The sequence below is a fragment of the Globicephala melas genome, chromosome 1, assembly GCF_963455315.2.
Source record: "Globicephala melas chromosome 1, mGloMel1.2, whole genome shotgun sequence".
In the NCBI taxonomy this organism is placed as follows: domain Eukaryota; kingdom Metazoa; phylum Chordata; class Mammalia; order Artiodactyla; family Delphinidae; genus Globicephala; species Globicephala melas.
The window spans coordinates 81,255,499-81,381,265 of record NC_083314.1 but is presented as its reverse complement, the minus strand read 5'-3'; the positions used below and the strand labels follow the sequence as shown (position 1 = coordinate 81,381,265).

Here is a 125,767-nt window from a genome sequence, read left to right as displayed (position 1 = left end):
GCAAAGCGGAAACAAGGAGACGGAGAGGTCAGAATCCATTCAGTAAATCTTGGCTGAAGTCCACTTTGTGCCACGTCTTGTACTTGGCTCTAGGAACACAATAATGGACAAGACAGGCAGCCCCCTACTGAGGGACAAACAGAAACACGGGAGGCATCAAGATGAGAGGGATAGGGACTTCCCTGGTGGTCCTGTGGTTAAGACTCCACACTTCCAATGCAGGGGGTAAGGGTTTGATCCCTGATCAGGGAACTAAGATCCCACATGCCACAAGGCACGGCCAAAAAAAGAAAAAGAAGAAGAAGGAATTCTCAAGACAGACCATCAGACTCAAGATGGCAACACCATCTCTTACCTGAGCCTACTTCCTAAAGACTTGCTGGTCTCCAGGATTGTGTGAGCCAACTTCTTAAAATAAATGTCTCTCTCTCTCCTCAAAAAAAAATTGCTTAATTAAAAAAAAAAAAAATAAAAGATGAGAGGGATACATGGGCAAAGGGAGGGTGTGTTGGGGGCCAGGGTAGGAAACAGTGTGTCACAAGAGCCAGAGGAGCGGGACTAACTTTTCTTGAAAGAGTTCAGTCTGGCCGGGGGGCGATGCATGAGGGGGCGTGAGGGACGAGGCTGGAGATATAAGCAGGGGCCACGTCTCAAAGGGTAACGGAGCACAAAAAAGGGAGTGACCTGTTAGGAAGGCACTGAGTAACCTGGGAGGATGATTATGGGCCCAGGAGAGCAGTGTCAGAGGTGCTCGCTCACTCAACAAATGTGTGAGCACTAGTGCATGCCAGGCATTATTCTCAGTGCTGGGGACACATCGGTGAACAAGGTAAAGTCTGCCTTCGTGGAGTTTACATTCTCATGAGGGAGATAAATAAATACACAGATGTGTAATATCAAGCACTGAGAAATACCACAGGGGAAAACAGACAGGACAAGGTGGATCCTGGATTTGCTTGGGCTACTGTAACAGAATATTACAGATCAGGTAGCTTAAACAACAGAAATATTTCCTCACAGTCCTGGAGGCTGGAAGTCCAAGATCACGGTGTCAGCAGGGTTGGTTTCTGCTAAGGCCTCTCTCCTTGGCTTACAGATGCCCATCTTCTCCCTGTGTCTTCACATGGTCTTCCTTCTGTGTCAGAGTCCTAATGTTCTTTTCTTTACCCAGTCATATTGGATTAGGGTCCACCCATATGACCTCTTTTTTTAAGTTGAGAAATATGGTTTTTAAAAATTAATTAATTAATTACTTTATTTATTTATTTTTGGCTGCGTTGGGTCTTTGCTGCTGTGCGTGGGCTTTCACTAGTTGCAGTGAGTGGGGGCTACTCTTCGTTGCGGTACACGGGCTTCTCATTGCGGTGGCTTCTCTTGTTGCGGAGCACGGGCTCTAGGTGCACGGGCTTCAGTAGTTGTGATGCGTGGGCTCAGTAGTTGTGCTGCACAGGCTCTAGAGTGCAGGCTCAGTAGTTGTGGTACATGGGCTAAGCTGCTTCACGGCACGTGGGATCTTCCTGGACCAGGGCTCGAACCCACGTCCCCTGCATTGGTAGGCAGATTCTTAACCACTGCGCCACCAGGGAAGCCCATATGACCTCTTTTTACCTTAACTACCTCTTTAAAGGCTCTATTCCAAATATAGTCACATTTGAGGTACTGGGGGCTAGGACTCCAAAATGTGAATTTTGAAGGGACGTAATTCCACCCATAACACAAGGTGATAGAGTGTAACTAGGCTGGAGGTAGAGTGAGGGGTGGATCTGAAATATCTTATGTAGGACAACAGGGAAGGGCCTCCCTGAGATGACAGTGAGCTGAGATCTGAATGAAGAAAGGGCGCTAGCCATGCCCATGTCTAGGAGAGCACTGCAGAGAGGGGAAGAGCTTGTGCAAAGAGCTTGAGGTGAGGACACGACTTGGGGGTCCTTGGCAGACGAGAACGGTAAGGCGGCTAGTGCAGCCGGCGTAAAGTAAGAAGAGACAGGTAGGAGAGAAGTCACATAAAAGCCTTGACGACCATTATGACTGGCTCTCGCTTTGAGATGCGAAGCCCGGGGAGAATTTTGAGCAGAAGAGTGACATGATCTGACTCATATTTTAAAAGCAACACCTGTGTTGAGGATAAATTAGCAGAGAGGGAAAGGGCAGAAACAGGAGACTTTGCAATAATCCAAGTGAGAGGTGATGCTGGGATGAAAATAGTAGCAATGGACGTCTCGAGAAGTGGTCAATTCTGGATAAAGTTTGAAGAGAGGTGCAGTAGGATTTACTGACGGATTAGATGTAGTACAGGAGAAAAAGAGAGGAGTTAAGGGTAACTCCAAAGTTCTTGGCCCAACCGGCTGGGTTAATGGTGATGCCACTTACCTCAATGGGGAAGTGTGTGGGAGAAGTCGAAGAGGCATGAGAACTGAGAGTTTAGCATGGACAATGGGAAGTTCAGTACATATTAAATAGCTTAAATATCCATGCAGAGATGTTGAGTAGACAGCTGGAAATGGAACCAGAATTCAGGGGAGAGGTCCAGGTTGAAGGTATGAATTTAGGAGACATTATGTAAATAATATTTTAAATTGTGGAACTGCTTGAGATCACCTAGGGGGGTAAGTGTAGGAGAAAAGGTCCAAGGACTAAGCCTCGAGATACTCCAACGCTTAGAGATTTTTAAAAGGTAGATTCAGCAAAAACTGAGAATTTGAGAAATGAGGAAAACCGAGAGAGTATTTGTCAAGGAAGCCAAATGAAGAAAATATTCCAAGAGTGCCGATGAGAAGCTGAGTACGAAGACTGAAAACTGGCCACGGATTTAGCACCCAGAGGTCACTGATGATGTTGCCAAAGCTGTTTCCGTGGAGTGGGAGGGGTGAATGCCAAATCACAGTTGGTTCAAGAGAGAAGGGGAAGGGAAGCATCAGAGACGGCAAGTATGAACAACTCTTTTGAGCAGTTTTGCTACAAAGGGAAGAAGAAAAGAGCATAGTAGTTCAAAGATATGGGAAAACTTTTTAAGACAGATTTTAGAGCATATGTGTAAGCTAATGGGAATAACTGGTAGGAAGAGAAAATTAACAATAGGGAAAGAAATAATTGTAGGAATTACTGCAAAGCTGGAGGGTTGGCCTTGGATAGGAGTAGGGATGGTTCATTCTTAGTAACAGGAAGGAGGGCCTCATAGGCACCAATGCAGCTGGGTTAGCAGGTTGGGGGTGGCGTGATGGATATGGAAGTTCTCTTCCGATTGCTTTTACTTTCTTAGTGAAATAAGAAATAGAGCAATTAGTAGGGTGAGGGGATATTGAAGATCGAGGAAAAAAGATAAGAGTATATTCAAGAAATAAACAGGTAGGACTGATAGAACTTAACTGATTAGACATAGAAAAGTGTGAGAGGAAGGAGACAAGGATAGATTTCTGGTTTAGTAACTGAGTGGATGGTGGAGGCATATTCAAGAAATAAACAGGTAGGACTGATAGAACTTAACTGATTAGACATAGAAAAGTGTGAGAGGAAGGAGACAAGGATAGATTTCTGGTTTAGTAACTGAGTGGATGGTGGAGGCGTCTTCCATTCAAATAGGGAAGGCTGTAGGAAGAGCAGATCTAGGAGGAGAGAGGGAAAATTTTGTGTCTGTGGGACATCCAAGTGGACGTAAGTGTCTGAAGCTCGGAAGAGAAAACTTGAACTAGAGAAGTAGATCTGGGAGTCAACAACATAAAGACAGGAAGCAGAGGGGTTTTTGTGCTTGCTATTTTCTCTGAGAAGTAAAGGGGTTGGTGGCTTGAGATCAGAGAAAGTTTGAAATAGATTCTGGGGAAGAATGAGAAAATTGATAAGGAAAGAGGGGGATCACCAGGTAACCTTGGGGACCCAGGTCAAGGTGGAGGACTTATGCTGAGAGTGGTCCCGACCCGCCAAGCGAGCCCTCATCCACGCTCCTGGAGCTCCAGCCACCAGAAGCCAGTGCCCTTCCTGCCAGGTCCCCACAGCAGGGCTGCACCTCATTGCCCAGCAACGTGCCCTGACCTTCAAGCCTGCCTTTTACATAACACCACTTCCTTCTTGCTTACCTGGTTAACTCCTACTCCCTCATTTTCTCTATTCAGATCAGGACAGAACTTCCCAAGAAGCGTTTAACTGCTCCCCCCAGCCCCTGCCAACTGGGGCTGGGGCTGTCTTCTCTGTACCCAAGTAGACCCTGATGTACCTTATCACAGAATGAAATATACTGTATTGTCATCACTGATTTACTTATCTGCCTCTCCTACTGGACTGAAACAACTTGAGGGCAGTAACCTTTCACCTTTATAATGATCACTGCTTAGTAGGTGCTCAATATATGTTTGTGAAATGAAGATAAGAAAAAAGAACTGAAGTCCAAACCCACACTCAATTCTACAGGGTCATGATGTCCCCAGCCTATGTCACAGGCAGCTGCTTCTGGCCATGGAAATCAAGCCACAAAATAGGATATATCATTCTGGTCTCAACATTACATGTCTTTTCCTTTCAAGAAGAGACCCTAATATACCTACAGGAGGGAAATACCCTTCCCTCATGTTAAAGTACCTTAACCCTTGTTCCTGCCTTTCCCAAACACAACAGCTGGAGGCATTGTATAAAGGCATTTTATTCAAAAAATCAACACATCCTACTTGTACAAATCACTCACTCTCTATTTCCAAGTCCCATCACTTGGGCTTCAGAGCAGAGTGTGTGGTATTTTTCTGGGCTCAAGGTATAAATCGACATGGTGTTCAAGAACTTGTCCAGCGGACACAGCCGGTCAGGGCAACCTTTCGGCACCTGCTCCTGCGGAAGAGACAGAACTCAGCAGGGGCACTGAGGACCCTGTCTGGCTGTTTTCAGCTGTGCCCGGGGTTCTGAAAGGCTTTGACCCAATGGTGTGCGTATACACACATATAACAGCCAGGAAGGTCCCATTAACTGGTCAACTTTCAGATTAAGAGCACTATGCCCTGCTTGTGAAAGTCCCTCAAGAACGGTTGGTTGAACTGACTGGGAAAACACACTCATGTTTACTCGTGAGCTGGGAAGGCTAAAGGTCTAAGCCGTGGGGAGTGCTCTCGCCCCTGCCCTGGACAGCAACCTGCTGAAGCAGCCAAGGTACCAAGAGTGCTGACCGTAAACATCGCCTCCCAGAGACACCATCATTAATGTTCAAAGCAGGCCTCACAGTCAGGGTGTTACATCCTGGCAGAGACACTCAGGAGAAGAGAAGGGTGGTCCTATTCTTAGAAGATAAGGGATAAGGCCCAAGTCCCAGCCTGCCACTATATGCCCAGTTCTGCCTTAACCCTGGGCCACAGCCTTGAGAGAATTCAGAGAGCTCAGGTGCCAGTGGAGACTCCCTGGGCCCAAGGAGGGAGACTTGGTGCTAAACCGGGCGGGTGGGGTCGCCCAGCCACCTCCCAACCCCACCCCAGAGCTCTTACCTCCCCGCGGTAATAGAGCTGCACAAACCACTCCTTAGACTCCCGGTGCTGGTAGAGTTCCATGGTCAGGTCCACAGCAAACGGGGGCCATTTGTGGTCAAAAATCCCCAGGGCCATTAAGAGAGGCATGAGGGTCACGTCATGAGCTGCATAGAGGTACAGCTTTCTGCAAGAAGAAAACAGTTCTTCACAATTAATTCTTTACCTTAGGACTCTGGAGGCCAGGACACTGCTGCCTTCGTGAGTGAGGACACCGGTGACATCTACGAATCAGCTGAGCCTACTAAAAAACTCCTTTGAAGTAGATCGTGGGGAGGACCCTCATCCGCATGCCCCTTGTTTTCATGAGGAGGGATCCCCACTGGAGTAGCTCTCCTGGCCTCCTCGGGCCCGACCAACCACCTACTCCTCCCCCGGTGAGTTTTGAAGAAGAAACTGGGCATGTGTGGCACAGCTCTACCTCTCTCTTCTCTTCGGGACCCGCCTGCCTACAGCAAATGTTCTTCCTACTCTCGGCTGTGTGATGAGTTTAGCAGAGCAAGCTCTCCTTGTTGGGGAAGCTTGCAGTTTGGGGGAATTAAGTCCATTTCATTAATATGCCTGTTTGGCCCTCAATACATTCTCTAAATGGGCTTTAATCAGTAATAAAGTTGCCTTTTAATCTATATCTACCTGAACCCTGTATCTGTCTCTTGGGAAACACTGAGGATTTTATTTGTTGACCCTCAACCTAGAAGGCTAGCATTGGACCCTACAGTACTCTACAGACACAAGGCTGAGGCGGGGCAAGGTAGCAAAGGTCAGTAAGAAATATATTGTCATTGCAGGTCTGTGAAGGACAGGGAAGGTCATTCACATGATTTGCTATTATAAATCTAGGCCCTAAGTTCCTGAAAGTTCCTATTTCAACTCACTGTCCCCTACCTTTCCCACACTCATCGCACATTTCTAACTACGTACAATTCTTTCCCTCAAGAAGGCAGTCTACAACAGTCCTTCTCCAATATTAGGGCGCTTACAAACCACCTGGGTGTCTTGTTAAAATGCAGATTCTGATTCAGTGGGTCAGGCTGGGGCCAGAAACTCTAACAACCCCAGGTGACAGTGAAGCTGTTTATCTGCAGACCACACTTTGCTTAGCAAGTGCCCAGGACACACAACATTCCAAATCCATGGTCCCTAACCTGGGGTTCCAGGCACTCCAAAAGTGGCAGTGGATGTTCACAAGCCACTTCCAACATTTTTAAATGCCCAGTAGAAATCCTACCTTCCTGTATACTCAATGAAGGTGTTCAAACAATCTATTAAGCAATTATCAGTGTTTGGGGCTATTATAATACCAAATCAGTGTGATGTCCTAATTAGCTACTCCATTGGACACATGTTCAATTAGTTAAAGAAAAAAAAAGGAAAAATAAATTTAGGGTTCTTTTTTACTAAAATAAAATTTCCGAACATGGTAGGACAGGTGTGGCAGGAAGAAAGGTAGAAATGTTGTGAATGTCTCTGGGACACGTGGCCTCTTAAACATCTACTTTCAGTCACTGACAGCCTCGTTCTTGCCCTCCCAGAACCTGGGTTCTCTCCCTGCAGCCAGACGCCACCCCGCCCCCACCCCCACCCCCACTGCCCCCAGCCACACCAAGCTGAGCTGCTGGGCCAGGTACCTGGTCTTGCCGGGCGGGGTGGCAGGGTCCACGACTTTCAGCAGGTTGCTTTCCAGAATGTGGAGGAATTGGCCCACTGCCATCTGAAGGCTTTCCCTATGGCGAGTAAACAATATTTAAGTACCTAGCGGGCACCTGGCACACAAGGGATGCAGGCTAGTTCTGCCCCCTTGCACCTCATGAGCCCAATGAGACAGAGCTGAGAAAAGCAAGGGATGCATGAGGGACAGTGACAGGCGGTAAGGAGAAAAACAGCGCTGCCACAAGTCTGAGGGCTCTCTGTGCGCAAAGACTGCCAACAATAACAGCAGCAGGATATAGACCTGGTAAGAACACAGCTGAGACAGGATAAGTCATGGAGAACCAGGCCTTCACGGTTAAAAGAACAAAACTGGGAAGGACACGGTGTAATGAATTCCAGGAATTCCAGAAGGCCCTTAGAAAAGCCATCCAAAGGAACTGCCTAAACTACACTTCCTACGCTTCTTTGGAACTTAGACCATAAGGACTTTTCTTGTTTATTTAACAAGAAGTTCAACACTAGTGCTCCCAGGCTTGGCGCTGTGGGTCCACCACTTTCATTCTCAGGACTGTCAACCTCACGATCACAAGGTGGTACCTCTACTCAAAAGCATGTCTTCTCACAGTAGCAAATAAAGCTGAAAGATGGGGGCTAGTAAGTAGCAAAAAGGCTTGGTTTGGGTGCCTCACACTTTTTATCAAAAAGGAAAAAAAAACCTCTCCCAGAATTCCCAGAACCCAATCACTGACACAAGGAAACGGGGTTGCCATGATTGGCTTAGACCAATCTTTACTCATGGTGACTGGGTAAATGGCCACCTTTATAAATCAAGGAAAGTTGAAGCAATAGCTGAGGAGTATGCAGATACGCTTTCCAGAAGAATGTGTGCAGGCCAAGCCAAGTTGGATGGCACTGTGAAGTTGTAACCATTTGTCCTTGAAGAAACATCAGTTTTATGAAACCAGGGCTAACGGAAAGGAGAATGGATCAGGTCTTGTGTGAAACGCTTTACACCAGGAGAAAGCAAACTATGGCCATGGGCCAAATCCAACCCACCTGCCTGTTCTTGTAAAGAGAGTTTTATTGGAACACAGTTGTGCCCATTTGTTTGCGTATGATCTATGGCTGCTTTCATGCTACACGGGCTGAGATGAGCGGATGCAACGGACAATACACGGGCCGCAAAGCTATATTTACTAAATATGTGTGTATGTGTTGGTGGAGGGGAAGGCAGTGAGTGACAATTTAGGTCCAGTGGGGCCACTTCAGGAAAAGATGAGGGAAGGAGACAAGTCACTGGGAGTGGCAGCAAGCTGAGTGGCGCGACTGGAGCCTTCCAGATGCCCGAGGCAAGTGCAAAGTGGACACACTGACTCTGCGTGGGAGAAAAGCAGGCAGAGGCTCCTATGCTTATGCAAGACCAAGCAAATTCTTGAAATGTTAGCTGCTTTTTCCTCCCACTCATCTTCCCCAGGACTGTTCCTCTACTTCCCATCTCCCCTCTCTACCAAGTCACCTATTCTGAGGACAAGCTGAATGCTTTGAACCAATCACAGAAAGGTGTTTTTTGAGATTTGGTAAGAGAGGCATTCCCCATTCTGGCAGTCAGGAAATATGTCTTCTAAAAACAGAGCCCTAAGTACCAGTAAAATAGAGAAAACACAGGACTGGCAGTCAGAAGATCTGGGTTCAAGTCCCACCTCTGCCACTTGCTAGCGGAGCCTGGGCAAGGTAGCCCACATCTCTCAGGTCCAGTTTCTCCATCTCTAAAGCGAGGACTTGGACTTGTCAGGGATAATGACACCCACCTCACAGTGAGAACAGGAAGGTGCTTTGTAAACTGTAATGTGATGAATAAAGTAGCAATAATGATTCTTCCTTCAGCATCCCCGCCACCCCAATCTTTTGAAACTTAAAGCAAAGGAAAAAGTCAGTGATTAAGAGAAATCCAGTCGAGTGGTGGCTCCCGGGTCTGTGTAACAGTGAATGGAAGCACTAGGTCACTAGTCCCAGCTCTGGAAATGTAAGGACCTAGGGCCGAGTCCATTCAGAAGGCCAGGAGAATGGGGTGATCTCAGCCTCTGCACACAGAGACGCCAGCTAACAAGTGTGAGCAGGCCTGATGAGCCCCCTTCCCCACACACTGGGAGGTATGACCAAGCGTGACTTTATGCCAGCAGCTGAAGAGGCTCCTTACCTGTCTTCCCTTTGCAGGATGTACAAGACTGTGTCCACTGCTCTCTGCTCAATCATCCATGCAAACCTCTTCAGCGTGGGGCAGCTCGGGAGGCTGTGCACCTGAAAGGTCCAAGGTACAGTTTTTGAAAGAAATGCTTCTCTTCCACTGAGCCTGGCAGCCAATCAGCTTCCATGGAGCCCTAGGGGCCTGTCTTCTCCTGGGGAGAGCCTTAACAGCTCAAAAATCTATGTCCCCAAGGCCTGTCGGAAGCTATTCCTCGAGATCTAAAGGCCCAGGAAAAAAAATTGTTTTTCCTTTTTCTGATACTCCTCATCTACCCCAAAGTAAAAAAAATTTGTATTTTCTTAAGCTAAAAAAAAAACAAAAAATTGAATAGAATACAAGGCAAGGAATTCATAAATTTCTACTTGGCCTTCATTTTCCCCAAGATGATTTCTAAAAAGTATGCCATATAAATGTTATATATGCAAACTCTTGCTTATTAAACTTAAACCTATTTTACACATAAGCACAAGGTGCATTTCTGCCTTCAGGGCACACCATCAACTGCACAAGAGAAGGAAGGAAGATCCAGGCTATACTGCCTTTGGGTGTCCGATCTTTTTTTTTTTGCGGTACACGGGCCTCTCACTGCTGCGGCCTCTCCCGTTGCAGAGCACAGGCTCCGGACGCACAGGCTCAGAGGCCATGGCTCACGGGCCCAGCCGCTCCGCGGCATGTGGGATCTTCCCAGACCGGGGCACGAACCTGTGTCCCCTGCATCGGCAGGCGGACTCTCAACCACTGCACCACCAGGAAAGCCCGGGTTTCCGACTTTTGAATCTAGGACAGCATTTCCTATTGTGCGGTCTTCAGTATTTATTAGATAAAAAAGATTCTATGGCTAAACAAGTTTGAGAAAAACAGACTTAAGGATGAACCAACTTTCTTTACTACAGGCTTCTCAGATTCTTTAATATGCTGACGTGTGTACAGACTCTCCAAAAAGTGATACATTAAAGAGGGATTCCAAAATTTTTAGACAATAATCTCTCCCTACCATCACCCACCCCACCCCTGCCTGCCCACATAATACACACTCACATCATGAGCATTCTGGTGAATGTGCTTTAAGAAACTCTGGTTGAGAGTTAAATGTCTGGGCTCCCAACCCAGTAAGGGGTCCTCCTTGATTGTTCCCTATCCCTCAGTTCCCACGTCCATTCTGTCTGCAAGTCCTATCACAGCTGCCTCCAAGCCAGGAGCTCTCCACCCAGTTCTAACTCAGGAGGCAGCCCACCAAGCCTCCCCCAGGGTCCCCCACCCCCACGGCCCGAGGAGGACAGCCAGCCCACCTGCTCAGCAGCCATGTTGTCCAGGAGGATGAGGAAGTCCACTCCATCGCTACTGGCAATGCCCATCCCTTCCTTCACCTTCTTCAAATCCTCTGAGATCCCTGGCTGCAAAGCAGCAGCCTGCCTCCGGCCTCTGCCAAAAAATAAAAAGTTACTCCTTATATTTCATCATACTGTATAGTGATTAACAGTTGACAAAGTGTATCTCATTCTTCATTTGGGATCTCATTTAACCTTCAACGACGACTCACTGGGGTTAGCTAGCATTATTGCCATGGTATAGATGAATAAACTAAGACTCTATGAGGTCAAATGACTTGTAAAAGGAAGTTAGTATGTACCAGGACTAGAATAATAACCTGGATTTTCCAAATCCCACTCTAGCATTATCAAAAACAATGCAAGCATGGCCAGGTCTGCTTGAAAACAGCATTCTCCTTCTTCTGGGGGAACACATACTACATAGTTTCAGTGCAGACCAGAAATACCTGAAAACGGCCAAGTGCCATCAGCCCAAACCAGTCTATCCTACACGGCAGAGCGCTGGTGAGAAAAGGGGAAGCTGTGTCTTCTTCTGCTCGTCCATCTGGATTTGCAGTTTGATGACTGACTTACTCATCTTTATTTAATCATCTTTTCTGTAAGGTTCTTCATCTGCCCCATCTGAGAGCATTGAACGATTGAAGAGAGGATAATGCTTGGCAAACGGCAAAGCCCCACGCACGGCTGTATACACCATCTTTCCAGCCCAGCGTGTGGCTCTCCCCAGGCATCCTGTACCTTCACTATTAGCCTGTCACTGTGAGTAAGAGCTGCCTCACTTCCTGGGCAGTTGATGGCAGACCTGAGCTTAATGCAATCTCTTTCATTCCTTATCCACCAGCACGGCCAGCCTGGGCAGGCCCTCAGTTCAGGGAGCGCCTGCCAGCTAAGGTGGTAAAACGCTGCCGGTTCACCCCTGGTGAGCAAGAATCAGGGGTAGTTACCTGGTTCTTTCCCGGAGCCTCTGGCAGTTTTGGTAGTTGGGGTACAAGACTTCAGAGCTTGCTTCATCAGTGTGGATGATGATGGGTCCTGGAAGGAATGTGGGAAGCACAGGTGGGAAGAGGCTTCAGCTTGTTCTTCCCAGCAGCTCCACCCCCTTCTTCTTCTCTCTGTCTATACAGACGGAGCTGCTCCCAGAGGCAGATCATCCCCTTAAGGACAGTGAATGCCTTCAACATGCCCTGGCCTTGCCAACAGGAGCTCTGCTGCGGTCTGAGCAATGGAGAAAGCAGTAGCAGCCTTGTTTTGTCCAGCACAACCTCTCCTGCTGGGCCACCTATAGCCGAGAGCAGGTACAGGTGCCGATCAGACTGGCACGTCCATGACCCAGTCCAAAAAACGTCGCCTCGAGGTACCACCAGTACCTGGGGATTCTAATAAAGAATGCGTCCTCCCTCACTTTATCAGAACTAGGTGACATTCTTGCTTCCCAAAGTCCGATCCTATAGGCCAGTATGGTGACTGACATGACAATCTGAGAAGGGTGGCCACAGGGTCACAAATTCTCTCAGACCCCATGGCCTCGCCCAAAAGAAAACCCAGGCTTCCAGATGAACTACCAGGAACCAAAGACTAGACTACAGTGTTTCTTACAGACCTCGCAGCAGCCTGCTCCTGTGCAGAGCTCACGAGTACCCTTGTTCCGTCCAACAACGCCCAAGAAAAGTGCTCTAGCACCTTCCCATGCTTTGCTCTGTGCCAGAGATGGCAATGGCCTGTGGTAGCGCCCTGTTCTACCCAGCTCAAGCCTCACCTTCTCTGATGGCAGAGAAGCTTTCTGGAATTCACTGAGGTCAATCCATGGAGTGATTAGGTGAATCTAAACCCCAAAGAGCTATTATTTCCGAACAAATTATTGATAGCCCAAACCTCAGTATTTAACAGTAGCCTATGGTGACTTGAGTAGAATACCAGTATTCAGACACACTATGTTGGTCTGGACAGAAAAAGCAAATCAGACTGAAAGTCATGAGTTTAGGCCTGAATCTATAACTAACCAGTAGGATGGCCCTGGGAAGTCACTTCCCTTCTCTGGGGCTCACGTGTAAATCGAAGGGATGAGACTAGTATCAGCAATTTTCAATTGTTTCTAAAGCAGTGGAAGCTTCTTTCTCCCACTATTAGATAAGTTAATAAAAGAAAAGGTGCTGATGGCTTCAAGGTAGGGGTCCAAAGTATAGTCTACCTGCATGCCCCAACCCCCTCCTTTTCTGTAGTTTCTGACCCCTCTGAAGAATCCTGGGGTTCCGCAGGAAACGTTGTAAAAAAGAATAGACCAAATGATCAGAGGCCCTCTCCAGATACACATGTTTTCTGAGAAGCAGGAGAGCACAAGAGGGAAGGGTATGGATTGTGAAGCCAGACTGCCAGCGTTTAAATCCCAGCTCCTCCATTTACCAGCTTTGTGTTCCTCAGAGAGTCATTTAGCCTCTCTGTGCCTTAGTTCTCTTATCTGTAAAATGGGGATAATGTTACCTGCCTCACAGGGTTATCACAAGAATTAAACAAGTTAATATCCGCAAAGCTCTTAGAACAATATTTATGTATAGTAAGTCCTTTAAATGTGAGAATAATAGTAACTATGATTTAAACCTCTAATTAACACATGATAATTCCTACCTGGTACCTGACATTAGTGTCTGGATAATGGACCTACAGTTTATCATAAATAAGGCACATTTGAGTTGGCACTCAGATACGCATTGAATGAATGAAAGACCAAACGGTGCAGACCAACACCTTCCAGCTTCCCCCCACCAGCCTGATTCTCTGTAGTTTACTCAAAACCCTCTGGGCCTTCTCTAGGATTTTACTCTTGAAACAATATCCCAAAGTTGCACCACTTCCACCAATGGTAGCACCTTGTGGGGTTCTTAGGTCTATTCAAATCCCTTGATACTGGCCAAGGCATGGAAGTAGCTGTGACAGGAGTCAAACTGGACTGTGAGGATGTCTGGGTCCAGTGCAGGGAGCGGCTACCCAGGCAGCCACACCAGAGGCTGGTGATGATACCACTTCCTTCCCTGCACCAAGAAACCCCTTTCCTACCTCAGTTACACTTTAGGTGGTTCTGAGGAGAGGACATTTGCCTTTTAGAAGCTGAGCAAGTGAACAGCTTTCAGAAGGCCAGGCACTATGGATTATTCCTAAACTCAGGGGCTCCCAAGAGGTAAGGGGCAGCCCATCCTATTTGCTTTATGTTACTTAGGCTCGCTGTTTGTGTTCCGCCAACTTCAGCCAGAACTAGCAGCAGTACCCAAGCCAGCTGGGGGCAAGGCCAGCCTCCTTTGGCCTGGAGGTTCTGTATTTTTACGAATTTTTTAAAAGCCTGATGGAAGTTTTATCTCTATTTGAGATACTGCTACAGAAGCTAAAGAAAATAACAAGAACCTCTGCCTTATGGCATCGTTTTAGTATTTTAATATTGGTGAGGTCATGATGATATGAAACTCAGACCAGCAGTTCAATGTAAATTTCAATCAATTACAAATGACAAGATATGGCTTCATTTGATAGTCAAAGGGCCTCAACACATGAGATCCATAAAGGAAAATACTAAATGTAGTTCTTGGTGGTGAAAAGGTTGAGAATCACTAGCTGTGCTCATTCACTGGCTGAACAGGTCAAAACCCAAACTCGACAGACTTTCTTAACTAGGAAAGGCGGTACGGAGTACTGTTAATACCATCTGGGGCACGCTGTGGATTACCACCAAGACCAGGGCAGTAGCAGCAGACCCAGGACCCAGCAAAGGGTCCCTCCTGCCCTCCTTTCTTTTCAGCAGCGTCTCTACTAAACAAAAAGGCCCCAGGACTGTTCACGAGACCTGGCTGGGGCTGCCTCATGCAGCTTGTGTAGACGCTTGAGAGGAGAAGTCAGGAGCCAGAGGCGCATCAGAGCAGCTGACGCATTGCTGCAGGTGTGCAGGTCAGGCTGACAAGGGCAGCAGCAGGCCAGATGGGGAGGGGCCTGCCAGAGGAGTAGGTACACCATGGAAGCTACCTGAGCAGGAGGAGAGAGACCAAGGGGACAGATACCAAGAAAGAGGGAGCGGGGCTTTGGAAGTGAGAAGAAGAGGCTCCTCAGGGACAGGGGCTGACTCGTAGAGCCCAAACTCAAACCTTCTTTCTGACATTGGAAAAGCCCAGCCAGCAAACACCGGGTAGACTCCAGATTCCGATATATGTTAGTGGAACGAATGCTGGGGAAAAAACCAAAAAGGTAGATTAACTCATAAAAGGAAGATTCATATGTACACTCCACCTTATTCCACAGAGCAGCTGGGAGGCTTTCAAGACTACATAAGGGGAGCTATAGGGCAGGGAAGTATCCTTTATCTCTCTGTGGGATGGCTGCCCAAGGGACCTGAAGGCCAATGAATGTGACCTCCGGTGACCACTTGTTCACTGAATCCTACTGTACTAGGGTAACTCCTCCCAGACTACCTTGGAGGTTCTAACAGGGGAGAGCAGCTTCTCGTATACCCTTGACCGGAGAATGGTCCTCCTCTATCGGGGAAGGTCGTCCTCTTCGACCGAGCGTGCAGCTTCGGGAGGGACACACATGGAGAGGTGCGAGAGGAAGGGGACACCCGCCTAGCCAGCCAGATCAGCAGAATCAAACCCTGGCGATCAATGGGATGACAGATGTCACAGCCAGATTGCCCTCGCAGCCCCCCAGACTACCTTGGATGAGAGTGGGAACCACCTGGGGCATCAGGGCAGATTTTCTCATGCTCAGGACCTTACACTGGGTGCAACATCCCTTTTTCAAGTGACTCACAAGACCTCCAGTGGGTTGAAGGTTGGAGAAAGAAAGGGGATGTCCTCCACGTAGTTCTTCCTCAGCCTCTCTCCCAGGGCAAACATCTGCTGCATGCCCACCTTGGTCAGCTGTCCAGCAAACATGCCCCCCTGAGGTGGGGGAGGAAGGAGAGGAGAATGAAAACATCTGGTGGCCTGCTAACCTCAGGCCAGAGCAAACCATCACAGCTCTGCAGGGGGCTTCCCAGAGCAGGGAAGCATCGCTCACCTTCAGCGTGGTCTCGTGGTACTGAGAGTCGAAAGGAGAATGTGGCTTCGGGCCACCAGCTAGATTGGTGACTGTGTAATCAAACCGAGTTTGGGGTGGGACCTCTAGTAGCTGGGGTTTCCACTCTACCTGTTGTGACCACAAAAAACAACACATTGTTTAAAAGCTTCTTGAAACTTAGAGCGTTAATATCCAGCAGCACATAGCTAGAATCACACTGACACTAGACAAGCAACCTTCCTATGGGAAGGAAGGAAAGAAACTTTCACTCCAGCTCCAATTAAGGGAAGAAAAGACTGCGATTTATTATTCCAAGCGTCCTCAGCCCAAGTCCTGTTATTGCTACACTAGTACTCACTGTTAAGGTGTTGCTCTGGCACTAAGCCCAGACTGAAGTAAAGGGGAGAAGCAGCCAGCGTGCCGTGGCGAATGAATGAATGAACTAATGACGGAATAAGTGAATGAATATGATATAATCTCAGTGACCGTATACTTAAGAATTTTTAAGAAATCAACCTGCAGGCTTTTATGGCCCCTCCTTAAGGACTCTGGTAACTACTACGTATTTCCCTTCCTTTCATCCAAATTCTCAAGTAAGTAGCTGCCCTCTAAGAAACCTTCACTTCTTCACCATCTTCCTTTTTTCCTTGCAGTCTGGCTCCTGCCCCAACTGTACTGATTTTCGAAACATAACAAGTAGTCATAGGCCTCACAGCTCCAACTGCCAACTGCCCATAAAATTCTTACACGCACTGAGTCCGATGTGATGCCTTCAATTTTAAAAACAAAAGTCTTTTCTTCTAATCTCATATACCAGCCCCTCTTCCCAACTGACTATGATTCTCAAGGCTACCCCAATCCTCCCAGGTGCCAAGACTCAAACCTCTGACTCGCCCCGCTGCTCCCCCATCCCCACCCCAAACCCCGTGGATCACTGGCTAGAAAAAATGTTACTCCCACTGGTCCTTCTTTTATCTTATTATTAGAGTATAAAACCTTATTACCTCAGGCAAAGTCCTGTGACAGGCTCTCTCCCTCCCACCCCCCAAACCATATATACATAACCACCCGATTCATCTTGCTGGGCCACTCTCATCATATCAATAGCTTTTTCCCAATGTTCCAAGAGAGAAGCGTCTGCCTTTCAGGACTTTTGGCCCAGCCTCTGTCCCCAGCTATACTGCCACTACGCCTCTCTCTTCCCCTACCCAGGCCAGACCATACCCACTGCTTCCTCTACATCTTCTTTCAGCTTTGCTTCCCTTGCTCGGAGGGACTCCTGTCCGTCTCTGTCCATCCAGCTTCTCTCCAAGGTTCAATGACAGCTCAAGCCTTACCTCCCCAGCTGTGACTGCGCCAGCTTTCAGTAGTTGTCTTCTTATCTGAATTCCTACAGCACTTACAATATATAACTCAATTTCTTACTGCTTCATTTTGTTTTAAGACTAACCTTTGAAAACCTACGATGTCACACAGCATTGTATTTATCTTGGTGCCTCCCAGAAATATCCCAGGAGACGGCTACTGGGAGTCCCAGGTCCATTCTTCCAAAAGACATTGTCTCAGCCTCACCTGCACCCGGTCTCCAAACACCTGAGCTTCTTCCCCTGCTGGTGCTACAGCAACTGATATCAGAAGACTGGGTGTTCAGAGCCGAGACCTTCTTCCTACAATCTTTTAATCACTGCTCCTCCTTTCAAAGTTCTAATACTATAACTTCCCTTCATAAAACCCTTCAAGGGCTCATGGCTGCATGATGGCCCCTGCCTCTCTCTCTTCACCAATTCTTCCCTGCCCTACACACTTCTTCTCTAGCCGCACAACTCTGTTTCCTAGAACACCATCCCCACACCTCCTGGCCTTTCAACCTCATGTTCCTTCTACCTGGAATTTTCTCTTCCCTTTCGTCTGGAAAGACTTCTGTTCATTCCACAAAACAGCTTAAATGTTCCCAGAAGCTGTGACCTTGGCCCTGTGCTCTCACAGCAGCCTCAGTGGATCTTTTCGGTAGCCTTTACCAAACTGTATTAGACAAGTCCCTTTACTAGTCTGTCCTGCTCAGTAGACTTAGCTCCTGAGAGCAGAGCCTGTGTCATCTATGGACCTCTGCATTTTGGATGTCCAACAAAGGGCCTGGCACACAGTAGGCATAATTAACAGCTCCAACAGGGAATTCCCTGGCAGTCCAGTGGTTAGGGCTCTGCACTTCCATTGCAGGGGGCACAGGTTCCATCCCCGGTTGGGGAACTAAGATCCCACAAGCTGCGCGGCCAAGGTGGGGAAAAAATAGCTTCAACGATTTGCTAGATCCTGTGGAAGATACCAAGATTGAGATAACATGACCCTGCCTTTTTTGGATTTTCCGGTTAGTAGAGACAGCAAGCTATGTATGTAAATGATAGCAGAACTAAAATAGAAACTATGTGCTACAAGAAACCAGAGGAAGGCCATTGTAGTTCAAAGGCAAGACAGACCTTCTCTTCTGGCTGAGGATTCAGGAAAAGTTTCATGAAGGAATGGTATTTGAAATGAATAGGATTTAGACAAGCAGAGACCAGGATGTGAGAGTAAGAGGTAGGTAAGAAGAGAGGGTGGTATTCAGAATTCTAAGAATAGGTAGGAAGCTTGAGCAAAGCAGAGATGGGGAAGAATATATAGAGGAAAGAAGTGGCTTGGTTTGCCTGAACGTGGGAGTGGTTTTCAAACTTTTAAATTAGCAAGTATCAGGTTGAGTTAGATTTGTATATTTAAAGGCAAAAACTGGAGTTCCTCTAGTTTAAGTGGGAGTGGGAACTCAGAACCCTAGCCACTCAGCATCCCCTTCGCCAGCAGGCTCCATAGAATAGTTTGAAAACCATCAGTATAGATCACAATTGAAATGGAAAGACTCAACGCAGAAAAGCCAATTTCAAGACGTCTGCCATAGAGCTGGTGAGAGCCTAAGGCCTCATCTAAGGCAGCAGGAATAGAAGGGGTGGATTCAAGACTTGTGAGTCAAACCTGGCAAGTGAGTAGATAAAAGCTTTATTTGGAGGCTATACTGGTAGGTAAACAAGAAAGAATAAAGAGAAAATGACTTTGATTTTGAGTCTGGGTGTCTAAGGTGGTAAAGGGTAATGGAGGAACTCCTTGACTAAAACTAAGGCCAAGACAGAAGAACAGCTGACAAACTGAGTTCAGGTTTGTACGATTTATGTTTCAGACACCTCCTCTGAGTTCCCAGCACTCCCCGCATATTCCTATAATTGGAATCTGTTTTGTCTCTCTCCTTCATCCCATTGTAAACTCTTCTCTCTTTTACAGCTGAGATTGAATTATCCATCCTTGTAAGCCCAGTGTCTAAGCACAGGTCCTGATACCAGGTCCACAGGGCCCATTCGGCCACACTACGAAACCTCCTCCTGTTAGGTGCATTCACCAAGAGAGGATCTCTGGCTTTCCTAGGAGATGACTCCTGAGGTCTAGGTGATGTCAAGCCTAGAGTACACATTTTCAAATTTTCAAGGATGGAGGATACATGAGCTCCATACACGGTGTCCATCCCACATACACACTCTCATTCTCGTGCCTGCTTCTCAGCTTCGGAGTTAGTGGCAAAGACTAACTTTATAATTTTATTTATTTATCCATTTTCAAGAATTAACATAAAGTAAGTGGTAGTAATACCTAAAATATAGTAAGATAAGCAATTCAAGGTAGACAAGAAAGACAAAAGCAAATGAGTATATAGGGACCAAAAATACGGATAGAGTAATAAAGTTTCTCAAAAAAATACATGCTATGAAGATCCATATACTTACTGTAGGTGGGCCAAAAGAGTCAGCACTAAGCTTTCTGGTTTTTATGTACAAGGAGAAACTTGATCAGCTAGACAAGCTTAAAGATAAAAGCAAGGCAACTGTTCAGGAGAAGCACACCATTTCTCATGCTAACAGACAAATTCCTCCCAAGGGTCCTCATAAAGAGGATATAATGAACATCTTTTCAGTAGTCGCAGCAATGAGTTTTGTGGGATTGCTTCTCATTGTTCCCTCGACACAGAATGATAGCATCTCACCAAAGCACATTTCCGTGAAGACGGTACTACACTGGGATCGATATGCTACATTCAGGTAAAAGAAAAACAACCTACGTAAAAGTAAACAAGAACTTGCAGGTGTAGATTTTAGAATAAACTAATGATTTGAAACCTTGCACACTGCACAGTAGTATCACTGGGAAGTTGTTTTAAAGTTACTGATGCCTGAGCCCCCTCCTGGGCTAATGACATCCAGATCTCCTGGGGATGGGGCCTCCGTTTTTTAAATGCTACCCAGTCCAGATGACTCTAAGGCTTCACCAGAGGACCTTTTACCATATCTGGATGCTCTGGGTCAATGAAATCAGAATCTCTGGGAGACAGACCTAGGCATCAGTATTTTCTAAAGCTCCCCAGTTGAGTCCGAGGTCCCACCAAGGTTAAGAACCACCACTGCACAGGAATGGATGGATTGACTGGGACATACTTTGTGTAATGCTTCCTGAAAACGGTTGCTCTTAGTTGAGTTTTGAATAAGTATTAGTCAACACTGATACCGACATTATCCTTCCTAGCTCATCTACACTATCAAATAAATATGGACCCAAATGTCTTCATGAACGGTGGAGCTGGAATGGGTCGGACTTTATTTTATAAAAACTGAGGAATCTTCCTGGGTTGGGGGCTATTTTGCCATCATATAGCGAGGCGCTGAGGGAAATCCAAAAGTAGGGCCAAATTTATCTTTTGAAAGCGTACCTGGATCTAATCTAACAACCAGAAGAAATGGACAATCAAGTTCCAGAGTTTTATTTCCAGAGCACAGATACAACTTTTAGGAAGATAGGTTAATTCATCAGCCATTCAAGCCATAAGAAAACAACTCAATAAAACAACTAGTTTTAAACAATGATATTTTCTGAGGATTTGTGAGATAACTGAACGGATTGACTTGTCACATAAGTTTATCTATAAACTAGTCAGAAGTCTGGAAATATCTACCAAAGGCAATTTTAGTTTTAGAATTGTTGTCAAAGTCCTTTCTGACTATAATTAATAGCAGAACCACAAAGATTAGAAAATCCCAATAACAACCTCTATTAAATTGGAGCTTGCAAAAAAAAAAAAAAACCTGAGAGAGAATATCCAGAAACAAGTTACAGGAGGCTGATGATACTTGCTCATAGCCTAAGTTGAACAAGAGCTGGTTCTACCCCTCGCTTTTATGCACAAGACTTCATACAAGATAACCAAAGACGTTCAGTGCATCTGCCTAAAGTCTAGAGAATGTGAGCAGGCAAAAGAGGTAATGCGCCTTATCTAATTGCAAAATAACACCGAGGACTCAGATTCTCTATATTTTGTGGCTACAAAGACAGAAATTGAATGAAGCTGGCAGTCTACCTGAGCTACAACTGCCGCTTCCAGCATAAAGGCAGAAGATACCCATCGCACATCCACTGGCTCAGGAGAATCTAAAAGAATCTAAATCTTTTTCTGGGTCCTTTAGGGAGCACATATACTGTCTGTAGGAGGTCCAGGCCTAGACATTCAGACTTTTATTCACTGCCATCACTGATAACTTTGTCTTCTATTCTTGTATGTTATTTTCCATACAGCCTTTCTGTACCGAGAATAAATGGCGAAGAAAGGAGAGTACACAAGAGATGGGCTATGTACAAAACTATAAGGAAAATTTAGTGACCTAATATAAAAAGGCAAAGTAAGAGACTGAAAAAAAGGTCAAAGTATACAAAAAAAGGAAAGAAAGAAAGAGAAGGAAAGGAATGGAATTCAGGCACCAGATAGAATGTGGTATAGCCATATAGAAAGGCTAACTAGAAATCTGATAATAGAATTAAATGCCTGACAAAATTTATTCATTTGTGTGGGAAGTGCTTTAGAGGTTTGATTTCATGTGTGGCCAGCTTTAAAAACTGGGTTTTCAGTTGTACAATGTGAGTTGTACAACCTTGAGGGTTTCTTAAAAGCAGCTATCACCATGAGTATGTCTAGTATCAGATTTGGACATCCTGTTGAACCTGCTCCAACATCAACCTGGAGAACCAACAATGCAAAAGCACCCCACAGGTTAAGTTTGACACCTGGGTGCCTGGGGATTTCAGGTTTCCTATTTATCTTCTCTAGGAAGACAGTTCTTCAATCACAGGCCTGCCTGCTATGAAAGGCCAGAGATCTTTACTGGCTCTCCCCAAGAATCAAATCCAGAAAGGGTAATCATTTTCAAAACTGACTACTTGTACTTTAATCATAATTATCCTGACCAAAACCAGGTAGATTTTAAGACATAAGCCACAAGACTGAACAATTAAAAATTATTTTTCCTACCTCAGATTCCTTCCACAATAGGTTTAGGAACCCAAAATAAAAAGGGAGAGCTCCAAGATACAGCACTTATTACCAAAAAATCTTCAGGATCTCAAATGGTATCCAGCAAACCCTGAGAGAAAGCTGCAGTAAATTCTGTTCCCAAAGGTATTAACCTGTTATCCACTGCGATCCCAGTTAGGGTGGTTCCTGGCACAAAGGTCCCTGCAACTCTTTGACAACCGCCAAAATGGTCACACATAAATGCACTACACCCTTGTACTCAAGTTCCCACAAATATTTATTAGAAATGCAGAATCTCAGGCCCTACCCCACGTCGGCGGAATCATAATCTGCATTTTAACAAGACCCTAGGAGATTTATAGCACCATGGGAAGCACACTACTACTTCTAGCTGTGCTTCGTCACAGCCATCGGGGGGCGTAACTGGAAGTTTCCGGTCTGTCCTACAATCCGAGAGTCCGAGGGGTCTTGGGGGGGTCAGGGGCGGGCACCAGGCCAGCACCTTTGCTCAAACTTGTTTTCCCTTTGTCTGGACCCAGCCCGAACCCGCGCTCCGTGAGCGTAAAATTCCAAAGGTGGTGTGTGTTGGGGCGAAGAGCCCGGCCCGCCACTGGTTGGCCACACAGTCCTCGCCCCACCAGCCCCGCCGAACTCTCACCTGCTCCTCCCGCGGAAGCGCCTTGAGAGGGCTCCGCGCCCCGTGTCGAAACACGACTTGCACCATTTTCAGCTCCAGCAGGCTTCGGTCGACGGAATTCTGGTCGTCAGCCCCCCGCCGCTCGTGGAGGCAGTACGCCAGCGAGGTCAGGACGCCGACAGGGGCCCACATGCGCACCCTGAAGATCCGGGAGATCATGGGGGAAACCCCTCGGCTCCTCTCCGGGGTGAGGGTGCAGAAAGCGAATACAAGTCCTCCGCGATCGACGGGGCTCAGCAGCCGCCCCCAAGTTCCCGGGAACCGGTGGGCGAGCACATCCACCCGCCCAAGCTGCGACCGCTGCGACTCCCAGCTGTGAAGGGGACCCCGAGTGGGAGCGTGGGGGAAGAAGCAGAGGTGGGAGCAGCGATGACTCCCCGGGAGTTTTAACCAGGGTCGGGGGTGGCCTCTCCCGCCGCAGACTGGGAGGGGGAGCGGGGAGCTCAGCTCCTTATCCTTCGTCCTCTAGGGAACCTTAAACTTGGATTCCAAGTTCGGCCTCCAGCACTCTTGACGGGACAGGAACCTGCCCAGAGTTCCTGGGCGACAGTGACTCCATTAACACAGATCACTCGACTCCACTTTTTTATAAGCAAGCTCCCACCCACTTTCTCACCCACCCGGGGACCTGCCCCAAGCGGACCCGCGCAGAGGAGCACGGGAAAACGAGTCCCGCGGTGACTCCTATCCGGAGGCTCTGAGTTGCGAGAACTACAACTCCCACAATGCTGCGCGCCGCTGGCCCTCCCCGGGAGGTATTACCCCGCCCCCGGCAGTGGGCCTAGCCCCTCAGGCGCAGGTTGGAAGTCTCCAGGAGCTGGCGGTCAGCGTGTGTAGGAGTGAGTCCGCGAGTTTGCCAAGCTGATTGGGTAGGCGGCATGAAGGCAGGGGGAGATAGAATTGGGTAGTGGAGCCGATTTATTTTGAGTCTACTGAGTATAGAAGACTTCCTTGAAGTCCTGGAAGTTGGGGTTCCTGAATTAAGAGCCAAGTACCGTTTGCGAAGGGCGGCACTAGGCGCTTTATATTTAATCTTCATTTGCTGTCTCCCTTCTATGTTTAGAGGCTTAAATCGTTGCAAACGTATAGAACTTCAAGCTCATTGATGTGTTTATTTACATCCAGAATATTTCCTGTGGAAAAATCCAGGCTCTGCGTGCAGATGTCCCAGTGACTAAGCACCTTAGCTCAGCCTCAACCACCTGCTGGTCTGGTTTCTCATGAATATACAGCGGCCCAAACCACTATTCCAGATCTTTGCAACAGGGCACAATGAAACCATCTGTGCCTATCTCAAGGCAAAGGTCAAGTTGTGAGGAGAGTCTGAATATGTTACATTAAAAAAAAAACAAATTCAGTCAATTTGAAGATTTAATTGACTTTATTCAACTATTCATGAATTGGGCAGCATCCCATCTAGCAACTAGAAGAATGCTGGGAGTGGTTGTACAAAATGGAAGGCTTTTAATAGGCAGGAGGGTGGGGCAAGAAGGTATTAAAAAAAGAAAACATGGGTTCCCTTTCTGGGAAGGGCCCCCGCCCCCCGCAAGGGTTTTATCATGCAGATTGCCTCTTCTGGGGGTGGGAATGGGGGTTGATGGAGAGGGACCACGTGACAGGTTACCTTACTGGTGCTTAACCAGAAAATTCCATACTGGTCCCTTAACATTACATTTCTGGGGGAGGCAGAAACTGCAATTAAACATGGGTACTAAACCTAGATAATAAATCTAGGTTTGGTATCATGGGCTTTAGCACTAGTGATGCCACTTTGGGCCTGTGGTTTTCTTTTTAACACCATCCAACCAATTCTTTTATCATTCTAGATTCTGTCATTGAATCAAACTGGGCAAGATGTGAGGGCAACATACTTATGGAGTATGGCTCCTGACCTGAGTCTAAACTAGTTCACTAACCTAGAAAATTCTGAATGTCCTACTGTCGGGAAGGGTCAGTTTGGAACACTGCACATTGTCACAGTTTTCCCCCTGGCCTAGCCCATGGACTTACTTCTCAGAGTCTTACTGTGTGTCCTGATGCTATTAAAAACTGAAAGCTGTTTTTCTAGCTGAAGTAAGGTATCAGGAGCACCAGACAACTCAGCTTCGGAACCTGTGTAATGAAATGTAACCTCAGTGGGGAAAGCTGTTCTCAGCAGTTGAGTGAAAACATGGTGTAACTTTAGTGCAGAAGGGCCCTGGTGTTTGAGCAGCTTCAGCAGTCCTGGTTGTGCTAGCACATCAGAGCAGCTTCAAGGCAATGTAATGTTGGCCTCTGGATGCCATTCCCTTCTGCATAATGGACAGGCCACCCTAGTCCACACCCTTACCCTGGCAGCCTCAGCACAGACTTGTCAGGCATCACGAGCAGCACCTTTGACCTGGATGAGCCTGTGCTGCCGGGGTGCCCGTGTGTAGTTGAGGAGCAGTGCTGTGACTGTCTTAGCAACAGATCTCTGCAGGAAGCCAGAAGCAAGTGAGGTTGGAAAATGACAGATTCCATGTGGCACTGTTTGTCAGCACATGGGAGACAACACTTGGGAAGCCCTGTAAATATTTGGTGTGTCATGTATGGTGGTGCTGGTAGTGTTAGTAAATTGCAATTTAAAAGAAAGGGTAGAAATCCTGAAATCATGCTCTAGGGCTGCAGAGTGGCAAGGGTGGGGGGTGGTAGGCCGTGGGGGACTGAGCAACTGATATTGTGACCTTGGCTTTACCATCAGGCAGGTTTGGCTTGGGAAATAAGCCCTCTTCCCACCAAATTGTCCTCAGAGGGTTGGCTTTAATATTATGCCAAAACTCGGTTTGAATTATGAGATAAGAAACAACCACATTCACCGTTTTATCTCCAGTAGTGAACACAGTGCCTGAGTCATAAGTACTCCGTAAATACTTGCGGAATGAAATTATAGAATATATCGTAGGAATGTTGTTGAGGACATTGTTCATTACATCACTTATTGCTCCCTTGAGAAATTTGTTTTAGTGTTAGCATTAGAACAAACATTAAAACGTATGAAGATTACTTTTCCTTCATTTTTGCCTCGGCTGATAGGAAGCTTGGAGCTTAATTTTAACCTTAACCACAGCAAATATTTAGAACCTAATAGCTAGTGTAACTGTGATCTTTTCCTCTAGGATATCACCCTGGATTGGAAGGGGGCAAAACTGGAGAAAGGTCAGGCTGTTGCAGGCTTCCAGGTGTGAAACCTTTAGGAGGCAGAGTTAACAATAGAGAGCGAGAGGGAGGAAGGCGTCAAGGATGACTTCTTAGTTCCTGGGTCGGGCAACTTGCAGAGGATGCCTTTTACCGGAAGGAGGTTGAGCAGAAATTAGCAAGTTGATTTTGAATATGTACATTATAAGGTTACCTGTGAGGCATTTAAATACAAATGCCCTCTAGATTTTATGGATCTGGAACTCAGGATAAATCTGGAGTAGGAATATATAGGTGAAACTCCTCCACGCGTAGTTATTAATTGAAACATTAGGAGCGGTTAAGACTCCCAGGGTGAGTGAGTCGAGTAGGAGAGAAACAGGGGGCTAGGACAGGACTCTTGAGTGTTACAGAGCAAGGGCTCGCTGTGCCACGCGCATAGAGGCCAATACTATGGCACTGGCTTTTGAGAAAAGAGCTTTATCTTGAGGTCGACTGATAAGGAGGCGGGAGGCAAGGCTCTCAAACCTGTCTCCTTGATCTATCGTCCGGGCAAAGTTTAAGGGGTTAGAGAAATTTCAAACCTGGATGGTGATTGGTTAGCCTTGAATTAGTCCATATGAGCTACTCATGCTGCTGGAAGCCAGGTTTTTCTTATTGAAGGACTTCTCACTTTGCAAAGGGCTCTGGTGGCAACATTTCCAGAGGCAAGTCAGGTTTGTGGGTTCAAGCCCCACCCTAAGGGAGCCCATATAAAAGGTTACAGCTGCTGACGTACTCAAAGGATTAGAGTCCCAAACCCTGGGTTAGAGCCTGCGGTCTTTGGATTTCTCTGCTTGTCTGTGTTTGTCGGTGACTGTTTTATTTGTGAGGAATTGGCCAATAGGGTTAACTATTGGATGACTGCAGCAAAGCTTTGCTGAATCTGCTTCCTGTCATTTTGCTCTGGTTATCCTGAGGAGAAAACACTTCCAAAATGGGGAATGTTAACAGTACCCCTGCTAATTTAACAGGAAGGGGGAAAAAAGAAAAAAAAACATGATAATATCAATCAGTCTAAGGAATAGAGTAAGCACAGTAAAAGTAATTAGGAAATATAAGGAGTAAAATCAGTGAAATGGGAGCTAGGAGAAATCATCAATTTCCAAATGGGAGGTCAGCATGGATTAAAAAGCAAAGCTTTGTGTCTTTAGAGTGATTTGACGAAAGACAGATTAAAGAGAAACAAGACAGGTGGGGCAACATTATTAGACAAATAGATATTTTAGGAAGGTTGAGATTGTTAAGGTAGTAACAGGACAAACAGTGATTTTACAATATATAATTACTTGCAGTTTAAATAAATACAGTAGTCAAACTTGGCCTACATTTAGCCAACTGTAAAATAAAGCAAAAAATCTTCCAAAACACAAGCAAAACTTGACAAGAACATTTTTGAGAAAATAGCTCTTAAATACATCTAGAGAATGGCCTGAGAAGATTGAAGTATTTTGAAGATGGAGATAATGTTTCTAATGCAGATAATAACTAGAGTCATCTGGGTATAGATCTCTATCAGTAAGTTTGTGCTTTGTTCTGTTTGTACCTGTCCTTTCTGATAACAATATGGTTCTTTTAGTGATGTGCTTTTATTCTGTAATTTTTAATGTATTATGTTCTTGGTGTTCTATTTGACTTCCTACTGTATATGGTATACTGGAGTTATGAAAAAGAAGAAAATGATTTTCTTTTGTACCACTGCCTGGCCCAGTATCAACTGGGGTCAGGGGAAAAGGGCCCAAGAATGGGTCTTCTAATTGTAGGACTATTTTACAATTAGACTTGGTTTGCAAAAGAGAGGAGAAATGGGACAAAATCAGCTTTATCCGTTTCTTACAAGGGAGGAGTCTTTTACAATTAGACACATTTTAGTTTGTCTTCATTGAGAATTTTAACCCTCTTTTGTATGAGCCAAGCTATCAAGGAGCTAGCATTGAACTGCTTTTAAGTGTGTGTGTATGTGTGTGTGTGTGTGTGTGTCACATACTATTTTGAGCAATATAGTGAAGGAAATCTGGTCAGCCAGCTACAAAACTCAGACTTCATGAAGGGCTTGTTTTTCTTCAGAGAAGGAACTCCCAGATGGAGAACCCTTGGCTGTCCTACCATCAGCTCTGCCTTGCACTGTGGTTATCAACTTTCTTCAGGAGTAGGCAAGCACAGGTAGTGGGCTCACGACGTTTGACCTCGACTGCTTTTTCTAAGTTATTTTGTTCAGCAGTTAAAACTGCTGAACAGTTCTCAGCAGCGAAACCTGAGTCTCTATATCAGAATAAGAATTTGCAGAAGATATGTAAAGTTATGGTTCAGAGGAAGGCCCTCAGAAAAAACCTGTTTTCCCTGAGTCAGAGCCAGTGATGATCTCAACTTAACTACATTTGTCTCCTCCTTTGGTGCCTCCCGCCATTCCCCCGCCTTATGAAGGGGGAAATCCCTCCGAGTGGTGCCAAGGCTTCCATCAGCAATCCTCCTAGAGCCCCAGGTCTGGCCCCAGCCCTGTACCCTTCCTTACCAGATAATCAACAGGGTCTCCCCTCCCCATACCCGCGAGGGTACTCAGTTTGACCCAGGGGGTACTCTGCTTCAGGCAGGGCAATATCCATGGAGACAAGTTCCCACAGGTCTAAATGACCAAGGTCAACCCAGGGGATCTGTATATGTGCCCTCCTCCTTTTCTATCTCTGATCTGTATAATTGGAAAAAAGCATATTTAAAGCACAGCTTTCCATATGTGCCTGAATGCCCTACTCCCTTGTTGAGGCAAGGTCTACTAACAAAATTAAATGACTTTCTCAGCAGAAAAAGTAAGCCTGCACCCTCCAAGCTGCACTATTACAACTGGGAGACGAGCCTCAACCAGAAGTCCCTGAAGAAATTCTACAAAAGGTAAGAGCATACATTTGGGCTGACCCAATAGTAGCAGAACTCTGTCGAGACACCAAGGCTCTAAATTTAAAGCAGTGCCCTTTAAAGAGGTATGCGAAAGGAGGTATAAAGCCTCTGCTAACCACCTGTCTTAAATCCCAATTAATCTGACCTTGTCATTCCCCATATAACACTTCAATCCTGCCGGTATGAAAACCCGGGACAAAAGATTATCATTTTGTGCAGGATTTGGGAGCCATTAACCAAATTGTAGAGGATACATTCAGTGTGCCAAATCCTTAGGCAGCTTTATCTGGAGACCTTTGCTGGTTTACAATTCTGGATGTAAAAGATGCCTTTTATTGCATATCCCTAAGTCCCGAGTCCCAGGAACTGTTTGCCTCTGCATGGGATGATCCAGAGACTAATAGAAGACAACAATATTGTTGGATGGCACTCCCGCAAGGATTTAAGAACGCTCCCACCTTAGCCAAGGATTTAAGGGACCTCCAATTAAATGAGGGAATGTTCCTTCAATATGTGGATGCTAGTAAAACTAAGGAAGCTTCAGACCAAAATACAATCCTCACTTAAAATTTTTGGCAGACCAGGGATATAAAGTCCAAGGGAAAAGTGCAAATTTCTTAACCAACTGTAAAATATCTAGGATTTGAGTTATCAAAAGGACAAAGAAACTGACTGCCGGATCGAAGGGAAGCATTAGCTAGGGTGGTTGTACCCACCACCGGAAGGCAATTGCAAGGATTCTTAGGAATGGCTGGGTTTTGTCATATTTGGATTCCTAACTTTGGACACATGGCCAAACTCCTATATGAGGCACTTAGAGGAAATGACAATGAACCATTAGGCTGCACTCCGGAATGCCATAAGATATTCCATACCATAAAAAAATTGAAGAAGTCTATTCTAGCAGACCTGATCTGACTGTTCAGCCTTTAGAAAAGCCAGACGTGGAAATGTTTATGGATGGGAGCAACTTCACGGACGGGGGACTTCGAAAGGCTGGGTATGCAATAGTAACTCATCAGGAAGTCCTAGAAGCAGAAGCCCTCCTCCAGGTACATCTGCCCAAAAGGCAGAGCTCATAGCCCTCATGAGAGCCCTGCACCTTGGAGCTAAGGAAAAGGTAACCATTTATTTATTTATTTTTAATAGTGTTTTTGCTTTTTTTTTTTTTTTTTGGCCACACCATGTTGCATGTGGGATCTTAGTTCCCTGACCAGGGATTGAACCCATGCCCCCTGCAGTGGAAGCACAGAGTCTTAACCACTGGAACATAAGGGAAGTCCCCCAGGTTACCATTTATACTGATTCTAAGTATGCCTTCTCTGTAGTGCATGCCCATGGGGCCATATGGAAAGAGAGGTCTACTAATATCAGGAAGAAAAGAAACACGGAGAGGAGATACTGGCCATATTAGACTCTGTTATAATGCTGAAAGAAGTAGCCATAGCACATTGCCCGGGCCACCAAAAGACTGATAGTTATATAGCTAAATGAAATAATTTGGCTGACCGGGCTCTAAAACAGGCAGTCAGAAATGGAAATGGATCTAGAGAGAGCAGACTAATGGGGATTTCACGATGACTCTCGGAAGACTTAGATGGTATTCGGTACCAAACAACCAAATAAGGCTGGATTTATAATGAATAGGGACTAGTGCTTACACCTGAGCATTTAATGGAAAGAATTATTACTCATCTACATCAAGGAGCCCATTATGGGAGGAATGCAACCTATCATTGGCTACAAACGTTTATTGTTGGTTCGCAAATTCAAAGGACCATCCAAAAAGTAATAAAAAATTGCCTGATCTGCATCAGAAACAATCCTAAAACCAGGCCACGCCCGATAATGAAAGGGGTGCAAACCTGAGGGACAAAAGCAGGAGATGATTGGTAAGTAGACTTTACTGTTACGCCAAGAACCATGGGAAATAATAGACATCTGCTCGTATTTGTGGACACCTTCACAGGATGGGTCGAAGCATTTCTGTGCTGAACAGAGAAAGCTTCTGAGGTAACAGAGGCCTACTAAGAGAAATCATCCCTCCTTTTGGGTTGCCTCTTTCTATTCAAAGTGGCAGTGGAGGAGATTTCATAGCCAAGATAACTCAAGGGGTGTCTCAGACCCTCGGAATATAGTGAAAGTTACATGCTTCATGGAGATCTCAGTCTACGGGAAAGACTGAAAAGAGGAATCCTACCTTAAAAGAGACAATCACCAAAATATGTCAAGAAACCAACTTAACTTGGGATAAGGTCTTACCAGTTGCCCTGCTTAGGGTGAAAGTAGCCCCTAGAGGGAAGCTCCAAATGAGGCCTTATGAAATGTTATGTGGGAAACCCTTCCTTAAGACAAAGTATTATTGCAGTTTTGAAAATGATCATGTAGCATGAGTAGCTCAAATTGTAGAAGAATTAGATACTATAACATGGATTCCCAAAGGAGTAAGGTCTGTTTTTGAAGGACTGTTAAAGTTAGGAGTCATAGTTCTGTGTATCTCAGGGTTAATCCTTTCACTCATCAGATTTTGTACTTACTGTCTATCATGTATATTTAAAAAGGCCTCCCCCACTCACATGATGATTGCTCAAGACAAGAGTTCAAGCTAGAATTTGCAAATATTTATAATTAAATGCAAAACAATTTCCTTCCTGTTATAAAAATTCACACCCCCAATCAGCAGGAACAGCTAGAATGGTCATTGCCCTATTTGCCTCAGGACTGAGGAATGGGGCTTCCCTGGTGGCGCAGTGGTTGAGAGTCCGCCTGCCGATGCAGGGGACACAGGTTCGTGCCCCGGTCCAGGAAGATCCCACATGCCGCAGAGCGGCTGGGCCCGTGAGCCATGGCCGCTGAGCCTGTGCGTCCGGAGCCTGTGCTCCGCTACGGGAGAGGCCACGACAGTGAGAGGCCCGCGTACCAAAAAAAAAAGACTGAGGAATGTACAAAGAAAAAGGGGGGAATTTAAATAGTACGTAAAACATCGACCAGCTTCAACTGTTTTTGTCTCTTTAAATAGGTTGTTGATTAATCAAACTGAAATAGCACCGGCTTAAACTGGTTTAACTTCCTTAAAACAGGTTGTTGATTAATCAAAGCTGGAGTTATTTTACAGAGATAGCACTGTGCCTGTGCAAGACAGGAACCTGTGTCTCCAGGATGACCTTGGAACCAAGAATCTTCAGTCTACAGAACTCAAAGAATAGAAATCTTGCCACCAGAGCCCTTTACAAAGTGAGAAGTCCTTCAATAAGGAAAAGCTGACTTCCAGCAGCTTGAGTAGTTCATATGGACTAATTCAAAACAAACCAATCACCATCCAGGTTTCAAATTCCACTAACCCCTTAAATTTCACCCCAGACTCCGGCTTGAGGAGACAGGTTTGAAAACCTTGCCTCCTGTCTCTTTGTCAGTCGACCTTGTGATAAAGCTCTTTCTTTTCTCAAAAATCAGTGCCATAGTACTGGCTTCTATGCACATCAGGCAGCGAGCCCTTGCTCAGTAATGTAGGGACACCACCATTTAAGGGAAGGGCAGAGAAAGAGAGGCCTGAGAAGGAGAATGATAAGGAGTGGCAGAGATAGAAAAGACTTAGGTATCAAGGAAGCCAAGAGAAGAAAGGTTCGAAGAAGAAGGGAATGGACAGCAGTGTCAAATGGAACTGAGAAATCAAGTGATGGACGGACCAAGTGTCTCCTGGATTTGACAAAATATTCTTTGGTCACTAAAGTGAGAGCGGTTCCAATGAAATAGTGGGGTGAAAATTAAATAGAAGTGGGTAGTGAGTGGGAAGTAAGTGTAGACATCTTCAAGAAGTTTAGCTGAGAAGAGGAGGTGAACAAATACAGTATCGGGACGTGTTTGATTCAGGAAGTTAAGGAAGAACTGCCTTTTGAAGATGGGATAAGTTTCTATGTATGTTTAAATGTTGATAGAAAGAAGGCTATAGATAGGGAGAGGCTGAAAATACAAGAGACAGGATAATCGAGTGAAGTGCTTAAGAGGGTAGGAAAAGATAAGAAATAAATGTAAAAGTCATTAGCCTCAGAAGGAGAAGGTACATATTGTCAATGTTGACAGGTGGGAAAGAAGAAAGAACAGGCATAAGTGGAGTTACATTTATAGTGTGGGAATTAGAGGGGTTTGCGGGGGGATAGTTTCTTTTTTTCTGCAGAATCAGTGGGGTGGGGGGTTAGGTTTGGTACTTCTTGAAGATTTGAGGAACATGGGAAAGTGAAATAGCCACAGCATACATGGGAGAGAGGGTGATGGCGAGGTAACCAGAGGCTTAGCTGGTCCCCAGGTGATTCTGATATAGGAGTTCTTCAGATCACACTTCGAGAACTACTGATAGGAGGGGATTATTTTATTCTGGGAGAGTTTTTTACAAAATGGGAGAAAATTGCCAGCTGCGAGGGCGGGGGGGGGGGACAATTAACACAAAAAGGTATCATTGATGGGACAAAATCGCTAAGGAAATGGGAGTTGTGATAAAGAAGAAAGGAGGAAGGATCAGTCTTGGACAGGAGATGTGTCACCTCTTCAACTAAGATCAGCCTTAGGCAGAGAGAGCCTGAAATCCTCTTTCATTAAGGGTCACCTCTTTCCATTAAGATGGGAAAGGAGGTAAGATAAACATGGAGGCAGGTGACATTGGTAGTTTCACTTCCAACAAAATTTTTCCCTGGTGATAATCTCCAGCAAGCTTGGAAAAGAGAGACTATCAATAACATTATAAGTGATAATCTCCAGCAAGCTTGGAAAAGAGAAACTATCAATAACATTATACCTAGCGTTATGCTAAATCTTTCTCATGCAATGTGTCATTTAATCCTCCTAGTAACTTAAGTGGAAGGTCCTATCACCATTTCATAGAGAAAGAAACTGAGGTTAGAGAACAGAAGTTAAGTAACTTGTCCAAGGATGCACAGATTTTAAGGGCAGAGTCTAGGTAGTCTGAATGTGGACCCATGTCTGTCTGACATCTGAGCCTACACTATGAGCCACAGATATTATACTGCTCAACTCATTGGGGAAGGGGTAGTAATTTGTGTGACATTTTGCATGGATGATACCATGCAACATGGTAGCATGGGAGATTGAAACTGTTTTTCCTTCATGACTTCTCACCCGTAAGTCTTTCTTCCTACCATCACCTCAGTCCTGATTGATGGCTTTTTTTTTTTCCTGAATATCATTTAGAACTTTGTTGCAAATGGCAGAAAACTGACTCAAGCTGGCTTAATATGAAAAAAGAAAAAGAATTAATTAGCCCATGTAATTGAAAACTTCAGAAGGCTTAGCTGGGTAGAAGCTCAGATAATAATGGTTTCTGGTTCTTTTGAAGCCTTCAGCTCCATCTCTCACTCTTTTGCGTTTTCCGTGAAACTTTATCTGGTGACTGCTAGCTCCTCCCTGGGTCACACAATGGCTATAGCAGTTCTATCTCTTTACCACTCAGTATATCTAGAAACAAAGATTTCCCCCCATATAAACAAGTCCTGGGCCTCGGTCATTTGCAAGATGAGACGTGTTTTTTAAGTTATAAGAAATCATTTCCAACCATCTCTGGAGTTGAAGAGGAAGTCAAACCCACCCACATGAGCAAAAAGGGTACAGGTAGTTCTTCAAAGGAGACTCGGAATTGTTTTTACCAGAAAAGTGTGACTGGATGATGAGGAGGAAACAACAGATGTTTGCATGCCTCTCTCCCAGCTTTTTTCCCCTCATTAATCACCTTCCTATGTGATGTCAGTGACTCAAGCTGAAGTTGCTGACCTTTTGGCAGAAGAAGGTGGGCTTAATACTCTATACAACTCTTACCGGTCACATCTGTGTCTATACATCTTTATCATTTCCTTGTTTAAATGTCTCTATTGGCTCCACATTGCCCATGGAAGAATGATTTACAATATCAGTGTTTGATGGTCCACCACTCTGGTCTTCCATGCTGTTTTAAAGTCCTGGAATACTGGCATTTCTATTGGTGTGATACGGTTATTTTGGAGTTTAAAAAGTCTGAATCATTTATGTCTTGATACACAGAGACATGCTTCATTAAAATCTTGAATCAGATATAAGTGCGCTTGTTTAGAAAGCCATCTTCTATACTTCCATAATCCTTAAGCAAAAGAAGAAAATAACAACCACCAAAGCAAAGCTTCTAATGCAAGAATAGTTCTTATCTATCACAAAGATTTCCAACAAATGGAATAGTAACAGAACACTATTGGTATTAATATGGTGTCCACATTAGAATCTCCATTTATGTAAGATGAGACAGGAAGATGAAGACAAGTGAGAAATACTTTCTTTGAAGCAAACAGACAAAAACAGCTTGTTACAAACAAATATTGTCCCTGCAAAGAAAGAAAATATTGACCCCCCCAAAAAAATCTCCTCAAACTTATTAACCAAGAGATAGGGTTGTTTGAAGATAAGGGACTAGAGAAAATACTGATATTTAAGAACGTCTTATAACTATCTCCTTATCATTCCCTTAACCAGCATACATTCAGAATTTTTTAGCAACTGGAAAGTTTTTCACAGCTTGATGATATCGTTGATAGGCTAATATCACTTTAAAAACAATTGTAATTTTACTTCATTTTAAACCCTAATTAAACTATTTTATGTAGAATTTCCTTCAAGCAATATTTTATTTTTATATTAAAGTGATATGGTTAATATATTTCAGTATATTTGCATTTATGCTTATGAATTTTTATATTTGAAATGTAATAAATACTTAGTTTTCCTGATCTCGGGTACTTAATATGTGAAATAAGTACCAAAACCTCCTGAAATTTTATCCAGTATTTAAATGACTGTTTAGCTTGGTGCTGGAGGCCCTTCCTGTCAGCCCCTTGTCTACAGTCCCAGCCGTCCTCCTGCATCCCCATCCCGGGGATGGGTATGTTTATCTGTGTTTCCTTTTCCAAGTAGAGCTTGGATCCAGTCACCTCTATTCCTTTGCTGGAGGCTCCTTCTTCAATTTTTACCTATAAAGGTTACATGGGACGAGCACAACTGGTAGAATGGAATCTTAAAGCAAATTCATTTTTGTCTCGCACTATCTTTTTAAGTCTGCACCAAGGGGCTATTTCTCTCTTACATTTAGAAAAGACAAAGGTTGTCCCTCAGAGGTAATAACAGTGCTGTCACTTTTTAGGGCACAAAATGTCAACCAGGCATTTAAATGGGAGTCCGAGATGAGAATTGTTGTAACTTCAACTTACAGTTGAAGTGTGTCCTCTCCTCCAGCTTCAGCTGGCTGCAGGCTAGAAGTCTGAAATTTGAAGATCGGGGGGAGAGGGGCTCTTGGCTTCTCTCTTTCCTCCTCTCATGCTCCTTCTTCTCTTCTCCCATCTTACAAACTTGTTTTTGGCCCTTTCAGGGTCTGGAGCCTGGGGAGGGGAATTCGTGGATTCATAGAATTCTTGGTTGATCAATGCTGTGGAAGTGATCTAGCTGGTGCTCTCTGGACCTTGCAGATGTTTGAAGCCAGTTTCCCTCTTGAGGGACTTTTCATGGGTTCCTCAGAGACCTTCCCTTTCCCCACTTCTGCAGAATCTACACGTCCAGCAGCAGTTCATTTCTAGCTTTCACCCCTGCAGGAGGCCATTTCGACCAGGGGCTAAGCATAACCATGTCAATTCCCTTTCCCTCAGGGATCTCATTTGGTCCATAGGAAACACCATTCACCCAGACAGACTCTAGGAGTGTAGCTACCTCCCCACACCTCAGCCCTCGACATTTTGATTTCTCCAGTGTGATCCAGTCAGCAGACCTGTGTCCCTCAAACTGTAGGAGACACACATTAAGCTCCGCAGATGGTTCCCTCAAAGTCCTGTCCTTTGGTTTGAGATAAGGAGCGGATATCCCTTCTCCTCCTCATTCACCCTTAGTGAGGAGGGTAGAATTCTTCATACACAGTAGTTCTTTCCAAAGAAATCCATTTCAAAAAGCTTCCTATCGCATCCCTTTATGCCATCAATGTTGGTGACCATTTGAGAGTTACCTGCCTCTCCCTTCTCCCCTTTTTACCATCTATGTTTTGGTCCAACACATAGCTCTGGAATGTGCCTCAACTGAAGCTTTTATTTTAACATCTTGCTACATCCCTAAAGATCACTTTCATGCCTCTACCTCCACAAAATCTTACTGATCAGCCCCAAGGTAGTAATTTTCTACTTTGCCAAACTCTTAGGTGTGGATCATTATGCCATTCACATGGTACTTATTTTCTGCCTTGTATTGTACTTACTTAAGTACAATTATTTCCACCAAAAATTTGTTAAGTTCCTCTAAGGTAGACACTATGCATCTTTGTTTTTATATCACTAAAGTCTTACACACAGTATGTAAATAATATTTGTTATAGCCAAGAAATGAATCGCTCAATATTGCTGTGTATGGTAAAGTCTTGGAAAGTAGACAATCTTTCCAATTCAACCTCTATCTACCGTCCTGAGTTTTAAGCACTGTGGCCAGTTGAGGATACAGGCACAGACAAGACAAAGTCCTGTCTAGAAGCACTCATAATCAGCAGAAGAGATGGTATATTACAAAAAGTTACATAAGTCTACAATAAAGGTGTGATCTAAAGGTTGTGCATAGGAGGGAGTGGTTAACTAACCAGGATGCTCAGGGAAGTCTTCATGAAGTTGGAACTACTTGAATTTTTTAAAAAACTGAGCTATAATTTACTTATCATGAAGTTCATGCTTTTAAAGTATACAATTCAGTGATTTCTAGTATGTTCACAAGGTTGTGCAACCATCACCACCTTGTAATTCCAAAACATTCATCACCCTCAAAAGAAACCTCATGGGCTTCCCTGGTGGCGCAGTGGTTGAGGGTCCGCCTGCCGATGCAGGGGACGTGGGTTCGTGCCCCGGTTTGGGAGGATCCCGCATGCCATGGGGCGGCTGGGCCCGTGAGCCATGGCCGCTGGGCCTGCGCGTCCAGAGCCTGTGCTCCACAACGGGAGAGGCCGCGGCAGTGGGAGGCCTGCGTACCGCAAAAAAAAAAAAAAAAGAAACCTCATACTCCTGAGCAGTCTTTCTCCATTCCCCCTCCGCCAGCCCCTGGCAACCACTTATCTACTTTCTGTCTTTATGGATTTGCCATTTCTAGACGTTTCATATAAATGGAGTCATACAATATGTGGTCTTCAGCGTCTGGCTTATTTCTCCTAGCATGATGTCTTCAAGGTTAATCCATGTTGTAGCACATATCAGAATTTCCTTCCTTTTTAAGGGTGAATAATATTCCACTGTATGTATATACCACTTCATCCATTGATAGACATTTGTGTTATTTCCATTTTGGGGGCTATTGTGAACAGTACTGCTATGAACATGGGTGTGCAAATATCTATGTGAATCCCTTCTTTCAGTTCTTTTGGGGGGACATCCAGAAGTGAATTGCTAAATCATATGGTAATTATGTATTTAATATTTTGAGAAATCACCATAATATTTCCCATCGCAGCTGCACAATTTTACATTCCCACCAGGAATGCAGAAGAGTAGCAATTCCTCCAAATCCTTGTCAACACTTATTTTCTGTTTTCTTTTTGTTTTTTTATAATAGCCATCCTAATGAGGTGAAGAGGAATCTCACTGTGGTTTGGGTTTGCATTTCCCCAATGATGGTGATTATCATATGCTGTTGGCCATTTGTATATCTTCTTTGGAGAAATTTGTATTTAAGTCAAAAGGCTCATTTTGTTTTTTTCTTTTGTTTTGTTTTTTTTTAACTTTTATTCAGGTACAATTGTTTTACAATGTTGTGTTAGTTTCTGCTGTACAGCAAAGTGAATCAGCTGTATGTATACATATATCCCCTCTTTTTTGGATTTCCTTCACATTTAGGTCACCGCAGAGCACTAACTAGAGTTCCCTGTGCTATACAGCACGTTCTCATTAGCTATCTATTTTATACATATTAGCGTATATACGTCAATCCCAATCTGCAAATTCATCCCACTTTTCCCTCCTTTGGTATCGATACATTTGTTCTCTACGTCTGTGTCTCTATTTCAGCCTTGCAAACAAGTTCATCTATACCATTTTTCTAGATTCCACATATATGTGTTAATATATATTTGTTTTTTCTTTTTTTAATTTTATTTTTTTTATACAGCAGGTTCTTATTAATCATCAGTTTTATACACATCAGTGTATACATGTCAATCCCTATCGCCCAACTCATCACACCACCATCCCCACATCCCCGCGGCTTTCCCCACCTTGGTGTCCATACGTTTGTTCTCTACATCTGTGTCTCAACTTCTGCCCTGCAAACCGGTTCATCTGTACCATTTTTCTAGGTTCCACATACATGCGTTAATATACAATATTTGTTTTTCTCTTTCTGGCTTATTTCACTCTGTATGACAGTCTCTAGATCCATCCACGTCTCAACAGATGACCCAATTTCGTTCCTTTTTATGGCTGAGTAATATTCTATTGTATATATGTGCCACATCTTCTTTATCCATTCGTCTGTTGATGGGCATTTAGGTTGCTTCCATGACCTGGCTATTGTAAATAGTGCTGCAATGAACATTGGGGTGCATGTGTCTTTTTGAATTATGGTTTTCTCTGGGTATATGCCCAGTAGTGGGATTGCTGGATCATATGGTAATTCTATTTTTAGTTTTTTAAGGAACCTCCATACTGTTCTCCATAGTGGCTGTATCAATTTACATTCCCACCAACAGTGCAGGAGCGTTCTCTTTTCTCCACACCCTCTCCAGCATTTGTTGTTTGTAGATTTTCTGATGATGGCCATTCTAACTGGTGTGAGGTGATACCTCATTGTAGTTTTGATTTGCATTTCTCTAATAATTAGTGATGTTGAGCAGCTTTTCATGTGCATCTTGGCCATCTGTATGTCCTCTTTGGAGAAATGTCTATTTAGGTCTTCTGCCCATTTTTGGATTGGGTTTTTGTTTCTTTAATATTGAACTGCATGAGCTGTTTATATATTTTGGAGATTAATCCTTTGTCCGTTGATTTGTTTGCAAATATTTTGTCCCATTCTGAGGGTTGTCTTTTGGTCTTGTTTATGGTTTCCTTTGCTGTGCAAAAGCTTTTAAGTTTCATTAGGTTCCATTTGTTTATTTTTGTTTTTATTTCCATTACTCTAGGAAGTTTATCAAAAAAGATCTTGCTCTGATTTATGTCAAAGAGTGTTCTTGCTATGTTTTCCTCTAAGAGTTTTATAGTGTCTGGTCTTACATTTAGGTCTCGAATCCATTTTGAGTTTATTTTTCTGTATGGTGTTAGGGAGTGTTCTAATTGCATTCTTTTACATGTAGCTGTCCAGTTTTCCCAGCACCACTTATTGAAGAGACTGTCCTTTCTCCATTGTATATCCTTGCCTCCTTTGTCATAGATTAGTTGACCGTAGGTGTGTGGGTTTATCTCTGGACTTTCTATCTTGTTCCATTGGTCTATCTTGCTGTTTTTGTGCCAGTACCATATTGTCTTAATTACTATAGCTTTGTAGTATAGTCTGAAGTCAGGGAGTCTGATTCCTCCAGCTTTGTTTTTTTCCCTCAAGACTGATTTGTCTATTCGGGGTCTTTTTTTTTTTTTTTTTTTTTGCGGTATGTGGGCCTCTCACTGTTGTGGCCTCTCCCGTTGCGGAGCACAGATGCGCAAGCTCAGCGGCCATGGCTCACGGGCCCAGACGCTCCGCAGCATGTGGGAACTTCCTGGACTGGGGCATGAACCCGTGTCCCCTGCATCAGCAGGCGGACTCTCAACCACTGTGCCACCAGGGAAGACCTATTCGGGGTCTTTTGTGTCTCCATACACATTTTAAGATATTTTGTTCTAGTTCTGTAAAAAGTGACATAGGTAATTTGATAGGGATTGCATTGAATCTGTAGATTGCTTTGGGTAGTACAGTCATTTTCACAATATTGATTCTTCCAATCCAAGAACATGGTATATCTCTCCATCTGTTGGTATCATCTTTAATTTCTTTCATCAGTGTCTTATAGTTTTCTGCATACAGGTCTTTTGTCTCCCTAGGCAGGTTTATTCCTAGGTATTTTATTCTTTTTGTTGCAATGGTAAGTGGGAATGTTTCCTTAATTTCTCTTTCAGATTTTTCATCATTAGTGTATAGGAATGGAAGAGATTTCTGTGCATTAATTTTGTATCCTGCAACTTTACCAAATTCATTGATTAGCTCTAGTAGTCTTCTGGTGGCATTTTTAGGATTCTCTATGTATAGTATCATGTCATCTGCAAACAGTGACAGTTTTACTTCTTCTTTTCCAATTTGTATTCCTTTTATTTCTTTTTCTTCTCTAATTGCCGTGGCTAGGACTTCCAAAACTATGTTGAATAATAGTGGTGAGAGTGGACATCCTTGTCTTGTTCCTGATCTTAGAGGAAATGCTTTCAGTTTTTCACCAGTGAGAATGATGTTTGCTGTGGGCTTGTCATATATGGCCTTTATTATGTTGAGGTAGGTTCCCTCTATGCCCACTTTCTGGAGAGTTTTTATCATAAATGGGTGCTGAATTTTGTCAAAAGCTTTTGCTGCATCTATTGAGATGATCATATGGTTTTTATTCTTCAGTTTGTTAATATGGTGTATCACATTGATTGATTTGCGTATATTGAAGAATCCTTTCATCCCTGGGATAAATCCCACTTGATCATGGTGTATGATCCTTTTAATGTGCTGTTGGATTCTGTTTGCTAGTATTTTGTTGAGCATTTTTGCATCTATATTCATCAGTGATATTGGTCTGTAATTTTCTTTTTTTTGTAGTATCTTTGTCTGGTTTTGGTATCAGGGTGATGGTGGCCTCATAAAATGAGTTTGGGAGTGTTCCTTCCTCTGCAATTTTTTGGAAGAGTTTGAGAAGGATGGGTGTTAGCTCTTCTCTAAATGTTTGATAGAATTCACCTGTGAAGCCATCTGGTCCTGGACTTTTGTTTGTTGGAAGATTTTTAATCACAGTTTCAATTTCATTACTTGTGATTGGTCTGTTCATATTTTCTATTTCTTCCTGGTTCAGTCTTGGAAGGTTATACCTTTCTAAGAATTTGTCCATTTCTTCCAGGTTGTCCATTTTATTGGCATAGAGTTGCTTGTAGTAGTCTCTTATGATCTTTGCATTTCTGCAGTGTCCATTGTAACGTCTCCTTTTTCATTTCTAATTTTATTGATTTGAGTCCTCTCCCTCTTTTTCTTGATGAGTCTGGCTAAAGTTTTATCAATTTTGTTTCTCTTCTCAAAGAACCAGCCTTTAGTTTTATTGATCTTTGCTATTGTTTTCTTTGTTTCTATTTCATTTATTTCTGCTCTGATCTTTATGATTTCTTTCCTTCTACTAACTTTGGGGTTTTTTTCTGTTTGTTTGTTTTTCTTTCTCTGGTTCTTTTAGGTGGAAGGTTAGATTGTTTATTTGAGATTTTTCTTGTTTCTTGAGTGAGATTGAACTGCTATAAACTTCCTTCTTAGAACTGCTTTTGCTGTGTCCCATAGGTTTTGGATCATCGTGTTTTCGTTGTCTTTGGTCTCTAGGTATTTTTTGATTTTCTCTTTGATTTCTTCAGTGATCTCTTGGTTATTCAGTAGCATATTGTTTAGCCTCCATGTGTGTTTTTTTTTAACAGCTTTTTTCCTATAATTGATTTCTAATCTCATAACAGTGTGGTTGAGAAAGATGCTTGATATGATTTCTATTTTCTTAAATTTACCAAGGCTTGATTTGTGATCCAATATGTGATCTATCCTGGAGAATGTTCCGCGTGCACTTGGGAAGAAAGTATTCTGCTGCTTCAGATGGAATGTCCTATAAATATCAGTTAAATCTATCTGGTCTATTGTGTCATTTAAAGCTTGTGTTTCCTTATTAATTTCCTGTCTGGATGATCTGTCCATTGGTGTTAGTGAGGTGTTAAAGTCCGCCACTATTGTGTTACTGTCGATTTCCCCTTTTATGGCTGTTAGTATTTGGCTTATGTATTGAGGTACTCCTATGTTGGGTGCATATATATATATCTTCTTCTTGGATTGATCCCTTGATCATTATGTAGTGTCCTTCCTTGTCACTTGTAACAGTCTTTATTTTGAAGTCTATTTTATCTAATATGAATATTGCTACTCCAGCTTTCCTTTGATTTCCATTTGCATGGAATATCTTTTTCCATCCCCTCACTTTGTCTGTATGTGTCCTTAGGTCTGAAGTGGGTCTCTTGTAAACAACATATATATGGGTCTCGTTTTTGTATCCATTCAGCCAGTCTGTGTCTTTTGGTTAGAGCATTTAATCCATTCACATTTAAGTAATTATAGATATATATGTTCCTATTACCATTTTCTTAATTGTGTTGGGTTTGTTTTTGTAGGTCTTTTCCTTCTCTTGTGTTTCCCACTAAGAGAAGTTCCTTTAGCATTTGTTGTAGAGCTGGTTTGGTGGTGCTGAATTCTCTTAGCTTTTGCTTGTCTGTAAAGTTTTTGATTTCTCCGTTGAATCTGAATGAGATGCTTGCTGGGTAGGGTAATCTTGGTTGTAGCTTTTTCCCTTTCATTATTTTAAATATATCCTGCCATTCCCTTCTGGCCTGCAGGGTTTCTGCTGAAAAATCAGCTGATAACCTTATGGAGATTCCCTTGTAAGTTATTTGTTGATTTTCCCTTGCTGCTTTTTCTTTGTATTTAATTTTTGATAGTTTGAATAATATGTGTCTCGGTGTGTTCCGCCTTGGGTTTACCCTGTATGGGACACTCTGCATTTCTTGGACTTGATTGACTATTTCCTTTCCCATGTGAGGGAAGTTTTCAACTATAATCTCTTCAAATATTTTCTCAGACCCTTTCTCCTTCTCTTCTTTTTCTGGGACCCCTATAATTTGAATGTTGGTGTGTTTAATGCTGTCCCAGAGGTCTCTGAGACTGTCCTCAGTTCTTTTCTTTCTTTTTTCTTTATTCTGCTCTGTGGCAGTTATTTCCACCATTCTATCTTCCAGGTCACTTATCCATTCTTCTGCCTCAGTTATTCTGCTATTGCTTCCTTCTAGAGTATTTTTAATTTCAGTTATTGTGTTGTTCATCACTGCTTGTTTGTTCTTTAGTTCTTCTAGATCCTTGTTAAATGTTTCTCGTATTTTCTCCATTCTGTTTCCAAGATTTTTTGTGTGTGTTTGTTTGTTTTAACATCTTTATTGGAGTATAATTGCTTTACAATGGTGTGTTAGTTTCTGCTTTATAACAAAGTGAATCAGCTATACATATACATATATCCCCATATCTCCTCCCTTTTGCGTCTCCCTCCAACCCTCCCTATCCCACCCCTCTAGGTGGTCACAAAGCACCAAGCTGATCTCCCTGTGCTATGCGGCTGCTTGTTTCTGAGATTTTGGATCATCTTTACTATCATCACTCTGAATTCTTTTTTAGGTAGATTGCCTATTTCCTCTTCATTTGTTTGCTCTTGTGGGTGTTTACCTTGCTCCTTCATCTGTAGCATATTTCTCTGTCTTCTCATTTTGTTTAACTTACTGTGTTTGAGGTTTCCTTTCTGCAGGCTGCAGGATCTCAGTTTCTTTTACTTCTGGTGACTGACCCCCGTGGGTGTGGTTGTTCCAGTGGCTTGTGTAGGCTTCCTGGTAGGGGGCACTGGTGCCTGAGTTCTGGTGGGTGGTGTGTTTTGGGGTGTCTGTGAGCTTAGTATGACTTTAGGCAGGCTGTCTGCTAATGGGTGGGGTTGTGTTCCTGTCTTGTAGTTGTTTGGCATGAGGCATCCAGCACTGGAGCCTGCTGGCCATTGGGTGGAGCCAGATCTTGGTGTTGAGATGGAGACCTCTGGGAGAGCTCTTGCTGATTAATATTCCCTGGGACTAGGAGTTCTCTGGCAGTCCAACATCCTGGACTCAGCTCTCCCACCTCAGAGGCTGAGGCCTGACCCGTGGCCAGAGCACCAAGACCTTGCAAGCCACACAGCATGGAAGAAAAGAAAAAAGAAAGAAAGAAAGAAAATGAACAAACAAACCCCCAAGACGCATGGTAAAAGCAAAGCCAAACAGACAAAAACACACAAAGAAACACACATACACAAAAAATAGAACACAAAAAAGAAGAGAGCAACCAAACAAATAAATGAACCTAAAAAGGAAAACAAACAATAAAAACTAAACTAACAAAACCAAAACCAAAAGCAAAAAGCTCATTTTTGAATTGAGCTGTTTGTTTTTTGTTGTTGACTTGTAGGAGTTCTTTATATATTTTGGATATCAGTCGCCTATCAGGTATATGCTTTGCAAATATTTCCTCCCATTCTGTGGGTTATTGTTTTCACTTTGTTGATAGTGTCCTTTGATACACAAAAGTTATAAATTTTGAAGTCTAATTTTTTTCTTTTGTTGCCTGTGCTTTTGGTGTGATATCTGGTGATCGTGTTTGAAATGTGAGTGTATTTGGAAGAACAGTGCTTTATCATTAGTCATTAGAACATGTATGCATAATGTATTGGTCATTTTCTAACTTTAGCCGGTGGCAGTCAGTTTGTAGATAAAAGAGAGGAAGGTACCTGAAGAAGAGGTTGGGGTAGGATGTCACAATGAGTGAAAGGACTTTTGCCAGTACTAGAGCAATAGCTCTCCAACAGGGAAAAGGAAAAGGGTTCCTGGTAGGGGGAGAGAGATGTGTTGAGAAGAGGAAGCACTAACAGATGAAATGGTCTTATTGAAGTAAGGTGAAAGCAACTGTCATGAAAAAGCTGTGAGGGGGTGCCTTTAAAAAACATCCCTCAGAGTCTTCTTGGTTCAGAAATGTAAATTAGGGAAGCATGCCATATGTGAAAGCATTATAAAAGTGCTATGTAAGATTGCATTATTGTTATTAATATGTTTGTTCAATAAATAAGCATATAAAAATGGAGCATAGTAACTTGGACCTAGGAGGGATGTAGTATAAATGGAAATACACCACCTAGATCTCTCTTCCAGGAAGACTTACTGCCCACCTGCAGGGAGTGTGATCAACAGAGAGGTCATGCCCTTCTGCATGCAGCCTGCATTTGGTGATTGAGAGGGTTGAGAGAATAAAGGTCAGGCCATTTTGACCCAATGTGGGAAACTCTTGTGGGCATTGCTTGCTCTTAACTTCCTACTGAGGTGGCTAAGATTTTCTCAGGTCTTTACTACAGTTTAATGTCTTCCTCTGCTTAATCCTTCTTCCTCTCCCTTTCTTTACAGTGCTGATACCCCTAAAACATCTTATACCAAACTCCATCTCAACATCTGCTTCCAAAGAACCCAACCTTAGAGATGATTTAATCTGAACTCTATCTTTTTTAGATAATAAAGATTATTTTTTCCAAATTCAAAACTATTCTCACTTCTTGTAGAATAGGTAAATATTTATGTAGAAAGAAACAAAAATCATGCATATTGGCCACCACCTTTGGAGACTGGTGATAACAATCTTAAGTAACTATTCCAACCTTTGAGTGTATCATAATTTACTTACCTCTTAAACGATTATTGTTGTTTCCAGTTTTTTCTAGTTTTTCACTAGCATAAGTAATGCTATAATAAACATTTTGTGCATAAAGGTTTTATGTGTTCTAAATTATTTTCTTAGGATAGATTCGCAGAATTACTGGGTTAAAGGGTACTCCATATTGAAGGCTCTTGTTGGATAGTTTTTCAGAGGGTTGAACCAGCTTTCACTATCATTTACAGAGTACAACATGGCAGTGGCATTCCCATTTCAGTGCATTTTCTCTGTGATTTTATAGACAAGATAATTACTGGTTAAATAGTAATTTGTGACAGTGTAGTGTCTCTGTCACAAATTTAGATGAATTTGTGAATTTAGATTACATTAATTCTCGTTAGCCCAAAATGCGTATAAAACCTAAAAGTGTAAAGCAGCTCTTCTCATCAGCTCACCAGTATTCTTTGCTCTCAGGCATGGAATGCCAATCTTCAGAGGATGCTTTTGTGGGGAAGGAGGTGAGGAGGTAGTGATGGTAACAGTGCAGAGATTCCTCCCGGTGGAATCATTAGAGATAAATCACAAAGGGAGGGGCCTTAAAAAGAACCAGCGGGGCGGGCGGGGGTGGGGGAAACGACTTCCCTGGAGGTCTAGTGGTTAAGATTCTGCGCTTCCACTGAAGGGGGCATGGGTTCCATCTCTGGTTGGGGAACTAAAATCCTTCATGTTACGCGGCACGGCCAAAAAAATAATAATAATAAAAATAAAATAAAAAATAAGTAAATTAGGCTTAAAAAAAAGAACCAGCTGGGCAGAGACTGCAGCAGTGGAAGGGGACCCGTGGGCTAGGTGGGTCCCCCTGTTTCTATCATGATGCTACATATATATGGTAGCAGTGGACCCAAACACAGCAGAATACTTGGGACAGCTGCACAAAATAAAATGTTATTTCATTTTACAAAATGGTGACATTCTGTAACACTTTCCATAACGTTTTTTTTTTAATTGGGGTATAGTTGTTTTACAACATTGTGTTGGTTTCTACTGTACAACGAAGTGGGGTAGAGTTCCCTGTGCTATACAGCAGGTTCTTATCTGTTTTATACATATTAGTGTATATATGTCAGTCCCAATCTCCCAAATAACTTTCTTTTTTTTACTTAACAAGTCATAAAATTTCTGTGGTGCTCCAAGGACAAAGGACGACCCTGCCTGAAAAAGTGTAAGCATTACAACCACTGCCGGACTCTTAATCGCCCTCCCCACCAGGTTGCATGGTTATGAAATTCCTGAGCCCACCTGGGCTACAGGACCTGTCCCAAATAAGGAAAGGGATCTGGGCTGTCCCACTCCCACCCTATAGAAGGAAGGTATATGTGCCTCGACCAATCAGTAAACAAAATTTTCACCTCGGGCCATTCCTTTGTTTTCTGGCTATAAAAACTGATCAGTACCACATGTTCGGGCTCAACTAGGAAGCTGAGCCCAAACTGGAACTAGTCTCCCAGACTACTAGGAAGTTGGCCTGCTATTCTGGCAGTGACCCTTCCCTCTAATAAATTCTGTCTTCTTTACATTCTGCCTTGTGTCTGGAAATTCTTTTCCAACCCGCATTCCGACCACGACAATTTCCATGTCATTAAATATGGGTCTATGCGTGGTTTAGTTTGCATTGTGCTAAATGAACTATATAGATTCTGAAATAGGTACTAATGTTTTCATTTTAAAGGTGAAGAAACTGATGTGCAGAAAGTTTTCAAAACTTCTACAGGTCCCACAACTAGTAAGTGGAGGAACTCCTATTGAAATCTAGTTGCATCCAACTCCAAAACCCAAGATTTTCCCATTACACCATGTTGACCCTCAGGACATAAAAAATTAAGCCTAACACCAACCCTCTTTTGATTATCTGGCCAAAGCTCTGGGGAGTGGGATGTCTGTATAAGAAAGCAGAGTGGTAGAAATGCAGCCGCAACCACGATCTCCCTGAAAATTTTCGTTATTTTGCAATTAACAAGCTTACAGCAATTTAAAGTCCGTTCAGGCATTTAACTCTTAGGCACTGGGCACACAAAGATGAACAGGGATGCCAGTTTAAACAGCTGTGTCTGCTTCAAAACATTTCAAAGGCAAGGGGAAAGGGGGAGCAGATTCCCAGAGTGAGCCAGTGGAGTGACCCCACACTGGCACCCCACCCAGGGGTCACCACTGGTCCCTCCCGTGCGCACTGCTTCTGCCAGAGAATGTGACCTAATTAGAGTGGCACACATTTGCTCATACGTGAGATTCCTCTTGATACCAAAGGACGCCTTTCTCTCTGGCTTTTAGTGATGAAGACACCAGTTTTGGGGGGTTTGTTTGTTTGTTGTATTGTTGACTTTAAAAAATATACACACAACGTGAGTGTTGCGAGTTAAGTTTTATTTGGGGCAAAATGAGGACTGCAGCCCGGGAGACAGCGTTTCAGATAGCTCTGAGAAACTGCTCCGAGCAGAGCCAGGATATATAGGAGTTTTGCAACAAAGAGCAGGTAATTGGGACCGTCAAAAGATTATTGTTATATAAAGAAAACCAGCTATCTCAAGTTAAGGAATTTAGTGCTTTTCTGTGTAGGGGAAGAGGCAAGAATCTGGGCTCACTGAAATCATTCCTTTGATGTGCACCTTAGATTATCTGGGGCCTGTATTTTCACATCCTGAGTTTCCTCCGTGCTCACCGTAGGGAGTGGCTGCAGTCTGATGGCTGCTAGATGGCAGGTATTCTTTTCAGCCCTGAGTTTCCTCAGGGCTCACCAGCTCACGTTGGAGGGCGGCAATCATTGGTGACTGTGACACCCTTTGTTTATTGACATGGCAGGAAATATTCTATTTATAAATATTCCATTCCATTTGTAAATACTCTATTTATCAGCGTCATATGCCAAGGCTTTCTGAGTCCCCGTTTCAGAGAGGACGTGAGAATTTGCCTCTCAGGTAGTGTGCCGCTGATTCCCACTAGAGGGCACTTGCTGCTGACTCTGGGCGACGTGCCATTCGGCGGGGGCGGGGGCGGGGCGGGTAGTAAGTCCCGCTTCTGTGATCAGCCTGCTGTCAGATTCACAACACGCTTGTGGTACTTGGTTTGTTTGTTCTGGAGAACGGTTGGAGAGTGTTTCCTTGGCCAGCTGGGAGAGGCAGAGGGTGCGATGGGAGGGTTCCCTGCCCACCTCACTCTCCTCAACGCCCCCTCCATTCCCTTCCCTCCAGGACTCTTCTTAATCGCCCCCAGTGCCGCTCAGAGCCACCAATGTTGGGAGGAGTAGATTAACCCTGGAGGGGTTGTGAGAACTCCCAGTTTAGAACACAAAGGAAGAAAGAACAGAACATTGAGATGCAAAGATTTATGAGCGAGAAAAGACTTCCGTAGGAAAAGGAAATTAGAAACCAAGCAAGCAGAATATTCAAAAGACAGCCACACAGCACGCATAATAATGAAGTTTCCATGACTCCCTTCGGCTCAGGTCCGGCTCCTTAATAATTTAGATAGCAACTTTCCTTCCCTCGGCAAACAGGTGGGTGTGGAGGCTTTGCGGACGTTTCCTCACTGCTCCGTTCACTGTCTCTGAGAAGAAGGTTAGGCTGTCCAGAAGGCTTCCTTCGGGTGTCCAGATGGAGAAGCAGGCTCTGCGAGCCTGCCATTTGCATAAGGTAACGGAGTGAGATGATGGTACTTCTGGGACCAGCGGGCACGCTTCCTGGTCAGTGCCACGTGGACAGCGCCAAGGTCGTCCCTCGGGCACCTCAGAAGGATGGGGGTGGGGCTGAGGAAATGCAGGCAAATGTCAGTAGGTGAGTGGACTTCGAAATGGAGGCGGGCACTCAGACTGCACCGGGTTCCTTTGGAAAACGATGCCACGAAGTCCTCATCTCTGGTTGGGTCTTGTTCGGTTGGTCTGTGGCGTGGGAGATATCCGTGGCATGCTCGCGCTCCACTGCCATCCCCTAGTCCGGGTCCACTGCTCTCCATACCTGGGCTCGCAGCTAGTTTCCCCGCCTTCACCTTTTCCTTGCGGTGGAGACCATGCACACTGCTACCGAAACGTCTTCCCAAAACACTGCTTCTCCCACGTCCCTCCCCAGATAGAAAACCTTCTATGGTGGAAGTCATAGACAAGTCCTCTCAGGCCTGTAGATATACTTTGTTTGACTACATGATGCTTTAAAAAAAATCTTTTGAATTCATTTCCAACATTGTAAAAGGGAGATTTTTAGATAAAAATCTGAATTTCTAGCTTTGAGGGGAAAATTGGCAACTCTAGGCCTGCATTTCCACATTGTAATTGACTGGAGCAAAGGAACATCGCTGCCTTCAGACAGGGCACGTGTTCTCCAGTTCAGCTCAGTCCCTACCTCTCCGCTGTCTGCATGCCTCCCCAGCTTTACCCCACCCCAGTGAGGGTGACCTGCCTGGATCTTCTAGACTGGGTTTGTGATTCTTGTTCTATGACAAACCCTGACCCAGTGCAGAGGGTCCAAACCAGGCTCCCCATCAGCATTACCGAAGGGGCTCCAGCCTCAGAGGTGATCAATTCTGCACCAGTGATAATTCCATGTCTGGGTTTTAAAAAAAAACAACACACACACTACAAGTGATACTGCTTTTTTCCCAGGCAGTGGCACTGAGGATGGAAAGGAGGGGTCAGTTTTAAAGAGAGATTTTCGAATTGTATTATAAAAACAATACACTTTACTGATTTGATTATGGGGAGTGAGGGAGCAAAAGAAGACTAGGATTGTCCCAAGGTTTCTGGTTGAGAAACTAGGTAGCTAGTGGTGACATTCATGGGTAGAGGGAGCCCTGGAGGAGAAGCGGGTTTTGGGAGACCACCCAGATGGAGAGATGTAGAAGGCAGTTGGTTCTCTGACTCCCAGGCTCAGTGGTGAGGACTGGAGACAGAGTTTGCAAAGCCACCAGCCCTGAGGTGGTTGATGAGAGACAGAGTTTGCAAAGCCACCAGCCCTGAGGTGGTTGATGAAGCCATGAAAGTGAAGAGATGGCCCTGGAGAGGGATGTGGTCTGAGAAGAGAATGGGGCCAAAGTCAGAATACTAGGGAACACCAGGCAGAAGGGGAGTCGGCACAGTGGCAAATACCAGGAGAAACTCTGGGAGAAGAGAGGTTCTCAAAGGAAGCGGTCAGAGAGGGCAAATCAAATGAGGTCTGAAAAAAGAATCTATTTGATTGGGCAGTTGGGAAGAGGTCATTTTTTGTTTTCAGAGTGCAATAGTTGAAGGGTAAGCGGCAGAAGCCTTATTTCTGTGAATTGACACATAAGTGGGAGAAGAATGGAAATGCGTGATTGCCAACCATTCTTTTGAGAAGTTAAGAAGGAAAGAAGACAAAGAAGTAGCGGAAGGAGTGGCAGAATTGGAGAGGGCGTTTTCTTTTTCTTGGAATGGAGGAGGTGTGTGCATTTTGATATGGGCAGAGGGCAGTGGGGAAGGAGAGGCTGACTTTGAGGGGTGGTGGGGGGTGGTGGTGGTGGATTAAGTGTGGAGCAGAGCCTGGGAGGACAGCGCAGGATGGAATAAGGAGCACGTGACCAGCTTAGACTGGGAAAAGGGACCCTTCACCCTCTGGGTCTGGAGAAAACAGGAGAAGGAGGTTGCAAGTAAAAAGGTGGGAAGTTGGAATTCATGTCTGATTGCTTCAAATTTCTTTGAAGTTGGAGGCAAGGCAGGTGATGGGAGGAGTGCTGAGGGTGTGGAGTGGCTGGTGTGGGACGTGCTCCTCTGGGGGTGCTCTGAGCCCTTGTGGTAGTGGCTGCTCCTCATATCTACTTTTCCTGTATTCTTTAAAGTTCTCTTTACTTTAAAAAAATTACTCATTTAAGGTGTAAAATTCAATAATTTTTAGCATATTTACAGAGCTGTACTACCATCATCACAATCCAACTTTATCAACATTTCCATCACCCCATAAAAATCCCTCATACCCACTTTTAGTCAATTCCCATTCTCCACCCCAGCCAACCACTAATCATCTACTTTCTTTTTCTCTACAGATTTGTCTATTCTGAACTTTTCATATAAATGGAATCATGCAATATGTGATCTTTTGTCTCTTGCCTCCTTCACTCTGCAGAATGTTTTCAAAATTCATCCACATTGAACTTGTTTCAGTACTTCATTGCATTTTATGGCTGGATAATAGTCTACTGTATGGGTGGATCCCATTTATTTAGTCTTTCACCAGTTGATGGACATTTGATTTGTTTCAAGGCTTTGGCTATTATGAATCACGTTGCTCTGAACATTCACGTTCACGTCTTTGTGTGGACATACATTTTCATTTCTCTTGTGTAAATACCTAGGAATGGAATCACTGGGTTACACGTTTTTTGTTTCACTTTTTAAGAAATGCTGCCACCCTGTTTTCCAAGGTAGCCGCACCATCTTACATTCCCATCTTTTCATGTGCTTACCAGCCATTCATATATCTTCTGTGGTGAAATATCTATTCAAACTCTTTGCCCATTAAAAAGAAATAAGTAGTTTGTCTTATCATTGAGATATAAGAGTTCTGCTTTACTTTTTTACTAGACAATTTCTCATTATTCCAATCTCCTGATGTAGTTAATAATTCTTTATATTAAACTTCACCTGTTCAAATTACTGTGTGGTATCTCTCATTATCGCACACTGACTTACACAGGTGGCCACTAATACTTATTCTCTGATAAGCCAGCAGGAAATACCCAGAACAGAAATAAGAAAAAGTGAAAGCTTTGGATCTAGGAAGATTTGCATTTGTATCCCGGTTTTGCCACTGACTTCTATATGTCCTTAGGCAAGGCATTTAAACTTTATGAATTGCATGTTATCATCTGTAAAATAGGAAAATGATGTTCATTTCACAGGATTTTCTTAAAGATTATAGATAACATACATAATAGCTTATCACAGAGATTGGCACATAGCAACTCGATAAATGAGCCAACACAAACAGAAGCAAGTGGTCAAGAGCTGAAAATAAATCTTAGGATGTTCTGTGGGTGTTCTATCTAGTCAGACCACATTTGATGAAAGGTCCTTGTTATTCAGTGAAAAGTGTCCTTAACTGGCACCTGAGTGCTGCTATCGTTAAAGAGGTGTCAGAGAGGCGAGTGATGGCTCAGGAAGGTCCTCAAACTGTGGCTGCACTTGGGAAGCTCATTATGAATTTGGGGGTGGTCTTCAGTTTCAGGGGGCCTATCTTATCAGTACCCCAGGGGCGTCCAAGCTTTAGAAGCCTGACTCAAGTCAACGAAACTCATACAGTTATTCTAGTCATTAGGTTAACTGGAATGACTCACTCAGAGACTGATCCATTACTCAGTAACTAAAAATTATGAAGTTTAGAAAACAATTACTTATTGTCATATTCAACTGACTATATAGAGAGACACAGCCTTAAATTAAAATGATCAAGTTCACATTTAAAAAAAGCATAAGTAACAACATATCACAAGCACCACTGCATTGCTTGTGACACTAAAGATTTAGTTTACCGGTAGGTTTGGACATTTTTAGATATCCTAGTTTGGTATGTGAGATCTTTTGCCCCTTAAAGAATGTTAGAACCAGAATCAGAAATAGACACAATGAAGGAGTCATAAAGGGGTAATATGTTGCCTGGTAGAGAATGGGTTTTAACCCTGATGGAGCTGGACAACAGCCAGCTGGGGACTGGCATCAGCTTCTGCCTCTTGGGTGGGGAAGCTGGAGAATGAGAATACCAGCTCTTGTCCTGAGAGGGTCCTTTTAGTGATCGATTTGGTCAGGTAGCTGTAAGACAAGTATCCATTCATTGTCCCTGGGGAAGCCTGCTTCAGACATGTTAAGTATGCTGTTTGGATTATCTTGAGTGTGATCTATTACCTGCAGTATTAGAACATTTTCTTCTACACTTGCATTTGAGCTGTGCTATTGTGAACAACGTGAATGCATGCAAGGCATGGATGGGGTTTTTGCTCAAGCATTTACACTCTGAGACCGGGGGACCAGGGGACAGCAGCTGGGCCACACAAGCCTGATTTCCTGCTACACACCAGGAACAAACTGGACTGGGTGGTTGGTGTGCTGCGTGCTTTTATTTAATACCAAACAGGCCATTTTTGTCACCAAGGAAGAACCACAATGTACCCTGTAAGAGGGCAGGAGACAGTGGATGTTCCCATCTGGAGAGGCAGAGAAATGAGGTGGGCTCTGGACGGAAGAGGGGAAGAGCTCTGGGTCTGGTGGAGGTGGGGCTGAGGTTCGGAGCATGGAGAGGTCATGGCATGTATCAGGTACTCTCTCTGTTGCACGTCCCTTGTCCAGTGTGAACCATGTTTGGGGAGTTAAAGAACATGTTTGTGCCCACACTTAAGACACAGTGTGTGGAGTGAGCCGCTATTCCTGGAAGATCAAGTTCTGAGATGACAAGAGGCGAAAGCAGGTTCTTGGCACCTTGATGTTCTGGGGCAAGAGCTCTGGCTGAGATGACATGTGACAGAGAAGATTTATGGGACAAATAAGCTTTTCTCAGTGACCACTTCTCAATACTTGAGAAGGTGAGCCTGATAAGAGGCTAGACTTCCTGCAGCCATAGAGGACAGGGGCTTGGGCGATTGTTATCGGGGTGTTAAAAAGCCAGAGAATTTGAGCATTTCCAGGTTATGGAAATATAAATATAGACTTCCATGCCATAGGTCTAACAAAATCACTGAAACTTGCAGAAGTTTAATCTAAGGATAATACGAACGATCTGGCATTTTCAAATCATTATTAATGACCAGCAATGAAGAAATGACATTTCATCTCTTCTATTCCCCACCCCCCACCCCAGCTTGCTGCACTGGGAAATCTAGGTGGGGTCACAGAGCCCTTGCCTCACAGTGCTCCTCCTAACAGAGCATCTTGCTTCATGGCTCCTGCGATGGACCAGCTCTGATGCTGAAATGGAAATCTGATTCCGTTTCTACTCTTGACTTTTGTTTGTCTCTGTACTATTCATTACCCTGTGATTGTTAAGAGCTGGCTGCCCTTTCTGACTTTTAGACTTTCATGGTATCCTGGGACTTTTAGTAGTCTCTCTTTCCTTACTTCCACCTTTCTTCCTTCTTTCCTCCTTCTCTCCCCTGTTCTGAAAAAGGATTTAAGATGCTCATAGAGATACAGTTGATCAAGATAAGATACTAAATTTATGTAAAATATTAAATTAAATTAAAAGCAGATTAATAAAAGAAAGGAAAAATAAGGATGAGGAATAAGGGGGATACAAATATATATATAGACCCCTAAGAGTCCCAACTCTTGGCTACTGGTAGGCTGTCAGTTGGTCCAGGCTTTCTGGAGATCAATCAGAAAGAGAGGAGCTAACTAACTGCCCAGCTCACAGGGGTCATGAGGTAAAAACAAGCCATAACAACCCATTCTTTTTTTTTTTTGCGGTACGTGGGCCTCTCACTGTTGTGGCCTCTCCCGTTGCGGAGCACAGGCTCCGGACACGCAGGCCCAGCGGCCATGGCTCACGGGCCCAGCCGCTCCGCGGCATGTGGGATCCTCCCGGACCAGGGCACAAACCTGCGTCCCCTGCATCGGCAGGTGGACTCTCAACCACTGCACCACGAGGGAAGCCCACAACCCATTCTTGATAGGTTATAGATATCAGGAATATATATTTATATTCAACTTATTCCTAAAACCAGAAAGAAAATTTTTCTCAAGCTCATAAAGATCTTATATAATGTGACAGGGGAGTTCCTCGACAATTCTAATGGTCTACACTGGGATGGAATTCGTTTGGGGTGACCATACCAAAGCTCAGTTCAGTAAAAGCAGTTCTCCAGGGGACCAGTTCAGTAAGATCTGCTGGTCTTGATTTTAATAGATGTTGGATGGTGGTGAGTTTGAGACTCTTCTCCCTCACAAGTCCTGGATCTAGCGGTTCTGTGTTTTCCAGCAAGGGCAGGACTTTAGCCCATAATGGATGCCGCACTGTAGGTAGGATCCATTATGGGGTAAATAATGGACTTTTGACTTTGTTCCCTGACAGAATCCTTCCATTGCTTACAGCTGGCTCCAGGAATTCCTCAGCTCAACCTAGGTTGCTCTCCTCTCTCCTTCCTGTCGATCCTTAAAGTTCTTGCATATTCATCTATTGTCATTGAAAGTGACGTCTTTTTTCTTACCATCTGTGCAGACTTGGGTGAGTTCTTCATCATTCCCAAGGCTTTTTCCCACTAACTGTAAAAGTGAGCTGTATCTATGTCATGGTTTTAATGTGAAGAGTAAATGAGAGATTATAAATCCTGTAGGTCTGTGCCTGGAAAATAGGAGGCAAAGGAAAACTCTTAGTTCTCCTCTGTCTTCCGCTCGTAACGTAATATGGTGTCTTTAAATGTATAGACTTTAAAAATCTAGTGCTTTACTTATTTCATGTGTAGTTTTTCCTTCTAAGGAGACTATGTCTTTCCATAGTGCTTTAGACATAGTAGGAACTCAGTGCCTGTGGAATGGATGATTCCAATTGGAAGGATATGAAAAGGAGTAGAGCAGGATAGAGGACAAACTCTACACTCCATCTGAGGGTCCGTATGGCAGCCAGTTAGAGCCATGGCAGGATCATGTTCCCTAGGTCCCCTCATATCATTCTCCGAAGTATTTCCCCTGTCAAAATGTGAGAGACAGACAGAGGAAGAGAGTTGTGGGGAGAGAGGGGGATAGAAGGTAGGAGGAAGCTGGAACAGTCTTTTTTCCTCCTTACTCAACTTCAGTAAATAACTCAAATATTTTAATAGCCCTATTTTCTCAATTCTCCTGCAATTTAATTTGAGGCTTTTGGTAATGCACAGTTGTAAGCATAATAGGATTTTTTTTTTTTTTTTACTTAAAGAGAAGCTTTGTGTTTGAATGAAAGTCACATACAGAAGGAATCTAATTATTTCTAAAAAAATCTCTTTATTGTAGAACAATTCTCAAACATGAGTCAAACACTCCCCCTGCCTCTTTCTCCACCAATCTCCCTCAGTGCTACCTAAGGAGACTTGAAAATAACTCATGGTATTTCGGGGGAAGTCAGCAGGCTATTTAACTTATCCTAGATGGGTCTTAATAAAAAAGAATTATCCTGCCCTCAGTTTATGGAACAAAAGGGTGTGGGAGTGTCCAGGACGGAAGAGCTGAGCTGCTTGCCTGTTTAGGGAGCTCAAACATATCAAAGCATGTCAGAGCACTTAGGGCATCTGGCCATGGGTTCTGTTTGAATGCGGGCTTAATGAACCTAAAGGGAGAGGGGACCAGGACCAGTCAGAGCTAATGATTGGTCCTCATTTTAATAATTGCAGGCAGTAAGAAGGATACGTTTGAAGGTCCCAAACTAAAACATTTTACCTGGAGGAAAGGGACAGACAAGGGTACCAGTTCAATCCAAGGATGCTGTTTGGGTGAGTTGGAGGGATGATTTTGAGCATAACATTATATGATGATATAGAGTAGAGTGTACCTTCCTGGTAAAACCTCAGGACAAGAACTTTGGACACCCACGTGTTGACTTCAAAATCAGGTAAGATCCATCCAATCCAGATATCTTTCTATAGCAAGACCTAAAAAACAATCTTTTAACCTTAGGTCTTGATGAAGATGTGAAAATTAAGAATGATATAACTCGTATTCTGCAATTAAACTTGATACGTCTTACCATATAGCTAACTCACATGTAAGTGCATGTGTAAACTGTGAAGGTTTTAAGGAGACTGTCTAAGGAACTGGTAAAAGTCCTTAGGTCTGGCTGAGAGATTCCCCTGTGTTCTTGTTGAAGTCGTAATTCTGTTATCCCAGTTCTGTAGATTCTCTTCTATGTTCCATGCCTTTGTTTCTAAACAACAGGCTGTACTGAGATGTGTTTTTCTTCTGCTGGGGCCTTTATTCTATCTTTGTTATATGCTGGTTCATTTTATACACAGTTTTTATCATTGTATTGCTACTATAATCTTTGACTTCCTCCAATGAGCAAAGAGAAATAATCAGACGAGAACTGTACAGCCTCCCACCATGCCATCTGCCCTCCTCCAGTACCTGTTTCATATTCTGCCTTCCGACGTTTCCTAAGACGAACCCTCCGTCTTCTCTGTAAGTCCAGCTCCTCCACGTATGCCTTCAATCCCGTCCCCTTTCACCTACTCAAGCACGTCACTCCAGTACTTCTCCCCATCATCCACTGTCACTGGCTCATTCTCACCAGCATGCCCACATGCTGTTATTTCTCCCATCTAAAAAATAAATCTTTTCTTGACCCACTTTCTTCTGCAGCTACATTGCATTTCTCTTTTTTTTTTTCTTTTTTTTGCAGTACGCGGGCCTCTCACTGCTGTGGCCTCTCCCGTTGTGGAGCACAGGCTCTGGATGCGCAGGCTCAGAGGCCATGGCTCACGGGCCCAGCCGCTCTGCGGCATGTGGGATCCTCCCGGACCGGGGCACGAACCTGTGTCCCCCGCATCGGCAGGCGGACTCTCAACCACTGCGCCACCAGGGAAGCCCCGCGTTTCTCTTTTCCCCTTGAAACTCCTTGAAAGAGTTGCTGCCTCCAATTCCTTTCTCCCATTATCTTGGAAACCCACTCCAGGCAGGCGTTCATCTTCATTAGTTCACTGAAACTACTTTTATCAAGGTCAACAGTGGCTTCTATGGAGCTAAATCCAATAGTCATTTTTCATTTCTCATGATCAGCCACTGCCCCTCCCCCATTACCTCTCCAACCTTATCACCAACTTCTCTCCCCCTCTAGCCACACAGTCCTTACTGTGCCTCAAATCCTCCAAGAATTTTTTCTCCTCAGGGCTTTGGACTGGCTGTTTCCTCTGCCCATGACGCTCTTCCCCAGATATCTGCCTGCCTATTTCCCAGACTGCTTTTCAAATCTCTGCTCAAGTGTCTCCTTTGAAGCGAGGTATACCCTGACCATCCTATTTAAAACTGCACCCCCATCCCATCTGCTGTCACTCCTGACTTTTTTTTTATTAGTCAACTATTACTGTGTAACAGTAGTAGTTACCCAGTAACTATTATAATAGTAATAACTATTACTATTATATAACAATTACTAATAGTTAATAATAGTATTAACTATTACTGTATAACAGTAATAGTTACACAGTAACTGTGTAACCCCCAAACTTAATAGCTTCAAACAACAATAGAAATGTCTTATCTCTCACAGTTTCTGTGGGTCAGGAATTAGGGAGTTCTAGGTGGTTCTGGCTGGGATCTCTTATGAGGTTGTAAGTCACATGTCGCCCCAGAGTGCAGTCGTCTGAAGACTTGACTGGGGCTGGAAGCTTCATTTCTAATATGGTTTATTCACATGGCTGTTGGCAGGAAGCCTCAGTTTCCTCCCACGTGGACCTTTCCCCGGGCTGCTTGAGTGTATGCCTCATGACATGGCAACCGCTACCCCAGAACAAGCAATCTAAGAGACAGCCAGGCCGAAGCTGCAATGTCTTTTATAACCTAGCCTTGGAAGTCACATGCCATCATTTCTGTAGTATCCAATCAGTCTCACAGGCCAGACCTATTTAGTGTGGGAGGAGACACAAGTTGTGTTTCCAGGAGGTGGGATCACTAGGGGCCATGCTGGAGTCTATGGATTTCCATAGTACTCATCATCTTCAAACACACCGTATCATTTACCTATTTCAGACGTTTATTTTTGGTCTCCCCACACTAGATGTAAGTTCCTCGAGGGTGGTGATTTTGATCTGTTTTGTTGAGAGTTCTACCTCTAAGTGTCTAGCACAGTGCCAGGCATATAGTAAGCACTCAGATATTTGTCAAATGAATGATTGGATATAAAGTTCTGTAAAATCCTGTCTGCCTACCCTGATTATTATTCTGGAGCTGCTTCTCACTCTTAAATTGTAAGAGGCTGCAGATCCAGACGGCTTTTTACACTTCTCTGAGCATTCAGTGACCCATCTTTGTTTTCTGACCCAATCTATTTAGTGCCTTTGCTGGAGTGAATAACTTCCTGATTGAGATCTGAGCTAAAAACAAATTCTTCACCATTGGAACCCACCCTCCCAACAACACCACCATCTCTCTCTCTCTTTTTCCCTCTCTCTCTCTCTCTCTCTCTCTCTCTCTCTCACACACACACACACACACACACACTAAGAGTTTTCTTTGACCGTTTCATGCCCAGTATATATAATAGTAATAGGGTGTCACCCACAATGTTTTCTGATTCTGTCAGGGCTAAGAGCTAAGGAGAGAATGATAATAAGTAAGAGGAAGTCAAAGGAAGGCATTCTGGGGTTCGGGTGGCCGTAAGAGAACCAAGGCCTTGTTCTGTGGTCGAAGAGAGGAATTATTAGCATCTGATGGCTACCGTGCCACTAGAGCTCAGGAATTACTGAGCAGAGAAGCACCACCTGTTCCCTCCCTGCTGGGTCTTGGCGGTGCAGGCAGCTGAGGTGGTAGCAGACAAGCTGGTGCCTGAGGAGGTGGGAGCCCCAGCTGAGGGGGCTGGTAGAGGGGCCGGCGGCCACTGAGAAGGGCAGGGTCGAGCTGGTGAGGAGACAGCCCTGGCTTCTCCTCTGTCCATGGCTAATCCTTCCACCTGTGCTTTGGGGCCCATCCTGATTTTCTTTACAAGCTCTTGTTCAGCCTTCTCCCCATACCCGTTCCTTGCTTCTTCCTTCACCACGGGCTTTCCCCCTCAGTCTGCAAACATGATTAGCTCTCCCCTATCCTAAAAACCTCTTCTCTCTCCTGGGACCACTTTTTCTCGGGTCTTAGCCACCCCCCAAATAAAATGAACACACACGCAAAACCACATTTCTCTACCATTTGTTCCTATTTGCAACCACCTTTTGGCTTTCCTTAGCAAATTTATTAAATGAGCTATTTGTGTGCCTGGCCGTTCTCATCAATTTACTCAGTTATTTATTTAATAAGCAATTTACTGAGGACCTATTATGTATTAAATACGTAGAAGAGAGAAATGGAGTATGATTTCTGCCCGTAAGGAGCACTCTGCCTAATAGGGGACACAGGTCAACAAATTATAATGTAATGTGATAAGTATAACAAAGAGGACATGTGCAAGGTCCAGACGTAACACAGAAGAGGGTGTCATTGGCTCGACAGAAGGTAGGCAGGAATCCGAGATGGTTTCCTAGAGACGTGGAGTCTCAACAAGGTTAATAATATAGGACGAGGGAGTGGGGGGAAACAGAGAATATCTTGGAAGCCAAATAAGAGATACTGGTCAACTTAATCAAATGCACAGAGAGATGATGTAAAGTGAGGAAAAATATACATAGGAGTTGGCAGCCTGAAGATTACTGGGGGAGTTGGAGGGAAGAGGATTGCAGTGGGATGAGAAGCAACCTTGAGCGAGAAGCTAGAGACAGTTTGGGCAGGAGCTTAGCTGAGATGGAAGAGCATTGTAGGGTAGCAGCCAGAGAGAAGGTCTGGGTGAGGGGAGAAGTCAACAGTTCTCTGGGGCCAGGAGAAACAGTAACATCATAGTCACCAGATTCTTAGGGGTGGTGTGAGGATTCAATGAGTTAATACACATAGAGTGACGGTGCCTGGCACACATTCGATTAGGAGGTGGGGGAGCAAGAATGCAAATTCTCGTGCTTTGGTGCCAATCCTGCACTCATTCTGTTGCATCAGGAACGCCTGGGGAAAGTCTTCCACACTCAGAGAGTTCTTGGGGTAATGGGGAGAGAGAAGAGAGTTTGGGCAGGGCCACCTGAGGCCACTGATAGGTCTTGTTGCTCATTCAGGAGAAACAGGCTCTGAGCTTCCTGTGTTCTGACAGGGTCCCCTCATCACTTCTTCTCACGTGGCTTCTTAGCCTGACTTCTTCAAAGAGAAGGCCGCCTCCTAGGATGACAGCCCCAACGATGTCCCAGCCACACATTGCACATGGGGAGCTTTGCCATCAGGGAGGGGACTGATGCCGCAGCTGGCTGAGCTGTGGCCACTGCAGTTTTGTTGGCTGCCCCGTGAGCAGGGTGGGAACGTCCTTCAAGGGGAGAGTTGTGGGAAGCTCTCAGACACCAGCCCAGGAGGATGTGAGCCACACAGACTAAAGGGAAGAGCAGAGCTCATTCAGTCCCTGATCTGGGACTGGTCTCAGATGAGGGCAAAATAGCATATTTATGCCAAACGTTTAAAAATGCCATTCATAAAGAAGGGGGAAAAATCACCGTAATCCTACCACCCAAAGGCAACCACTGTTAACATTTGGGGTAAGCCGTTCCAGACTTTTCTATTTAGTTTTTTCCACTTAATGTGCAAACTTCATGTCATGTTAATAAATAAATATATTTCCAAGTACATCATTTTAAATGATCGTATAATATTCTTGTGAATCAACTAAAGGGGTAATTGAATGGAAGAGGAAGACATGGTTTGGGTAATCCTACATTTCACCTCACCAATCTCCCACTGGGCAGCCCCTCCCAGAGACCACATTCCCACATACTCAGTGTATCTGAAACAGGGCTTTTGCCGCCAAACCATTCCCTCCTTCCAAAATTCCATTCTTCTAGTCACCCATACTCAAACTCCTAGAGTCACTTTGTCTTCCTTCCCTTAACATCTGCTAGTCACCATATCTTGCCAAATCTTCCTTTGCAATACTTTTTCACCCACCCCACTTCCTTTTCATTTCTGCTTTCAGTACCTGAGGCCAGAACATTATTAACTTGTTGCCTAATTACAACATTCTCCAACTTATTGCAATTACTTCTTAATTTATGTCCCTGCCGTCAATCTCTCTCTTTTCTCTAATTCATTCTGCAGAATGCTGCCAGCCTTCAGATACTGCTCAAAAACCTTCGATGTCTTCAAATTTCCTAAAAAAACATATCTTATGTTTGTATAGCACATCTCATTTCATTTCTATTTCTGAAAATAAAGTATGCCTGGTAACATATAGGAACATATACTCTCATTAAAAGAGATCTACCTGTATCAATAATGTAGAAATATTTGTCACCCTCAATGCCTAGCCCAATACTTACAAATGGTAGTGACTCAATAGATATGAATGGATAAGTAGATAAATGAGTGAAGCTCCTTCTATTTTCCACTGACTTTCATCATAAAACTAGAGTTCTCAGGGTTAAAACTTTAAAGTTAATTAATGGACAGACTTGAAAACCTTGGCAAGGAAGACATTAGTAGGCATGAAGCATTGTGCTGAGAATGTTGGTCATGGGACGTTTCCTTCACTTTATATTTAGAGTTCTGTGGTAACACGTTACAGCATACCCAAAATTTAGGGCCTCTAGTGCTCTCTACCACTTTCCCTAACTTCTCTTCCTCAGATGACTGGAATATCTGTCATAAGCAACTTGGATGACAAGGTAAAGTATTCTTTTCTAGGATTTAATGAATTTGAGTGATGCAGAGAGAGGAAAGGAAACCTCCAGTTCAGTGAAAGGGACACACAGGTAACCAGAAAATTGAAGAGTCCTTCAGTGCAGCCTAGTGCTGGACTTTGGAATGAGAGTACATTGGACACTTACTATCCCATGCTGAACCTGATTCCTCATCTATAAGATAGAGATAATACCTGCCACGTATGGTTGTAGAGAATGTTAAGTGCAGTTAGGATGTGTTTGTGCTTATAGCACATAGTAAAACAAGGCAATAAATAGCTCTCACTATTGTATTAGCCAGGGTTTTCCAGAGAAACAGAATCAATAGACTATATGAAATTTATCGTAAGGAATTGGCTCAGGTGACCACGGAGGCTGGCAAGTCCAAAATCTGCAACGTTGATGTCCCCATTCAAGTCCCAAAGCCAGCAGGCTGCTGTAGAACCAGGAAAAGTGATGTCCCAGTTTAAAGGCCATCAGGCAGGAGAATTCTCCCCTACTTGGGAGAGGGGCAGCTTTTTGTCTATTCAGAACTTCACCTGATTGGATGCGGCCCACATATATTATAGAGGGCAATCTGCTATACTCAGTCTACCGATTTAAATGTTAATCTCATCCAAAAACACCCTCACAGAAACACCCAGAATGTTTGACCAAATATCTGGGCACATCATAGCACAGTCAAGTTGAAACATAAAATTGACCATCACAACTGTTGTCAATAGTAATAAACTGTAGGCACAGAGTGCTATGAGAGTACATCACAGGATATTGATCAATCTGGAGTAGTAGGTATAGGGTAGGCCTTGGAGAAAAGGACTGATGAAGCCTTCCTAAAAGTTATGGAGTCTAATAGACTGTGGGTCACCCAGGTGAAGATGTCCAGAAAGCATTCAATATAGCGATTGGGGCTCAGGGGAGAAAACTGCCAGTTGATAAGGATTTGAGGGCCAAGTCAGAAGCTGAAGCCATGAGAATGGATGAGAGCAGTCAGGAAAAGTGTATAAGTGAAAAGACGGGAATGGAGCCATGAAGAAAAACAGGATTTTACAGGGAGCCAACAGAGAGGACTAGCTAAAATAAAAACCTACTCAACTGAAGTGTTCCCCAAAACCGAAGACTTGAAACAAATAAATGCCTGCTTCTTGATCTGTCAATTCAAAGATCTTAAAATGAGTTTGCAGAAAGTTGGTGCTACTTGTACCGAAACTATAAGCACACATTAAGTGAGGTCCTTGCAATATTTGGCTTCTAGCTGTTATCACAGCTTCCTTACTTTTGCAGGCTCCCCAACTCCGGACCAGAATGCTAGGAACCACCACTAGGTGCCCAAAGCAGGGGACAACCAAGTAGGTGGCCACCTACATGGAATGATTTGACAAGGTCTTTCTACTCCCAACACCACCCCTACTAGTACCTGCAGCAATCTTTCCATCACAAAGTCCTTGAAGGGAAGGACCATTTCCTATCCATCAGTAAAGAGAGTTGGCTCTGCTTCTAACTGGCAGCATGATGGAGAACCAGTCACTTCTCCCTCCAGGACTCAGATTCTTCCTTTATAGGAAGAGGAGACTGAACATGATGATCTTTAAAATCCTGCCTTGCCCTAACCTTCCATGAATCAGACTGTAAAGAATTGTTGAATTGTCTGAATTAATGAATTTGTGTTTTTCCATTTGGGTTAGGAAATCCCACTAGGAGAGGCAACAAGTTATAAGCTGTTAATATTAGCACAAATTATATTTCTGATTGCTGAGTGTAGAATCTTGTCAAATGGGAGGCCCTGTAGTATTTAGGGGTGTGAGGGGAGGAGAAATAAGAGTAGTCTAAGTGGGGGCACTGCTCATGAGAAGAAGCCTGTTGGGTGAGTAGGGATTAGGGTGGAGATGGTCGAATAAAATCTATGTCAGCTAGGGGACCTACTGGAATCTTAGAAATATGGAGGATTTGAGGACAAAGAGGGGGATTTCAGTTCAGTTTAACAAACATTTGTTAAGAATATACCATATGTCAGGCACTTGACTAAGTAGAGTGGATACAATAATGAGTAAAACCAAGTTCCTGACCTTCAGGAATTCACAGTCAGAGACTGAGAGGGCCAAGGAACATTTCAGCAGGGGGCGTTAATTATATAGCAAGTGGTTAAGAGTGCAGACTTCGGGCTAGACCGCTCGGATCTAAATCCCAGTTCCGCCACTTACTAGTTGTGAGACTTGGGCAAATTTCTTAACCTCACTCTGTTTCCATTTCTTCATCAATAAAATGGGGATAATAATAATACCTACTTCTAGGGTCATTGTGAGGCTAGAGTGAGTTGCCTAGGATAGACTGTATCTAAGTGTTTGTTATTACTAATTGAGCTATGGAGGCAGGTAATAGGTACAATGGGAGAGGAGACCAGGGAAATCTCAATAGGCAAGTGTGTCCCCTACACAATCAGTGGCGATTCTGCATTTTTGCCTTTGTTTCCCTTTGTCTTTCCTGGGTCTCTACTAAACCACGTCCTTACTCATCCCACCCCACAGGGCCAATGATTTGCCATAACGAGCGAGTGGAGTAAGTGTCTCGCATCCTTGATGCCCCCTTCATAAGGAAGGCCTGGCCTCCAGAAAACAGCCATCTTTATCTTTGATTCCTGTCCAGTGTACTTTCCTTCAGCCACCTCCGTCTGTCTTCCTCACCATCCTCCTGAGCTCCTGTCCTGAGGTCCTTTGCCCAGAACACTTGCACTTCTCATCACCCTCTGAGCAGTGGGGGTCGCTAGTCTCCAGCTTTTTCTTCTCTTGGGGCTCTTCTTGGTCTCCTTCCCTCTGGGTGCAGCGTGCTCCTTTCTCCCTGCGCCATCCAGTGATATTAGGAAATCAGGAAGCAAAGACAGATTCGGGGCAAGGAACTGAGAATGCTACAGTGTAGGAACCCTGAAAGCACTGGTCCAGGAAAGAGAGGTCTGGTTCACCCCGACTGTGCCACCAGCCTGCTGTGTGACCCAGGCAAAACTCTCCAGCTCGGTTCCCTTCCCTGGGTCAGAAAGTGAGAGTGTTGGATGAGGTCAGTAGTTTGCAAACTTCTCACCGCTACGGACCTCTTTTATTGTTTCTCTCTGCACGGACTTCATGTTTTGAAAGATTTGATCTCCCCCTCCCCTAACCCCTGAGTTTTAAAGAATTATTTCTCCATATGTAATTAATCAGAGACTTTAAACAGCCAGAGAGAGATTGATAACACAGAACTGACGAAGCTTAATGAAAAGCAAACATAAATCAGACTTTTAAAGAGAGCTTTTGTCGGGCTTCCCTGGTGGTGCAGTGGTTAAGAATCCGCCTGCCAATGCAGGGGACACGGGTTTCGAGCCCTGGTCCAGGAAGATCCCACATGCCGGGGAGCAACTAAGCCCGTGCGCCACTTTGCGCTCTAGAGCCGGTGAGCCACAGCCCTTGTAGCCCGCGTGCCTAGAGCCCATGCTCCACGAGAGAAGCTACCGCAATGAGAAGCCCGTGCACCGCAACGAAGAGTAGCCCCCGCTCGCCGCAACTAGAGAAAGCCTGCACGCAGCAACGAAGACCCAACGCAGCCAAAAATTAATTAATTAATTAGTTTTTAAAAAAGAGAGAGCTTTTGTCATGGATTCTTGGTAAGTGCATGAATTCCACTGGACTTTTTGAAGTATTGAAAATAGCTCTGGCTCTCCCATTGTCCCTTTAGTGTATTCCTGAGAGTCTAAGTTCTCTGGGCTGGAAAAAGTTGACTAGATGATCTCTAAAGTCCCTTCTATTCCACAAATGTTCTAAACCTGTGACATCCCTGTGTGGTTGCTGAGTTGAAATGCCCAGAGGCTGGAGATCCAGCCAGAAGAGGCTTGTAGGGGCTGTCTGTGGTTCTGTGCACAGTACAGTCAACCTCCAGCCATTTTGATGCTGTCATTCAAAATTGGTGTTACTTTCTCATGGGTTGAACTGAAGTCCATCTTTACTGAGTTTATGAAACAAGTTTTGCTAACTACAGTAGCATATGCCAAGTCTCCCAGTAGCTTATGGGGGCAGTAATAGAGCAGGCACAGAGTTTTCAGGCACTTAATCTCCTAACCTCACTTAGGTGCCCCGCAAAAATGATATCCTAATAATGAATCATTTTTACTATCGTAAATATCTGAAGTTCCCTGGTATTTTAAATCATTAATAAAACCACGTATCAGCTGATGAAATATTTTTTGATCCAAGAACTGTGCTAGGCATTGCGGGGTGAGCTACAGAGGTATATAAGATGTAGCTTAATTGCATTTCTACAGAAATATTTTTTAGAACGTAAACCTTTTTATACAGTGTGTATTAGAGATTTTGTTCCTATTCTCACTTCTGGGGAAACACAGAAGAGAGATGAGCAGAAAAAAGAAACTGAGGGCTTCCCTGGTGGCGCAGTATTTGAGAGTCTGCCTGCCGATGCAGGGGACGCGTGTTCGTGCCCCGGTCCAGGAAGATCCCACATGCCACGGACCACCTGGACCCGTGAGCCATGGCTGCTGAGCCTGCACGTCCGGAGCCTGTGCTCCGCAACGGGAGAGGCCACAACAGTGAGAGGCCCGCGTACCGCAAAAAAAAAAAAAAAAAAAAAGAAAAGAAAAGAGAAACTGAAAAAGAAGATTAGGGGAGCTAGAGGGTGCTCACTGTTGCCAAGGGAGCCGACCCAACAAAGGAGTTAGGACATTCAGCTTCTGCTTCTTGAGGCTGGGGTCGGCTTGGACCGTACCTGCTGGGCATCGTAGTTAGCAGAGGTATAAAAAGAGATGTTGAATGCAGGCCAGAAATGCCTTAATCAGTCTATTCAACAAATATTTACTGCCTATCTACCATATGCCAAGCCCTGGGGGGGAATATAATGCCAAATAAGTCCTGATCCTGGTCTTCAAGGAATTCTGAAGCCAAAGGAGAAGTCACATAGGGAAAAATATGTGACTTTCACATCCGTGGGTGAAAAGTGCCACGGGAGCACCAGGCAACACAGAGAAGAGAGTGATTAATTCTGTCGTGGTTACTGAGGCCGCCTTACAGAGGAAGTGGCATTGAGGCTGGACCCTGAAGTAAGTGTCAGCCAAATTACTCAGGGCATTCCAGGCTGTGAACATTCATAGTCAGAGGTGGCTGGACCTCAAGGGAGGACAAAGGTGAAAAATTGAAGATGAGACCAGCACGCTAGGCCATATTGAGGAGAATCAAGTACTGTTATAAGGCATTGCTTTACTTGAAATATTTAAGTATATTTCCCCCAGGACTCAGTGGGGTGTGGCTGTCAGGTGACTAGCCAAGCCAATGAATAGGCAGACATTCAGTAACCATGAAAACCATAGTTTAGAAATTGACAGGTTAACAGGTAAGAAGTTCTATTTAGAAGCATTTTTTACCTTGTGTTCTTGAAAATAATCTTAGAATTCCTATAAATCACCCATTTTGTGTAATACAGTACATACAAGTATTTTAAAAAATTGAACATATTTCAAATCTGTCAAGGAATAGTCATTTTTATAGAAACAATTTATGCCATCAAAAACATATGTATTAATGTATTAATAACCGTATGTTGCTCTCTTAAGACTTTTATCACTGGGCTTGTTTTTTTTTTTTTTTTTAAATAAATAAATTTATTTATTTGGCTGCGTTGGTTCTTTGTTGCTGCGCGTGGGCTTTTCTCTAGTTGCGGCAAGTGTCGTTGCGGTGCAGGGGCTTCTCATTTGCGGTGACTTCTCTTGTTGTAGAGCATGGGCTGTAGGCACGTGGGCTTCAGTAGTTGTGGTACGCGGTCTCAGTAGTTGTGGCCTGTGGGCTCTAGAGCACAGGCTCAGTAATTGTGGTCCATGGGCTTAGTTGCTCCGTGGCATGTGGGATCCTCCCAGACCAGGGCCCGAGCCCGTGTCCCCTGCATTGGCAGGCAGACTCTTAACCACTGTGCCACCAGGGAAGTCCCCATTGGGGACTTAATTAATCTTGTTAAGTACAAGATTAATTGTGTTTGTAATAAAATATATGAGTAAATAAATAAAACGTTATTAATGTTTTATGGATAACTGTTAAATTCTGATAAAGAGGTATATGTTGAGCTGTCTATAGGAAGTTAAATAAAGGCAATTAGATTGTGCTGTGTGTTTGTTGTGTGACTATGTGTGAGGAGGAAAGGGAGAAAACAGAACTGAGATACACTGAGAAGAGAGGCTTGGGAAATAAGGAAGTTCCTTGAGGTTATTTTGTGAAAGCAAATGCCAGTTTAAAAACTAAAGCAAGAAAAGCCCCAAAGAGAGAAGATTGCATGAGTTATATAAATGAAGAAAATAAAGGAAATTTTATCAGTTAAAAAAAATACAAGTAAATATACATAAAGCATGCACAAGAGTGTATGTATATAGTATATACAGTAGACGAGATATGCATTACTGAATTAGTACACTATGCAATAATATTTATTAAGCACTTGCTGTGTACCAGGCACACACATGGTTATTTCTTCCTTTCTTGGCATTTTTACTATATCTCTATGCGTTTGACCGAAGAAAAGTTGTAGAATTTTCTGCAATAACTTGGACTTTTTTTCAGTATATTATAATTGCAAGGGGAATTTTTTTTTACGTTTTCAAATATATCAAATCAGACCCAATACGGGTGAGTTTTTAAATAACCAGTGGGCTGTCTATTTTGTGAATGAGTGATGCCATCTTTCGGTCTCAATCCACAGCACTCTCTCAGAATTTAATTCTGAGACACACTTTCCTTATTCACTCATCCATTTATTTTCCATGGGATCTCAGGTACAGTGAACTGAGTTGGTCACACTCCCCAGTGCGTGGCTCCTCAGCACTACTGGTTTATTCAAGGACCTTTTACACTTTTCTCTGTTTCCCCTTTCATCCCCTCTCTAGTCTTCTCCTCTGCCCCATGAGTCCCTGCTCCTGTGTTTTTAACATCTATCCTTTCCATTCACATTTCGTACATTTATTAGATCTAGGTTGGAGGACTGGTCAGAATGGCAATGCAGGCTGAGCTGGTTACTTTGACCTTGTTTTACTGACAAATCAGGAAATGGGCCAAGCCGCGATGCAGAAGGTGTTCACCAGGAGAAAACGTGGGCTGAGTGGCTCCCTGGTACCTGCCTTGTTCTCGTCATGGAGACTTGTCTGTGAAGTGCAGTGGTCTCAGCATCTCCTGAAGAGTGAGGAATTCTCCAGATCACAGGAAGACAGAACTGTGGGCTCACTGCCTTTTGCCCCTTTTCGGCCTGGAGGATCACGTCCGAGGTTAGAGATGAGGTTGCATCAGACACTCTCAGCCCTACCTACAGATTCCATGACCACCTGTAAGAGAGCTGGAGTGGGGCTGGTCAGGGTCGAGAGGGGGATACAGTTTCACCTTGAAGTGAAAGGTTTTTGTTCGGTAATTTGGCAGTATCCTCCTTTCCAGATCTCTTTAGATATTTGGAGTTTTCTTCATGCTATTCCCTGTTGAAGGAGAGGAAATGCGCTTTTGTGGATTAATATTTAACAGAGCCTCAAATCTTGGCAGAGGCCATGAGATCACCCCATGATCTGTGTGACGTAGGCCTATGTGTGTCTGCAACATGTTTACTGGGATTCTTTCCAGAGAAGTCCTAAAGGACCATCGTAACATTTTCACTTCATACATGTGGTATCCTTCCACTGCATAGAACAGACAGCTTGCACACCTACTGGATAAGGGACAGAGATAGAAGCAGAATTGGGGTGCAGGGGCTTCCCTGGTGGCACAGTGGTTAAGAATCCGCCTGCCAGTGCAGGGGACATGGGTTCGAGCCCTGGACCGGGAAGATCCCACATGCTGAGAAGCCACTAAGCCCGTGCGCCATAACTACTGAGCCTGTGCTCTAGAGCCCGTGAGCCACAACTACTGAGTCCGTGTGCCACAACTACTGAAGCCCGCGTGCCTAGAGCCATGCTCTGCAACAAGAGAAGCCACCGCAATGAGAAGCCCGCGAACCGCAACAAAGAGTAGCCCCTGCTCGCCGCAACTAGAGAAAGCCCGCGCGCAGCAACGAAGACCCAACGCAGCCAAAAATAAATAAATAAAAAATATTATTAAAAAAAAAAAAAGAATTGGGGTGGGGGACTGAGAAAGGCATAGTTTTTAAGCTCTGACTCAGTCTATTTTCTGTTGAGTCACTTTCGCTCTGAGTTTTCAGCTCTATCAGTCCCCGAGGGGTCACTGGGGACAACCACTTTGACTTTTGGAAACAGAGCCGAGGGTGTGGTTGCCGTGGCAGCTGGAGCTAAGAGTGTGGCTGGATAAGGCCCAGGTTCAGCTGTGCTGTGGTGACAAGGACACTGCCACAGTCCCGTTCACTTCCCTCTCCTGACTGTTCCCTACTCAGTGAGCATGCCAGCAACAGATCCCCCAGGGTGGCCGCCTGAAAGAGGCAAGGGAGATGGTGGAGGCCACAGGAGAGGGGAAGGAGGGAGCGAGGAGGGTTAGTATCCGCTTTGTCACACGTGCTGCGATGGCCGGTGTGGCTCAGACACGGTACCTGCAGGAGCACACACAGCTCCTGCCCAGAGACTGGATGGGCACTCACAAGTATAACGGCACGGGTGCCTGGGGCAGGAGGGCGCTCCTTGGAACTCTCCTATAATTTCTTGTTGTTCAGAATCACGTGACCTCAGAGAAGGATCCAGCTCAGACCTCTGGGGGCACTTCAGACTGGCGTACAGAGGTGACCTTACTGTCATCAGAACTTGGTGACCATCCACAGCCTGCTACATGCAAGGTCCTCCCCAGACTGCAGGACTCATGTCAGACCAGAGTAAAGTAGGTCCTGACCTGAGCTCAGAACAGTGAAGGGTGACCATTTTTCCATTTTATGCACACAAGAGCACTTTTCATAAACAAAGTATCAATAGTTTAAATATACCTTTATTTTTAAGTCACTTTCCGGGAATTTCACAGCCCAAGTCCATTGACCTAGATGAACATTACCAGATCCCACTTCCTCTACCTACTGGCTGTGGGACCCTGGGCGAGTTATTTAAGCCTCAGTTTCCTCCTTCGTAAAATGCGAGTAATAATAGCTAACCCACCCCGGAGGGTTATTGTGAGATTAAATGAGTTCTTCCAAGTAACAAGCGCATCACAGGACCCGGCACATTCACTGCACCATAAATGTTAGCTCCCACTATGATTTTTACTTACAGCTGTTCTATACTTTACAAGAGATAAACACACTTGCCATGTGACTTCACCAAGAAATTACATTACCTGCCTTCAGAGAGATGTTGGGATCAACTGGATCACAAGGAAAATCAACCAATCAGAACTCAGCAAGGATTTCCTTACAAGCCACATGCACCCAGATGTATGGGCTCCCACCAGCTATCGGAACCCCATAACTGGACAGTGGTAGTGGATGAAACACTTCTGAAGGTGGCATAGAGCAATTGAAAAAAGCAGTTACAAAATAGTGTTTAACTTAACTGCAAGAATATCTGCAAGTGGAAGGGGATGGAACATAGGCAGACCCTAAACCAGCATGTTCAAAAGGGCAAAGGGGGTACCTGGGGGAAAGCGGCTTGTTTCCCAAGGGCCTTCTGCTGAGGACTCCCTGCTTTCTCTTGCCTCCTACTGGGAGACACCAAGGGGCTCCCAGTGCCATTCTTATAGGCACCTGGGGGTGTTTCTAGTGTTGTCTCTTGCAAGCACGCATCTTATTTGAAGCTTGGAAACCTTCTCCTGGAAATTGGGCTCCTCTTGCTTGGGTCAGAAGAGTGAGCATATATTTTTTACTGCCTGTCCAAAGAGAAATGTCAGCTTTGGGGGTAAAAGAAAGGAAAAACAGGGGACAAAGGTTAACAGGCCACACAGCTTCTTAGGCTGGTAGACCAGGAGGATTTGGGGCTGCCTCTGGGTATCCTGCCTCCACACATCCTGGCTCCTGTATCACTTCATTGCACCACTAAGTTTGAAGAGAGGAATGAGAGGCAGTTGGGAGTAGAGGAAATAAAAGTAGCTTCCACCTGCATGGCATTTTACAGTTTACAAAGATTTCTTAAGGATGTCCTCATGCACACCTCCCAACAGCCCTGGGAGTGGGGAAGGATCATCATTCCCACCCAGCAGATGATGAAACTGAACTCAGGTGAAATGATTTGCTCACCTGTGGAAGGTCTGGGTTCACAGCCTGGTTGTGCCGTTCATTTTGTGTAACCACAGGCAAGTCATCTAACTTCCTTAGTGTCCGTTTCCTCCTCTATAAAATCCTCAGTGGATTAGCTGATCTTAAATACCTTTTCAGTTCTGTTATTCTTCAGTTCATCTAATTAAGTATGTAGGCTCTTCTCGGCTTACAAGTCACGGTCAGCGAATGTCCATTCCATACAGATGGCCATTCCAGCCAAGGACTCCCACCTCAGACGGAAGCGTTTGAATTCCCCTCTCCTCCTTGCTGCTAGAGACACTTAGGCACCCACTTAAACACTAGAAGCTTCAGAGACTCTCCCTCCCTTCCATTTATACTTGCTGAGGGTCCAAGGCACTCAGAATTTCTGCCACAGCAAGTGGTCCTGTGCAGAGGAGAGGACCTCCAAGCCTAGGCTAGGGCTGTGCTTGGTGGAGAGAGCATCCCATATTGGAAAGCAAAATGACTTCTTCTGTTGTAATCAGATTTTAAAGGCTGCTTGAGTTCTGTAGTGTTCAGGTACTATAGTTAGCTGCGTTATGAGTTCAACTGGCTCTTGTGGGATAACCCGAAGCCTCACTCTCCTGTTCATAGTTTATTTGAAGCAAACACGCTAAGTTTCAACACATGTGGTTCAGGAACACAACCTATCTGTAGGCTGCAGACTGTCCTGACTTGTACTTAACCATCATTCTTAATCTCTCAGGGTTATGTCTCCCATAGTCTCTGGTCCAGAGCCCGGCGTATAGGCATGCTCGATAAATGACCTCTGCTGTTTCTCTTAAATAACCATTCTCCTCGTTGCCAAGTGCTTGTGTCCCCCCCACCCTCCAAAGTCTTCATACACTAAGCAGCATGTCAGCCTCAGGCTATAGATCCAGGGTGGGAACCAAGGGACTCAAGCTGTGCGGTGGATCACATCCTGGTGTTTGGATACTGACGTCGCGCCTTTCTCCAAATCGCCAGCCTGGATCCACTGTTGGACACAGCACTGGGCTGGGAGGGGTGCGGGAGATGCTTGGCCTTCTCAGCAGCATTTCTTATCTAGTGCTGACCTCACCTACCATAGAACAAGGGGTAGGAAGCATTCGGGGCTTGAAAGTTCAGAGTGTCCTGGGCTCAGAATGGCTGTGCTTAGTTTTCAAATATCTATAGAACTGTTCCCCCCAAAAGTTTATAAACTCTGCTAGCTAATACAGGACATTCAAGTATCTATTTCAACTCTGTTTTTGCATGCTAAGAGTGCACAGTATAATAGGAGAAACAGACATTTATAAATAACTCTGATACTAGGCAGAGAGATAAGTGCTAGACTAGATACAGTGGTGATACAAATGCAGTGTCTTGAGACTATTTCAGACTAGAGGATCTTAAAAGGATTTTCAAGGGACATGAGATTAGAACTGGGCCTTAAAGAAGAACAGATCTTCAACAGCAGGCTTGAGAGACGGTAAGGGAGGCTGCAGAAGGGAAGGAGAGTAGGTGGAGGGTGCAGCATGAATCAGCCGGAAAGGTGGGGAGAGCCGGAGTGGGGGGCGTCGACGGGCAGGTGTGGGTAGATGTGCCCAGGAGAAAACTGGAAAGGGAGGCTGTAGCGTAACTGTGGAGGAGGTGAGAGCAGGCTTAGGAGTTGGAATTTAATCAGTGAGGATCCCCTGAAGGAGCTGAAGGAGGGAGCACATGTCATGCCACGTCTGTGCTTCAGGAGAATCACCACAGCATCGGGATGGAGGATGGACTCATATTGGGTGATGGAAGCTGGGCCTCTGAGCAAAAGCCTAGGCAGCACATTTGGGCGTCTAAACTTAGACAAGCAAAAATGGTAGAAGGGAAGAAGAGACCCCATGAAGTGCTTGTTCCAGTGCAGACATGTGCCTCTTTCGAGCTGATTTTACTTGAGCACAGCCCCTGTTCTTCTGGGCGCCCTTTCATGAGATGTTCCTCTGCTCAGAAAGTTACAGTGGTGCCTATTGCCTATTGGATCAAATCCAGGCTTCCCTTACTGACCTTCAGCGTTGTCCATTAACTGGTTCCTTCACGACGGCCTCCTCACTGTTGTCTGCAAGTGCTGACACTGTGGACACTGTAGTTCTCTTTGGACTGGGACAATGCGCACATGGTCTCTGGCTCTGCCTGGGCTCCTGGCCCCGAAGGCCTCTCTCCCCTCAGGCGAGGCCACCTGACGCCCCATCTGCACCCCCCACCATACACACACACACACGCATACACACACGCATACACACATGCATACACACACGCACACATGCATACACACACGCATATACACACACGCACACACATACACACGCATACACACACACACACACACACAGAGGCTTGAAGGCTCAGTTCAGCCCAGCTTCCTTGGTACAATCCTGACACAAGGTAGGAAGATTGGCCTGTGTATAATTTAGTTCCAGTTCCTGGCTCTGTTCGGTGTTTTCCTTCCTGCTGGGGCAGTCTGGTCCTCACACTCTCCCTCCCTGAGCTACGATGGAAGGGATCCTTATAGCTCCTCCAGGCCCACAGGAGGGAGAGACTGAGATGGAGCAAAGTGGGTGAGGCCCAGCCACACATCTCTCTCTGCATCACAATTCAATCAGGGCTGCTCAGTTCAGCCAGTTCTATACATGAGCTTACAGGACATTGTATTTAAAGAGTTTCACACTACCAAAGGGCTTTCAATGCATTGACCTAGACCTGACCAACCTCTTTTTGATGTAAAAAGGAAGTACAGGGTTGGAAAGACCTGCTCTTTCCATTTGCTTCTTGGTCAGGCGCCTACAGGGGCACGGGGGCAGGGGCTTAAGCATGAGGGAGTGGGAGACCCTGTCCAAGGGCCTTGGAATTTCCACTCAGTCTGTTTCTGGGGACAGCAGTTGTTCAGTACAACTTATTTTGAGAAACTCTATAATCCTTGTGTCAGAAGGTGATGGCTTCGGGAATCTATATTGGGCAGGAGGTGGTGAAGCAATGGGGGGAGAGCCGTGGCGGGGCCCTGGTATGTGGTGGTGTTAGAGGTGGAGGGTGGGATGAAAGTCTTGGGCAGGAAAGCAAACTTCACTGCCGCCGCCAGGTGCCCCGCCTCCCCGCACAAAGCCCTATGAGGTACTTGTTTTCAGGAGTCAAACTCTACTTCCCCGAAGCACCTGTTCCTGACAATGTCTGTTTCAGCGTTTATTTTTAGTCAATTTTAACTGCACCCAGCCCTGCTCCACCCTCTGCAAAGTTCTAAAGAGGCACCAGACATCAGGCCCCAGAGTTTAATCTTATCAGAGGGGAACATCTAGAACTGCCATATTCCCTTCTCTCCCACATCTCTGCAAGGAAACCTGCCTTTTCCTTGCTTGGCCAAAAGGAAGTGAGGCTCCTTGTACTGAGGGGTGGTGGCAACTTGCAAAGCTCTCTCTCCATACTGATTGCCAATGGTGGAGCTGCCCCAACTGGACTGAACCTAGTAGGCAAGCCCTGCTTGACCTCATTTCCCCCCATTGTGTGTCCTCTGCTCTTCCTAGACCTAGGCCCACACCATGTTCATTCACTCAACGAGGGCTGGGCATGGGCCAACCAGGCAGGTTTCCAAAGCGCCGTTTACAAGGGTTGCCAAAACATTACTGGGTGGTAAACCATCACTGAATGTAATGAAATGAAAGAAAATACGTGTATCAGAACATGTCTCAAGGAGAACACTAAATTTGTTTCATTCATTTACTAAATAAATGTTTAGTTGTGCCTATTCCATTCTTTCAAGCAATAGATATTATTCAGCACCTCAAATAACATGCTAGATATTGGTCTAGGCACTGAGATACAGTAATGAGCATGACAGACTAAGTCTTTGCCATGAAAGATGTGAAACTTACATCTTAAAAGGGAGACAGACATACACCAGGATCTTAGGTCAAGTTTCTCACAAGCAGACACTGAGATGATTTTGGTTTAGTGATCTGTTAATGAAGTGGAAATTAAAGGTGATAAGGATAATAAAGAGATATGGGATGTTGTGCAGGGATGGGAAAATCCAGCTGGGCCTCAAACAATGGGAGTTAAGATGGAAATATATTTGTGAAACAAGGTTTCATTCAGATTTCAGTTACATAGAGTGACGTAGTCTATTCAAAAGATCAAGTTATTACCTCTGTACTCAAGTTTATTGCTTCAGAGTACCTCAGGGTAGCCGCCAATGAGTTGAGAGAAGCATGAGGATGAAGAAACAAAGAAATAAGGCAGCATTGAGACCTATGTCTAGGAGAGACTTCTGGGTACGGCTACTGGCACATAAAATTGACTGGAAGCAAATAGATTACAAGACTACTGTTTTTAAGAGAATTGCATTGTCAGAGAAATCATGATCCTGACCACCTAAACACAAAAGCAAAAATATAACAAAAACCAAAAACCACCTTGTAATATAAAATAGGTCTTAGGCTCCCAAATTTGTACTAGCTGAAAGCAAGCTGTGAGTGCTGTGTAGTCCCAAGGATGGCCAGCCCAGCAATACTCACTGCTGATGAGACCACGGAGGAAAATGGACATGGACAAACCCTCCAAAGGTGAAGTCAGGTACCAGGAAGAACAATGGACAAGGAAATTCCTCCAGAGATCAGAATTAAGGTCTAAGCAAGGAATTTCACCCGCACACTGGAGCAGACAGTCCTTACTGTGTCTACCCAGCAAGATTTCATCATTGGTATGAAAAAGTGATTACCATGTGGCTCCTATTCCTCTGTTTTCTGAAAGGGAATTTTGTTGCATTTGTCCTGTTTCTGCCTCCACATTGTATTTTGAGTGGTGGTTAGTGGAGGGAAGATACTTGTCTTTGAGTTCTGAACCACAAGGAGGTATATCCAGACTTGCAAGAGAGAACTGTACCTCACCCAGACATCCTGGACTTTGAGCTGGGTAAGGTGACTAGATGGGATTTTGAGTGTGTGTGCGTGTGTGTGTGTGTGTGTGTGTGTGTACACGCACTAAGTGTGTAACTATGGGAAGAAAGATATGAGCTGATATTTGATGACCAGTCTACCTGCCTTCAGACTGATAACATTAGACCTAGATGGCTAGCTGTCCACCCAGTATTCATATAGTATGGAATTGACACTGGGGTAGACTACATTTCCCAGCATCCCTTGTATCCATGTACCTAGCTATCACCAATGGAATATGAGTAGTAATGATGTCATTTCCAGGCTGAGACTTTTAAGAGCTGACGGCGGAAATCCATATTTTCTTCTCCTGTCTGCCACGTGAACGTTAAGAACTCTGAGTTTCTAGGGAAGAGTGGAGCCACAAGCTAGCTCCTAAACACTACATGAAGGAATTCTGCAACCCACCAAGAAGAAACATGTACATTGGACAATTACATGATCAAGAAAGAGATATTTATTTGTGTTAAACCACTATTTTTTTTCGTTACAGAAACTAGCATCACCATAATGCTAGAAACAACTTCATGTAAAATTCCACAACACTGAATCAAGCATTCATTAAGCCTACAAGTGATATTCCTGACAGAAGCATGGTGGGCAGAGATGCAAAAAGCATAAATATCTATTCCAATGAGAAGCAAATTTCTGCCCCCTTCATGATAAAAGGATTTAATGTAGTCAGCCTTCCAGGCAAGTGGTAGACAGGCACCTCTAGGTCGTGGTACCATATTGAGGGTTCAAGGTTAGTCAGTGCTTCTGGGAAGTTGGATACTCAGCAGTGATTGTGGCCAGGTCAGCCTAGATGAAGCCTATTGCATGTTGTAGACTTTCTATAAGCTTAACCCTGCCACCATGCTGAGGTTCATAACCTCACTGAGCAAATACTGAGGTGACTGGGAAAGAGGCTGACTAACGTTCATAGGGCAGGATATCTTGTACACTGTTTGAGAGACTCCTGCACTACGGACACCTTTGGGAGAACATTCTCATGGAACAAACCTATTTTCACATCCTGGGCTCATTATGACTGGTCCATTCATATACCTCTTTCCCAGAACTCTTTGTCATACATCCTTTGGTCTTATCCCTTCAAATTCCCTATTTTTCCAAATCATCAGTCATTAGAATTGGCTTTGATCCAGATGTCAGGTCATTTCCCCTTCTAGACAAGGTGCACCATGAAAGGAACCAGTCAAAGCTCTGCACAGTGGAAGGATTTCTCTCCTACAGTCCTTTAGGGCCCACCCTTAAATAGAGCTGTAAGCAGAATATTATTTATGGTTTTGATGCAAGACCACCTGTAGAACTGAAGGACTAATCTTGTCTCTCCAACATACTTGCTGGCCAGAACTATTCCTGTTCTTTAAGCAACTCACCAGCCTGAGAAAGGGTGTGCAGGGAGATGGGTGTGATCTCAGGGCAGGCTGCTATCTATCTACATCTACAAATGCCATCCTGTCTGATCTGCTAAGATGGTAGGGGGAGAGAGAGCCCCATTAAAGCTGCATGTGTAGTGGGACAGAGCACCGGACTAGAGAGGAGACGATGGTTACCGGTTCTGTCCCTAACTAGCTCTGAGGCTAGTCAAAAATCACTCTGTTATCTCACCTTTTAAAATGGGAATAATGGGGCTTCCCTGGTGGCTCAGTTGTTGAGAGTCCGCCTGCTAATGCAGGGGACATGGGATCGTGCCCCAGTCCGGGAGGATCCCACATGCCGCGGAGCGGCTGGGCCTGTGAGCCATGGCCACTGAGCCTGCGCGTCCGGAGCCTGTGCTCTGCAATGGGAGAGCCCACAGCAGTAAGAGGCCCGCGTACTGCGAAAAAAAAAAAAAAGGGAATAATGATAACAGTGTTTTATTATGGCAGATTGTTTTCTTTTTCATTTATGCAGCAGGTGCTTCAGAGAGAGCCTGGCCTGTGAAGGGATCTGGGTTCTGGTCCCAGTTCTGCCACTAACTCACTGGGTGACTTTGGGCAACTCACACAAGATGGAAACTACATGAAAAAGACTTTAACTAAAAGAAAACTAAGTTTCTAACAGATCCATCTGAAGACAGGCTGGGCCGTCTTAGAAAATGGCGTAATGATAACTTACATTTATTAAGTAATCATTTGATACTAGGTATTATTTGCTTAATTTATTCTTCACAGCAATCCTATGAGTTAAATACTATTATACTATTTCATAGAGCTCAAAGAGGTTATGTAAGTAGAAATCTGGGCTCTGACCCTGGGTCTGGGAAGCCAGGCCAATTAAACCTAACCATTCGCAGACTTTGCCAATGGAAGTGCCCAGGAGAGGCTGGACGACCGCTGGCAGGCAGTGGAGAGAAGGTCACAGCAGCAATCAGGAGGTTGGGCTGAATGGCAGCTCAGCACTGAGGTTCTAGAACCCTTGATTCTCCAGGGTTCAGTTTCCTGGAAAATAAGAGTTAAGTTTGATTGCTAGAGGCCTCTCCCTATTTAAAAATCCTATGATTCTTATGCTAGGGACAGTGAGCAACAGAAAAAAAATGTCAGATGTACTCTGACGTCCTGGGGTTTAGTCGGGAAGACGAGTCATATGCACATGAATCCATCTGCCCATGACCCAGTGCTCTGCTGGGTGGGAAGGGAAAGTCAGCAGGGTGGACAGAAGGTGTTGGAAGGAGTGAGCAGGGGACTTGGAATGGCAGGGTCTAAGTGGGTGCCAGGAAAAGGAAGCAGAAAGAGTGTGCGTTTGAAAAGCCAGAGGTGTTTTCCTTTGAAAGCTTAGCTGCCACCTGAGCAGCTCTCTCCACGCCCTGACAGCCCCCAGCCCCAGCTATCAGAGGGCGCCTTTCACTCTCTACCAGCTGAAGTGCCCTGACGGTCCAAACTCAACACCTCCATGCTCATGGTCTCCTGCCTGAGCCTGACACAGGAGGCCCAGAGAAAGGCCAGCATCGCTTTGGCTGCCTGCCTCTCCCAGAAAGCCCTTTGGGTTAAAGGCTGCTATAAATGTTAAGATAGAGGCCCCGTTGTGTGTGTGTGCGCGTGCATGCATGCACGTGTGTGTATGTGTATGTGTGTAGTAATTTTTTATTTTCCCCAAATCTTGAGACCATTTAAGGGATGGGGAAGAAGAGAGACAAGTTAGTGGCAATGAAGTCCTTGGTTAACTGATGAGGGGAGAATAATTTCTTTCTACACTTTTAACTTCCTTTCCCACTGAAAATTCGAACAAAACTGAGGCGCTGTCATGGTGTGTCAGTGGTGGGCGGGAGGGGGGATGTCCTGGAAAGAGGGACGCAGGGGCACGATAGCCGCAACCAGCTTGGATATTTCCCAGGCAGAAGCTCCAGATCCACGGGGAGGGGAGCTCTTTGGATAAACCACTGTATAATCACACAGTGTCTGTTGGAGCGCAGTCACGTCACACTTTGACGCAGTGGAAGTTTCCATCGGTGCCATTTCACCATGCGCTAGCAGTACAAAGAGAAGGACATGCCCTTTTGGAAACTAGTTTGTAGATTAAGTGAGGCGGCTGAAGACTATGTGGAATTCAGGGAAATAAAAGAGAACAAGTGCAGTTCAACTTGGCAGATGTTTTCTAGCATCTTCTGCCTGCCCAACATTGTCCTAAATGCTGTGAGGTACAGAGTCTTGGAGGTGAAGATCTATCCAGGTGGACAAGACTAACACACAAGAAACTATGAGAATCCCTATAAATGCTGGACTTCAGAATTCTATCAAATGTCAGGATTTGTGACCTACATACCGATACTTGTTCTAGGAGTGAAGTATCGCTACCAACCTTGATGCTCCAGGCTTGGTCTGAATGTTCTACAATTCTGAGTAGAGTGAAAACCACTAGATTTCAAAATGGAATCATTGGTTCAGTCTGGATTCCCCAGGGAGCAGAGCCTGAGGCAGAACTGTTGTGTTTACACTTCATCATGGTGTACAGTTTGGGAGCAAGGAGAGAGAGGCAGGGAAGGAGGCGGAGCCCATAGGAAGATGTGTTATTGAACCGGGCACTGCTAAGTGGGGTGCTCAATCCAAAGGGCTACACCCTGGAGAAGCCCTAATAACCAGGCCTTGGAACCACCAGGGTAGTGGTAGCAGGGGTAGAGGAAGGGCTTCTGTTTCCCCCTGTTCAGAGGTTTGCCCTGTGTTGCACTGATTATCCCCTACTTCTGGGTGTCCATGTGCCGGCATAGGTGCTGAGCAGATCTCTACTACTGTGTCAATAGGTGCACCCTGGAGGGAGGTCAGATGCTCCTGTGTGCAGCTGGTCCACACCCACGGGCAGCTGGAATAAGAGGCAGGTAAGACTGAGAGGATCTGAAGTGATACATAAAAGTGGTCTAATATACCCATTACCCTCTCCTGGAGTGAATTTTGTTTAATAAATGAATAAATGTTCACAGAGACCTGAAACCTCTTAGTTATCTCTGGCTTCCTTCTCCTACCACCATCCTCACCCCATTCCTCACCAGTCACCAAGTCCCGGTTGAGGCTCTGTCTGTATCCCCTCACTTCACCCCCAGATTAAAGGGAGGCTCACGGATAATCAGCCTCCAGGGTCTTCCCTCCACAGCGTCTTGCTGCCTTAGGCGACCTCAGGAACTGATCACCCCACTCCCCAGATGCCCGAAGAAACTCAATAGCTCCTTACCACCTACAAGGTGAAAGGCACACTTTCAAGAATCCTCCCACCTCTTGCCCTCATCTCCCCCAGTGTTCCCCTCTCAGCTCCTCCCAGCTCCTGGAACGTACCACGCTATTTCTTCTCACTAGAAAGTCTTCTTTCTCTATGTAATATTGGGCTGGCCAAAATGTTCGTTCGGGTTTTTCCATACGCTGTTACAGAAAAACCCGAACGAAATTTTTGGCCAGTCCAATAAAACCTTATTCATTTCTCACAGCGCAGTTCAAGCAGCACCTACTCTGTGAAGCTTTCCCCGAGCTTTCCCTCTCCCGAGGTCCCCTCCCTGCTCTGAGAACCACACTGCTGCTTTTCTCGTGCTTACCATACTGAGCTTGTCCCCTGGGCTTTGGCATCATTCTCCTCTCCTACTAGGTCTGAGCATCTGAGGGCAGGCTTCTCTCCTGCTGATATCCTTCTAAACCACCCAAACAGTGCATGGTCCATGGCCCTGACCTGACGTGGAGCGGACACTGTCCACACCCACCACACTGAGGGTGTGCAGGAGCTCATGGGTGCGCACGGTGCCTTCCACCCTCCCTCTGATGCTCAGCTATTTCCGGAGGCAGACCATCCACTGTCACACGGTCGGTAGCCCAGACCCTGGGGTGGGTGCCTCCTGCTTAATCTTATTCCATTTAAGGGTGGCAGCCAGAGCCCAAAGAAAGAAAAATGTTCCCAGGCATGAGAACTGCGGAAACGAAGAGAGGCAGCTCCTGGCAGCCGCCCCAGGGGAGCACCAAATTTAGACCAAAGGTTGAATATAAATATAATTAAAATTTTTTAATTACAAAAATAGCATGATAATATTAAAATAGTTTAGAAAATAAGGAGAATTAAAGCACCCCCACAGATCCACCATACTGGCAAAACTGCTTTCATTTTTGTTTGTTCCTTTCAGGTCTTTGTTCTTATAAATACCTATTTTACTCATTGTAATCATGGTGTACATACAATTTTGTATCTCGCCTTTTTACTTAAGAATATATGATAAGCACTTAAGTGAAGCACGTTGTAGACTGAGAGATGAGTGTTTGGAACCCAGCTCTACCGCCTACTAGCTGTGCAGGTTACTGACTCTTTTTCCTTATCTGTAAAGTGGGGTCAGCTGACCTTGTAGGATTATTGTAAGGATGAAATGGTAATTCATGAAATCTCAGCACAGAACCTAGAAAAGAGTTAGCACTTAACAACTACAAGCGTGCTTCATAATTATTATCAAAATATGAGGGTTTTTAAAATGGACTTTTCCCTAGCAAGTCACGCCCCAAACATTTTTTTACATTGGTTTTCGAATGCAGAATTTTACCTCAAACATTTGTAAGCTTAAACCCCTCCAATTTATATTCCCGCTCATTTGAAGAAGAGTCCCAGGAAGGCATAAAGCAATTCCACCCTGCCCTGAACGTCCCCTGTTGGAACAGCAGCTGTCACCTAAGGGGATTTAGCAGTGGCCAGGCTGCAGTGCCCAGGGCGATGTGCTCTCCTGAATGGGTTCTCACATAGCTCTCAGTTGCTCTCTGAGGAAGCCCTTGTTAGCAAGTACGGGTGCCCTTTCACACAAGGGTCTTGAATGGGGGTAATGGAAAAGGTTGAAGGGACAGAGGGGACTTAAACCTTGTGTCCAAGCCATGACTTCCCCAGGGCTGTGCTGGCCTTATGTGTAGGTGAAGGAAGTAGATACCAGCTTGGGGTGATTTCAGAGCAATATTAGGTTCCAGGCCAAAAATCATCTCCCTGCCCACCACCATGCTTGCTGAGGTGCCTGGAAGTCTCACGATTGGTCCTTCCTGTGGTTTAAGGTTTTGAAGGCATCTATTAAATCATGTATATTACTGGCAATGACTTTATCAGCACCTTACTGAGGCTGATAATGGGCGCCCACCTTGTACTCTGTCCAAGACTCTGTCCTGGTGGTCCGCCTAGTAATCCAGCCCCTAGGATGAAGCCCTGCTTTGCCCATGTCAACTGCCTCCTCTGAGTCTGGAGGTTTAGCTCCAAATCCAGATCCAGCGGAAAGATGTCCCCAGCGGGGCCTGCCCGACCAGCGTCTTGCACGGCTGCCGTAGCCTGGCTTCCCTGCGGATGTGCTCCCCCTCCCTCCTCACTTCCCCCTCTCTGTGCACTCGATGTTTTGCTGTTTTGACTCCTCTGATGCCAAGGCTCCTCTAGACCATGCCTTGCTGGCTCCTTCCGAGCCCCTTTGGACACAGTCTTCTGCCTACCAGCCTGGACTCTAGGAAACAGGCCTAGTTTAGAAGGCCCCAAGTATGTTACAGGAATTGATACTGATGGAAATAATAGTTGCAACATCATATAGGGCTTTCTAGAATGTTAACATATGATATTTAGTTGTTTTAATTAAGACCTTTTGTATGTTCCTTTTGCTTCTCTGAGCAAAAAGACTTCTCTGTCCCTTGAGGCTTGGTGTGTTTTGCAACAGTTGGTGCCCAACAGTGTTGTTTTAGGTGCTATCTGGGTGCTGCTTGAATTATGTCTTTCAAAAATGGTGGACCAGATTGAGGTCAGGGACAGCTGGATTCTGCAGTTTCCTGGAAGGAACTTGGGTTCCCCTACTTGGGTTCTTCTCCTACTCATCAGTAGCTGGCTACTTCTCAGCTGTCAGATTTCAGCCTCAAATTACCTCCTCAGAAAGGTCTTTCCGCCCATTCTATCTGAAGAAGGTCTCTCCCTCCACCTTTATTAGCTACCCCACCCCCCAGTCTGTTTCTTTCTAGGCGCTTATCACAATTTGTAATTATTTTGTTCATTTACTTGTGTGAGGGAGTCTTCCCCACTAGGCTATAAGCTCCAAAAGGAGGGAACAGTACCTGTTCTATAAAATTGTATTCCTAAAGCCCAACAGAGTGCCACTTCAAAGTAGGTGCTCAATAAATATTTGTTGAATGCAAGTTTTTCTCTTTTCCAATTGAAATGACAAGAAAAAACTATAGACCATACCCATCTCTGCTGACCATCAGGTGACCAATGGGGATAAACTGTCGATCGTGTTCTATTTACGTAGCTGTCATTTGTAAATTTGTTTGTCCAATACATGGACAGTAAGGGCCAAATCATGGACTTAAATGCAGGCGCTTCCAGGATCTACCGGGCACTGGGAAGTGGGCAGCTTATCTTTGGCTCCCCTCTTTAGTCTTGCTGTTTTCTTCATTTCTACTTCATGAAAGCAATCCTTCAAGACACCTGCCAAGTACCTGGTGCCCTTGTTCTTTTGTTTTTCCCTCTGCTATCAAAATCCGCTATTAAGAAGAAATCTGAAAACTCATTCATAGTATGATTCTTCATAGTAGTGTTATTAGCATTAACCACTTAAATACTTCAGCCATAGGAATGAAACACTAGTGGTAGAAATTCTGGTCTTATCTGGCACTAGAGGAAGGAAATTAAGGAAAGGGGCCTGTAGGAGCCTACAACCCAAAGTGTGTTCATTAGATTAGTACTCAGCTTACCTCTTTAGTGGTGAACATTTAGAGAGGGAAAGGAAATAAAATGAGAGTAGATACATGAGGTTGAAATCTTACTCACTATAAAATAAGTCCCTTGGCTTTTGCAGTCGCGGTGTTACACAAACTGTCAAATGTTAATAGCTATGTTTATAAAACCAAGAGATTCTCTACTTCTTTTCTAGGAAGAAAAATGGATCCCAGGTACTTTTTCCAGTTAGACTGCTCAGGCACATTTGGGCTGAGCACCTTACCCTCGGATAGACGCCAGATGTTAGGAACACCCTTGAATCTCAACACTGGTGTCACAAGATGTGTTCTATGACCTCTTTGCTAGCCCTGTTTACATGAGCTTTCTTTTTTTAAAAAATATGTTTTTATTTATTGGCTGCATTGGGTCTTCATTGCGGTGTGTGGGCTTCTCTCTACTTGTGGCACGCGGGCTCGGTAGTTGCGGCACGTGGGCTTAGTTGCCCCGCAGCAAGTGGGATCTTAGTTCCCTGACCAGAGATCAAACTGGAGTCCCCTGCATTGCAAAATGGATTCTTAATCACTGGACCACCAGGGAAGTCCCCGTAAGAGCTTTCCTGCCCTGATAGACAAGACCACTTGGTAGTTCAGATAATACTTCCATTTGTTTTCTTCCCAGCCTTTGTTTCTTCCTCTAGGAAATGGCACCCATTTGCTGGTGAAGGACTGAGTGGTCCCTGGACCCTTTGTTTGGAGCAAGAATCATTTTTGCTCTTCCAGAGAGATGAGATTTCACCCAAAGAAGCCAGTGAGAAGCTGCCCACTGTCAGAGAAACTTCCTGGAACTCAGCTTCCATGTCTGTAAAATGGGGATACCTAGACCTATTTCACAGTGTCATCCTTGAGGTCTCACTTCTCTAAAACCTTAGCCACTCTTTAAGGCTCAGGTCAGGTCTGTCCTCTTCTATGTAGTATTTTCCTATGTATCACTTCCTGGAGCCTTATAGTTCCTAGAATTGATAATCAATGAATTCCTATTTCATTCTATTCTAATTGTTTCCTCTATGTGGTTTAGTTGATCATCTTAGGGAGACTGTGAGCTCCATAAAGGCAAGTTCTGTAACCATCCCTCAGCATCCCAGGTTTTCAAATACTATGTATTCAACATAGCAACAAAAATAATGAAGATAACAACAATAATAACCATTTAATGACAGACTATTATTTCCCAGGCACTCTGCTGTACTCTTTATAAATAGTATCTCATTTAACAACCTATGAGGTAGATATTACTAGGTTCAGTTTACAGATGAGAAAACCAAGCTTCAGAGATTAAGGAGCTTGCTGGAGTCCAGCTGCAAATCAGCAGCTGGGATTTTCACGCTGGCATGTGTGATTCCAAAGCTCTTCGCAATACTGATCGACTGGTGACTGACTCCAAGTGCTCCCCTCCCCCACCAAGTCTGCCATCCTTCTCTTGTAGTCACAGCATGAAAGGGACACAAAGGAGAGATAAATGTAGGGCCAGACTTTATTAGGACAAAAGACACATATTATTTCCTTTTTCCTTCCTGAAAGCCCCATCATCAGGACTGATCTCACAGAATTTCTAATCCAAGAACACTCATTTCACAAAACAAACACACTTCAGAGATGGAAGGAAAGAGAGTCTTTTTTGCTTTGTTTTGGAGAGAGAGTCTTAATGCCAGTGCCAGAGAATAGATTAAAAGGTGTCCCCTCCAGGAACCTGGGATGACCAGTCATTCTTCCCTAAATGGCATCCCAGTCAGTTTCCTCCACCCCTCTACCCTCATCCTTCTCCCCACCCACCAATAACAACCAAGTATCAGCAGAGGGGCCCAGAGATGGGCAGGTGGGGCAGAGGCTGAAGCCTCCTTCTGAGGCTTCAGCCTCCTCTGTCCCGACCTCTCATGCTTATCTCTTTAGGTTAATGACACTGAAAACAGTGAGACTCAGCCCCTCTGCCAGGCATCTGGAGGAAAGGGCAGGAAGACACAAGTGTCTCTAAGGCATGCTTTCCTTACTTCAGGACTTCCCTCCCTTTCCCCCAGCATATACATACACACACAAACACACACATGCATCTTAAAAAGTAACTGTCTCCCTATAAGTTCCGGCAGCCACTTCTGAGCATCCTCTACCTTCATCCAAAATGGCAACCACCTATTACAGATGGACTGAAGAGAGAAACCTGGCCAGTCCCTGGGAAGGCAGGGCTTTTCTGTAGTCCCCACTGCTTTTTTGGCAGTCTCTTTAGGAGCACTGGGGAGACACAGGCATCTCTGTGCTCTTAAACAAGGGCCCTGCCAAGAGAGCTGGAGATTCCCTTTCTGCTTTCGTGCCCCTGCTAAATCCTCCAGGGAAAGAGAGATATGGGGGCCTCCATAGTTGTCATCACACCTCCTCTTGGCACTCTAAGCTGGCAGTCAGCAAGGGAAGCAAACAGGAGGGAAAAATAGTTTTCCAGTATTTTCTCTCCTTTTTCATTTTTATCTTCACAGCAGAATTATTTTTTTTTTCCCCAAGGGGAATCTGAGAAGCACAATGCCCTCTTTGTTTTAATAAGACCTGGGGAAATTCCACTGGCCTCCATGGCTGGTGATCGGGTCAGAATGTGAGAGAGGATGATGGCCTCTTGGGCATTCTGGTCAATAAGGTTTTTAGGGGAGCACTGGATGGACAGCCAAGGGAGGACTGGAAGGGATGGTTTCTGCCATCAGGTTGAACTGTAAAAGAGCTGCAGGTTGATACGTGGTGGCAGGAATGCCAGTGGAGTCAGTGTGCACAGTGACTCCCTAGGAGAGCTTTTCACCCCCCTCCCCGGCCTCGTTGTACACCCTGGCAGAAGGAAAGGCTGCAACATCATCAAGGTGAGACATTTGCCAGAGGTACATACCAAGGCACTTGTAAAGTTGAGGCTGCTGGTCGAGTTCTAAGGGCCTCTTTTTAAGTAAGACTGGGTAGAGGGAGGGGCAGCCAAGGGCATCCCATGGCGACCTGACCACCACCCCAAGGTATGGTCCAAGGAGACAACAGATTCAAGAGCACATATAATGCAAGTTCCTTGATTCATGCTCATTGCTGGCCGGGAACTTTGGGCTCTTCCTTGCAGGAGGAAGGGTGATCGGGTCAACGACGCCAGAGGGGCTTAGAGAATCCATCTGGTGTGCGGCTGGTATGTAGAGAGTCATCCTATCCCCCTGGCTGTCCCTCCCAGGTCAGATTTGCCATGGTCCCCGTCCCCTCCTCTATCCCATTCACTGAGTAATATGAAAGGCTTCACTGAGGATTCTGAGTGGAGGGTGAAGGAGCCTGGGTAGGTAGCCATGTCTCTTACTGCACCCACAAAGACCTGGTCATAGCTTCTGGAAAAAATGAGCAATGCCATTGAGATCCAGGGCCAAAACTGAGTAGAGCAGTGATGAGAATGAGAGAGATGGGGTCAGAAGGGACACACCTTCCCTCTCTGAGCCTCCTTTGTTCCCACCTGGTCCTGGTTCCGCCACACCGGTGGGTCACACTGATAGGTCATCTGACCTGGCCTTGCTGCTGGCCTTGCTGAGACGGCGCTTGTCACCCTGGTAGCCATGGGGGAGGCGGTGACCTGGGGAGCCTTCATTGGGTACCTCAGGCTTCTGGGCATAACGGATATGAATGAAACCCTCCCCAGGAATCTGCTCCTGGCCTCGCACTTGCTCAGTGGCCAGGTTATCTGTGTTCTGCTGCGAGGCCATCTTGTTACTGAATGGATTGAAGAATTTCCCCCCAGGGCCATTCTCCAGGCACTGATTGAAGTCAGGGGGTGGTGTGCAGCTCTTGACTATGCGGGCAGAGGGACCAGGAAGCTGGCACTCATCCATGCCCTGCTGTGACTTGACAAATCGCTGTCTGATCTTTTTCCAGCCCAGGTGGTAGAGTTCAACAAGGCTGAGGAAAAGGGACAGTCCGGCCACAGCCAGCATAAAGACAATGAAGACATTCTTCTCCGTGGGCCGGGACACATAACAGTTGACAGGATGGGGACAGGGACTCCTGCGGCAGACGTGCAGGGTGTCCAGGAAGATGCCATAGAGGAGGTACTGGCCCACGATGAAGGCCACCTCCACGGTGGTGCGGATCAGGATGCTGCAGACGTAAGTGTTGAGCAGACTGCCCCGGAGCGGAATCTTTCCATTCGCTTCTTCCCAGCAGGACAGCTCTGTCTTCTCGGCCACTGGGTACTCGTAAGAGGCAGCGCCCCGAACCTCTTTGGCCCTCTCGCCCTCCCGTAGCTTCCGCTTCTCCTGCATGCGCACCGTGTGCACGGCGTGGCCCAAGTACACTAGAGAGGGTGTGGAGACGAAGATGACCTGCAGCACCCAATAGCGAATGTGCGAGATGGGGAAGGCTTGGTCATAGCAGACGTTCTCGCAACCAGGCTGAATCGTATCACACTGGAAATCAGCCTGCTCGTCCCCCCAAGAGGACTCGGCAGCCGTGCCCAGCACCAGCATGCGGAATATGAAGAGGACGGTGAGCCAGACCTTACCGATCACCGTGGAATGCTTGTGTGCTTCCTCCAGGAACTCTCCCAGGAAGCTCCAGTCACCCATCTTGGCTCAGCAGAAGACAGACACCAAGACTCCTGCAAATGGGACAGAGAGAAAAACAGAGGGATGCTTTCTGCAAACATCTGGAAGGTCCAATCATGCTCTGTGATTCCACTGACCCATACCAATGCGTTCCTTAAGAGAGTGCAGCTTAGAAGTCAGATTCACCTAAAAAGCTCTCTTCCTCCTCCCCCACCTGCAGCAAAAATGAAAGAGAAGACAAAGTAGTCATGATAGCAAGATTAGAGTATGATTCCCACGTTTTAATGGATCTAGAAATCACCTGAGATGTGTGTTATAATGTGGATTCTGTGCTGTTATCTCCAGAGATTCTACTCTAGGAGGTCTGGGATGGCCCCCAGGAATCTGGATTTGCAGCAGGAAGCGTAGATTATTCTGATGCAGGCAGTGCAAGGACCTCACCCGAGAAACACTGGAGTAGTGGAAAGAGCACAGGACAGGAGCCTGCAAATGTGACTCTGGACATTTACCTCACTGAGTCTGTTTCCTTGTCTGTAAAATGGGAAGAGCTACACCAGAGGACTTGGAGGGGTAAATGAGATGAGGTATGTGATACGCTGAAAATCATAATTCACGTGTTCCATGTGTTTGAGCTGCTGTCAGGTGGAAAATATATATATATATATATTTCTGACTCCAGAGGCCAGAACTAGGTGGAAGAGAAAAAGGTGAGGGTGGGAGAGGCAAATTTGGCCCCTTAGGAAGCATTTTCTGTTTCTATTTCTATTTCAGTAACGATCAGAGCCATCCAGCATGGGCCAACTCTATCGGGAGGTGGGAAACAAAAACATTCAAAGGTTTCACAGGTTCCCCCAGCTGGTTAGCAGCTGGCAGTGCTGATCTACACGTCACTGCCATGCAGCCATTCCAGCTGTACAGCTCGGCTTGTCTTTCTGCAGACAGAAGGTTCCCACACACAGACCTGCTCACCCACACATCCAGAATAAACGCTCCAAACCTTTAAGTCCCACACAGAACCTTCCCTCATCAGGTCCTGGCATGCTTCTTCAGCCTCGTTTCCTGCCTATCCCCTTGTTGCCTTTGTCGTGTCCAGCATGCCAAGCCCTGGAAGGTTCCCAGATGCTCTCCACTCAGCCACCTCCTACATGCTCCCTCACCCCTAGCTGCATCCCATTTACCCTTCAAAACTTAACCCAGTCATTGCTTTCCCAGCCCTCCCTGCTTCCTCAAGCTGAGCGTCTTCAGCTCTGTGGTGGCCCTGGGGACACTCAGTCCTCTCCCAGCACTTGCCATCTTGTTTTGTGATCCTCTGCCTGTCTGTGTTCTTCCAGTAGGAGCTCCTTGAGAACAGGAATTCTCTTGTCCTCTGTACCATCATCACCCGGCCCAGAGTGGGTACTTAGTGAATCTTAGTTGAGTGAATGAAGGAGGGGGTGGCAGGCACTGGTGTTTTCTACCCGGTGGCAAACCAATCCCCTGTTCCTTGCTGTGTCCCATAAGCAGGGTGAGAAGGCCAGCTATCACTTTCTCAGCCTCCACTGCAGTTAGTTCTGGTCTGTGAGGTGTGGGGAGAGTCTGATGTGGAAGGATTGCTCTAGAAAATGTTTTACCATCCCCAGTAAATAGAGCCTCACTTGAAGTCCTCTTCACCCCCACGACTTCCTGCCTGTGGACAGTTTGTGTGAGTCAAGATGCCTGAAGCTTCCCAGGGAATCTCAGAAATGCCAACCAGTGCCCTGAGACGTCTGAATCAACTCTTGAATCTTCTACCTCCAGAATTCTTACTTGATGAACAATAAATGTCCTTATGGCTTAAGCCTTTAATCAACCAGTCCTAATCAACAGAATGACCAAAAAAAAAGCCGGGGGGGGGGGTGGGAATTGAAGGTAAATATTCTCTTCTTGGAATCTTAAAACCTCTGATAACGATGGGACCTTAGAGGTTGTCAAGTTCAAACTTTAACCTTCACATCTTTGCTGCCAGTGTGCCCCTGATTCCTATCCTATCCCAGTTCCTATCCTTATGCATATGAGGAGGGACAGGGCGAGGTTCCATATTTCACGGTCCAGGCTTTGGCTTCTGAGTTGATACCTTGACAGAGACCAGCCTCCCGGCTCTGTCTTCTCCCAGCCCTCCACTCCCCAACCCTGAGAGTACACAGCGTCCCGGGGAATGAGAGAGTCCATGAGTAAGCGGAAAGGGCCTTATCTCTGTTCCCTTCCATATCAAAGACGCTTCCAAGTCTTGAGCCCTTTCCTCTGGTTTGTGATCAGACATTTGCCCTTTTCCTCACATGATGAAGGGCCCCCTCCATCGCCTCCAAAAGTGGAAAATTGTGGCGCGTTAGTCCAAAAGGAAAATGACTGATTAGATAAGAGTCTGAATGGTCTGTGATCCCTTCTGGGCACGTGTGCAGTGTTCAGCACCTTCAGGGTCATCAGCACGCATGTGAAGGCCAGGATGTGGCGAGTGTCAGAGAGAAGGGAGGGAGAGAAGGGGAGAGAGGAGGAGCAAAAAGAGGGAAAAGACAAGGGGGGGTTGGAAATGGGAGAAAAGAGATCCTGTAACCATTAAGGGAAGTTAATTTGGGGGTTAGCTAAATGGAGTTCAAATCCCTGTGAATATCTGCTGAGCTTGGGGAAGTTACTGGATCTGTGTCTCAACCTCCTCACCTGTGAAATGGATATACTATCATTTAGCTCATAGAGTATTATGAGGCGATAGGTAAAAAGCACTTAGCACAGTGCTCAGAATATAAGAACTGAATAAAAGGCAGCCATGACTAGCAAGGAAAGTGGTGGGGCAGGACAAGAATAGGAGAAAGTGGAAGGTAGAGAGATGTGCATTACCAAGAAGAGAGAAACAGATGGAAGAGAAGAAGGGGAGAAAGCCAGAAGGAAAGAGAAATGGCAATCAAAAAGAAAGAAAGAGAGAAACAAATGTTATATTCTTCCAGGATTTGGGGCAAGTTTCCAAACTCTCCTCAACTTCTGAAGATTTTCCCCTTGATCTTCTGACTCTGTCACTCATTCCTTGCAAGTCCCCAAGGAAATATATAAATAGTTCAAGGCAAAGAATGTGATGCTTTGGTCTAGTCTGCCAAGAGGTTTGCCTGCTGACTGCCTCACTTGTAGTCCAAGGAGTCCCACCTGGAAGAAGTAAAACACAGGTACAAGAAAGGAACATCGCAGAATATCAGAAAGACAGTCTTAGGATGCCTCATTGGGAGAGAACAAGAGAAACTAACCAGCTGGGGAGGTGTGGGCTAGGGCAGACCCCGTGGGCCCTGGCAGCAGTATATAGGGTGAAAAACCTCTCGTTTGCGACATCCTGGATGACTCAAACAAGGTCAGAGAAACTTAACATTGCTATCATGTACCAGCTGCTCAGCTTATAATATGAAAGGTCCCCGGCTGAAGTCAGTTTCCCAACACCTCTGGGTCCCTTTGGACCCCCGACAAACTCAGCCAAAGAAACTTGTAGATTAGACACTCATTGAGTTTTCTGGGTGTACAGCACATAAAACGTTTTGTAGATTATTATCCATTTCTTGGCAGGAAGTGTGTTAGGACGGGCAAAGGCAGCCGCCCATGCCATGAATAAATTCTGTCAAATAAAAATGGTAGTATACCCCACTGCTTTATCTGTGACCTTCACTGGCTTCCTACTGCTTATAAAGTCCAAACGATTTAACTTGCACTTGAGACCCTCCACGGCACAGCCTCATCCATTCTATTTCTGCTGTTCCCCTCACATACTCAGTACTTAAGCTACACAACTCCCCACACGTGTATTCACGGCCCACAGTTTCTCACCTCTTTATCTTGGCTCCCCATGTTGCCTCTGCCTACGATGTCCTTCCCTTTCGTTCATTCATTTAATAAGTTTGTTGAGTGGTTACCAGTTACCAGGTATCATGCAGTGATGATGGCACTGAAGATGCAACAGTTAAAAAGACAAGCAAGGAGTCCCTGCCTTTACTGAGCTTAACTGCCTTTATTTCCCTTAATTAAGGAGAGAGAACAAACACATAATTGCAATAAAGCACGATGTGTGTTGACATTAGGGAGACACAGGGGGCTATGGGAATGTAAGGCGGGTTGACTCTGGTTCAGGGTGGGGCCTGGACCCTCCATAGAGCCCTGGGTAATTGAATTCTACAGCCCTTTGCAACTGATGCAAGTTCTGAAGTCCCCAAGGCAAAGAGAGATGTTCCCTAGAACCTGGACAAGAACATCCCAACTCTGAACGTTCTTTACTCCAAGACCTTCCACATCCTCTTTTACTGTGTCATGTCCTGGGACAAAGCAAAAATTTTGGAGAAGTCATTAGGGAACGTCTTTGGTAATAGTAACATTACACCTGGAGAAGAGGGAAAGGGCCAGAGGAAGGTATTTGTGCATAGTGAGCATGAATCATTTTGTTCCTTTACTTCATGTATTATATGGCTAGAAATAAAATTCAGGGTCTACGTTCCCAGTCTGGTGCTCCTCCATGTGGGCACTGTTGCCGCCCTAGGCAGCCACTGTTGTTAAAGACAACCAATTTAGAGCAACCCAAATTAACATGAACTCAGAGCCAGCACCTCTTCTACTGACCCCACAGATCTAGGTGGAAATGGAGACGTCTTTGCAAATTGCTCTCGTCCCTCTTGGATGACTCTCGAACTCTGAAGATGCTAAATTACCATGCAGCAGGCAGGATACGTTCCCACACTGGGTTATATGCTGCCTTACACTTGTTCTCCAAAAGCTTCTTGTCTAACAGCCAACCCGCAAGTATTTTTTCTGAGTCCCTACTATGTGTCTACTACCGTTCTGGGTACTGAAATAATACCTCACAGGTCCCAGGCCTGGCAAATACTAGGCACGCAGTGATATCTGTTAGATTAATAAACAGATCAGGCATGACTCCTGCCCTCAAGGATTTAACGGCTTTTTCCCTTAGATGGGTAGTAGAATTCTCAAAGTCAAAAGCCTGTCTTCTGCTTTGTATTCTTATTGCATTAGGCTTTCTCATTAGGTGCATAATAAATGCTTTCTTAATAATTGAAAAAAAATGTTTGGTCTGGCAGTAAGATTGCATTACCTCTGACAAAGCCCCCAAATGGGGTGCGGACATAAGGCACTGCACTCGGTAGTCACCCCGCTCGTTGCAGTCCTTTAGTAGTGGCTGCAGCATAAGCTAGGCAGGCTGCAGGTGACAGGTGCGACACCCAGCACACAGCTGAAACTGCACCCCCGACTCTCCTGCTCAAGAAGACATGTTGCAAGTGAGCAAGAATCTACCATGGGGATGCCTTGAAAATTCTCTTCCTTCTGTTGATTCTAGTTCTGTCCTCTGAAACCAAATATAACAGCCCTTACGATTTGACAGCAATTTCTGTGGCCCCCCAAGTCAGCAGCTGGGCCTTGGGTTAAATGGTAAAACCATTGGGATTTCACACACCTAAGGAGAATTATTTGCTCTGCTGTGTATTATCTCTCCAACTCAACCCTGAGTCTTTGAAGACAAGCCCCGTAACTGTTCATCACTGGATCCTCCCCCGAATCACCTTACCCTCTCTTCCCCCTTATTGCTTAATATCTTGCCCTGCACCTGACAGGTCGATTCATGTACATTTTGGGGGGGATCTTCCTGGACCGGGGCACGAACCCGTGTCCCCTGCATCGGCAGGCGGACTCTCAACCACTGCGCCACCAGCGAAGCCCTCGTGTACTTTTTAGAAACAACAGTGGATGAATGACAGCATTCAGGTCACTCAAAACACCTAATGCCACTAGAGGCACCTCCCTGGGAAGCTGGCCCTAGGGACATCTGCACAATGACTATGGTGACTGGGACACCAGGGAGAGAAAAGCCACTGAGCCGTCCTTCTGCCCATGAGAGAGTCCTCCACTTGGCTCAGCAGGACTGAACACGTCTAGAGCAGAGACTTGGTCACCATGGACTATTCTTTCTCTGCCTCCCCCACATCACTGGGAAACTCACCCAAGTTTGTCAACATTAGATTTTAAGACCACGCTGCAGAGGCTGAGTCTAATTCTGGACAATGACACATGTACTGGATAGTATCTAACAGACCTCTGGTTCTCAATAAAGATTGTTATTCACAGTAATAGTAACAATCTCCTGGGCTCGTGCTCTAATTCCTCTCACCATACAGTGGAATGCGGCAAGGGCAGGGTTGACTTGCTTCCCAATGAAGAGAATTCTGTTGTAAAAAGACCCAAAGGGCCTCACTCAAAGGATGCCTTAGACATGGTATCATGTCAGTGCAGCTCGGTTCAGAAAGTGCTTGTGCGCCCCAATGCTACACCAGACATCAAAGGTGGCTTTATAAAGTGAAGTGCCAACTATAACCATCATCTTGGAACTCTTTTGGAGCTTATTCACTAATGTACATTTTTCTAATCTTCCCTCACCCCAGTAGTTTCTCCCTAAGATGGATATGTAGGGAGGATTACATGAGAGAGTGGTCTTGGTCCTCAGCTACCTCATCAATCTTTATTATCCTTCGAGATTCTCAGCTTCATTTGCTAGTTTACCCAGAGTTACACAAAAAGAGAATTTGAATCTAGGTGATAATAACAATAATTATAAGAAAACCTAACACTCATTGAGACCCTTCTATGTGCCAGACACTCTGCAAGTTTCTTGATATATATGTATTCTCATTTGATTCTCACAGTAATTGGAGGAACTAGGGACTGGCCCCGTCCCCTTCTTACAAGGCTCAGAGAGGGTGTTTTGAGCAAAATCACTTGAGGATGACTTGCTAGTAAGCGGTGAAGTTGTCACCAAAGCCAGCTGTTGTCTCTTCTGACAGTGATGCCCCTGCCTTAAGAACTGTATTAGATTCTGTCTAACTCACCTTAAGTTCCTTTCTTTGAAGAGCCTTACTCATCGAAGGCTGGCCTCTGTGACACAAGATAACTGCCACAGGGCTATTTGTGAGATAACTATTAGAACACAGAGTTGATTTGTGCAGGGTTCAGGGTAACTCTTACATTTAGAATTCTCATTCTTTTCCTGATTTAGGTTTGGGGTAGCTACTTCAACCAGATAGATGTATGATATACCTACAGCTACCGAGTTGGGCAGTGTGGGCAACTTTCTCAGAATGAGAAGTCCAGAGGGGGCCTGCACCCCTGAACCTTGACCACTAGAGAGGGGAGAGGGAGCTAGAGATGAGAGAGAGGGAAAAAGAGACAGATGGAGGAGATTAACTATCACTTTAGTCTTCCTGCTACTCCAGCCAAGGGCAGATAATTAACTCCTCTTTAAATTTAATTATTTGATTATGGTAAGGACAGAGTGGTCCACTCAGAGATCCTGCCGGCCGACAGTTGTTTCAAAGCCAAGGAGGTAGAAGGGAGCAGGCAAAGTAGAGAAAGAGAATTATGCGAGGATAAGTAATTTTCTTCTTAAAAAGTTAGGAGAAGACATATGTACAAGGAATGGATGGGAGGGGCTGGCAAATGGAGATAGTCAATGACAATGAACTATCAGGACGTCTTTATTAATTACCGGAAGGGGTTGATTAATACCTATGCAGTTATTAATGAAAATTATATTTACGAAATGCTTTATTATTTCCAACATCTTGTCATTGATTCATAGTACAGTAGAGCTAAAAAGGATCCAGGGATCAAGCGAACTCAACCCTTTATTTCTATACAAGATGAAGACAAAGGTCCGGGGAAGTTAAGTAATCATGATAACAGATATCACTAAGTTGAGTGCTTTCCATGTGTGAAGCATTTTATAACTATACTTTATAGTTATATATATATTATATAACTATATATAGTTATTATATATAGTATTATATAACTATACTAACTATACTAACTCTTACATGACATTAACATTACTTTCTAACCATTACTTCAGCCCTGCTAGGAAAGCAGTATTATTCCATTTTACAGCCAAGAAAACTGAGACTCAGAATTTAAGTAACTTGTACAGAGTCACACAAGTAGCAAATGCTGCATCAGGGCCTTGAACCTGGTCTGCCTGGCTCCTGCCTTTCTCTCTGTGTCTCTCTTTTTTTTTTTAACATCTTTATTGGGGTATAATTGCTTTACAATGGTGTGTTAGTTTCTGCTTTATAACAAAGTGAATCAGCTATACATATGTTCCCATATCTCTTCCCTCTTGAGTCTCCCTCCCTCCCACCCTCCCTATCCCACCCCTCCAGGCGGTCACAAAGCACGAGCTGATCTCCCTGTGCTATGCGGCTGCTTCCCACTAGCTATCTACCTTACGTTTGGTAGTGTATATATGTCCATGCCTCTCTCTTGCTTTGTCACAGCTCACCCTGTGTCTCTTAAAGGGAAAGAAAAGCAAAGAGGCCCTAGGACTGATAGGACTGACAGCTGGTGACAAACCTGTGACCAGAGCTCCAGTGTCTTAACCCCCCGAGCAGATCTTTTCCCGTAAGAGGCCCAGGGTTTTTCCTTTCAGCCTCTGGTTTGTGGATTGGCCGTCCCTTGCATATGCTGTTCCTAGAATTGATGGTCACGTGGAGGCCTTCAGCCCAGAGTGGTCAGGATTCCCAGACTCTGCAGCATCTGCCACCCTTTGGCCAGAATTCACATATAGAAAGTTATTTCCTTTTTTAGCCAGTAAGTGTTCTTGGCTGCGGCCGTGTCGACTGCCGGGCTCTTGGCTGGCCGGACAGCAGGCTCTGGTGTTCCCCTGATGTCAGATCGTAACAAGAGCAACGGGAACAGAAAGAGTTAGGTGGTGGGACTCGTGGTTCCCAGGAAGAGTGGGAATCGAACCTTGCTTCCATCACCCTCTAGTTGTGTGACCTCAGGCAAGTAACATAACCTCTCAGTTTCCTCTACATCTGAAAAAAGGGGAATGTTTCCTCATGGGGATTGAACAATGTGTGAGTAAGTGGAAACATCTAGAACAGTAATTGGCACATAGTAGACACTCAATAATGTTAGTTCCTTGTTTTCTTTTCTGCCATTTCCAGTAAAAACTCTCAAACATGACCCAACTAGTCAGCTTGATGCAGCATTTGACATGCAGCAGGCCGGTTAGAGGGACACAGCAAGGACGCCCTGTGTGCCACCAAGTGGGGGAGGGTGACTATCAGAGGTGGGAAAAACATGGGCAACGGGAAGGATATTAATTTAACTCTAAATCAGTTATTTCACTAGGTGGAAAGAAGAGAGGCGGGGTGGAGAGGAAGGGAGGCGTAGAATCCCACTCCAATCAGGTCCCTTGTGTTCTCGTAATTGGTCGAGCCTGCCCCTGAACTTTTCTTTAACTCGAGCTTTGGGGCCTAGAGATGGACTCCACATGAGTCCATATTATAAAATATGTGCTTCATATAATTCCCTCCTTCTGAGGAGCTGCAGCACTTTGGAATCTGATCACCAATCCAAAGGCATGTCCACATTGTGTGTAGGCTTGAAGCTGGCTCAGTTCTACTTGAAAGAGGAATAGGAGGTTGTCTACTCTGTGATCTGAGGAGAAGAGGCATCCTGACCCCTAAACACACCTGTCCTCTCCTGAATCATGAAGATGCCAGGTTGGATTAAGATTCTCTAAGTCCTCTATGGACAAAAGAGCCTCAGAAGAGAGGCTCTTTCTGGTTCCAGCTATTTCTTTGTGACTCTAGTCAAGACATTCCCCCTCCCTGAGCCTGAGTTCACTCATGGGTAAAACTAAGTGTTTGAGCTGGATGGTTGCTAAGGCCTTTCCAGCTCTAAGTTAGAACATCTGGGGAACATTTGCGACTCGCCCAGTTGCGATGGTGTGGCAAATTAGTGGCAAAGTGGCAAAGCCAAGAGGCGAATCTAGATATTCTGACTCCCAACTTAGAGGTCAGCAAAAGTCGACCCAGAAAAAAAACCTGTGGTCATAAAAACCAAGCAGTGCCTTCTCAGAATTTCATGTCATGGTGAGCCTTCACTGTGGAAAGGCCTTTGCATCAAATGAGTCTCAATTCAAAGAGACTTGGACTGAGCACCAGGTGACCTGGATTCCACTCTATTGTTCTGTTGTTCATTGAGCATTTACTATGGGGTAGCCATTTAAAATACATTATTTTATTTAATCTTCATAAAACCTTACAAGGAAATTATTTATTATTAACCTCTTTGACAGATGAAGAAACTGAGGATCGGAGACATTAAATAATTTTCCCAAGGTTTACACAGCTGAAATTTTAACCCAAATGTGATTCCAAATGCCTAGGCCCTTCCTTCTGCCTTACCCCTGAATCAGATAAACTCTAAGATGCCTCTGTGTTATTTCAGTACCTCTGATTCTGAGACCTCCTGACTCCCTTTCCTTATGAAGGTGAGTGGATTATTGAAGGCTGAATTTTTCTTCCCCATGAGTTGCTAAAATGTCAGAAACAATTGATTCACGAAGTGGCATAAAGCGGTCATTTGCCAGGAGCCAGCAGCTTCTGACTGTAGAAAGGAAGTCACCTTCCTTCCTAGGAGAACTGAAGCTTTCCCGGGAAAGTGGGCATCTCTCCCCTTCAGTCAGTTCAATCCTGGAGCCCAGAGTGGAGCCAGTTCATACAGAGAGTTGCTGGACTCCCCGGTGGGGGAGTTCTTTCCTGGGACGGAAGGCAGAGCCTGGGCCTTGGGTCTCCCTGGCCCTAAGGACTGCAGGTCTTCTAGTTCCTGTCCTGATCGATCCACACAGACAGGCTCCCTGCCCTGTGTTAACTGGCTGGGCCCAGAGCGGGGATCAGTCAGGACCCAAGAGGCCAGGTTGCCCTGCGGTAGCCCGGCTGGCTGCGAGAGCCCAGGACCCTCCACGGCATGTGCCCCCCACCAGCCGGCGGAGATGAGCAGGAGCAGGTGGGCAGGTGGTGTCACTGCCAGGAAGCAGGATTACAGAGATGCTTCCATGCAGGAAGCAGGGAGGTTTGGGGAGAAATGGAGGCTCAGAAAACACAGCCAAGGACGGAAGGCAGAAGAGCCCTAGGTATGCGTGAACAGAGCGGGATGTTCTCCCAACTCAAATGGCCCTGACTCACTGTGTCGTCTTCAACAAGTCACTTGCCTTTTCTAGGCCTTGTTTTCCTTATTTGTCAAAGAAGATGTTGACTGGCAATCTAGGAGACCTCTTCCGGTTCTAATGGCCTAGGACTTTAGACCAGCACCTGGCAGGGGGACAGGAGTGAGGCAGTTAGGAGACAAGAACAATAACCAGTCTCAACAGCCCAGCAAGAACATCTCTGGGGTTCCAAGCCAGCGGCCAAGCTGGGCAACACAGTTGTGTTACTGCCGTGGCTCTCTGAACTTCACGCGTCTCCGGGAGGGGATGCCCTGAGGGTGCCGGTTTAGAAGTCAGGAAACACACGTCCCGGTACTGCCTGCCATATGCCCAGTGGTCACTGGAGCTGCTCTACAGCGGCTGAGTGAGGAAAAGGCTTGGAGGATCAGCGAGGGGAGAAGGCTCCGGACAGCAATGGCACCGCGGGGAACCTGGCCACAGGGTGGAGAGAGCTGTCCCACGAGAACAGGGTCTGGGCTGGGCTGTGACTCCAGGGTTAGTGGGTGAAAGAGGTGGCGACCGCTTGGCCTGATGATGTGCAAGTTAAGCTAGGATCGTCTAAAGACCAGCTCGCGTCCCCAGGCATGGAGCCACCACCCCCGGCAGACGGGGGTGGCCTTGGTCTCTTCTGTGTTCAGTGTCACTGGCTTCCACCCCGGCCTCCTGACCCCCTGCCCAGCGCTCCCCACACTGCCCTTCCTTCTCTTAGGCCAGTCGGGCCCGCTGTGCCAGAGCTGTGCTCAGGAGACAGCCCAGTGAGATGCTGACGGGTCAGAACCAAGAACTCCTCCATTATGACAGGATACTGAGAGAGGGGGGACGAAGGAAAAAGTGAACAAAGGCACAGTAAGGATGTAAACTCCTGTGTCAGCCTCCCCTTTTGAAGTGGTTCTGAGGTGCATTTGAGCTAAGGAATCTCAGCCTTGGACAGTGTTACTGCTGAAGGGAACCAGAGGGATCCTGCTACTTCAAACCTTTCATTTTACAGATGAGGAAACTGAGGCCCAGAAGGGGGAACTGTCTGGCCCAAGGTCACACAGCCCCTCAGTGCACCAGAGCCCAGGTCTCTTGGGCCCTGAGTCCAGGCTCCTTTACCACATGCTCGGAAGGGAGATCAAGGGGCTGTCAGGAACCTTCCTGCCCTGCGCCCAGGAGGAAAGGAGACCTTGCGGTGGGCACCTCTCCCCGGCTTCCTCTCCGGATCTCACCAGCCTCTTTCCTCCAACAGCAAGTGACCAGATTGCTCACAATGGACAGCGGGGACATGATACTCCATAGGAAACTAAGCAGGGAATATTTTTAAACCATCCAACATGCCCTAGGGGGGAAAAATCAAAACACTTTCCTAGATGCTGTGGAAAGCATTTCAAAAAGAATTCCAGGCCTAGAGGAAGCATGGTAAAACAGCGATGGCTTGGGTTTTTAAAGGGCCAATGCCAATCTTCACAAAAGTGCCTGGAAATGACCTGGTGTCCTGCTTGTAAGATGCCCCTGGAGCACGGCGCATCTGTGAGAGGTAGATGGACGGCAAAGGCCCTCCGCTTGCATTTCTACAGCTCCTTCTAAATTGAGTAAGTGATTTATCGGCTGCTTCATAAGCTGTTCTCTTTAATATACCCAAAGCTCACCATCACAGGGACTGCTGAGAGGGGCAGGGAGGAAACCCACAGGTGCAGAGACAGAGTTTTGCTGTGATCCAGCAACAAAGCTGGAGATTCAAGGCTCTCTCTCTGCCTCTCTCCCATCAACTGGTAGTTTTATCTCTTAAAATTCAAGTTTCCCCTTACCTTCCTCTTTTCCTCCTGTCTGGAATTCCAGTCGGCTTCTTGGTTCTCTGACCGCCTCTCCCCCGCTGCCCACTCTTCCTTGCTCTCCAGCCTGTCGGTCGTTCCTCTCCCACCCTCTTTTTAATCGCTATCTGTCACCCTCCCTCCGCCCACTTCTTCCTACTCTTTCTCTCTCCTCCCCCTTCCCCCTCGAGATCCCTCCCTCCCCTCTCTCTCTTGTGCTCCTAGAATCTTTGCTCATTTAATGAGTTTTCTCCCGTCTACCTCCTTGCAGCCTCTCCTCGCCGCGTTCTCCCCAGAAGGAGACTGAGTCCTCCTCCCCCCCCCCTGCCCTGCCCCTGTCACCGTCACCACAGTCCTCGCGCTGGCCCCCTCTCCCTCCGGCTGGTGGTGCGCTGCCTCTCTAGTCTTTGCCTGCTCAACCTCTGCCGGGCCACTTTCCTGGGGCGTCAGCGGGAAAGCTGGCACTACCCTGGAGATCTCTTTTCCCCATCCTTTTCCTGTCATCAGAAAAAAAGAGTGCTCATTCCCAGAGCGGGTCTTTTGGGAAACCTCTACTATGCCCACACGAGTGAGCTGAGATTCACAAGTCACAAGCACCCACACCCAGAACAGACATCAGAGGTAACCTGAAAGCTCAAAGGGGCAGGGAGAGGGCATCTCCTCTGGCCAGGACTCCTTTCTCCTTCTCCTCTAATGAAAAGAGAGTGCTTTCTATGTGGCAGGCACTGGGCTAGGGGTGAGAGGGATATGGATATAGATCTAGATATAATATTTTTATTTCACTTCATCATTCCGATGTCCAGTTCTCAAGGTAGACAGTTCTACATTTCACATTTGAGGAAACTGAGGTTCAGAGAAATCATGATCATGGTAACCCAGTTAGTAAATGGGAGAGTCCGGATTAGAAGTTTTAGCCAATGCCAAAAGTCACCTCTTCGCTCTTTCCACAAAAGCATACAGGCCTCCCAGCTGGAACTGAGCTGACGGAAGTAAGGCTGTCTCTTATTAAATCACATGTCACAGGTGGGCAAATTTGGAAACCGTGAGGCATCTGTACCCTCAAGCTCCCCTCATTCTCAACTACTTTCCTCAACTCCTCAACTTACATGCTTAACCATGGACCCAGTTGGACCGTGATAAAAGTCAACGACAGAGGTGACTACGAGTGGACTGAAATCAGACAAACCAATGACCAAGAGCCCACAGATTGTGAGAGCTAGAAGAAAACCCCAGAGATCATCTGGGGCAGCCAGGAAAACTGAGGCCCGAAGACTCAAGGCCATTCGTCAATGTCACACATAGTACATGGCAGAGGCAGGACCAGAACCCAGATCCATTCCTTTGCTCCACATCATCACATTCACATATATTCACAAATATTCCAACAGTTTGCAAAACTTTGTTTCTTTAGTGGGTGATATTTTTCATGGGTGAATAAGCTTAGGATCAGCAAGAGGGGAAAGAACATGGGGCCAAATTTCCTGTGTCTAGCGAGACAGCAGCCCTGCTGAAAACAAACTCAAGATTCTTGATTCCTTAGCCAGAGTTTCCCCACCTCTTTTCCTATGTAGCTTCAGAGCAGGTGCTGGGGCCAGACTGGGTTTGAATCCTGTCTCTACCACTTACCAGCTATGTAACAGTGGGCAAGTTAGCATAAACTCTATGCCTCTTAGTTCCCTCGACTGTAAATTAGGGATAATAATAACTACCTCCTAGGTCATCATGAGGACTAATGCAGATGTGTAAGGCACCTGTCTGGTACATGGTAAGTGTTGTGGATGTGACTGCAAAATACAATACAATACAATACAATACAAAACAATACAATACAATGCAATGCAATGCAATGCAATGCAATACAATACAATGCAATGCAATACAATGCAATGCAATACAATGCAATGCCTGCCTCCTCCTGCCTGTACTTCCCATGGCTGGTGCAAACTCCTGGGATGGAATTCAACATGTGAAACATAGGGAGCCCTGGTGATATCCAGTTTCCTCTCCAAAGCAGAGATTTTCTCCACACTATGGCTTTGTCCTTACATCTCAGTCACTCGAAAAGGCTGTGGGTTCCTGGGAATACCTTATTATCTTCAGCCAGGAGATGGCCAGTTAAAGAACCCATAAGTCTCATTTGAAAGATAATCTGAGAGTGGGCAAGTTTTAGTGGAGTATTAACTCCTAGATCATCAGCTGTCAAAGGAGGGTCCAGCTGAGGGCGTGGCTGAAGGTGAAGAGAGGATGCCATTTTCCTCTGAGTGCCCAGAAGGGAAGAATTGCCAAGATCCTGGAGCAAGTGCAGGGCACAGAAAATAAATGCTCCCACTCTGCTTGGCAGGTAGAGAATAAGACAGTGAAGAAACTGGATGGGTTGCTAGAGGTGATCCAGGAGGTCCAAGTAAGTGCTGAGAGAAGACTGAGTTCTTGAACTCAGATCATCCCAGCTCAACGAAGTCGAGCAGCCCTCCAGCCAGGTACTCTGCTCAAGATGGCATCTAGGACAGAGTGTATTTGATGGCCCAAAGCTAAGCCACTTTGGCAAGGTCTTCAGAACTGGTTTATTCCTCACCATAAGGCCTCTGACAAAAGTTAGGAAACTTTTGTCATTTGGGCTATAGATCCAAGGTGATTGTCTAAAGGGGCTGAATCCGGCTATCACCACATATTAAGAAGGATGCCGTGAGCGGATGCCCAGTGCCCCGGAAAAGAAGGTGTAGGCAAAGAGCCAGGGCTGGGCACGGAGGTTCTGTCATGTCCTCCCCGTCATTCTCACGTTCAGCTTAAGAAAGTGTCTGAGGGGTGCCAAGGTCTGTGTTCCACTCAAAAAATATGGAGAACTCAGAGGATTTAGAGAGGAAGCCAAAATCTGGTCAAAGAATACCTGTAAGGAAAGCTGTAGAAGTGGGATGGCAAAATGGTCTTCATTCTACATTCACCCTATGCTAGGCTTTGTTCTAGGCACACTTCACATTATTGTACTTGGAGAGGAAAAGACAGAAAGATGACCTTCTAAAGCTCACCTGAACCATCCATCAGGGTCTCCTGGATAAGAATTCATTGGCCACTCCCATGGGCCCAGCCTACGCTAAGTGGGAGGTAAGACCATCCCTTGTCCACAAGAAGCTGACATTCTAGTTGCAGAAAAGAGCTATTCAGACAAAACAATTAGTATAAATGGCAGTATCTATATGTATTTGTCCTCAATGCATAATGATGTAATAAACTGTTAAATTATGTAAGGAAAAATCATTTGGAAAACAGCTTCATATAGAGCAATGTCTTTGCTGTGCTGTAATGAAGGGGAAAGGGAAAGGCACATTTACTGAAGGCCTTCTATGTACCAGGCATTCTCACCTCACAACACTACGTTATTATTTCCATTCTACAGAAAAGAAAATTCAGACTCAGAGAAGTTTAGCAACTTGCCCAAGATTATTCAGTTAATAGGTGGAGAAAATGTCTGCCTGATGCTAAAGGCCAGGCACTTTCTCCCCATGGCTGTAGAGGAAATTCTCATGAAACCCGTTTATCTGGTCACAGAGGGGAGCACGGGGCCCTCCAGCTGGGAGCAAACAGGCCTGCAGACGGCACAAGAAGGATGGGCTCCAGCCCTAGCAGGAGAGATTGTCTTTGACATGACTATGAAGGTGGTCCAGCATCATCTGAGATTTCCGGGAAGAGACACAGTCACCTTTTCTACGAGTCTTTTGAAGATGGCATTTTGAAAAGTGCATCTTTGTTGCGTCTCCTTATAGACAAGAGGGCGAATGAACAAACCTTTCAATGTCTCCTCTATCCAATGAATCTCTGACTATGAGTTTCCTTCCCAAGACGCTGAGGTCCAGATGTTTAAAGAGCCACTTCCCTTAGTGCCTACAGGATAACGCATGCAAATAAGTTCTGCCAGCATCTACGTGCGAGAGTGATGAGTCCCCCCGCCCCTGCCTCATTGGAGGGCATAAATGGGTAATTGGAGGCCTGGTTTGTGGGCTGAGGTCACACTTTTCTGCCAGTGGAGATTCAGACACCACAGGCATAAGCTGTCCCCTTTAAGACTTTTACTTTCCGGATAGTGGCTAAAATGGGAAAGAACACCCTGTTCCAAGAAGTAGAAAGCAAAAGAAACACAGACTTCCTTGCCCCTGGTACTCTGACCTATGAATCTACTCTCCACACATCTCTAGTTTTAGCCCCAAAGAAAAGGTCTGAGTCATACCCATACCTCTTCTTGGGCTTAAAGCAGATGGGATCTTTTGGGTTCACAAATTGAACTCTGTGGTGGGCTTGGGCCTGCAGCCTCCATGGAAATGAGAAGAGGAGAAGGAGGAGGGGGAATCCAGTATCAGCCAAGCCTGATTCTCTCCCCCTGAAGTCAGGACATGAAGGCAACAGCTGGATGCAGCCTCACTGGGGCTCTGTGAGTCCCAGGTCCAAGAATTGCATCCTAGGACAAAAATTGGGACCTTCCTCTGGGAAATCTTAGAACGGCATTTGTCCTCTAGATCTGAATGGAAGTCCTTGAAAGCAAGAAGACTGGGAGTCTTATGATATTTGGGTTGAATTATAAGCAGTGATGAGAGTGTACAGTGTATACTCGGAGCACACCCCTTTCTCTTCTAACAAATGATGCATCCTTGGTCTACCCCCACCTACCCGCCTCACGAGGACTAAAAAGGGTTTGCTTCACCTTCATTTTGAAAGGTGTTTTCAGTCAAGTCCAAGATATGGTGCTAGGTGATCTATTGGCCAGTCTCTTAAAATACAAGCTCAAGAAACGTTCCGTCAGATATGCCATTAACACAATGCCCTGAGACAAATCGCTCCAAAGTAGAGGTATTTCCTTGCATGTAAAATAGAGCTACAATACCCCATGCCTGTCTTGATAATTTAGCCAGTAACATTCGAAACCTAATTCAAGAGCAAAAGTTTTACATCTCCTCCCAAATGAGTGTCTAGATTCGGCTCTGGCTCCTGGGGTCAAGTTATTAAAGAGGATTAGAGGCATTTAGAAGATTAAGACTCTTCCCTGTTTTGTTTTGTTTTGTTTTGTTTTCCCCAAAGGTTAGTCTCACATTCAGTCAGCTAAATACTCAAGGTAGAACAGACAGAACTTGGGGCAAAAAAGCTTGTGGTTAGAGTGCTTGGGTTCAGATCTCGACTCCATTCAAAAGAGGTGGGACCTCTTTTGCCATGTGGGGACGCATTTGGAACCTCAGAGTTGGTATAATGATTATTTTAAGTTGAAGATATTTGAGATTCATCAGAGGCAGAAAGAAGCCTTCTTGGAGCTTCCCTTATCTGACTAGAAACAGAAACTTCTGGGAAATGAGGCTACTATAAATACCCTCTCCAGGGGAGTTTCATGGCCATGAAGAAGATGGAAAGACCACTCTACATGCATAAACAAACATTATCACAAAGTTTCTTTTTCTTTTTTAAACCTCTTCTTGTTTTTTAAAAATATTTATTTGGTTGCGCTGGGTCTTAGTTGCAGCTGGTGGGCTCCTTAGTTGTGATATGTGAACTCTTAGTTGCGGCTTGTGGGATCTAGTTCCCTGAGGGATGGAACCCGGGCCCCCTGCATTGGGAGCGCAGAGTCTTAACCACTGCGCCGCCAGGAAAGTCCCTATCACAAACTTTCTTATCTCCCATTTGGTCTCCTAAAAACCTATTTGTCTTTTCTAAAGAAACCTATTTATTCCTCCTGTAGAAGTCTTTACTCCACCCCTCTCTTCCCTAAATTAAATACATAAGCCCCTAACTTTAACCATTTAGTGAGCTAACTACTTTTGTTAGCTCCCCTATGCATATGAAAAAAATCTCTTTTTCTGCTCTTAGTCTCTTTCGTGAGTTTAATTCACATGCCCCCAAATTACTGAACCTAAAGGATAGAGGACAATTTTCTTTTCTCCTTGACAGCCGCATCTGGCTCATTTTTAAAGTAAGGATAATGCTAGTAACTATCAAACTTATAGATTGGTTACGAAGATCGAATGAGATGTATATCATGTTTGACATATAGTGAGTGCTAAATAAATAAATATTCTCTCTCACACATGTAGAATACATAGAGAGAGGTAGACAGATCGATAGATAAATAGATATAGATAGATACACACAAACATACAGCATACTATGAGTCACGTGTCTGTTCTGAAGATGAAAATTAAATTATAGGTGGGAGACTACTTTGTAAAGAGATAAAAGATTAACAGTGGAACATGGTGTTATCACTATTATCATAGCTATAACTATTATGGCCACCTTTAAGCAAGGCCACCAGATATGGCCATGCAGGTTGTGCACTGCGCACATCCAAAAGTGCCATTCACATATAACCTTCCCTTTGTCCCTGAAAGCACGTGACGACTGCTTTTCCAGGCAGACCCGTACTTCCCTCACAGCATCCTCCCAGAGTCTCAGGAACAGAACCTGCTCTGTAGAGTCATTCATTCACTAATCATTAATTCAGTGAAGGTATACTGAGGACCTACTATATGTGAGGACAGAGCATACAAAGATAAATGAGATGCAAGTTCTGCCCTGATATTCCGCAAGGCTGGGAGACAGCCCAGTGCACCAATAAGCTGAATGCAGTGTAATGAATGCAAAAGTGAGCAATATGCACCAAAGAGGTACAAGAGGTTAGAAGGTTACCAGCCTTCCTTCTAAGTGGTGGTAGTCGTGGGGTTGGGGGCATAGTGGTAATCAACAGTGGCAAAAAGTGAGGAAGTCTACTTCCCTTCAAAAATAAAAGTCCCAGGACTTCCCTGGTGGTGCAGTGGTTAAGAATCCGCCTGCCAATGCATGGGATACAGGTTCAAGCCCTGATCCAGGAGGATCCCACATGCCATGGAGCAACTAAGCCCATGCGCCACAACTACTGAGCCTGCATTCTAGAGCCTAATAGCCACAACTACTGAGCCCGTGTGCCACAACTACTGGAGCCCGCACATCTAGAGCCCGTGTTCCGCAGCAAGAGAAGCCACTGCAATGAGAAGCCCATGCACCGCAACAAAGAGTAGCCCCCGCTCGCCGCAACTAGAGAACACCCGTGTGCAGCAACGAAGACCAAACACAGCCAAAAATAAATAAATAAAAATTTTTTAACAAATAAAAATAAAAAAATAAAATCCCCACAAGCACCCTAATAAGAAAGAGTCAAGGGCTTCCCTGGTGGTGCAGTGGTTGAGAGTCCGCCTGCTGATGCAGGGGACACGGGTTCGTGCCCCGGTCCGGGAAGATCCCACATGCCGCGGAGCGGCTGGGCCTGTAAGCCATGGCCTCTGAGCCTGCGCGTCCGGAGCCCGTGCTCTGCAACGGGAGAGGCCACAGCAGTGAGAGGCCCGCGTACCGCAAAAAAAAAAAAAAGTAATGGGTCCAGACCGCCAGAGAAAGCCAGTGAGGATCATAGTTTATGGCAAGAAAGGACTGGCCACTCTGCTGAGAACCTCCATCAAGCTTCTCTGGCAGAAGGAAGGTTCGGAAATAGCTCCCTCAACACCAGACCCAACCCAGCCCCAGCTTTGGAGAATGGACAGGCATCTATCACTTAAATCCCAAATCCAGTGGATTTCAAATGTTGATTCTGGTCTAACATGAAGGCTCAGTTCTCAGATGATATACTGAAGTCTGCCAGCTCTGGACAGCTGGCCGCTCTTTGCAACTGCACAGCCTCTTTGAGGTCGTAATTTGGAGTCAGAAGGCTGGAGATGGAATCTCAACCCTGTCCCTTACTTGTTGTGTGATCCTGGGCAAACTACTGAGCTGCAACATCCTTGTCTGTAAAATGGTCATAATAGCACTATCTTCACAAATTTGTTCTTTGGACACCATACAGCTTTGTTACTATTGCAAGCTCTGGGTTGGAGGTGAGATCTCAGGAGAGAGGCAGAGACACAGAGGTCCTTTCCACTCTCATACAGGTCTTGCATCCCCAGAGATACCTGCCCACCATCCTCTCAGGAGCCTCTGGAACTTTTCACAGAACGGAGATCTTGCTGCTGAGCAAGGAGCATTGTGCAGCTGAGCTGGTGAGCTCAGCCCTTCCTGGGCTCCGGAGCTTTAATTTGTAAAGAAGGAATTCTGAAGCTATCAGAAAGGAAGTCAAATTGTTTTCGGAAAACAATAGCAAAGTAACTACAAGTCATTAGCTTCCTCCCTGGGGCCTGAAATCAAGCTCCTCTGGGTAGCCAAAAGGACTGGTACCACTGTTTACTTAAAGACCTCTGGACAGGACCTATAAATTAATTCCTGTGCATGACTTTCTGGAATGACAGGAGGTGAGTCATGGAAGTGGGAGAATGCCTGAGAGTGGAGAAGAGATTTTTATTTCTTCAGGGTATAGCTAAATCCCTGATGCTGGCCTGCTTTTTCTGGTCCTTTGGGTGAGGGTTTCATTTGGATACAAACGTGCCAGTGGACATCTGCTCTCTGAGATGGCTCTTAGTAAGTTTCTTCCCAGAGCAGAAAACCAAAAGAAAGCCCTGTTCCTGCCCTCCCGCTGCAGGCCTCTGGGAAGCCAAATGCTTCTCAGGCAGGGTGCTCTAGAAATTCTTCTCTGGGCAGGAATCTCCTCAGTAGCAGGAGTGGACCAAAGTTAGGATCCAGAATCATGACTCCTTTAGAGGGGTGTCTCACAGGTATCAAGGACTCACAGATAACAGGACACTGGAGCTTGAAGAGAACTTAAAGAGCGACTGGACCAGATGAGGATCCTGAGGCCCCCAGTGGGGAAGCAGCTTGTCCAAGTTCAGCAGCAGAAGCCAGATCTCTCAAAGAATAGAGGAAACCTGGGACTTCCCTTGGGACTGAACAAGCCAATTGATTGATAATAGACCCTCTGACCTCTGCTAGGGCGTTTAGCTGAAAGTCACTGGAGCTTAACTTATTTAAAACTAGGGAGGGCTTCCCTGGTGGCGCAGTGGTTGAGAGTCCGCCTGCCGATGCAGGGGACACGGGTTCGTGCCCCGGTCTGGGACGATCCCACATGTCGCGGAGCGGCTGGGCCCGTGAACCATGGCCGCTGAGCCTGCGCGTCCGGAGCCTGTGCTCCGCAACGGGAGAGGCCACAACAGTGAGAGGCCCGCGTACCGCAAAAAAAAAAAAAAAAAAAAAAAAAAAAAAAAAAAACTAGGGAAAAGACATGATTTCCTGACCTCTGTAGATCTTGGAACAACTTGTCTCCAAGAGCTAGAAGATGACTCTAGATCCTGAAGGTTTCTGAGAGGAGATGCAAAACTTTGGATCTTGAGCTGTTTTTAAACATCTTTGGCCAAATCATGTACTTGATGATTTGGAGTTTAGCCAGAGGATTTAAATTTACTATTACATGCATGGACCTCTAGAAGATTTATGGTGGGCTTCATGGAGCCTAGAAACCCCTATATTCATACACAAAGCTTTAGGGGAAGAGGGACCATATTCTTGATTTGATTCACAAAACACTCTTGCCCCAGAAAAGGTCAAAGATAATTGCTCTAGATCTAGAAAGTCAGGAAAGGTTATTTGCCACCAACCTCCAAAGTAATTGAAACGGTTGACAAATCTAACAGAGGCCAACATGTTCTACCTCTCCCCTGACCTAGAAGCCTCTTAGCAAACAGGATGAAATCTGTCCCATTGACATGAAGTGAGTTTCTCTGTTCAATCTTCATCTGTCAGGTCTGGAAAAACCCTATGAGATCAGCTTGTCCACTCCTTCCTTTTTATAACTTTTCTAAACTCACACAGCTATCCAAAACCAGAGCCCACCTTTCATCACACCTAATCCAGCACTCTTTCCACTGCCTCATAACATTTCCAAGTGTTTATTAAGCACCTTCTAGATGGTCATGAAATTGTCCCAAATGCTAGAGGAGCTGCAGGATTACAAGACCCAGCTCTGACCTCAGTGAATTTGTAAATGTATTGGGAAAATAAACGCACCTGCCTAAAACAAAGAATTTTTTCTTTAAAGCCTCTCTCAACAATTGGGATAAGGGGAGTGTATTAGTCAAGGTTCTCCAGAGAAACAGAACCAATAGGATATATAGAGATAAATGGACATATAAGAGAAGATTTATTGTGAGAATTGGCTCACGAAATTATGGAGGCTGAGATATGCTGCAATGTACCATCTGCAAGCTGGACAGCCAGGAAGGCCAGTGGCATAACTCAGTCTGAGTCCAGAGGCCTGAGAATCAACGGAGCTGATGGTATGACTCCCAGATTAAGGCCAAAGGCCTAAGAACCGGGGTAGGGGTAGGTGGGGAGGTACTAGTATAAGTCCCCAAAACCGAAGGCCCAAGACCAAATGTCCAAAGGCAGGAGAAGATGGATGTCCCAGCTCAAGAATAAAGAGAATTCCAACTTCCTCTGCCTCTTTGTTTTATTCAGGCCCTCAACAGATTGGGTAATGCCGGCACAGATTGGTGAAGGCAGATCTCTTTACTCAGTTTACTGAATCGACTGCTAAACTCTTCTGGAAACACCCTCGTAGACATACCCAGAAATAACATTTTACCAGTTATCTGGGCATCCTTAGCCCAGTCAAGTTGGCACATAAAATTAACTATTATAGTAAGGATAGGAGGAATTCTGAGGAAGACATAAATCACTAGCATAACTGCTTGATCCCTGGGCAGCTCAACCAATGAGAAGTAATATTCATTCAAAAATTAGTTACTGGTGCCAATCTCTAAGATCCCTTTCGGTCTTGAAAACCCTTTGACTGTGTGCTGGACTAACAAATGAAGCATAAGCCAAAGGATTTGTTCACAAGTTTGCAATCTTTTACAAACTGATAGGGATTTTTGAAATAATTAGTGAATTAAGGGGAAAGGGGTGAGTATGGCTCCAAACTGAAAATGGTTGCATCCTAAAACCTCCAATGTGAATTGATGGTGTGGAATTTGGAACATATTTTCCCATAGAAATAATGTCTTAAAGGGTAGTTAGCTTCCCAGGCTAGGCCCTAAACATTTATTTAAGGACTAATGTTTAACTATCGAGATGAGAAAACTAATTAAGATGGTCTCTGGGTGGGAAATAATGATGCCAAGCTCTGACTGGGGACTCCAGGAGTACATCTCCCTCTCCAGAATTTCAGATTCAAGAATCTCTACCCCACACTATGCCAAGGATACCCTCCCCCTGCCTCCCTCTCTTCATAGGAAAGGATAATAACATTCATTGATCACCTAAGTTTCTTTTTTTTTAATTAATTAATTTATTTATTTATTTTTGGCTGTGTTGGGTCTTCGTTTCTGTGCGAGGGCTTTCTCTAGTTGTGGCAAGCGGGGGTCACTCTTCAACGCGGTGCACGGGCCTTTCACTATCGCGGCTTCTCTTGTTGAGGAGCACGGGCTCCAGACGCGCAGGCTCAGTAGTTGTGGCTCACGGGCCCAGTTGTTCCGCAGCATGTGGGATCCTCCCAGACCAGGGCTCGAACTCGTGTCCCCTGCATTGGCAGGCAGATTCTCAACCACTGAGCCACCAGGGAAGCCCCACCTAAGTTTCTTAACGCAAGGACTGACCCCCCCTCAGTAATATTCCTTTCATAAACCAATCCCTAAGCCCACCCACAAACAGAAAGCTTTATTTTTTTTCAAACGTTTATAGTATTTCCTAATTATGAAAAGTAATAGCAGATTATTGTAAAAATTTAGTGATACAGAAAAAGTATAAACAGGAGTTAAAATCACCTGTAACCACTGTTAAAATATTGATATCTATTTTTTTATATATTTTTAATATATATTTAATATATATTTTATATATTTTTTAATATATTTTTTCTTATAATATTTTTACAAAATTAGAATTGTATTATGAACACTGCTTTGTAATCTGCTTCTTTTTTTTTTTACTTAACAATATGTCAGGAACATTTTCTATGTCAATAGATATACATCATCTTCACCTTTTTTTTTTTTTCATCTTCACCTTTTTAATGATTATCAGGAGTGTAGTGAGAGGAAACGGCACCCAAAGGCAGTATAATATGTTTGTGGCTTCTCTCTACAAGGATGTTAGCACTGCACTAGAATTCCCAAAGACCAGTGGGACCCTCTAGGCTGATTCCAGCAGATATGTCCCCTCCAACTATTGTTAAGTCCTTGGGTTCCATAATTTCTTACTCTGTAGATTTAACAAAGTTCATGTAATGTCCTATTATTGGGCATTTCAACTTTCTTGTAAATATAAATATCACCGTGTTGAAGGTAAGTAATGCACTTTTAATTTCTAAGACAAGGTAATTCGGTGCTGCTGACACATTCCTTTCTCTGCCCCAAATAAATTACTCCGTGTGATTCTCAGCCCTCGTTTCAAAGCCTTGCAGACAGGTCGTGGGAAAAAGCAGAATTTCTGAACAAAACAATTCAAAACAAAACAAAAAATACTGGCCTCCCCTATTCAACAACCCCTTCCCCACCACAACATAACACACAAAAGGAAGTGTGCTGGGTGAGTGGCGAAACACTGGGAGAGATAAGGGTGACCTTGACAGATCCTGAGAAAACCCTTCAAAAATCTTGGGAGATTACTTCTGTGGGTAAACAGAAGTAGGTGTTTAAATCCTGAACAGCTAAACCAAATTTTGTCAAAGCCCTTGCCACCGCCATTAAGCCCACTACCCCCAGAACAGTTACCACCAGTGCCTCCTGCTTCCAGTCCTGCCCAGGTTTCCATGAGCTCCCACGCATCCCTCAGGTTGAGGTACCAGCTGTGCCTGTGGCAGTGAGGACATGTGTGGAAGACAGAGGCTGATGGGACAGTGAGAGGCTGGGGAGAAATGTGCTAATCACAGACTCAGGAGACCTGAGCTCAGGTCCTAACTGACACTTAGAGAGTAGAGTGACCTTGAGAAGTCACTCATACTCTTTGGCCCTCACTTTCCATCTTGGTAAAAGGAAGGAATTGGGTTAAATTAAATTGACTGTTCCTTCCAGTTCTAAAATTCAACATCTCTATGATTCTAAGTGACTGGTTCTCTCCCTACTAAACCAGAGCTTGGAAGAAGTTGAAGTTTGTCTTGGATGTCTGACTGTTCTGCTCTTGGAGCTGTTCCCCTCCCTTACCCATCCAGCAGTCTGGGAGCACAAAATATGTTCTTAGAACCTTCCAGATAATGGCACTGTGTTGAAAACTCAAGGTTATTCCAGATAAGGAGAATAGAAATGAGCAAACGCTCAGAGGTGTGTTTTAATTAGGATGCTTTCAGCCGTCAGTAACGGAAAATCCAGGTGCAGTCAACCTCATACACCATTATACGGTGGGAATGTATAGGGTGCGTTAATGCTGATGGACGGCTCACTTATAACTGATCCATTTATTTATTCATTCTTTCCATCATCCATCCATCTATTTAAAAAAAATGCGCAGAGTTTGGTACTGTGCTGAGAACTAGATATTCAAGGGACTCAAACATAGCATATACATTAAAAGAGACCAAAACTTAAGGGTGTAATAAAGTTCCAGGTGCTCCTAGACCCCTCTGAGTGGTGTTACCAGATGGGAGTTACACAGGCATGGAGAACTATTTGGAAGAAAAATGCTATCTTGGTTTAGATTGCCAAGTCTACAAGGACATTTTGACATCCAACAGGTCTACCTGGATTGAGGGGGCTGGGCAATGCAGGAACTGGCAAGGAACATAGAAGGGATCAAGTTGGAGCTCTGATCTCAGAGGAACATAGAATGGAAATCAGGAACCATGCATGTCGGCAACTATTCACCTACACGCAAGGGTGCAGAGAGTCCCACTCACTTCCAGGTCTGGCTTATTGACTATGGGCCTGCAAGAGGCCAAATCATGAAGGTTGAAGCACAGGTAGACCTGAATAGGAGGGGACCCTGACAGGTGACTTCAAACAGATAATGATAATAATAATAACAACTGACACTTATAGTGCCAGACGGTGACCTAAGTCCTTAATACACATGAGCTCATTTAATCTTCATAATACCTCTGTGGTGTTATATCCCCAGTTTACATAGGAGGAAAGCAAGAACAGAGACCTTGCTCAAGGTCACCCAACTGATTAGTGGTGGAGCTAGGGTTTGAATCCAGGCGGTCTGGTTTCAATGTCTGTTCACTCAACCACAAAATAAATTACATGACAGAATAAATTATACACAAAATAAATATGAGAAAGGCTACAAATAGAGCTAAGATCAGAATGCTGTGGGAACCGAGAAAGTAACAAGTAATAAAAGTGCCAGGGAAACTTCCCAGAGGAGGTGACATTTGTGTTGTCTTAAAGAGTGAGCAGAAGTTCTCCAGGCAGAGGAATGGGGGGCAGTCCATTCCAGGCAGCATGAGACAGCATGAGCAAAGACCTGAGGCGAGAAAGGAAATTGGCATTTTTGAAGACCAGAAAATAATTCTACACAGATGGACTGAAAGGTATGTGAGAGCTTGGCTTGCAAAGAAGCCAAAGTGTGGGACCAGATTGTTAAGAGCTTTGCAAACCACGTTAATTTGTTCCGCAGGCAGCAGGGAGCTGAGGAAAGGGGTGAGTCAGGACTCTTCTCCAATTTTCGGAGATCCAGAGGACGATTTCCCAGTTGCCTTATCCTGGATCACACCCAATGCGAAATCACTTCTGCTTTGCCCACCTGTTCCTCGCTTCTGGTCTCCCCTTCCTCCCCACCCAGCAATTACAGGTAGAGCTCAGGGCTGGGTAACTTCCGTTCTACTGCCAGTCCAGGGCTGGAAGGTGAGGGATGTATAGTTGGTCAAAGACAGAGCTGGGCAGGATACCCCAGCACCTTTCCACCATAGAATCCTGGGCTCCTCTTTCATCCTGGGAGCCCTGAATCCAAGAAAACCCGAGTAGAAGCCAACAAAGAACTTATTTTCCCTAAAATCTCTGTAAAGATCTCAAAGAACAAGCCTCTCAGTCAGAAGCCTCCCTTCTTAAGTGGAATAATGAACAGACAATGGAACTTGACTTTCCCCAGGACATGATTTCCAATCCACCGGTCTATTCTTCTTCTCTCCCGGACACACCTGCAGACCTACCAAGCATAATGAGTCTTTAAGATCACAAGCTGTGTCTCTACATTCAAAAATCTGTAGGTCCCAAGGCTCTTAGGCCACCTGCTTTTTGGTGTCTCTGCTGACCATGGAGAAAGAGGCTACTGGAGGTCCTGCAGCCTCAAGGGCAAAGTGATGCAATCACAGGAATATGAATCCAACAGCAGCCCCAAAGCCTTCGGAACAAGGCATGTCACAAAGAACTCTAAACTCAACTCAAATGCAACCTCTGTCACTAGGTGGCTGTGTGACTTGGGCAAGTCCTTTAACCTCTCCAAACCTCAATGCCCCCACGGTAAAAAGGGTCTTCCTTTTGTGAAAAGGCTGTTCTGGCTCTGACAAATCCATCACAATACTGTACTGAACTAATGTGTTCCAAACTACAAAGTACCACGCAACTGATGTTATTGTCAATCAGTCTTGCTCTCCACGTCGTGGGGAAAGCTCTTCCTATGAGAGGAAACCATTCAGGCTTGTCAGTGGCATGTCAGCAACCAGAAACAGCTTAGCACAGAGCCGTGCCCATGATTCTAGAGCAGAGCAGGCAACATGCAAGAAGTATATCTGCTTCTGCACAAGCCAGGGTGGAGCCAGGCAGGGAAGGAAGAAGGTTTTCCCACGGCTGTTGTGCCTCTGCGCCTTCATGCATCATCCTTCTCCTGAATTCGTGCTCAAAGACGCTGGAGTCCAGAAGTTGTTGGCACAGACCCTCTCCAAGGGTAGGGGGGGTGTGGGTAAATTTTAACAGAAAGCCTTATAAGATGTCTGTTTGTGTTTTATTTTTGATAAAGTAATGAGGCAGGCAAGTTGAAGACTAGGGTTTGGATCTCTCCAGTTTGATCAGCATAGCCCACAAAGAGGGGCTTGCCCTGTCTGGGAGGAGGTCCACAGTGAGGTCAGGAGGAAGCAGGGCTGAGCCTGCACGAAAGAGGGACAGGAACAGAGCATCTTGGTGTTTGAAAGGTTGGCATGAAGAGGAAGACTTGGCTCATTCTGGGCAGCTCAAAAGGCTGGAGCTAGGACCTGAGGTGGGAATGAGGAGGAGGAAGGGGTCTAACAACTTATTCTTCCCAGGCATCTAAGTGCTTCCCAAGTATTCTGACAGCTAATCATCACAGCAATACTGTGAAGTGGTTACTATTATTAACCTCTATTTTACGGATGAGGAAACCAAGGCATAGAGGTTAAATAGCTTGTCCAAGCCACATAGCAAGTAAATGACTGTGCCAGGCTCCCAACCCAAACATTCTGCCTCCAGGGTCCTATAAGGGCTTTCTGCCTACTATGAGGAAGTACTTTTAGAGTTTACCAATTTAAAAAAAGAGAGAGACAACGCATATATATGGAATCTAGAAAAATGGTACCGATGAACCTAGTGGCAGGGCAGGAATAAAGACGCAGATGTAGAGAACGGGCTTGAGGACACAGTGAGGGAAGGGGAGGCTGGGATGCAGTGAGAGTAGCATTGACATATATACACTACCAAATGTAAAATAGATAGCTAGTGGGAAGCAGCCACATAGCACAGGAAGATAAGCTCAGTGCTTTGTGATGACCTAGAGGGGTGGGATAGGGAGGCGGGGAGGGAGACGCAAGAGGGAGGGGATATGGGGATATATGTACACATATAGCTGATTCACTTTGTCGTACAGCAGAAACTAACACAACATTGTAAAGCGGTTATACTCTAATAAAGATGTATAAAAAATAAAAGGAGAGAACATAAGAAATTTAAAAAAAGAGAGAGAGCTGTTTTATGGAAGTATTTAAGCCAAGGCTAAGGGACCATTTTCAAGGGATGCTGGCATAGTAAATTTCCTTGGCAAAAAGTATCAGAAACCAACGTTTACTGATACCAACGTTTACTACTTTAAACTAGGGAGGAGGAGAGAAAGTAGGAGAAGGAGAAGAAAGATCTTTGAAGAGGAAGAGCAAAATGAGGAGGGGGGCACATTTGTTGGCAGAGTGTTGGGAGTGGGATGCAGAAGAAAAGAAACTTCTGCAGATCCAGATTCAAGAAGGACGGGAACTAGGACGGCCCTAGGATCCAGGGAGCAGGAACCGATTAACCACTTCTTCAGGGCACAATTATCCAAGTAAATCAGCTTTAATGGCTTTCTGTCTTTTTGTCATTCTGCTCAAGATTCAAATTCCAGGGAAAGAACATTCTCTCAGCCAAGCCTTCGAAAAGATCAATGATACAAACCACTCATGTTTATGGTGCGTTTATTTTCTACCAGGTCCTGTTCTAAGCACTATATTTACACATATTTTTTTTCTCACAGTAACCCTATGAGGCAGGTACTATTGTAATTAAGAAACTGAGCCACAGAGTTTGAACTAGCAGTCCAAGTTTGCACAGATGGTCTAGTGGCAGAGCTGGGATTCAAGCAGAGGCAATGTGACGCCCCCAGGATACATTTCCTTGACTATCAACAGGGAAAGGTCAGGTCCCCCAAAGCAGAATTTTGGTGTTGATGAAGAAGGGTGACGGATGCTAAGAGGTAAAGTCCACAGATGCTTCCTCATGGCTTGGTCCTGCTGGAGGGAAAAGGGAGGACTTCTGAGCTGCCTTTGTGCCCAAGAATTCCACATTCAAGTTTCCATCCTTACCCCCTGGCCATTGCAAGGAGAAGATGAAAAAAGCAAGGAGCAAAAAAGAAAAAAGAAAATAACAAAAGGACCAGAACAAAAGGAATGGATGAAATACAGATATAAGGGAATAATTTCTGAACAAGAAATTGTTCAAACGACAAAATTCTAAGAGAATAAAAGGCATGCCTATGAAAGATAACTTGAAAGACAACAAAGAAAAGATCCCAAATACTGAAGCACTTTGAGAAACTGAAATTAATTGGAGAAAAGCAGGGAGGTCAACTTCTCCCAAATATTAAAGGCTCGATGTGAAGCTCTGAGTGTTACAAGAAGCTGGACCCCATTGTGGTTCAGGGTGGACGTTTGGAGTCAGGCTGCAGGGATTAAACCCTGCCTCCAGTTCACCTTGGAAAAGTTACATGGTGTCTCCGAGTCCCAGAGTCCTTATCTATAAAATTTTAATAATGCCTATGTCAGAGGAATGTTGAAAGGATTAAGCGAGTAAGAATGTGTTAAGCACAGTACCTGAATATTAGCTACTTGACCACTAGACGTTAGCTCCCACGAGCCCACGGTGGTCTTGGGACCGGCATGCAGGAACACCTGTGGTCGGGTGCCTAGAACGAGCCCCTCCTGGGGAATCATAAGCAGAGGTCCTAGAACAGCAGAGGTCTGGATCCTGCATGGGAGGCCAAGGTCAACAGACAGGCGATCAGTGTGAGGAGAGGAGAAACATCCCAGGAGTCTGAGAGCATGCATGGTGGAACACTGGAAATAAAGCTCTGAGACAACATTCTACCTAGAATATTACTGTAAAAACCCTTCTTTGTATAGTCTCGGAACACCCCTTTGAAGTTTCCAAGGAGTGGGGAACAGAGCCCTGGGCTGGCTGTCAAGAGCCCTGGGTTCTGGCTTCCGCGGATGCCAGCTCGGCTCTGGGGCCCTGGGTAAAGTCATTTCTACCTTCAGGGTCTCAAACTTCCTTGTCTGAAAAAAGTGGGGATAACGATATCCACCTCAAACCACTGGGGTGAAGATTAAATGAGGTGATGCCCATAAAGCACTGGGAACACGGTAGGTACTGAATAAATGATAACTTTCCTCCCTCCCATCCATTGTTATAAAATAATGACACGACAAACAGACAGTCCACGGAAGCCGGAAGAGGAAGGTGAGTGGATGCTTTTTGAATTCAATTCCCAGAACATCCCTGTGTTCTAGTGAATCTGGATCTTTAGCCAGTCTCACAGCCTGGAATGACCTCTCCCCATCCCATACCTTGTCTAGAAAAAGTCTTTTATCCTTCAAGGCCAAGCTCAAATATCGCTACCTCAAGCATTTGTTTCTGGAAATTCCCTCAGCACGTGACTTTGCCTTGTGTTGTAATTAGTTCTTGAAGGCAGAGAGAACGTCTTACTCACCTTGGTGTTATTCACAGTCCAGGCTACATCACACATTTCTCTTTAGCACTTTACTTTCATGGGGGTCTGGGAGCCTTCTGTTCCCTGAATTCACGTCTCCATCTGGAACAACACCTAGTGCCTCCGCGTTGGCCTCGCTCAATCCTCCTCGAGACGGCAGGAGGGGATGATCTAGTTGGGAAATTTGAGAACAAGGACTGGGCATGCAGGGCTGACTTATCCATTCAGCACAGTGGCTAGTGTCCACAATACTTTTAGGGGCCCACCCTAAACCTAAAAAATGTTTTAATTTCTTTTAAAATAAGAAAAAAATAAATGTCTAGGTTAAGTCAAAGCAAGTGTTTTAAAATATAATATTAATATATTCATCTTTATGCCAATGCATATATAATTTTTAACATTTTTTTATGGGGGAAAGGGCCCCGAAGGCCAAACTGCCTGTTACCCACACACATTACGATGCAACTCTGTGGACGTGGGTAGCTCAGCCCCTCCCCGCCTTCCACTTGGGAAGCTGCCTTGCCTGAGGGCGGGAAGCAAGCATTGAGCCCGCTCCTCCATGCTCACCGTTGGACAGGGGCACAGCTGTGTCCAGCATTGCTGGGTGACTGGGAAGAAAAGTCCACTGTAGCTATACGCCCTAAGCTAAGGATCGAACATCGTCTCATCAGTAAGAAAGACATGTTGTCCTCCTTACTCCTTGTCCCTCTGTCTCTTTCTTCCATTTTAACCAACTTGGGCAGAAAATGGGGATGTCATTTATTGGGTCCCTTGAGATAACTGTATTGATCCTTTAAATGACCTTGTCGGGTAAGCTTGATCTTTATTCAACAGATGAAGATATTGAAGAACAGAGAGTTTAAAGAATTTAATCAAGGCCAAGCCGTTAACAAATGGGTTCAGAACCTAGGTTTTTGGACTCCAAGTTAAATTTCCTTTCTCCCACTGCATTCTGTAGTAAGGGCTCAATAAACGAGTGTTAAAATGAATCAAAATGGTGAAAGCATGTTTACCAGGCAGCACAGAACTTGGTTGAAATTTTCCAGACTTGTTGACTTGGCAATTATAAGCTTCAGGAGAAACCTTTGACTTTCACCATTCCCTTAATAAACGCTTCATAAAGTTCCAATCCATTTTCCTGCCTTGAAGAAGCTCCATCAGATGTAGCATATTTTGACCCTATTTTCTGCTATCTTTGCAAGGAAAAGATTAGGGGGAAAAAATCATTTCTTTATCAGAGTACTTAGAATAAAAATACATTTGATTTTCATGGACAGGCAGAAATATGAATAATCATGTACTTTTTTGAAATTAAATTTCTATTCCAGGAGGCCAACACTCAAGATTAGCCCTTTCTAATGTCTCTGGTCTGCAAACTTCCACACTGAGCCTTGGAAAGGAAAGAGGCTTTGGGATGAAACTGATGAAAGGCTGTGCTTGTGCTATGATTACGAGAGGACTGTTTCCTCTCACACAAAGTCCCAGTAGATCACTGATCAAGTTTAGAATCTTCAAATATTTGCCAAAAGAAATGTTTTGGAGAGAAAAGAATCCCCCACTCTCCTTGCCAGATGGAATTCCAAGATGGTTGGACAAGATGAAGTAAAGTATCTGCAGGAGAGTCCCTAATTTCCATATTGAATTTACATGCATTTCTGCCTCACCTTCACACATATAGGTGAACCATCTGGCCAGCCTGGGTCAGCTCTCTTTGCTGTGAGTGCTATAAACCTTGCATTCTCTTCTCTCATTCCTGTTTCACACACATAATCAACTCTTCTTTTTTTTTTGGTCCTTTCTTCCTGTTAGATTATGGGCTCCATGAAGACAAGGACAATGCCTGTCTTGTTTACGGTTTTGAACAGAGTATGTGGCTACACACAGATCAGCAGTTAAGAGCATGGGTCAGGGCAAACATAGACCCGGGTTTGAGTTCTACTGAGCCACTTACTCATTGTGTGACTTAGAGAAAGCAACTTCTATTTCTCAGTTTTCTCATTTGTAAAATGGGGGTGATAACAGTTCCTACCTCATAGAGCTATTGTAAAGGTTAAATGAGCCCCCACCTGTAAGCATTTACCTTGGCCCCTGGCACTTTATGAGTGCATAGTAAATATTCACTGCTACTATTATATTAAGCACTAAATGAGTATTCTGTGTAGAATTTTTCTTTTAAAGAGAGTGGGTTCAGGTAAGAGGAATGCATGAGGCTAAGGAAAATTCTTCTCCCACCAAATGGGATATTGCCTGATTGGCTTCTGGGGGGGGTCCTCCCAAGGCCACAAGGGACAGATGAGCAGCTCCAAAGCA

General features: G+C 45.1%; 2 protein-coding genes and 1 long non-coding RNA gene across 5 annotated transcripts; 1 reads left to right on the top strand and 2 right to left on the bottom strand.

Moving 5' to 3' along the window:
• Positions 1-4,614: 4,614 nt before the first annotated feature.
• ACP6 (acid phosphatase 6, lysophosphatidic) lies at positions 4,615-23,430 on the bottom strand. 2 transcript variants are annotated; one of them, XM_060300350.1, is made up of 10 exons: positions 22,784-23,430; positions 15,756-15,884; positions 15,507-15,637; positions 14,762-14,925; positions 11,666-11,753; positions 10,680-10,812; positions 9,343-9,443; positions 7,124-7,219; positions 5,457-5,622; positions 4,615-4,812 (listed from the first exon to the last, which is right to left on the bottom strand). In XM_060300350.1, the coding sequence occupies exons 1-10, from the start codon at positions 22,979-22,981 to the stop codon at positions 4,669-4,671; spliced, it is 1,350 nt and encodes a 449-aa protein (XP_060156333.1). In that variant the 5' UTR covers positions 22,982-23,430; the 3' UTR covers positions 4,615-4,668. The 2 variants fall into 2 exon arrangements, with proteins under 2 accessions (XP_060156333.1, XP_030725106.1); XM_030869246.2 differs by having other exon boundaries at positions 14,846-14,925.
• A 177-nt stretch (positions 23,431-23,607) lies between these two features.
• On the top strand, positions 23,608-91,662 carry LOC138842552 (uncharacterized). The gene is made up of 3 exons (XR_011377235.1): positions 23,608-23,691; positions 28,814-28,903; positions 90,921-91,662. It is a non-coding gene; the product is annotated as an uncharacterized lncRNA (long non-coding RNA).
• GJA5 (gap junction protein alpha 5) lies at positions 88,510-104,514 on the bottom strand. 2 transcript variants are annotated; one of them, XM_030869248.3, is made up of 3 exons: positions 104,414-104,514; positions 91,546-91,641; positions 88,510-91,338 (listed from the first exon to the last, which is right to left on the bottom strand). In XM_030869248.3, exons 2-3 carry the CDS (start codon positions 91,607-91,609, stop codon positions 90,533-90,535), a joined length of 870 nt encoding a protein of 289 aa, XP_030725108.1. In that variant the 5' UTR covers positions 91,610-91,641; positions 104,414-104,514; the 3' UTR covers positions 88,510-90,532. The 2 variants fall into 2 exon arrangements, with proteins under 2 accessions (XP_030725108.1, XP_030725107.1); XM_030869247.3 differs by having other exon boundaries at positions 88,510-91,641.
• Positions 104,515-125,767: the final 21,253 nt, after the last annotated feature.

Excerpts from the sequence above, each read along its gene's own strand:
- ACP6 (XM_060300350.1), bottom strand. The coding sequence starts at position 22,981 with ATGATCTCCCGGATCTTCAGGGTGCGCATGTGGGCCCCTGTCGGCGTC. Across the intron at positions 7,220-9,342 it reads ATCCTGCAAAGGGAAGACAG|GGAAAGCCTTCAGATGGCAG; the intron begins GTAAGGAGCCTC and ends TACTCGCCATAG. Across the intron at positions 5,623-7,123 it reads ACCCCGCCCGGCAAGACCAG|AAAGCTGTACCTCTATGCAG; the intron begins GTACCTGGCCCA and ends TTCTTCTTGCAG.
- GJA5 (XM_030869247.3), bottom strand. The coding sequence starts at position 91,609 with ATGGGTGACTGGAGCTTCCTGGGAGAGTTCCTGGAGGAAGCACACAAG.